Raw genomic sequence first — 122,908 nt, forward strand, 5'->3', positions numbered from 1 at the left:
AAGTGATCTGGGCAGTATCAGGAAAATGTTGTTGCTGGGATGGCAGAAAGTGAGGTGATGCAGAACTTGGGGGTCACAGGAAGGCAGGATAAATCCCGAGTTGAACCAAGACCTCAGCGTTACAGATCCAGAAACTCAATTTTATCCGTCTCTTTAGGTTCTGAAGGACTGATTGGCACTAATACATAAATCAGAAGGCCAATTTATTCACTAATGTTAGAGGCCGTGTCTTTCCAGTGACTGAGTTGCTCATGCCTGCTAATGAGATACCCCCACCAACCACCCACGCTCCCCCACCAGAGCCCCACCCCCGCCCTTTTTTGCTGGGATCAAAGTAGCTAGGGATAATTTAGCTCAGAACATTGACTCTGAACACAGATGACTAAATGAACGTGTGGGGAAAATAAAGCAGGTAAAGGAAAAGCTTGAGAAATTGTCCCTGTTCCAAAAAGATTACGCTTCTATAATAGAATGCTCATTTTCTCCCACATAGTCTTTCTCCTTGGATGGCACTGGATAAAGACAGATAAAGTCTGTGTTTCCAGACTCCATGTTGACCAGCCACTCCTCCTCCAGCCAACACATCCTTCCACCAGGAAGCCCAGCTTCAACATAACTGATTCGCTCACAGCTCTTTCTAACAGCATCTAGTCTTGAGGACACATGCAAGTGGGCATTTTCATGGCAGGCAACATGTGTGTGGCACCTAGAATCTCAGGGTGGGGATGCTTCTGCAGAAAGTATTCCATTTATTTGACGCTGACTCTCCTTGTCCCCCAATTCTGGGGACCCCTCATTTGGCTTCTTCTCTTGACAGTACCACTGAGGCATTGGGCAGAGTGGGACAGATTGAGATCTAGTCAATGGGCCGGCCAGAAAGCTGGACTCTCCTGCAGCCTGGGAGCTGGCTGGGAAGGGGGCTCACAGCCTTGGTCCACTTACATGTTTGCCTTATGCTGACTGAGCTGGGGTTTTCTTGTACCTCTTGTGGACAGCCAGCTTGTGACTCTCTCAGCATCACAACTAAGCCACCAGCCATGTGACATCCTGTGAGTCACTGCTCTCTGGTCTTTAGTTTCAAATAGGCCCTATGGTCTCATCCAGCCCTAAGATGACCAACTTAAAGTAATTTATATTTATAACCTGCTTTAAAATACAACATTTTATGGAATCCCACAATTCTATATTTATCTATGGGGAGAATGAATCTTGGAGAAGATAAGCACCTCATCTTGAATCATCCGCCTAGCAAACTAGGTCTCAAACACAGATCAAACGTCTCATTTTCTTAATCATTGATAGATAATGTCTCCTGGGACCTGGACAAGGAGGATTTTTTTTTTTAACTTATCCGGCTCCTTTGCTTTCTCTTTTCCTTGCCTCTCCCATTTCAGGGACTGGGCTGCTTTTACCCTCTTTGCCTTCTTTCTGCTGAGTTCCCCATGTTCTCTTTCAGTCTTCATCTCTCTTTCTCCCTTCCACCTTTCCTTCTTCTCCCTTCCCTATTCATCCCTTTCTTAGCCTCCTTCTCCCTCCCTGACCCCTTTCTCGGCATGCATACCAACCTCTCTTGGTAAATATTGCTGGGTTCTGCTTTTGTAAAGATGTCTTCCCACACTCCTGGGTGAATCTGTGAGTCAGTGAGGGCAGGAGGATGGTGTCCAGGTACAGCCTAAGGACCAGGGTGGTGTTTCCTAGTCTAGTGCAGTGGCTTCAAGTATCAGGTAAAGGATGGCTGGCCTACATTGGAATCACCAGTGGTAGGAGACACATATTCATTAGGGTCAGGGTGAAAACTTAGTACTCTGTATTTTACAAAAGCTCTCCTCAGGTGATTAGATGAGTGGCAAGGTTCATACTTGTGCCCACAAGGCCCTGCCCCTAATGGTGAGCCAGTGAGTGGCCAAGTGTCCACAGGAGGACCATACCAAGAGGGTCGCCTAAGGTAGAGGTCTTTCTTGTAGGTCATGGAACATCAGCTAGTGAATTTGGCATCTGCTCCCTCCACATCCTAGGTGGATGTCCCATCAGTGATACCTCCGGATCAATAGGGGGAGCTCTTGCTTCTGCCACATTTGTGCAAGCAGAGTCTTCTGATCTGCATTCCTTCTATTTTTGGGTATCAAACCTGCTGCCCCAAACCAGAGATGTGTCCATTCCTTTCACCCTTTTAGATGCCACTTCCTTCTCTTATACAGTTGTCACCCCTGTTATTGGCTGGAAAGGAGAAGAGAAGAGCAATTTTCACTCAGTTGTCTCTAATTGAATATGAGTTTCCTAATTAAATTAAATTCCTAATTAAATTAGGATCCTAATTAAATATCAGGACTGCCCCACATGAGATCTCTGGGGGACACACATTCAGAAGTTGGTAGAATCTTTGAGGCCATCTAGTCTACCTGTACCAATGAATCCCCTCTGCCTGTTGCTGAAAGGTAAATAATGTTGCAGATAAGCTCTGTGCTGCATCATCACCAAGCTCTTTGCTGGGATCACACTCTGCCTTTTGTTTACACCAAATGCCATCAGTGGGGGCAATATCGCCCCCAAAGTGCTAAAAATATTGTGATTTTAGATATTACAATGGTTCCAGGAGGCCATTGGAAATAAAATATAGCATATAGCTATGATATTAAATTTTCACGGGGACATTTGTAATAGTGTCAACAATAAAAATAAAGTTAAAAAATGTTTTCATGGGGGGAAGGTGATAAGGAAACACATGTTGAAAAAGTTTCTTAGAGGGGACAAAACCTAGAAAAGGGTTGAGAAACACTGATTTATGCAAAGGGGTCTGTGTCTGTGGCTGAGAAGTTAAAATTATGCCAAGTCATCTACACCCTTTCATTCTGCATCTCCTGTGTCCAAGGACGAAGAAGTCAAAAATAAAATTCTCCTCTAACTGCATAGCTCTGGTCATTTGTTCCACGCATATAGCTTTAGCTCTGAGCATTAGTGGCCTTGCATCATTTGTATGTATCTGTTCCATCTTCATAACTAATTAGAAAACCTTTTAGGGTAGAGACCATGTGCTCATTTGACAGTTCATTAATTTATCCATTCATCTATCAAACATTCATTGAACACCTCTAGGCATGGGGCTATAATCTAAAGAGACAAAGAATGCAGGATATGGTCTCCAACTTGAAAGACATCCCAGTAAGTAAAGAATGGTGGAACAGTGATTCAAGCATAACAATAGAGATGTGTATAAGTTGCATAGAGAGGATCTTTCCCATTTGGGAGGAGGCAGTGCTTGAGCAGAGCCTCGAAGGAAAAAGGAGTTTCCCAGGTAAAGAAAGAATGTGGAATAGGAAGAACATTCCAGACCAAACTGAAAGCTTCCAATATTCCTGGAGATGGTACAGGTGGGAAGGGACTAGGAATGACGTCAGGCTAAAGCAAAAGGCGCCTTCAAGCTTATTCTAATGACATGGATTTTACCCATAAAGCAATGTGATGCCACTGGGGAATTTAAGTTAGCCAGTGGCATAATTAACTCTTTTGACTGCAATGTGGATACGAACAGGTGAGGACTGGAGCCCGGTTAAGAGATGTTGCAACAATGCAGAGTTGGTGATGCCTGGACGAGGATAGTGGGTGGGTTTTTGGGAATCCAGAGAACTTGTTGAGGATGTGGGGTTAAGTAAAAATGGGTACCACCACTTTGAAGGGAGATTCGTCACTATTAAAACCAAAAAAAGGGAATAGTCTGTGATTCAGAAATGTCAATTATGGTTACCTACCCTAAAGAAGAATTATTTTTTCAGCGTTGTTTGTTTAAAAGAATCAGACCAGCATGTTCATTGATAAAGAACTAGATAAAGAATATGACATTAAAAGGAATGAGCAGCACCTCCCTATAGCAAAAATGGTTCTATCTCGAACACATTCTATGACTGAGTTGGAAAAAAAGCCAGTTGTAGAATGATAAGTACAAGTGTTGATGTCCTAACGAAAACTCATTGTGGCATATGAAGAGCCCCTTTGCAAATAGCTGCTTTTCCACTTTCTCACCCTACAGTGGACTTGTTAGGCATGGTCTCACGCACCCACACAGCACTTCTACTGTCTTCTTATTTCCTTAAAAAAACTACTTAATATCCAACCGATACAAAATAACATTTATAGAATGCATATAGGGATACAATCAGCACTCCTGTGCTCACCACCAACTGTAAGAACGGGAAAACATTGTCATTATTTTCAATGTCTTGTGTGTCCCTCTTAAATCGATCCTGTCCTTCCCCTCTTGGAGGTAACCATTTGCCTGAACTTAGTTGATAGTTTCACATATGTGTTCACATCATTCAGTTTTGTGTGTTTTGAGCTTTGGCATTCTTCTTTCACTTAGAGTTATATTTTTGAGGTTCCATGTTTGTATTAGTCAGAGTTCTGCAGAGAAATAGAACCAAACGATCTATGTAAAGGAGACCTATTATGAGGAGGTGGCTTGTGTGCTTATGGAGACAGAGAAGTCCCACCATCTGCTGTCCCTAGCTGGAGACCTGCTGGTGTCATTGCAGTCTGAGTCTAAAGACCTGAGAACCAGGAGAGCTGGTGGTACAAATCCCAGTGCAAGGGCAGGAGAAGACCTATGTCCCCGCTCAGTAGACAGGCCGGAAGCAAAAGGGGCAAATTCCTTCTTCCTCTGCCTTTTGTTCTATGTGGGCCCTCAATAGATTGGATGAAACTCATCCATATTGATGCGGGTAAACTATTCTAATAAACCCACTGATTCAAAAGCAAATCCCATAGGTACACCCCGAAACAATGTTTATTTAATCTGGGCTTCTTACGAGTGAACATTTTCCTGGCAATTCTCAAGTAATCAGGCACTAAGTGTGTTTACTTGTGGCTCTTAAAGACTATTTATACCCAGGAAATAAGGTTGTACTTAGTGTTTGTATGAGTTTATATGTGAGGACTCGTAAGGGATGTACTCTACGTTGTGTGTTCTCCGTGCTTCCTCTGAGTTCTTCCTTACATTCTGTGAATTTGGAGGGAAGTAAGGAAGGTAGCATTGGCATCAAGGACAAATGGGAGGAGAAGCAAGGGGGACTCATAGCATAGTCTCTGAGAAGGGCAGATGCCCAGGCATTGTACTGGAGAACATGCTTATATCACTATTTGGCAATGGTTGGTTGGTTATCAGTGAACCAGAGCAGAAGACCGGACGGAAACCATGACACCCACCCCGCCATAACTTTGGGTTTCCTCCAAAACTATTTCCCTTCTGAATGTGGATGCAGTGAGCTGGATAGAGGATATAAGTCGACTTCAGGAAGCTCTCTCCACACCCTAGAGCCTGAGGAGGTCATTGCCGACCCTCTCGCCTCTGCCTTTGGTCAGACCTGTCTTCAGTTCCATGGGAGGCTTTGAGGGTCATCTGTACCCAGGGCTGTCTTTCTTCCTCTATGGACTTTATCACGCACGACTCGTGTTCAGGGCCTTGATATGCAACATCCCCGTTCAGTATCCCCCACGCTGTCCCTGGAGCAAAGGAAGATGGGCCAGGCTGCAGCAAATATACTATGTTGGCTTGGTGAAGATACTGAGCGCCTGCATTTTAGTAGCCCAAGAGCTGCATAGCATCCCTGGACAGCTTGTATTCATCAGCAAGATATATCATCAGAGGAACTTTATGTACCGCAAGCAGTGGCAGCATCTCACTCTGTATATGACCTTCTTCCTGAGTGGGTGTGTAGATGTGGTGAGCCAGAACCTGCTGCCCCAGAGGTGTGCTGCTCTGGAGCAAGGTGCCCAGGTCCTGGGCATGTCTCTACTTCTGCCCCTGATGGTGTCTCACATACAGGACTCAGACGGCGTGGAGCTGCAGTCTCACATCCTGCTCATCCAGGCCGTCTTCCTGCTGACGCTTGTGGTCATTGCAGAATTCTGGGCTCCCAACGCGCTGCAGCTCTGGGTGATGAAGGCCTTTTTGTATATGATTCTAGGCTCTTGGCTGATGCAGATAGGCTTCATGCTGTACAAACCCATCTCGGGCCATCAGTGGATGGACAATGACAAAAACGACATTATATTTGTCACCACCTTCTTCTGCTGGCATGTGGCTTTCATTGCCATTTTGATGATGTGGATCTACGGCTTCTCCTTTTGGTGGTATTGTTACATTTGTTGATGTCTGAAGCTGGGCGGGCCCAGAATGGTTCCTGTCACCTGCACATTCTGGAGCACCTGGTTGAGAAATTGAGGGAAGTGGAGCTGTCAGGAGGACCCGGTGCCCTTCCTTCAGAGGTCCCACCTGATGCAGGAGACTCTTCTAGGACGGGCAGGCCCCCTGCGCCCTTCTGGCTTCTCTCAGTCTCATTTGCTGAGCCGTGTGCAGAGGAAAGGTGATAGGCGTGTGACTATGACCTTCACGCTTAGCTCCCCGAGTATTTCCCCTACCTCTCCTCACTCTCTTCAGCTCCAGCCAAGGCAGTCTGTCTGCTCACCCTACTCCTCTCTGCACTCTCCACTCCCCTCCAGGCGAATGGAAAAATAATATACTAAATCTTGCCTTTGGGTCTCGATAAATACCCTTCACCCACCACATAGAATACCAACTAGTCATGTTTAGTACATCTTCATAATTTACATACTGTATTACATCATAATAGTTTACCTCTCATAATAACCACCTCCACACCCGTCCTCTTTATGGATCTCTTCAATACTCATACTGAGTCGGAACTGCCATTTTGAATATATAGAACTATTAGAACTGTTACTGAATTCTTTGTTTTGATTACTTTATAATTTGTCAAAAGGAAAGTCAGGTCCTTTTTTTCAGCTTTATTGAGGAATACTCAATATACCAAAAAAATCGCACATACTTCATGTATATATTTTGGTGAGTTTGGACCTGTGTAATACCGTGGGGCAATGTCCTCCTCAGAGTCTAGTGGAACAGAGTAACACCCCACATGCAGTGAGGCTCAAAAGGGCTCATCTGCTTCCAGAATTTCTGTCTCTCTCCCCCTGAGTGTGTTCTGTAAGATCTTCTATCTGTGTATACCAGTCCATTGCTGTGTACATATCTCAATCGATTTCCAAGTAGTAGACCCACGTGGGCCCACTCCTTTCTGGTTTTCATGTATAATACAGTTCAATGGCTTGCTTATTTCACACCCTTTTCTTTTTAATCCTACAGCTACCCTATGAGATTGGTTTATAGATGATAATCTAAAATTCCAAGGAAGTGGCTTCAGGGGGCTAGTCATTTTGCGATGTCACATCATGCCATAGCTGGGTGTCAAGGAGGGTTGGAATTCTGAGGAGTAGAGGTAAATTATTGGGGACTTGCAAAACTGTCTCTGTGTCACCATTCTGCTTCTCTCCCTGCTGTTCCCAGAAGATGGAGCATGTGTCAGGTATTCCTAAGGTTCCCAACCATCTGCGGAGCCTCCCCTGTGAAGGGAAACCACCATTGTTCTGAGGTTGCAGCTTTAAAATGGCAGCATCAGCCCCCATTTGGACTTCTGATAGTGCCCTGGGATTTTCCAGCAACGAAGGCTCCCAGTTGTCTCTTAACCTTTTGCACTCGGATGTCGAGATTAAAATTACTCTTTGAATGTATCAATAATTTGAAATATAAAAAAATCCAAATAAATAAGTTGGTATGAAAAGAAACTCCAGTTTTTTATTCTACTGCCGCGCTTTGTAAAATCTAGGGTATTTAAAAAATTAAATCCCGAGTAGAATAAAGGAATCTAGAAAAAAGCAAGCGAGTGCAAAGGGTTAATGGAGGATTCCCTGGCCAGCCCTCCTGGCCCCGCCCCGGCAGGGTAGTCCAGATTTCTCCAGGCTTCTGGGCCTGTGGAGTTCTGGCCCTTCGTTCAGCTTCTGTGCTTCTTCTTGTTCCTGGTGACCAGCAGAGCTCAGCAATTTCCCCTGTAGGTTCTGCTGTGTTCCTGGTTGGCCCCTCTGGTCCCATCTCCTTGGGTTTCTCCCCAGAACCTTGGGCATCTTTCCAAGCCTTGCTCAGCCTTGCAGCTCCTTGTTCCTGTAGCCTCGTTGAACCTCCTCTAGTGACCTGAACTTGGGGTGGTAGAAAATCTGCTATATCCTTTCCTAGTGATACAGCAAAACTCTGTTTCCTACTTCACTCAGGCCTCCTCTTTGTGATATTAAGAGCATATTTTGGATTTTTTTAACCTAAAATGATACTTTTTTGTTGTTATAATCAGACCTCATCTTGAGGCAATAGCTTTCACTAATTAAGGGATGTTGTATACAAGGATAAATAAGCAAAGCCCACATATAATATTTTGAGATATTTTCACTCTACAAAGGTAAACATTGAAGAGATACCAAAAGCTACAAGTTGACAGAGCTGTCACATTTCTGAGGACTTTTGAGGTCCTATTAGATATGGATGAGCTCATTCTTGTAGTAATTTAATGCCTAGAAATATTATGGCTCACAACTTGTATCTTTCAAATAAAATAATAAATATTAATAGGAGTCTACAGAGCCACCAAGGATTATTAATGGGGCCTGAGATAATGGTGGAATGGGCAGGCTTCCTGTTTAGATGATAAGGACATTTCTTTATTCCTACATCACAATATGTATGCGCACTCTGACAGTAGTCCTAAACTTTGAAATGTAAAACCAACTGAAGATACATTTTGGGAAGAACAAAACCAAAAAAAAAAAACACAAAACAAACATGGTTTTGGAGAGAAAGGTGTCGTCTTCACCACTATCCACCAGAGGGCACTATCTCTACATGTGCCCATTGAGGCATTTGCTTTCCAGTTAGTATTGAACTATCCATTTAATAGAAAGAGGAAAGAAAAATACAGAAGCAAGGGTTAACTAAGAATCCATTAATATAATGAAGGTCTGTGTGTTTCCTGTTAAACTTAAATGTGTGGATATGATAAGCATAATATTTAATCAATAGCTACAGATTATATTTTTAGATCTATAAACAGATACATATGTATAGATATCTACACATATATAGATATATAGATATGTATGTATCTCAAAAACACAGCAGTGTAAATATCCCTTTAGCTAAAATGGCTGCTTTTTAGCAACCTTATAAAAATAATCAAAATGCTCTTTTTAGTTTTATCTATAATAATAAAAGTGTAATATGCAAATCAACCGAACAGCGGAACGACTGTCTGGACAACCTTCCGGACAAAGCCGGGGTTGAGAAGACCTACTCTTGCATGAATTTTGTGCATTGGGCCTCTAGTCAGATAATCATGCAATAAGTCATTGGTGAATGAGTAAACAAAGAATCTGGTACAGTAGCATAGATGAAATGTCAGTTTAATTCTGATCTTGGTTTTGAAGAGTAAGTGGGAATTTGTTAGAGTAGTTCAGGAAGGCATTCTAAGGTCTTGTAAGTTCCTGTACTCAGACACCTAACTTGGCATTGCAGTTCCAGTGATGGGACTTCATGGCCTAATGGTTCCAGAGAAAAATATTGAGTTCCTGCCCCCTAGGAAGGGTGACTAAGGAAGAGCCACACAAAATTGTTTTATGGACAGTTTGAGAACATGCTTTTCAGGGCTGAGAATTGATTGAGGACAAAGTATAAACCCCTAGTCTGATTTCTTTTTCATGGAATGTACTTAGCTAATGTTTATTGTCTCCCCTTTTAAACCAATGGAAAATTAGATAACCCACAGCCAACCAGAGGAAACTATCTGGAAAGGAGGGGAAGAGGTGGAAAACAAAACTTGGATCTTAGGTTGAATTTTCCAGCTTATATGAGAGACAAGTCATTATCTATTCATTGATTACTTGTTAAATTTCTAGAAGGATGTTACATCCAAAAGGTACATTAGAAATAAATGGGCAGATCCCTGTTTTCCCAAAACATAAAGTGAGGTTAAAGAGGCAGAACTTAAACTTAGGACTTAAACTATCATTGGATAACAGTGACAAAGAACCTGTCAATGCACACAAAATAGTATGGACTAAAGGCCTTAGTATGGGAAGAGTCTGATACATTCAAGGGGATCCAGGAGATTGGGTCACATAAAGACTGGTAGAATCTGGAACCCTTTAGAACAGGTGTCACTGTGCATTCTCAAAGAGCTGGGTTCTGTTGATGGGGATAATTCTGCCCCTAATCAATCTCAGTGGCAGTAAGAGCATGGCAACATGAGCAATGCTGGTGAGTCTCTGAGGGGAAGGGCTCCACGGCTTTGAGTCCCCAAATAAGGCAAATCACTCACCTTCCCACTCATTAATAGATCTGAGTCATTCAGGGACACCATGAGTGGCTCTTAGTTATTCATGCCCTCTGTTTTCCTTTGTTCTGCTTTTGTGTTTCCCCACTCCATTTTCCCTACCTTATGCTACCATATATTTGAGGACAGGACCCCATTCATAAGACAACTAAGTAAAATGCAGATCAAGCCATCATGTGTCATACCTCCTCCAGGTGGAAGGCTAGCATGAGGTTTAGGATTAGCCAATGATTTCTTTTTTCTCAAGTTGATATTATTATTGTGTGGAGTGAGTATTGAAAGCCTTCCCAAATTATTAGGAAGTTTGAAAGTAGAAGAGGTGAGAATGGAAAAACAAGAATGAAGAAATTATAGGATGAGTAAGGGGAAGATGTGGAGAGCTTTGTGCCTATACCCCAATAAGACTGTCCTATCATAATCAAGCCCCTTGTCACCAGCCTTGTGTATAGTTATGGAACACAACCAACTGGGAAGTTTCTGCCAAACCCCACTTTCCTGTACTCAAATCTATCTATATATATAAAGGCCTAAGCGACTGTCCGACCGTTTGACCATTTGCCTGATAGCTATGATGCATAATGACCACCAGGGGACAGACGCTCCAACCAGTAGAGGAGGGAGCCTGATTCTGCATGGAATCAGCCATAGGTTAGGTAGCTGCTGGGGCACTGTCGGCCCCGAATCTGCTTCACCTGCACCCTGGACCCAGAGAGGAGGGCTCCCCGCAGGGAAGGCCGAGGGACCTCACCAGTGCATGAATCCATGCACTGGGCCTCTAGTGTCTTAATAATCTTATTAAACAAATCCATGGCAGGCCTTGTGAATGACAAACAAAAGTCCTAAAGATTGAAGATCTATAGAACTTAGACATTGTGCAAACCCTTTTAGTGCCTACGAAAAACAAAGATGAAAAGGCAAGGTCCCTACTCTCATAGAGTTCAGTCTAGTAAGGAAGATAGGTACACCAATGGATGAAAACAATGACTTGTTCATTGTAATGACGGGAGATGTACACGATGATGTGTGTAGAGCCATTGCAGTAGCTTCTACCATGCTTGGTTCACCACAAAGATTATATGTAGACCAGTTCTTGATGGGTAACTAGTTATTTCTGAAGCAGACCGGGATTGAGATGACATTTCAGGCAATGGGAATGCAAGCACAAAGACATGGAGGTTGGAAGTGAGAATACGGAGCAATGCGTAAGAAAGAACAATGCCTTGTCTGGTCAACAGGAGGCACCATGAGTGTTGAAAGCCTTTGATAGCTTCTTTCCATATAGATATTGTTTACTTCCTCTTTTATAACATCTGTAGGAAAGGAAGTTTAACTAAACATGAGGATACACACAAGAAGTGGCAAGAGGAATTATACAGAAAAGTAGATCATTGAGAGGAAGTCCAAGGGGTTTAATTTTAAGGGGTGGTAGAAGATGACGCTGGGAGGGAACCCAAAAGCCAGATCTGGTGAAGCTCAGATACTGTACTAAGGAGTTTGACTTTAGGACATTGAAGAGTCTTTGAAAGGTTTTAACAATAATAATATCAAAAGATTATGGCGGCAGTGTGTGAAGAGTGCTTGGAAAGGAAAGAGCCTGGAGCTAGGGAGGTGATTTTAAGAAACGGATGCAGTAGTCTAGGTGAGAGATGACAGGGGCCTGAAGTAAGGGAGTGACTTACTTTATGGATGGAGAAGAGAGGACAGGTTCCAGGGATATGTAGGAGAAACCACAAGGCATGGTCCTCCATTGCATGTGGAAGTATTAGAGAGAGAGAGGGGAAAACAGAGCAAGAGAGGAATCAAAGGTGATTTTCAGGTTTCTGGTTTACGGTAGATCATTGGATGAGTTGTGGTTCCAGTGACAGAGATTGGGAATACAGGAAAAGGAGCAGGTTGGAATGAAAAAGAAAGAAAGGTCAGATCAGCATTGAAAATATTGAGATGAAGGTGCTGGTGGATGTTCATGTAGAGATGTCACATAGCTCTTTGGGCATTTAGAACTAGAGATAGGGAAATAAGTTTGGACCAAAAACACAGATTTTGGAATCATCCACATGGCACAGGATAAGTAACTCAGGGAATGCTTATAAAAGGAAGAGCAAAGGGCTGAGAAGGGAGAAAGAAAAACATGGATATAAATTTACAATACAAACACTTGCCCCGCAACCCCACCTGGAGTGTGGGCTCTCCAGCCTGCCCAACGCCACCCACAGCCACCACCACCTTTCAGAATGGCCAGCAGGGGACCTGCCTGTGGCCTGAGCCAGAAGATGCAGCAGAAGAATGCGAAACAGTACAATGCAGACCTGGAGCAGATCCTGATCCAGTGGATCACTGCCCAGTGCGACAAGGATATGGGCCGGCCCCAGCCCAGGCGTGAGAATATCCAGAATAGGCTCAGGGATGGCACACGGTGCTGCGTGAGCGCATTAACGGGCTGCATGTACCCTGAGGGGCTGGCCCAGTGACGAAGATCCAGGCCTTCTCCATGGCCTTCAAGTGGATGGAGCAGATGTCCCAGTTCCTGACAGCAATCAAGCGCTACGGCATCTGTAGCACCGACATCTTCCAGACCGTGGACCTCTGGGAAGGAAAGAAATGGCCTGTGTGCAGAGGACACTGATGAAACTGGGTGGACTGGCAGTAGCCTGGGGTGATTTTCTCTGGGGATCCCAACTGGTTTTTAAGAAGTCCAAGGAGCCCTAACTGGTTTGGCTCAGAGGATAGATCGTCGGCCTGTGGACTCCAGGGTCCCAGGTTCGATTCCGGTCAAGGGCATGTACCTTGGTTGCAGGCACATACCCAGCAGGGAGTGTGCAAGAGGCAGCTGATCGATGTTTCTCTCTCATCGATGTTTCTAACTCTCTATCCCTCTCCCTTCCTCTCTGTAAAAAATCAATAAAAAATCTTACTTAATAATAGACAAACATGTAAATTGACCGTACCTTCACTACGCCCACAGCCAATCAGAGTGAGTATACAAATTAAGCCAAAAAAGATGGCGGTTAATTTGCATACATAGGTGCCCAGCGCCTGTGTCCCAGGAACATCCTGGCACCCAGGTCACTGTGAGGTAAGGCCATGTGGGCCCAGAGCAGCCTGGGAAGGGCCTGAGCCAGGGGGCTCCTGGGCAGGGCCAAGCCTGCAATCAGAACGAGGGGACAGGAGTGGAGCCTGCAATCGCAGGGAGCTGGGGGTCCCCTGCCCAAGGCCGAAAGCTTTTGGCCTGGGCAGGGGCGGAGCCGGCGATCAGAGGGAGCTGAAGGGCCCCTGCCCAGGCCTAAAGCTTCAGCCAGAGGCTTTAGGCCTGGGCAGGGCCCAGCCCGCGATTGGTGTGAACTATAGAGGAAACACCTTTTCTGACTGCACATTGGCTAAGCTTCCTGTATGCCACTGTTAATATTCTTAGTAACTTGGGTAATAAGAATCCAAAAAGGTGCTCTAGAGTTTTTCCACCATACTTCTGGAGAAAAAAAACGAAGGTCCGCTGCTGGAGGGCTAAGAAATGTCATATCCTGCCCTAGCTGGTTTGACTCAGTGGATAATGCCTTGGCCTGCGGACAGCAGGGTCTGGGTTCGATTCTGATCAAGGACATCTACCTAGGTTGCAGGCTCCTCCCTGGCCGGGGCCCAGATCAGGGCTCATGCAGGAGGCAACCAATCAAAGTGTTCCTCTCACTTTGATGTTTCTCTCTGTCTTTCCCTTTCTCTTCCACATTCTCTAAAAGTCAATGGAAACATATCCTCAGGTGAGGATAAAAAAAAAAAAGAAAGAAAGAAAGAAATGCATATCCTATGAAAGACACATCTTGAAAATGCCTAAAGAAAGTTGTCATTTTTTTCTTGGTGAAGGGACTGGAGTCTGTGTTGATGAAAACACCTTGGTGGCTGTGGTGACTGGCAGTGGCTGCAGCAGCGGGGTGATGGGGCTAGTGCCTTCCCCTGATCAGCCCGGTTGCCTCCCACAAAGGGAGGCCAGACTGCAGCTTAGGCCCGCTCCCCGTGGGACATCCCCTGAGGGCTCCCAGTATGTGAGAGGGGGCAGGTTGGGCTGAGGAACGCCCCCACCTCCCCAGTGCACGAATTTCGTGCACCAGGCCCCTAGTATATATATATATATATATAAAAAAAGAAGTCCAAGAAGAGCTCTCAGAACTTATCGGACAACTAGCTGCAAGAGGGTAAGAACGTGATTGGGTTATAGATGGGCACCTACCACAGGGCGTCTCAGGCAGGCATGACTGGCTATGGGATGTCATACCAGTTCCTCTGATCCATCCTCAGCCCTGGATGGCATATTTTTATTTTATGTTATTTATTTATTTATTTATTTATTTATTTATTTATTTATTTTTAGCAGTGACATTCCCTAGGAGCCACTGGAGCTCTCAAGCTCCCCTCTGCCAGGGTGGGGGCCTGGCCTGGTGTGTCTCCTCTGGGGGTGCCCAGTGGCAGCCTCTCCCCCTGTGCTTACTAATACATTCCCTTCTCCAAACTCACAAAACCTGAACCAACTGGCCTCTTCTTTTTCCCTGACCAAAATTTAGGGCCTTTTCCTCCTCCTTCAGACCTCTTCTCCCTGGATCTCTGTGCCGTCAATCCATTCCTTGGCTGGGGGTCAGCAACAATGCCTTTGGGCCTTCCTTCCACAAATATGCCTTGCTCACAGCTGTGGCTGCAGGACTTACTGTATAGGGAAGGGTCTGTGGCAGCTGCCACCCCTGCACAGCTGGACTGGGCTCTCCACACACTGAAGGAAGCCTGCCCTGGCAGAGGCCCTCCCGGCTCCTCATTTTCCATTCCCCTCGCTGTGGCTAAGGGATGGTGTGAGGGGAGAGAGGAGGAAGGGCTTCCCACTAGGGACTGGGGCTTGAAGTATCTGAATTTGCTGGTTTAAATAAATAATCTCTGTGTTGTTGGTTTTTTTAATTACAACACTAGCTGGCAAAAAGAATAGATCTGTGGAACAGAGGGCAAGAACTGACATACTCTGTAACAATAGTGTTTGATTGTCTGAGCTTTTATTTCCATTTTTATTATAGGAAGACAATAATCATCAAATGTCATCAGGAAAAGTTATGGAAGTCTTGTTTAGTTTTCTTATATTACCACTAGAGGCCCGATGCATGAAATTCGTGCAAGGGGGCTTGGCCCTCGCAACCCCAGCTTCATACGGAAGGTTGTCCGGAAGGTCGTCCAGATGGTCATTCTGCTCTTTGGTCTAATTAGCATAATAGCTCTTTATTATACAGGATAATTACACTCTAGTGGTGGTGAGTGGTACTTACTATTCACACCAGATGTTTAGACTGAGGGATAGGACTAATTATAGTATATAGGTTGCTCATTTTATAAGTCTTCCATTATAAACTTTAGGTATGATGGGCACATGTAGGAACATTGATAGAACAATTAGCTTATTATTCACTAGTTGAGCATTGTGTTCTAAGAGCAGAGATAGTGAATTAGAGTTAACTTACAGGGGTCACCTAGTCCACCTGTGGTCTCCATGCTTGGCTTTGTAACATTCAACATTTATCTCCTCAGATGAACTTGGACAGTGCCGTGATCAAGCCTGAGGGGAATGAAAATATTTTGCATGACCAGATCAATATTTAGAAAAGCTCTTGTTGGGTTTAATGTTGGGCCCAACCCAGTAAGTTATACTTTGACTGGAATAAATGTAGATTCTTGCCCTTGGTTTCTGAAAAGTGACTGAATAAATAAGGGATGGGAGAGTTAATAGTGAAATGAGAGAGCACCCAAAGCTAACCCCACTTCCGGCCACACTAATAAAACATGCAACATGGACAACAGTTGTCTGCGTTCTTCCCTGGGGTGAGTGCAGACTGTTTGAGTTGTGCTAGACACTCCAACCAACAAAAGAGGAACCAGCTGGCAAAGAGGCGGTTGAAGAATTGCTTAATGACTAGCAAGAGGGGTTGGAGATAAGCAGAAGGTTGTGATGTCTTCATAAATTTGAGGACATTGTCCCGCTTAAGAGGACTTAAATGAATTCTGTGAAGCTTCGGAGGGTAGAACTTCTGTACATAGAAAGAAGATAAAGGCAGGCAGTTCATAGTAGGAAGAATCTTCCTAACCAGTTCCTCTTTTCATAAATGGAATGGCAGCCCTGGGAGGCAGTGAGCTCCCCACAGCTGGGGGTGTTCAAGCAGAGTGATACTGCAGAGGAGAGTCCTGGAGATGGCAGGAAATTGAGCTAGATGACGCTGAGATTTGGCGATGTGAAATGTCCCATTCAGTTGCTTCCTTTTCTCATCCTGAGTACAATTCTGGTTCATGAGTGTGTTTGTTTTTTTCTCCCCATACAGAGATAATCTGTTCTACAAATCTCATAATTCTGCTGGAGGATGAAATCTTTGCTGATTTTTTCAACACATTTCTTTCTCTCCCGGTAAGTTTTCTCACTCAGACTTAAATCCACATGTTTCATCAACAGACAAGTAGTGAATCTCACTGAGCCACGTGCCTTTAAAAAAAAACACAACTTATCAAATAAAAACTTTTCAATTTGAGCAAGTAAATATGAATTAGAATTTCCTCTAAAATATCCAGGAGCTTCCCATCATTGATATAACTCAGTCCTAAGTCCCCACCTCCTTAATTGCCTTTACCTGCCCACCACACCCTCTGCTGGTACCCAGTAGTCTACCCAACGGAGCACCCCTGGCATGCTTCCTCCTCTGCACCTCTACTGAGCTATGTTCTTAGTTTCTGTAGTTCCACCTACCAAAGTCTTAACCATTTTTCAAATATCTGCTTACATCCTGTTCTCCTTAAGGAATTCCCAGGCCCTTCCAATGGGACTTATTTTCCCTGCCTCTGTGCCCCTTAGCACTTTGCAACTAATAAAAAGTCTTAGTATCACTTCTGAAACCTTTCATGCCACTGGCAGAGGTAACAGTATGCGTGAGGATCACCCCAAAGACCTGCTCTTAGATGTCTCTTCCTCTTTCCTCTTTTTACCACGTTGCTGGCACCACCATTCATCCAGGCAGCCAAGCCTGTTACCCCAAAACTCCTCCCTTCTTGTTACCACCACTCCCCAACGTTTAAACAGTGACAAGGTCTGGCATTTTGTTTTGTAAAAAAATCTCTCCTATCTGCCCCATCCTTTTTGCCTTTAGATCCTATCTCCTCCCATCTGGTTGCCTAGTTCACAGGCCCTACTCCATGACAAAAGAGAACAGTAAGCTAGAATTATCTATCAATTTTGCACACTTAATGCCCCCATAAGTAATCTGTACCCCTAATCTTCACATCCTCGGTCCTTTCTACTTTCTCCAACTCAAGAGTTCAGGCACATCCAAAGCTGTTTCTCTTAATTAACGAGTTTAGGCCTTAAATACACAAAAGTTAACACCTCTTAATATCTTGGGCTTTGGCCTTTGCACACAGGCAAGATAACTCCCAGGTCGAGGCAGGGCGGAGCCAAAAGATAAACAAATCTTGTCATTTAGTCTACTTTGGGTGTTTTGGGGCAAGGCAAGTTGATTCAGTGGAGTACATATAAGAACGAATCATCAATCAGACCATCAAACCTCAGAGGGAAGGTAGGGGAGGGTGGGGGTAAGGGGGAGAGATCAACCAAAGGACTTGTATGCATGCATATAAGCCTAACCAATGGACACAGACAATAGGAGGGGGTGAGAGCATGAGGGGGAGAGATGGGGGAATAATTACACATATGTAATACCTTAATCAGTAAAGAAATTTTTTAAAAAAGAACAAATGTTCTCTGAAATAGGAAAGCAGTGGGACTAGTTTATAGGTTGCTCATTTTATAAGTCTTCCATTATAAACTTTAGGTATGATGGGCAAATGTAGGAACATTGGTAGAACAATTAGCTTATTGTTCACTAGTTGAGCATTGTGCTCTAAGATGAGGCCAGTTGGTCCAGGTTTTGTGTTTGGAGAAGGGAACGTATTGTGCTCACCTCTTCCCCTGTGGCTGCAGATGCCCCATGACATGTTCGTGAGGAGAAGCTCTACCCCTTTGGCTGTTTCCTAGTTTTCTTTTGCAGGTCTTCGGTCAGACACCATTTTATACAGTTGAAAATGCACAGTGGAGCTTGTGGCCAGAAATACCTCATGACTTGGTGAGTAAGGGCCTTCCTTCAGTGGCGGCGGTCTTGGGGTGGGGGGTTGAGGGAGCTGAATTGGAAGTGTGATTGGGAGAGGGAGAGGGAGAAAGGAAAGCAGGTGAGTAGAGCAAACTGTATCAAGCCAGTTAGACACTTCTCCTTATCACTTAGCCAAGAGGTGCTGCTGAGTTCTTTCTGTTACCTTCCAGTCGATGGTTAGCAAATGGGACTTCATCTCTCATGCTCACTGTGACTGTTGGGTGGTAGATGCTTGAAGCACTGTGTTGAAAAGAACTCTGAGGCCACACCTAAGCCAGGAAGAGTCTGGGAATGGATTGGCAATGCCTGACATGGGTGTGGGGTAGGCAGTCACAGTCCATGGGCTACCTAGTAATTTGCATTATAAGGTGCAGCTCAAGGTAAGATGCCACTCTGCAATTCCTAATGCCTACTCCACCACTCTCCTCCAGAGAGTTGTCTCACTTTTCCCTCTTTATATCCTTTTTCCTTGTTGTCATCCATTGTCTTTCTCTTTTCTCCCCCTTCCTGTTACTATATCTTTTTCCACCGTATAGATGTTAGACATACCAATGGCTTCCACATGCCCTTCCGGCAGCAGGTAGTCTCAGAAAGGTCATCCTAATCCCTGCTCACAGCAAGGTTTTGTTTTCCCCTGGGATCTGGAGAGCTGGGAAAGACACCCCACTCTGATGGTTACATTTAGTATTCCTAGAACTCTGAAACTTAAACATCTGAGTTTTTTCCTTCTTTCTCTGGTGGCTCCATGTCTCAGGGATCCATCCTGTACTCTAAATGATGTTATGTGTGAGTCTTGTTGTGTTTTTGTACACGTTGTGCAGTTGATATGGGTTGGGAGCCTGCAAAATATTATAAATGTGCTTACACGTTGAATCAAGTTATGACTCAATATCAAAGACCAAAGTCTCTTCTGCTCCTCTTCTATCAAGCAAGACTTAGATCTTATTTCAAAATATATCTTTGTATTGATTTCAGAGAGGAAGGGAGAGGGAGAGGGAAAGAGATAGAAACATCAATAGTAAGAGAGAATCATTGATCAGATGCCTCCTGCATGACCCACACTGGGGATTGAGCCTGAAACCTGGGCATGTGCACTGACCGGGAATCGAACCGTGACCTCCTGGTTCATAGGTCAACGTTCAACCACTGAGCCACATCAGCTGGGTGACTTAGATCTTTTTTTAAGACAACTTCACCCACGAAGATTTCCCCCCCCCTACCAATCCATTCACTCCTTGGGGAGCCTCAGTTCAAGTCTCCAGTTTCTTTAGGTTCTATTTTTAATCTCTGGGCCAGATTCAGCAAGTGTTAGGTTATTTGTTGCCCTTTTCTAAGCTGCATTTCTTAGCAGTTCAGTTCCATTTCTCTTTTCTGTTCCTATTTTGCTTGGACTCTAGATTCCAAAGTACAAAGGATTATTGACCTGGTTGGGAAAATACCGGTTACCTTTCTTCTGTAAAACCAACTTGTGTTTCCATTACATTCTTTGTCAAGAGCTCATCAGTTTCATTAATTCCCCAGAAGGAGGTAAGCATGAAGGTGTAAGTATGGAGAAATATGGGAAGCCAGGCTGCCTGTTAGTCCTACAGTAACATACAAATAGTAGCTACCTTTGTAGCCTTAGATGTGCAGGTGGCTCAGTCTGTGTTGTGACCATAGGTAAAATCTTGAGCTGGAAAATTGTTACTTAGATCAATAAGCAGGAGTCTAATGGGCTGGCTATTGTCTCACTACATTCATAAATGAGAGAATTAATGGTGGCCACAGAACATGACAAAATTGCCTAAACTATATGCAAAATCAAACATATCTTACCACCTTCATTGCCACCACCTGGTCTAAGCCACCATCATTTCTCACCTGGCCACTGAAATCAACTTAGACTCCTTGGTTCTGCTCTTGCTCTGCTGCTCAAAGCAGTCAGGGTGAGCCTTTCAACATTTAATTCAGATCATGTCAGTCCTCTGCTCACCACCCACCACCCCTGCACCAATGGCTTCTTTCTCAGTGTGAAATCCAACACCCCTACCATGGCCTTCAAGGTCCGAGAGACCTGGCCTCATTTCCCTTCTGACCTCATCTCCTCCTACGCCCCTCCTCAAGCCCTCCATTTCCCCCACATTGGCCCTCTTGCAGTTCCTTAAACATATTAGACATATTTCTATTGCAAGGCTTTGCACTGTCTGTTTACGCTTCCTGGAATGCTCTTCTTCCATATCCACACTGGCTCCCACTCTCATCTCCTCGAATCTCTGTGAAGTTCTCACCTACTCCATGAAGACCACAATGTCCACTCGTCCAACCCCTGCCTTAGCACGCCCAGCCCTTCTCTACTTTTTCATTTTTTTCCCTGTAGTGCTTCAACTTTTCCAGATAATGTACTTGTTCTACTGATTGTTCATTGTCTGTCTCATTCACTAGATTTTAAGCTCCTTGAGGGCAGGGGTTTTTGTTGTTTGCTAATGTATCCCAAACGCCTAGAATGGTACTTGGCACTTAGTAGACATGTGATAAATACTTGTTGAAAGAATGAATGAATAAAGTCTCCATCTAGGATTGAATTGGTAACTTTACTTTCAGCTCAACTAACCAAAGGAAATCAAATTTGCTCCACCCAGGGAAGGTTAAGATTCACGGGATCCCTTTGAGTAAAATGTTGTGACAAATCACTGCTATGCTCTCTCTCTCTCCTGCGATCTACGTATTGGGGAAATTGGATTGGTAGAATTACTCTCATGAGGGAAGGCAAAGGGCCTTGGTTGGCGGGTGTTTTTGATTTTGGATTGTATGTGTGCTTGTCACTTGATGCATGTCAGTAGAGGATCTGGTGCCTAGTTTCAAAAGCACCACATAATCGGGACCCAACTCCCCTAACTACCCACCATTTCTCCTCACTCATACTGAGCGAATGGGGGTCTGACTGTGCGCGAGGCTGAGAGAGGAGCTGGGGACAGAGCTCACTCTCTCTCAACATGGACTTTTCCTGGCAGCCAAGATGATGAGATGGAAAAAGGCAGACCAGTGGCTACTCCAGAAATGCATTGGCGGGGTCAGAGGGATGTGGCGCTTCTGTACCTACCTCAAGGGCAGTGCAGGTGGGTTCTTGGAGTTCCTCCTGGGGCCTTTGCAAGTTCTCAACAGTTTCTAGGATGCCCCAGGCACTTACTAACAGTTGTGTGACTATAAAAAATGATTTATAATGCAGTTTGAGTAAAGTCTTTTAAAACTGGGATTCGCAGTGTAGGTTAGGGCAAACACAGAGTCCCTTTCACTCACTCATTTGTTCACTCGTTCAGCAATGGTGATTGAGCACCACTCTGTGGCAGCCGCTGTGCTGGTAGGTGGGGATACAAAGGTGAATGAGAGCTATATATCCCCACTTCATAAAGCTGCCACCATGGTGGGGAGACAGACAAGGAACAAGTAAATAAATAAATCCTTGTAGCAAAAGTGTTAAGGTGCATTGATTTCTGCGCTGTTGGGTCCAGTAGTTGGTGGATGCTGAGAGGCCAACAGCTTGTACAGTTCAGTAATGTTAAGTTTTACCCAGGGACAAGCCCTGGTTTAAGGGTGAAGTCTTGGGTCTCCAGGGAACATGGAGGGAAGAGCTATCCTTCAGTTTGTCACAAGGATTTCAGCCCTGACAGTTATGAAACAGGGAACATAGTGTTTGGTACATTTTGGCCCAACTGCCCTTCTGCTAGCTACTCTGGGTTCATGATCTAGGAAATTTACTTTTCCCTCTGTCTTTATTTTTTGGACCAAACTCAAATGTCTCATGATCCAACTTCAGAGTCGTGCTGTTTTTCTTAAAGTGAGAGTTTTTCTAACAATAAAAAGTCACAAAAGATCCCTCTCCATTAATTCCCTTCCTCCATGACTCCCATCTGCCCCCATATTAGGACATTTCTGGAGATGGTACTTTAATCCAGAGGAGTGGCTAATGGTGATGTTTGAGGCAGTAGAGCAGGTGGGTGGTAGGGGTATCAGCTGCCACACCCTGATGCAACCACTGAAGGGGCAAGATTGGGGTGCAGCTCTGTGCCTCCCCTGTCTGGTCTGTAGGTGAAGAGCTGGTGGATTTCTGGATCCTTGCTGAGAAGATCCTGGGCATAGATGAGATGGACTTGGAATTGAGAGACCACTACCTGTCTCTCCTCCTCGTGCTGAAGGCCACCCATCTTCAGGAGGGCTCACGGGTAGTGACCCTCTGCAACATGAACATCAGTAAGAACTATAAAGTTTATCTGAAGTAAAATCCCTGGGAGATGTAACCAGAAAAATCAATCCAGTGTCTGATAGCCCTCAGTCTCTTGCTTTGCACACTGCCACCCTTTCCATGTTCTCTGCATCAGGGATGCCAGTAGGAAACCCAACCCATAACAGGAGAGGGATGAGAGAGACCAGTTGTCCTTAGGCTGGTACTTGCCTATTCTGAGCTATTACTTGCCAGTGATGTTTTGCTGGATGGAGTGAAGAGGAATTGGAACAAGGTAATTGCATAGCTACTCCATCTTCTGAGCCTGCAGAGCTTGTCTTCTCTCTCTCTCTCTCTCTCTCTCTCTCTCTCTCTCTCTCTCTTTTAATTGGGATTCTTTAGAATAAACTGCAGCCCATGGGCCAAGTGAAGTACATGTGGCCTATGAACTAAGAATGTTTTCATATTTTTACTTTTTTATTTTATTATTTTTTAATTTTTTTATTGATTTCAGAGAGGAAGCGAGAGGAAGAGAGAGAGAGCAACATCAATGATGAGAGAGAATCATTGATTGGCTGCTTCCTGCACACCCCCTCCTGGGGATCGAGCTTGCAACCCCAGCATGTGCCCTTGACCAGAATCAAACCCGGGACCCGTTAGTCTGCAGGCTGATGCTCTATCCACTGAGCCAAACCAGCTAGGGCTGTTTTCATATTTTTAAAGGGTTAAGAGACAAGTGTGCAACGAAGACTGTAGGTGGCCCCTTTACAAAGCCTAAACTATTTATTAGCTGGCCCTTCACAGACAAAGCTGCCTGCCTCTTCTCTAGAACATCCAGATATTTATTCATTCATTTATTTACTTACTAGAGGCCCATTGCACAAAGATTCATGCAAAAATAGGCCTGCCTTCCCCTGGCTTTGCTCCCGGCCGTCCCGGAGTCTGCAAGTCCTTGCTCCCGGCTGGAGCGCTGCTCCTGTAGCTCCCTCTGTCCCCCGTGCTCCCCCTCATAGGAGGCGTCCTGCCCAGCTGCTCCGTGCCTGCATATGCAAATTAACCCACCATCTTTGTTTGGTTAATTTGCATACTCACTCCTGATTGGCTGATGGGCATCACAAAGGTATGGTCAGTTTGCATATTTCTCTTTTATTGGTGTAGATTTATTTAGTGAGGAGGCATTGCTAACCCAAACACAAATGTGTTCCATATTTTCTATTTGGGATTAGTCACACTACTCTTAATTCAGAGAGATAATTGAGAATTGATGGCATTAAAATCAGAGCTAATAAAGACTCCTTCAAATTATTGTCCTAAGTCCTTCCTCCTTGTTAGATCTGATCCTGAGACATCCCATTCAGAGGTACATGTTCTTACACAAGTTTTCATGTGATGTTTGCTTTTCTTTACAATAACATTCAATAGTCTAAAACAGTGGTCGGCAAACTCATTAGTCAACAGAGCCAAACATCAACAGTACAACGATTGAAATTTCTTTTGAGAGCCGAAAATCGACTTCTGCGCATGGGCCATGAAGTTTCAATCACACTGTACATGCACGCCCACACGTGGTATTTTGTGGAAGAGCCACACTCAAGGGGCCAAAGAGCCGCATGTGGCTCTCGAGCCGTGGTTTGCCGACCACTGGTCTAAAAAATAACTTGAAAAATCCCATAGAATGACTTATTTATCTGGGGGAAAAGGAAGGTAATCAGAGAAAGGGATCACTGTGATGTGATGCAAATCATAAATACGCATCCATCGTATATTTGACCTCTTCACATCCCTGGGTTGCTTGGGGAACAATGAAATTCTAATCAAAAACCATTTGGAAAAACTTCAAAAGCTCACCGGCGCCACATCGTTTTCATCTTTCATCTCTCTGTCTTCTTTCCAGAGTCTCTCTTGAACCTCTCCATCTGGCATCCCAACCAGTCAACCACCAGGCGGGAGATCTTGAGCAACATGCAGAAAGTGGCTCTGTTCAAACTCCAGAGCTATTGGCTTCCCAACTTTCACACCCATGCCAAGGCCATCATAGCTAAGGAGGAGTCATGCCAGAATCTGATGCAAGAATATGAGACTCGCCAGTGCAGTATTTGCTGTACCCATGTAGGAGGGCTCCCTCTGAACATGAGCATCAAGAAGTCCTGCCACCCCCAGAAGCTGTACTCGAGCAGAAAGATCAAGCGGAAGATGTGGCAGTTGATAGATCATGCCTCGTGGTCTCTGGAATTGGATACCAAGCCAGGCGCCAATTCCACGTCCTCCCAGGAGATCTGTCCTCAGGAGAAAGTGGTTATACAAATGCCTTCCCTGAAAAAGGCCTCTTCAAAGGAGAGAATAACCAGTTCCCTGGAAAAGGACAGTCTCAGTGCCAGGAAGTCCAACATGAAGAAGAAAGCCAAGAGCCATCTCCACATGGAGGGCCTCTTTGAGGCAAAGATCTCTACCCACCTGAGGACTGCCACCCCCATCATCCGTCACTCCCCCCGTTTGACAATCAAGAAGGCCATCAAGCAAAGACTCTCCTTGGGGTACACCCACTGGGCCTTGTGTGCTGATGCCTTTGCAGGGAGTCCCTTCCGGGACCACCTGAAGAAGCTGAATTTGAAAACTGAGGTCCAACTCCTGGACCTCTGGCAGGACCTGCACCATTTCCTCAGTGTCCTGATGAATAACAGGAAGACGGGGAATGCTGTCTTTTGGCACATACTAGGCAACCGAATCTGTGAGCTCTACCTAAATGAACAGATTGGGCCATGCTTACCACTCAACTCCCAAACCATTGAAGGTCTGAAGGAGCTGCTGCCTTCTGGGAATATGAACCCCTGGATACCCAAAGCCCAGGAGGAAATCTGCCAGGTAGGTCACACCTTACCGAAATGGGTTAAGATCTGGAAGATTGGGTCAAAACTGACCTAAAACCCTATCTGCTCATCTATACTAAGTTAATGATATAATTACCCATATAACCCTTCACCTATTGAAGAGTTGGTTAATCTTATAGGAGCAGGCTGTACAAATTCCCAAGGAACAGCCAAAACTCCAAAGAAGAATGGAGGTTGGGGAGTGGTCAATATCCACCTTTCAGTCCTTCTTCAATTCCCCCTTATGTGAAGTCTCCCAAAACCATGAACCTCTGAGTGTTCCACTGAGGGAAGTTTTAATAACTCTGTTTTGAACGTCATGGATTGGAATGCAGGGTCTTTCTTTCCTAGAATAGCCAATGAGAAAATGGCCAATTGAGAAGGGTTTATTCTCATCCCAAAACATGAGATAAAAGCGAGAGACCATCCTAAAGACTCACAGGAAGTAAGGCCCATTGCTTGACTGTTGTATCATCAAGATCTTGGGAGAGCCCTAACCGGTTTGGCTCAGTGGATAGAGGGTCAGGCTGCAGACTGAAAGGTCCCAGGTTCGATTCCAGTCAAGGGCATGTACCTTGGTTGTGGGCACATCCCCAGTAGGAGGTGTGCAGGAGGCAGCTGTTTCTCTCTCATTGATGTTTCTAACTCTCTATCCCTCTCCCTTCCTCTCTGTAAAAAAAAAAAATAAATAAATAAATAAAAAAAAAATATATATTTTTTTTAAAGATCTTGGAAGAAAACAAATGGCAGAGTCAGTTGGGAAACAGATGAGCATCCAATAAAAGGGACTAATTACAAGGTATTGGGCATGAGAGTAGGGAAACTACAGAGGATAGTGCAGTATCCCAGGGCCAGTAATGGTGGGTCACCTTTATCACTCTTAGGCCTGAAGAGTTGGGGAGAGGGAATAGTTAGTTACCAGAACCAGGAGAGAAGAGCTATATGGAATGGAATGCTCGGCAGAAGCTGTAATTGCCGGTAGAGGGATGTAGCCAGTCCATAGTGATCTGGCTGGGAGGGACCAAGGGAATAGATATCCCAAGCTCACTTGGCTCCTGCTTTCCCATCTCCTGTCAGGACTCCTGACTGGATAAACCCAACCAGAGGTCATGGGAGCTTGTTGAAGTGGTCCATACAGGTTCATTTCCCAAGGCATAAGCCAGGTAAAGAAGGATAGAGAGTAGATCTGGAAGGGCAAGTAGATATAAATAGCAAATTTTTTAGTGCATTATAATTTATTTACCTATAAAACACATTACCTCCTCAAGGCTTCCTAGCACCTCTGAGAAGCAGACAGGGTAGTATTGTTGTCATTTGTACAATGAGGAAAATGAGACTCAGAGAGGGTAAGTGGATTGGCTCAAGGCACACAGCAGACTAGTAGAGGAACCAGGGGCTAGAACCCAGGAGTTCTTGGCTCTAAGTCTAGCACAATTTCCAGTACAGGATAATTATCCAGGGCTGCATATCTGGTTGTATAGGACCAGATCAGTCCAGTGGATCCACAGCCACAAATCTCCTGTGCAGTTCTTCAGTCCTGGAAGTCTAGAGGCCCCCTACCTCTTGTGAAATGTGTTCCCTCCTCTCCGCTCCCAGGGAACTTTGTTCACACCTCTGTGGTGGCATGTGCATCATGCTAGAAGGTGAGCTCCTCGAGAACCAGGCTTGTAGCATATTGGTCTGTATATTCTCAGCAATGGGCACAGTGTCCGGCATGTGGGAGGCTCTCAGAATGTATTCATCGGATAAATAAATGAATGAACGTGAGGGTGTAGATATATAAACCTCGCTAAGCACTAATGCATAGTTTTCTGTTGTTATTATTGGGCTTTGTTTGTGTATTTATTTTAAGGTAATGAAATAATTTTCACAAGTGGGTAAGGTCTTCAAGGAGGAGATATTAAGAGTAGACACACCAAAAGAAGATTGGCTGGTTTTCAGGACCATTTTGAGAATCAGATGAGCTAGTACTTTGGAAAGGAACAAAGATTTAAGAGGTGGCCAGTAATTGTCCTTCAGTAAACTATTTGTTGTACCTCTTCTTAAGTAAGTATCTGTTACTATTCTGTGAGATTCAGAGAGAGGCTGCTTGAGCTGCAAATTTAGAAAGCCAAAGGAATGTCCTGGTTGGTCATGGCTAATGTTTGCTGTTCCATTGTATCTCCAAACTAGAGACTCCGGGATCGGCAGCCTACGCTTCTCCCGTGTAAACATTAGCAGGCCGAGCACACCTCCTAACACTTATGTCATGTTTGAATTGCAGATGCTCAGCTCCTGGTATGATGAATTCCTGAATGAAGAGGACTACTTATTTCTCACTTATTCAGTAGGAGGGGCTTTGAGTTGGGGACGAATCATAAGGTTGAGGGAAGAAAAGAGAGTAACTGCTCTTTTAGAAGCCTTATTCATTAAAGTAAATGAAAGTCTGATTTTTTTTTCCTAGAGGCTACTGGGGGGGTTGACATGGTCCCTGATGCTTACATATAAAGCTCTCAAGGCAAAAGACTCAAGTGCATAAGGTGACTTTAAAAGAGTCACATTCACATCGAATTTCTCCGTTAATAGAAAATGGGTTTGCAATGGATCGGAACAAATTGATAACCATCAGCCTAAGTCTGCCTGACAGGGAGACACAGGAGGACTGGGCTGTTACAAAAATCTTGCTTCTGGTCTGGTTCCTATAGCAAATATTGTCTGTCCCCCTACCCCTTCTCTTAGACTCAGACCAAGGTCACCAACACGAGGTGGCATAAGAAAGACTCTATAAGCAAAAAAGAGAACATTCTTCTTTATAAGAGATTTGAGGAATCCCTGGCGTTAAGCCAGAGTTTGGCTAACATGGAGGAAATGGATTCAGTGCAGTGGAGAAAACTAGCTACTGAGGACCTGAGACAAGACGGGTCTCTCCGGGTGGAACTGAAGTCTCCAGTGTTTCTGACAGGTGAGGGCAGTCACCATAATTTTTTCGACCCCTGACATATAGGCAACTGGGAAATAGGGATAGTTAACATTTAGTGATTATTTACTGTGTGTCAGTACTATGCAATGCAGGAAGCAGCCGATTGATGTTTCACTCTCACATCAATGTTTCTCTCCTTTCCTCTCTCTCTCTCAAAATCAATTTTTTAAAAAATTTCATTTTTAAAGTAACACTCAACTCTTGAAATCTTTGCATTGCACGGTGCACTCCATATACAAAACAAGATGCCCTGGATGCTTGCCCCTCAGAGCTGTGCTTGAGCATGAGTTATTTAAATCTATCGTGAACAGGCCCTCTCTCTGTTTTACCCAGAGTTTCACCTTCTCTTTAAATCCTGAACATTCCAGAACCTCTCCCAGAAATCTAGAGAGACGTGGGAGAAAGGGTAGCTGGTAAATTTCACCACACCAGACAGGGCAACAGGCATTTCTTTAGTGGCCAGGAGTGTCAGGGGTAGCCAGGAAGAGTGGGAACCATGCTCCATGGAGACGCACCCCCCTCTCTCTCCCAGCACATGTGATTGTTTCATCCACCGCTGCATTTTTGGAACACGGGTCCGACCTGATAAGGGCCTCCTGTGCATTTGTCCATCTTGGAGCTCTGTCTGCTCAGGAGGCTGATGCCTCTACTCAGGCTGCGCCAGAAACCCACAGTGCACCTGAACTAGAATACTCTCCGCTTTCATACAGAGAAAACGAGTCCCAGGGAGGTGAGAAGGTTGCCCGAGGCGGCTCAGCAAGGGAGGACTAGAAACCTAGATCCTCTGCAGAAATAACCCGCTGCTCTTGCAACTTACAGCCAGATACCCCTGGCTGAGAGGCGATATTGACAACAGTGGCTATTGTCATAAGGACAACTGACATTTGTGAGTCCACACGCTGGGATTCCTTCTGGACTCTATCAGTATCGCTCAGAAAGCACTAGACTGCCCTGGGGAGTTCGGGACCACTGTGTGTGAATGGGCAGAAGATCTCCATGGGCCAGGGGTCTCCAAGAAGGACAGAATCCTCCCATGCTGGAGGGATGGCTGTCTTTCCTTGCTTCTAATCTGGCTTAGAGAACTTGTATTCCTTGCGTAGAAACATTCCCTTAGAACATTATTGTCGTACTTAAATAACGTTTAAAAGGCAGTACTTTCAACAGAAGTATATAAATCTTTGACCCCAGAGTGGTCAACTAGACTCTCCCCTGTTTTTCTCTACTTGATAGACATAGAGAAAATGTCCTTTGAGGAACTCTGCTATAAGTATCCGAAGGTGGCCATAGAGAAGATGAGTGAGGACTACAAAATATATTGTGAAAAAGCACCTACTAGTAAGATGGGTAAGTGTTTATTTAAACCCACAGATAGGTTTGAGACAGCCCAGTATGAAAGAATCTCCCAACACACAAAAATCAAAAGGGGAACCGGGCTGTGTTTGAAATGAGGCATGGACAGACTTGTCTCCCAGCTCCTACCCCCTCCTACGAAGTCATAGAAGGGCATCATGAAAATGAGATGCGATTATAAGTGAATGAGGATGAGGATGAAAATAGTTAATTCCTGCCTTCTTGCCTAGTTATTACTCTGGGCTTTTAAATAACATAGACTTGTCTTCTGCGAAGTTCCGTGGAGTCAGAAGTTTATGGAAGGAGGTCTGTTGGGCATGTTCTGAATAACACCTGTAAGGGAATGAGGAAAGCAGGACTGGGCAGAGGTAGGTGCTGACTTTAAGCAGTTAGCGTAGACCTCAGATCCCCTAGGAAGCTGGAGAGCCAGGTGACACTTCAGCATGGTCCCTCATTGAGGCAAGGGGCTTTTATACGTCTGTATCAACTCACATGGGGTGTGGCTGTCCCTCAGGAGGGTCTGACCTTGGGTCAGGCAGGGCCCTTTGTTGGAGGCCAACTCCCAGAATGAGTTTCAAGACTTCCTGCATTTCTGACTTGATATCCTTTGTCAGTTTTAGGAAAATTCCAGTTATTATCTCTTCAGATATCTGTCTTGCTTTATTCTATTTCCTTCGGATAATCTTACTACACAAATTTTTAAATATATATATATATATATATATATATTTATTGATTTCGGAGAGAGAGGAAGGGAGAGGGAAAGAGAGAAACATCAATGATGAGAGAGAATCATTGATCGGCTGCCTCCTGCACGCCCCCTACTGGGGATCGAGCCTGCAACCCAGCCATGTGCCCTGACTGGGAATTGAACCCATGACCTCCTGGTTCCTAGGTCTATGCTCAACCACTGAGCCACACTGGCCAGGCCACATATTTTTGACATTTCAGCCACATTCCCCACGTCTCATATGCTTTATTCTGTATTTTTCACATTTTTTTTTCCCTCTCTGTGTTTCAGTATAGATATTTTCTTTGGGTCTTACTCCTAGTTCAACAATTCTCACTCAGCCATTTATAATTTGTCATCCTACCCATTTCTTAACTCTCAATTTTCTACATTTCAGTCATTAAACCTTTTATTTTTAGAATTTATTTTTTTCCTTTTTGCGATACTCAGTCCGTGTTGGTATTTTTTCTCTTTTAATTACTTACATTAAATGAATAGTAGTAATTTTAAAGTCCATATTTGGATTTCCTGCCATGTTTTTTTCAAGTGCCATGTTTTTTTTTTTTTCTCCTTGGTTTTTGGTCATCTTTTTAAATGCCTTGTTATTTCTGCTTTATTTGTGAACGCGCTGTTGGTACAAATTCATAGGGATGATTTGAGCCTCTGGGTGACCTTACTGTCCTCCGGAGAGGGCTCCCTTTACTTCTGACATACACTGAACAAGCACATCCAGATGACCTTCACCCACTGAGGGTGAGAGTTGATTCAGAGCTAGCTTCCATGCCTTTTGATGGATGAGCTAGGTCTGGTCTTCCTTCCTTTTGGGGGTCCCAACAGAAAGCCTGGGGTGCTTTTCAGGGCCTCTTCTTTGCTGTTTTGTACTTTTGCTGTCATCTGCCTTGAGAGTCCGCCAAAAAGTTCTGTTTTTCTCAGTAACAATTGTCATACTTGTCAAATGCCTTGAAAGTAAAAGCAGTGGCCAAAGGGTTTCTCTGCCCATTTTCTAAGGGCGCATGGCTTTGTCTTCGGTCCTGTTCTGGCCTTTAACACTGCAAAAGCATCCAGGGCAGATGCACTGTTGGTGTCAGCTTACCCTCTGGTTTCTAACCTTCTCTTTGCTTCTAATCCCTATGTTTCTATTTTGTTTTGTGTTAATGTCTTACAGGCTTACTTACAAACTTGAACGTGTATTATTCTTTTATCCACCATTTCTAGGTGTTTTTTATTGGGAGGTTTCTTGGTGTTCTTTTGTTTTGTTTTTGTTTTTTTGATATCTGGTCTTCCATCATCTGGATTGTACTTTTTCACCTATTCAATTGTGAATTAGACTCAGTATATATTTCTATTGTTTTTGATCCTTTGGCATATTATTTGTCACTGAAAGTATTACCAAACCAGACAGAAATTTCCTGTGTGTGTGTGTGGGTGGGGGGGGGGGGCATTCTAGTTAATAAATAGTTTACAGGATTTACTATAACCAGTCCATGTTCTAATATCTGGAGGGGCAAGATGAGTAATATACCATCCCTGCCCTTGAAAAAGTCTGCATTATTTCCTACGATATGAACAACCTCAAAAGGCTCTTTGAATACTAAAATGCTTGGAGTCTGTCATTCTTTAATAGTAATGTTTTAACATATTTTTGAAATAATGGTTCCTAAGTGGCAATAGGGCACCAGACACCCACTCCAAATTGTGTACTATGGTGCGACAGATTACCACTGTAGAAGTTCGCTGTGGCAGCAGTGTCCTCAGGAAAGGGAATGGTTTCTGTTAAAGCCAGAAGGTGGGGAGAACTCTTTTTTTTTTTTTTTTTTTTACATATACTTTATTGATATTTTACAGAGAGGAAGGAAGAGGGATAGAGAGTTAGAAACATTGATGAGAGAGAAACATCGATCAGCTGCCTCCTACACACCTCCTACTGGGGATGTGCCCGCAACTAAGGTACATGCCCTTGACTGGAATCGAACCTGGGACCTTTTAGTCTGCAGGCTGACGCTCTATCCGCTGAGCCAAACCGTTAGGGCAAGGGGGGGGGGCGGGACTCTTAATGAAGAGATCAAGCAAGAATCTGTGAGTTTGCTGATGACAAAGCAGGGGTTCCAGAGGACAAGTGGAAGGGTTTCAGAGGAGACAGCAGAGGTGTCCAGGGAGACTGCCACGTGGAGTACGGTCCTAGTAAAAATGACTGATTGGGGGAGGGATGCCCTTTGGTGTTGAAATGATAGGAAGTATGATGGAGTAGGTCTCAGCAGTTTTCTAAGGAAGGTGGGCTCTAGGCCTCATAGCCAGCAGACGTAAATAACACAGCCTGGACTGATATTAGGGTCAGGGGTTAAAGTCATCCCGAAGTCTCACACACTAATGGCCGTGCATTCCCAGCACTAATGGCCTGAGATGGCAGCAGTCGTGGGGACCGTGGTTTTTCCACATGCACTCTTGCTACTTTGTCCCTTCTTCTCTGCAATGTTCTTTATAACATGGCGTTGCCCAACGTTGTGACTTCTCATTAGATTACCAGTATAAAGTCTATCGTCAGAAATTTACCAAAGAACCACGGATACATTCACCCCCAGCTAAGGAAGCGCCCTCAAAAAAGATTGCTGTTGTAAGGAAGCCTTCAGTGAGACCCAGGTAAGACACCAATATCTCCAGGCACAGCCCTGGAGTTCAGCATGAGCCTATTTGTCTGTGTTAATTTCCACATTCTTTTCCATATATCACATATACATGCACAGGCATACTAAGTATTTTAAATCATTGTATGTTTTCTAAACCTGGCACCATGCAATATGAATTATACAGTAAGTTTTTCAACATAGCAAGCTATTATGGACATCCTTTCATGCCAGTATGTACACAGGTCTACTTTCTTCCATAGAATGGATGTAGCATGATGTATTTAACTATATGTTTTTCATGGACATTTACACCATCTTCAATTTTTTATGGCTATCAGCAGTACCATCATATTCATCTTTGTACATGTGTCCTTGCGTATTTGTGTTTTCTGGACTGTGTGTGACTGTAGAAGCCTCCTAACTGGGTCCTTACTTCGTGTCTCTCCCCCTTACAATCAACCCAAGAGTCAGCCTCTGGTAAGGTCCCACTGCGAGGCAAAGACTCTGTGGCCCTCGCTTTCCGGAATGCCCACTCACCTTTATCCCACTTTTCTTAGCACAGATGCCACCGCTACATAAAAGTTATCCAAATGTATGACTCCCTCTCCTCTGAAACACCAAACCCCTAAAATATAACCCCAAGCACTTATCATGTACTGTTTTGTACCGGTCTTTATTTTTTAGGTATGTTTACTACCTTCTTGACATTTTCTTGTAAGCCAGGCCATTCATTCAGTCTTTCTTTCTTTCTTTCTTTCTTTCTTTCTTTCTTTCTTTCTTTCTTCCTTTCTTTCTTTTTGTTTGTTTTAAATATATTTTTGTTGATTTCAGAGAGGAAGGGAGAGTGAGAGATAGATAGAAACATCAATGATGAGAGAGAATCATTGACTAGTTGCCTCCTGCACGCCCCACACTGGGAACTAAGCCCGCAACCTGAGCATGTGCCCTGACCAGGAATCGAATGGTGACCTCCTGGTTTGTAGGTCAATGCTCAACCACTGAGCCACGCCAGCTGGCCAGTCATTCATTTTCTTTTTTAATTCACTATCTATTAATGACTAGTTACATGGAGAGTTCTCTCACAGAGGATAGAGATAGATTAGCACGTACAGATTTGGTAGTCAACATCACTAGCAGAATATTTGCAGGGAAAAGTTCCCAGAAGTATGTTTTCAGTTACTGTTAGCCTTCGGGGGGGGGGGGGGGGGGGTGTTAAAAGCCCTCTGTCTCTTCTAAATACTCTAGAGAGATTTTCCTCCCTTTCAAGGAACTGAAATTAATCCCTGACATTTAAGCTTCTATTCTGTTTGATATTCTAATTTGTACTACTTACTACTTTTCACTATATCTACAGAGATTCGTATTTTCCAAATTAGTTGAAAATGAATATCACAGAAGTCTTTTCTAGATCATATATTCATAAGATCATTAAATTCTAGAGGGACTATGCAGGGTTATATAGTCTAGTTTCATGACTCCATTAGGACCACAGCAGAATGGTCCAGGTATACCACAGTTGCCACTCTCTTAAACCTTGTCCTTAGTCCAAATTCAATGTACTAAACAGTTTTTGATCATATACGGTGTCCCAGACACTCTGTGTATACTAATGATACAAATAAAGACATAGTCCTTGCCCTTAATCCAATACATAATTAAATAAACTGCAATTCTGACCTTTAAATGTTATGATAAAATATTGACTAATTGCTATAAGAGCATAATTGAAGAAGGAAATTTTGAGTGAGGGTTAGGAAAACCTAGAATATCAAAAGAGTCCCTGATCTGCATGGAGCAATTCAATTGCAAAGAAAGGGAGTATTTTGTGGGTAGGGCTAAATCTTCCAAACCGAAGAAATGACACAAAAAATAAACACAGAAGTATGAAAGTTGTATTTAAAGACTTGAAAATAGTCCAGTGGTGTTAAAGCACAGAATACTTGGGGAGAATTTAGACATAAAATTAGAAACCTAGATTGAGATTAAAATAACTGAAAGAAGGTTTTGAATGAATTATTAAGGAATTTGTGTTGATTAAGTGGCAATAAGGATTCATGGGAGTTGTTGGAACAGGAGTTGCAAAAAACCTTTTATATGGATTTTTAAAATATTACTCTGGTAGACATAATAATAGTATGATGAGTCAGAGACTCAGACTAAGGGCAGAAATAATATTTGGAAGGTTGTAGCAGTTGTTTGGGCAAGTGATATTAAAGACCTGAAGTTAAAAGTGGAATCCTATATAATAAAAGCTTAATATGCAAATCGACCAAATGGTGGGTGGGAGGCGGGGGGGGGGGGGAGAGCAGCGGTGAGCAGGTGGCGCTAGGCCAGCCGAGGCGCATGCCAGAGGGCAGAGGGAGGGGACAGCAAAGGGGTGTGGGGGGCGGTGGCAACCAGTGGCAGGGCAATGGGGGCCATGCCATCCCCTGATTGCCCGCCCCATTGCCTCCTGCAGAGGGAGGCCAGGGGCAGCAGCAGTGGTGGGGCTATTCAGGGTGGGCCCGGCCACTTGCCATCCCCAGATCAGCCCACTGGAGTCGCCTCCCGCAGAGGGAAGCCAGACTGCGGCTTAGCCCACACCCCACGGGGAACAGGCCGAAGCCGTCAGTTGGACATCCCCTGAGGGCTCCCATACTGCGAGAGAGCTATCCAAATGTATGACTCCTTCTCCTCTGAAACACCAAACCCCTAAAATATAACCCCAAGCACTTATCATGTACTGTTTTGTACCGGTCTTTATTTTTTAGGTATGTTTACTACCTTCTTGACATTTTCTTGTAAGCCAGGCCATTCATTCAGTCTTTCTTTCTTTCTTTCTTTCTTTCTTTCTTTCTTTCTTTCTTTCTTTCCTTCTTTTCTTCCTTCCTTCCTTCCTTCCTTCCTTCCTTCCTTCCTTCCTTCCTTCCTTTCTTTCTTTCTTTCTTTCTTTTTGTTTGTTTTAAATATATTTTTATTGATTTCAGAGAGGAAGGGAGAGTGAGAGAGAGGTAGAAACATCAATGATGAGAGAGAATCATTGACTGGTTGCCTCCTGCACGCCCCACACTGGGAACTAAGCCCGCAACCTGAGCATGTGCCCTGACCAGGAATCGAATGGTGACCTCCTGGTTTGACAGGCTGGGCTGAGGGACGCCCCCACCTCCCAGCACGAATTTTCGTGCACTGGGCCTGTAGTAGATATATAAGGGAAGATACAGATTAAAACAAAACAAAACACTGAAGGTGAGGAATTGGACTTCTGCAATGGTAGAGTAAGAACCTCAAAAAATTGTCTCTCCAATGGTAAAACTGGACAAACCTGTCAAAAGTTTTAGAACTCTAGAAATTATATCATCTAAATTTTCAGTTAAAAAATTATGATACATACCCCCACCCCCACCCCACCCCCCAAAAAAACCCACTGGAAAGGATGGCTCATACACAGAGGGGGAAAAGCAGTCATTAGAAACTATCTTTGAAGTGATTCACATATTGCACTCTAAGGACTTTTAAGCAATATGGTCAATGAATTAAAGGAAACCATGTTTTAAAAAAATTAAAGGAAAGTATGATGATACTGATTCATCAAATGAAAATATCTAATAAGATAAATAGAACCAAATAAAACATTGGAGTTGAAAAGTACAATAATTGAAATTAAAAATTCACTAGAAAGCATCAATAGCAGATTTGAGTTGGCAGAAGCATTTGTGAACTTAAAATTAGCTCAGCAGACATTATCCAGTGTGAAAGCATCAAAAAATAAGAGACCTGTGAGACACCATCAAGAGCACCAACATACAAATAATGGAAATATCCGGAGAGAGATAAAGGGGCAGGAAAAATATTTGAATATGCAATGGTTGAATACTTAATCAGAACATACTAGACGCTGAATGAATCCCAAGTAGGATAAACTTAAAAATATTCACACCTAGGCACATCATAATCAAACTGTTGAATGACAAAAAGACTAGAAACATAGTTTTACCATATCGATGAAAATTGAGATAACAGAGGAGGTAGGGATTGGGGCGGGGGGGGGGGAGAGGGAGGAATCATATGGCAAAATTCAAGAGGATTGAGAATGAAACATTAGGGGCACCTTTATTTAAGGAACGGTGAAAAAGAAATCAGCAAAGGCAATTAGGAAGTATTGATCAATAATTGCTGATCACTTTTGCTCCACCTCACTGAAATGACTGCCAGTGAGGGGTTGTTTTGAATCCATAATGTAGAAAGAAGGTGGTTCTAGAAAAAAAAAAAATAGCCCCTTTAAAATACCTCTCTTCCTCTTCCATTGATGTTGGCAATGATTGAACCATGCTTAGGATGGACACATAAAAATTTATTTCCAAGGAAATAGAGTAACCAATTCATTCACCCTGATCTTCACACATAATTAAAGGCCCCACAGCCCGGGAGAAGTCCTTCCCCATTCCTTAAGTGGAACAGAATCCAGGGTCACCATCCATTCTCTCAACCAATGATGCTTTCTTGTTTCCAGAAACCTGGAAGAAGTCTTCCTAAATGTACAGCACTTTGAGTACTTCACGGAGTTCCTCAAAGAACAGAAGGCCGAGAGCCCATTGCAGTTCCTGCTGGCCATACAGAAGATCAGTACTGAGACCGATGAACAGGTCTCCAAGTCTCTTGTTGAAAATGTAATGGAGACTTATTTCTCTGGCATAGTCCCTGCTGGTATGCAGCTTCCTCCTGATACTGTTTGCTTCTCCCTTTAGTATCATAGAAGAATCTAGAAAAGAGCGGTCTTGAGTCTCCTAAGGGAGCATAACAGAATAGCGGCCACACGAGGCAGTATTGAGACAAAGGTTAAGAGGGATAGTGAGAGCAGAGAACACCAATCAATTAGAAATATTGGTAGTTAAAGAAGCCAAGTGCAAAACACTTGCATTTGTATGTGAAATACATACTCTCAGTTCATTTGGCCCTGAAAATAGGATTTTATTCAGTCCCTATAAGGTAGGGATAAATGGCTCTACTTAACTAATGCGGAAGGTGAAACAGAGGAGCTAACTAACTTATCCAGCTGGTGGAACTTGAATTCAAACTCAAGTTGTTTGACCTTCAAATCAACTACACTGGAGTTAGATACAAAAGCGAGAATAAACTGCAAAGCAAGAGTGTTCACCAATCATAGGTTATAATGGTAATTGTGCCAGGAAGCAGAACTATCTCTTTGAAAATCCTCAAGAATTTTGTCTTGTTTCCTTGCCTAAGGTGGGAGGGTAAATCTGACCCATGTCAGTTCATTTGGCCAGAAGCAGAAGTTGCATGTAAAGTATTGACCTATAAGACTGAAGGCAAACTAAAGGGAGTGAGCTTGGTTCCATCTTGGAGGTAAACAAGCAAAGTAATAAAGATGAAGCCTACTATTTTGACAGAGATGGTGTGTGTGTGTGTGTGTGTGTGTGTGTGTGTGTGTGTGTGTGTCTGCGCGCGCGCGCTTTGCTTGTGGTAAACCAAGAAGGGACATAGATTTCATACAAGTCAAAAAAGAGGTAAAATTGGCAAATCTTGTAAGAAATGTTTATTAAATGTCAGGATATTAAGTTCTGTACATAGTTTTGAATGAGCTAGAAGTGAGAAGAAAAAAAAGGAAGCAGATCTTGTCCTTGGTAAGTTTTCAAGTCTTATTAATGACCACCATAGTCTTTGAACAAAAATTATATAACCCTTACAATACTTACTTGTAATCTTGGATTTCTCATTTGCCTCAGCAATTAACTTTAGTCCTTTATCTTTCTGCTCTCTTCCTAAACCAAAAACTTCAAACTAACTGCAGAAATGAGTCTTTTAAACATTTATTCCCTTTGCACATTTATCTGAGATTTGAGTGGAACTAAACTAGAATAGGAACAGTATTTGCTCTACAAATACACTTGCACATAACATCCCAAAGATGCGTTTGGGATTTTCAAACAATCTGTGGAGAGCTCAGTCAAACCAGATTGAGAATAAGGGACTGTAAGACTCTGAGATGAAAAAAATACCAGCTACTTCAGAAATGATAGACAAGAGATGAAGGCTTCTCACCCCCTCCCCATCTCCTCTCCTCCTCCCCCCTCTCCATGTCATTTTCTAGAAGACATACTGCAGTGTGATGACCCTATCATCAAAGAAGTCTCTCAGAAGGGTCGTCTCAGCACAAACTCATTGTTAGCACTCCAGGAATGTGTCATGAACTCTCTGGAAGAAAAGTGGTGAGTATTGCTTGATGGAGGCAGTGAGCCTTTCTGGAGCTGCTCCTTGGCTGCTGCAAGCCACATGATTCACGTCTCATAATACACTCACAGAGTTCATCGTCAGAGCCTCCCTACAAAAGAAAAGCCAAACTTATCTTGAACCCTCTTACCTACCTGCATGGACGGGCAGGCGGGCGCATGCTCACACACACACTTCTGCTCATTTGTCTGAACAGGAACAATATAGCATTGATTGGGAAGGGCAGGCTGACATTAGCAAAGGTTGGAAATATTAAGAAGACTATTTTTGAGTGTCTTGATGTTCCCCAGTTTCCACTTTGACGTCCTCCAAAAGCAGAGATGGGTTTGCTGTGGCCGCTCCTGTTGGTGTGCCAGGCTTCGGCCTTCTTTGACATTCCTCGCCTCCTCCCGGCAGGTTTAAAGAGTACCAACAGCTGTTCCCAGATTTCCCTCCGGAAGTGCAAACTCAAGTACGAACTGTGTATAGGAAGCCCTCGAAGAACTCCTCAATGCAAATACAGGAACCGCAGGTGAGTGAGGAAGCCAGTGAAGACCAGACACGGGGGACGAGAAAGCCACTTGCCTCGGCATCGTCGCCCATTCAAAAGCGTTTCGCTGTTAGCTTATTCGGTCACCAAAACGACTCCTCTTTGGGGTAGGCTTCTGAAACCCCATTTTATGAAGGAGGCATCTGAGTCTCAGAGGCATGGTTACAGTGGGAATTAAGGAAGACCCTCTCTACTGTCTTTGTGAGAGGCAACAGGTACTGATGGAGATGATAATGCCAGGTTTTTGTTTTTTGTGTTTGGTGTGTTTTTTTATTGCTGAAAGCTACTTTCAAGGACATGAATTGACCATGAAGCCCAAGGGGTTTGATAATCCTTTCTCTTTCACATTTACACGTCCTGTCACTATAGCATAATGGAACAACTTAGGCCCCCACTTAGCTGAGGGAGCCCCTTCCGGTATGAGAAAGGGCAGGCCTGAGCATGTGTCCCGAAGACAAGCTCCTCCCAGAGAGAGAGAAAACGCAAAGGGCCCAGAGCAGACCATACCTGCTTCCTTCTTCCAAACTCCTCAGTCATCTAGCTCATTCTTTCTCCCGCTGGAGGAGATAAAAAGGGAAGAAAGAGAAGACAGGTATGTTACTCAGGAAAGTCTTCATATGGTTTGAGAAAAAAATAAAAATAATTTTAAATAATCTCTTCAATAACCTTTGTTCAATGTATTCTAGAGTTAGTTTATATCAGAAAAACTTGACCCCAGCTCTTGACTCCAAAGATCATGCCCAGATATTTTGGAAAATCATTCCTATGCCCATTGACCCAATACCCCAGGTATGGAAATGGGCTTCCCTGGCCTTTTTTCTTTTTATTTCCTCCATCCATGAATCGACTCCATCTCAGGGTACCAGGAATGATCACGTAGGACATTGGAAAGAATACCGCCCTCAGAACCCGGATGCTTTGTTTTACTTTCAGGTCTTCCTGTTGCTCTTAGATAAGAAGAGATAAATGGAAAACCAACATGTACATAAGCCTACTTTGTGCTAAGTACTGTGTTAGGGTTTTCATATATCATCCCTAACCCTCACCACAACCATTGGTTTGTGTCTTACACGTGGAGACATGGACTCGTGGTTTAAGTAAGTTGGCCCAAACTGTATACAATTAGGGTGAGCTAGGTTCCACACTCAAAGTTTCTGATTCTAAATCCAGTGGTTTTTGAACTTGACCTCTGGCTCTCTGAAGCCATGTCTCTACTGAGGTTCCCTGCCTGTAGAGCAGTGGTTCTCAACCTTTCTAATGCCACACCCCTTTAATACAGTTCCTCATGTTGTGGTGACCCCCAACCACAAAATTATTTTCGTTGCTATTTCATAACTGTAATTTTGCTACTGTTATGAATCGTAATGTAAATATCTGTGTTTTCTGATGGTCTTAGGCTCTACAGCAGCGGTTCCCAACCTGTGGGTCATGACCCACAGGTTCAGAACCGCTAGCAGGGCCAACCAGATCAACCAGATGCTTTCTGGCCCTCAACCTCCATTTCTCAAGGGGTAAATGAACTGGAGAATGTTCACCAGGTACCTATGAAGAAATGGATGAAGAAACTTAACCAAATGAATGTGTGTGTGAGAGTGTACGTGCGTGTGGTGTATGAGTGTGTGCATCTAATTAGTTTTTCTTTTTAAAATGCTTAGAAATGGTTTTATTCTTTTCCTTATTTTTTTTTTCAACGTTTCAAAATCTGCCTGAGCCACTATTCTCGCTTTGTGAGTCATACTTATCTCTGTCCTCTGTTTCTTCCTGTTTTTAGCTCGCACAACTCCTTTCTCAATCACGGCAACTCAAACCTTCACTGTTGAAAGACTACGACAGAAAGAGCTTTGCCAATGGCCCCAGACATGCCTGGTTGAAGCCGGAATCTTCCGCTCAGCAGCTGCTTAATCTGGGGAAGGTTATACAAGTTCTTTGACTTGAGTTTCCTGGGCTTTAAACTGGAGCTTAAAATTATTCCTTTTTAAAGGAGGGGTTGTGAGGATTGCTTGTGAAGAATGGCAAGTTTGGGCGCATAGTTGACTCTCAGTGGACAGCAGCTGTACTAACTATGTCATACCCTCCCTCTTTCCCCAGAAAAAAATCTGGCTGAGAATGGTCAGCTTTATCAAGAGCTTTTGCAAGTACCGCAGATACATGAACAATGTCAGCTTGCGCCAGGAATTTGAAAAATATCTCCAACTGGAAGTTAACAACAAGGAAAGTAAGTCACATCTCTGTTGGCTCTCCTTCCCTGTTGATTTCAGTAGCAGGGCTGGCTGGCTCAGATAAGTAGCTACAGGGGTAGGGCTCTGTGTCATTCATGTCTGCGTTAGCCTGGGGTCCAGCAAGAAGTCCAGGTCCTGGCTGCAAAGCCAAGCCCAGGCCGGCCTAGAGAGGATGGGAGTTCAGTGGCATCTGCTCAGGGACCCAAAAGGGTGGAGAATGACTAGACTAAAGTAGTGCGAGATCTCACATTTTACCAAACTATTTGCTTATGTTGTTTGTTGGTAGCAAGAGATTTATTAAATTGTTTCGTTCATTCATTCAACACCCTTTTTGAGAATGTGGCAGACACTTTGCTGGGGATACAGTAGTGAGCATGCAGCATAGGATCTGCTCTCAAGGTACCTCCACTTTTGAGGGCAAGGCAGCAAATAAGAGCCACAGATGTTGGAACCAGATTTCCTGGGTTTGAATCTGGCACTTACTCATGGGAGGACCTTGTGAAAGTGGCTTTGTGCCTCAGTTTCCTCATCTGTAGAATGGAAATAATTGTGCCTGTCTCAGAGAATTGTTGTGAGAATTAAACGAGTTAATATCCTATATAATAATAGACAGATATGCAAATTGACCATACCTCCGACACACCCACAAGCCACACCCACAAGCCACGCCCACCATCCAATCAGAGCGAGCATGCAAATTAACCCAAACCAAGATGGCTACAGCCACAGAGAGCAAGGTTTCCTAGGTAACAGAGGAAGCCAAGCTTTCTGCCAGCCGTTGCAGGCCTAAGCCTCCACTCAAGCTACAAAGTTTCAATTTTAGAAGGTAAACAAATTCAAACAAATGGCGGCAGAATGGAGCTTGAGAGAGCAGGCCAGGGTTGCCGCTGGCAACAGGGGAAGCAAAGCTTTCCACACACCCTGGCCGGGCCCACCTGCTTAAGGCAACAAAGTTTCAATTATAACCCTAACACAAATGGCTTCGGGCCTCGGAGGGAGCCCCAGGCTTGGCTCTGCTCCAGGCTACAAAGTTTCAATTGTAGAAGGAAAATAAATTCCAGATACCAGGGTCTCCGCTTGCATTGCCAGGGGGTGTGGCCAGCCTGCAAACCACCACAGGCCCCTCGCTCAGGCCACCCCACGCCCCAAGGGTACCCCACCCTGATCAGGGACACCCTTCATGGCAAACCAGCTGGCCCCCACCCCTGTACCAGGCCTCTATCCTATCTAATAAAAGAGTACTATGCAGATTGATCATCACTGCAACACACAATATAGCTGCCCCCATGTGGTCAAAGATCCTGCCCCCATGTGGACACAGGATCGCCACCACAAGATGGCCAGCAGGAGAGGGCAGTTGGGAGGCACCTGGCCTGCAAGGGAGGGCAGTTGAGAGGGACCAAGCCTGCAAGGGAGGGCAGTTGGAGGTGATCAACCCTGCGGGAGAGGGCAGTTAGGGGTCACCAGGCCGGCAGAGGAGGGAAGTTGAGGGCAAACAGGCTGGCAGCAGAGTGGTTAGGGTGTGATCAGGCTGGCAGGCAGAAGCAGTTAGGGGCAATCAGGAAGGCAGGCAAGCAAGCAGTTGGGAGCCAGCAGTCCTGGATTGTGAGAGGCAGGCAGAAGCGGTTAGGGGCAATCAGGAAGGCAGGCAGGCAAGCAGTTGGGAGCCAGCAGTCCTGGATTGTGAGAGGGATGTCCGACTGCCCGTTTAGGCCCGATCCCAGGGATCGGGCAGTCGGACATCCCTTGAGGGGTCCCAGATTGGAGAGGGTACAGGCTGGGCTGAGAGGGTACAGGCTGGGGTACAACCTCCCTCCGTGCACGAATTTCGTGCACCGGGCCTCTAGTATATATATAAAGCATTTTAGAACTATTTCAGGCAATGGTAAGCGCTATGAAAGAGTTAGCTAGTATTCTTGCTATTATTATATCACTAGAGGCCTGGTGTACAAAATTCGTGCACGGGAGTGGGGGGGGGGGCGGGGGAGTGAAGGGGTCCCTCAGCCCAGCCTGTACCCTCTTGCAATCTGGGACTCCACATGGGATGTCCGACTTCCGGTTTAGGCCAGATCCCTGGGCCGCTGGCTCCTAACCACTCGCCTGCCTGATTGCCCCAACCACTCTGCCTGCCTGCCTCATCACCCCTAACCACTCGCTTGCCTGCCTAATCGTGCCTAACCACTCTGCCTGCCTAATTGCCCCTAACTGCTCGCCTGCCTACCTGATCACCCCTAACCACCTCTGCTTTGGCCCCCACCACTGTGGCTTGGTCCGGAAGGATGTCCAGAATGACATCCAGAAGGTTGTTCGGCTGTCCAGTCTAATTAGCATATTATGCTTTCATTATTATGCATTGTGATGAGTGATCCTATTGATGATTTCAGGGAGACCCTAATTAGTCCAGAGGAAGGATCAGAAGAGAAACATATCAAAAACGACATAAAGTTGAGCTTTCAGAGATGAACGAGTTAGGCAGGCAACATAGGAGGGAGTGATTTCTAGGTCTGCATATAATCCTAAAACAGGAAAGAGGATGGTGCAGATCAGGAACTTTAGGCCAGTTGGGCTGGAGATTAATGAGATGGGGAAAGTGAGATGAGACTGGAGGGCTTGAGAGTGACAAATCTTGTCTCTCTTTTGATGACTTTTGCGTTGTTCCAACTGTCACTTCAACAAGCAATGCTGCAAAATGTGCATATTTTGCAACTGTCAGTTTCTAGGAAATACATTTTTAAAAATGGAACTAATGGGTAAATGATTAAAAATAGTTCAATTGTGGCCTTCTAAAACCACTGCACTAATTAAACTCTCACCAAGAGTATAAATGAGAGCCACATTATCACCAACATGGGCTCTTATACATTTTTTAAAAACTGGCAATCTGGTAGATGAAAAACAACGTACAATTCTTATGTACATTTTTTTTTAGTATTTGAGCACCTTTATTTATTGGTCATTTGTATTCTTTTTTAACTGTTTATATGTCCTTCGTCTATTTTTCTATTGGAATTTTAGTATTATTGTTGTATTTCCTAACTTGCAGAAAGTTTTTGTATGTATGTCTTATGGACTGCTTCACAACCAAACATTTAGGATTTAAGAATAGTCCTGGTCCTGGCTGGTGTGACTCAGTTGGGTGAGCATCGACCCAGGCACCAAAAGGTCACCAGTTCAATTCCCTGTCAGGGGACATGCCCGGGTTTAGGGCTTGATCCCCAATTAGGGGGCAGGCAGGAGGTAGCAGACCCATGTTTCTCCCTCACATCAGTGTTTCTCTCCCCCTTTTCCTTCCCCTCTCTCTAAAAAATCAATTTAAAAAACATTTTTTAAAAATTAGTTCTAGCTCTTTTGTTTCTTCTTTTCAGTAAAATCAACTCAACCTCTTATGCCCAGGATGTAGCAAGTTCAATTTCACCTTCTTTTGACTTCCTACATCCCCGGCATTGTATGGGAGCCCAACAACAAGACACTCCTGCAACTCCACAGGAGATCTGCCCGACCAGTGGTCTGCTTTCCTTCACTATAGTCTTTTCCAGGATTATGTCCTCCAATTAACTGACCCATTTATCATTATGAAAGGACCTTCTTTATCCTGGGTAATATTCTTTTCTCTGAAATGTACTTTGCCTGGTATTAAAATAGCCACTATTACGTTGCTTTTATTCGTGTTAGCCTATGTGACTTTTTCCATTTCTTTCCTTATAACCTATTTAAAGTTTTACATTTAAAGTGTTTTTCCTGTAGCCAGCATATAATTGGCTCTTGCTTTAAAAAAAAAAAAAAAAATCCACCCTTATGACCTTAGCCCAGTTGAGAGCCAATTGTTATGCATTCAGGTATTTTGTGAGCTAGTTGAAATCAACCATGGTGGGAGCATTTGCTATAGAAATGGGCAAATAATGCAAATCATGCCCCCGCCCCCAACCTCTATCAGAGAAGACTTGTCAGCCTGCCCCTGTGTCCAGATTTCTTAGGTGGATTTGGCACCCTCTTTCCTAAAATCCCTGATGATCCTATCAATTTCCACTGTTATTCAGACTCTTTTTCCCTTCAAATTCAAGTCTCAGAGATGAAGAAAGAGAGACTGTAAGATAGTCGGGAGAGACCTTATGCTTTGTAACCCTGGGACCTAGCACAGTGTCTGGGACACAACAGGTGCTAGGTATTTACTGAATATTGTAATCACCCTCCCATCAGAAAGAATCCCACTAGACAGTTTCTTACTGGTAAACCCAGCCAGGCAATGGACTAGGGCCTACTTGTCAGATCCAACCCAAAACTATTCTCTTCTAAGCCCCGAATCCCTATGAGTGGGTTTCTTTGAATATATCCTAGTCAAGAAACTTTCTAATATAACTGCCTTGGTTTTCTGAGACACAACCCAAACCTTCTAGAATCTTCTACGCTCTCCTTTATCCATTCCTGTCGTATTTCTACTCTAGCTTCCTACCCTCTGTTTCTTAATTAACTTCTTTACTCTTCATGTTTTGGCTTTTTCTTTGTGCTGCTTTCCCAGTTTACTTCTACACTACTTCCCTGATAAACCTTGAATAAGCAGCATCAGAACCATGCACTCTACTTTGAAGGTCACCTCTGCATATTCAGTTTCTGCAGACATGTTAGGGATTGGCATAATTACAGTGAGCTCCTATCTCTATTAGACCAGCACCAGGAAGACACCTTTCAATACTCAGTTGATTTCTTTTTGGTATGTATGTTGTCATGTCATCTGAGCAGATGGCTTCTCCAGCAGTCCTCCAAGTCCAAGGGGAGGGAGTCACTATTTCAATAGGCCCAAAGGTGTGTCCGTCGTCTTTCACTTTAATTATGCCCAGATTGAAGGCTTCAGGCTTCAGAGGGACTTGCTCGAGCTAGATGTTAATTCCTTCCTCTTTCTTTTTCAGATTTCCCTGCATCACCAAATGTATCGGGACGCCCATCCCCACATCACTCAAATGTCCGGAGTGCGGAGGAGAACGGAGATATAATATTTATGAAGCGCCGTATATTTGGCCACAGGGTCATCACTGTCAACTTTGCCACCAATGATGTATATTTCTTTTCTGAAATGGAGAGGTAAGTTTCCCCTCTCGCCTACCCCTTGTGGCTTTTCATGCTTAGTGCCTCCTGGCAAAGACTGGAGTGGCCTGTACGTGGCACAGTGATTTCTGTGAAAATCTCACTGAATGCTGTCACTGTATCAATTTCCACCATTTTTCCCTTTGGGTCCTGGAAGCTCTTCAATATTTTGGAGTTCCCAATATTGAAATGCACCTACTTATACCCAGGATGTGGAACCCTTTTGTTCTATTATCTATTAATATGATAGAAATCCTCTTATGTATTGGACCAATAGTTATTTTTTTAAATGTATTGATTTGAGGGGGGGGGGAGGGAGGAGAGAGAGAGAGAGAGAGAGAGAGAGAGAGAGAGAGAGAGATTTGTTCCACTTAGTTATGCATTCATTGGTTGACTCTTACCCTGACCAGAGATCGAACCTACAACCTTGGAGTATTGGGACAACACTCTAGTCAGCTGAGCTACCTGGCCAGGGCTGGACCAATAGTTCTTTAGTTAAAGCAAGGAATTATAATAATTAAGGTTGTGTGTGTGTGTGCATGACATTAAACAGATATTTTTAAGTTAAAACATAAATGTGCATTCATTCAGCTGTCAAACTTTTGATGTAAAGCCAAAGCCATTCCACTAATTGGGGGTTCACATATTTTTCTTGTATATACTATTCCTATAATGCTACCTACTAATTATAAAAAATTTTCTCGTTAAAGTGGAGCAAGAACTTAAAAGTTACTGCAAAGCAACTTAAGCCTTCTGAATTTTATCCTTATTACTTACTTATTTATTTATTTATTTAGTTATTTATTTATTTAAATGTGTGATGAAAGGGAATGGTCTTTTTTTAAATATATTTTATTGATTTTTACAGAGAGGAAGGGAGAGGGATAGAGAGTTAGAAACATCGATCAGCTGTGTCCTGCACACCCCCTACTGGGGATGTGCCTGCAACCAAGGTACATGCCCTTGATCGGAATCAACCTGGGACCCTTCTGTCTGCAGGCCGACGCTCTATCTACTGAGCCAAACCGGTTAGGGCAATCCTTATCTTTTAAATGTTTGTAATCGCCTTGCCACACCTAACTCCATAGCAATTTCTTAAAAAGCAACTCGACCTTTAGCAACTCGATCTTTATTGGAACATTCCAAAGCATTCCAATCTGTTTTCACAGAAACAACAAATACCTTTATTTTCACGTTTGTATTTCATTAATTTTCATAAATTATGAATTACAGTAACAAGTACAAAAGGCAAAAATATTTGGGAAGAAGCACGAAGAACTTTCAGGAAATGCCTGTCTTAGCTAGTGGGGACAGTGTGAGCTTGTACAAGGAAGGTACCAGCAGCGTATGGGGTCCACCTGCCGCTGTGTTTTTCGGAAGTGCAGAGCGCTGGTAACGCCGCGCATCAATTAGGGTCACGAGCTTTTCCACTGCACTTCAGTGAGGGACCTGGCTCAGTTCCACAAACACTTACGGATTGCTTGATTGTTCTTGGCTCTGGATTCGGCATTGGAGATACAAAAAGTACCAATAAGACATGCTCTCCATCCTGCACGGTCCACAGAGGTAGGAATGGCAGGAAAGACTCAAAGTTAGGAAGTGTGATGCTAGGTGCTCTGGTCGAGTCAGGAGAGACTTAGACAACTGAGTCCTCAGGTGTGGTTTCATGGCAGACAAGTCACCTAAGCTGAAGTTTGAAGAATGCGGAGGGGTTAGTGAGATTTAAAAAAACAACAACAAAAAACCCTGTGTAAGGGAGAGGTGAGTGGGGAACAGAAAGGAATGCCAGTCAGGGTGAACAGCCTCCCACTGCCTCTCCAGTTCCCGCTCTGCTTTCTCACTTGTTGGCTACACGGCAACCAGAGAGCCTGTGAACAATGTCAACCAGATTAGAGCCCTCTCCTGCCCAAAATGATCCAGTGGCTTCCCATTTCCACCGGAATCAAGTCCAAACCTCCTCCCACGGCCTGAATGGCTCTGTGCAAGCAGGATACACCCGCTTGCATCTCAGAGCTCATCTCCTGCCCCTCACCAACCACTTGCCCCAGGCTCCAGCTCAGAGGCTCCAGCCCACCTCTGCCCACCCTGGCCCACTGAGCTGGCTTCACAGGAGGACTGTCTTTTTCTCATTGTTCGGCCTCAGTGCCTGCTTCCTTCCCAATTACATCATGCCCTTCTTCTGTCTTCATAACCTCTACTGGATATTTAATTAATCACCTGCTCACCTGTGCATCTTCTTCCCTCATTGACTGAGCTCCTGGAAAGCCGGGCTTTGTTTACTCTGTTCCCTGCCGAGTCCCTGCTCCTGGAACTGTGTCTGGCACAGCATAAACCCTGAATTAAAATGTTGGTTGACTGAATGCATGAATGGATATGGGAAAATCTGGTGTTCTACTATTAGGAAGACTTTACATTGTTACAATTTTAAATGGCCTAGGACAGTGGTCAGCAAACTCATTAGTCAACAGAGCCAAATATCAACAGTACAACGATTGAAATTTCTTTTGAGAGCCGAAAACCGACTTCTGCGCATGGGCCACTGTACGTGCGTGCCCACACGTGGTATTTTGTGGAAGAGCCACACTCAAGGGGCCAAAGAGCCGCATGTGGCTCGCGAGCCGCGGTTTGCCGACCACTGGCCTTGGAGAAGTCAGCTGTGTACTTACAAGATAAGGTGTAACTGACAAATATTTGATGGCCACTGAAAGCATATGTTGCTAGGAGACAGAAAGTAGAGTGATGGCTGCCAGGGGCTGGGGGAGGTGGGGAATAGGACAGTGTTTTAATGGGCATGGAGTTTTAGTTTGGGAAGATGAAAAAGTTCTGGAGATGATGGTGGTGAGGATCACACAACCACGTGGAGGTACTTCGTGCCACCGCAAAACAGTTAAACTGGTTATGTTATGTTATGTTATGTTATGTATATCTTACAATAGTAAAAAAAATAAAATAAAAGGAATATGTTGCTTCAGAGCCTGGTGGTAATTGTGAGAGGGTCAGCACAGGAGGGGAAAGAAAGAGCAAGACAGCGCTTAGCCCTCGAAGCAGTCAGAGGGCCGGGCCTGATGGGTAAGGGAGGGAGGATGGGATTAATAAAGGAGTTAGTGATGAAGAAATACACGTGAAGAAGCATTAGCATATCATCTGACAGGTGGAAGGCACTCAATTAGTGTTTGCCCATAGATGAATTACGACTGGATGAATGAAGTCACAACCTGGCCAGGATTTGGCCCTGTCTTTTTTAAACCAAGCATAGGTCAGGGCTGGCTGCCCTAAGTCGCCACTGCTGTCCTCTTTGCTGATTGCCTGCTCACTGCCTCTCTTTAGATTTAACGATTTGGTGAGTTCAGCTCATGTGCTTCAGGTCAACTGGGCCTATAACGAGAATGATGTGATCCTAATGAAGTCCAAGATCAACATCATCCTAAAGCTCTACCTGCAGTCCGAGGTCCCTCCGAGGCTGAGGGTAAGGGGGACTTCCACTCCTCTCTGGCCTCGTCCCAAGGAGCATTTTTCCCCACAAAAACCCTGAAAGCTGTGTCCTGAGTCCTGGGTCAGCCGGATGTCCTTGACCTAGCAGCCCCAGGAGAAGCTCCTGCCTTCTGGGGAGGGGGGATCTGAAAGGTTGCGGGGACCAAGAGAGGTTTTCTGCCAGTGACCGGCTCCCACTCTGCGGGTAGGTGAACATCACTGAGTCCCAGAAGGATGCCATCATTGCTGCCATTGCCGAGGGCCGCCTGGATCGGCACATCTTCCACGGGGCTATCATGTCTCTCTTCCCCATCATTATGTACTTCTGGAAAAGGTAACTCTCTCCCCTCCCCTCCCCTCCCCAGGTCAGGGAAACACTTGACTCTCTAGAGAGTCTTCTGTCTTCCCGTAGCTCTCTGCTCCCGTTTCCAGACTCCTGGGAACCGAGATGGTGTGTTCTCCTACTCACTACACTTCGTCCCTCACACGCTCACACTGAGCACGTCAGAGGATGGGAGGCCAAGTAAGACTGGGGCCCGGAGTGCCTGGCTCCCAACACTCCCTGCGTTGAATGGGGAATACAAAGGAATACCAGGCTCTTAGGTTGTGTTAGGCGTGGGTTCCTCACCTAAGGGTGACATGGACCACAGCTACTTGGGAGCAGTCTGTCAAGGCTGACACACTGTCCCCATGCTCAGGGAGCCTCCTGGGGACAGTGAGCCAGGAGAGTTTGGCTCCGCTGTGCCCACATCCCATAATTACCAGTAGGGGCTCCGTTGCTAGATATTTCCATTTTCAAGAGAAGCTAGAAATTCAGGTTCTTAGGTCATAGCTCCCCAGGTTAAAGTAGGAAATGTGGCAACCAACTCAAACCTAAAACCTGGGGAGGAAGCTGTGAAGGCCAGAAACGAAACTGAAAGAAAGACAAAATCCTCAGAACAAATGTGACAGGTGGGGGGGGGGGGGGGGGGGGGGGTGGGGGAGGACCTGGTTCCTAACCTGTCCCTTAGAGACTCACCTAAGTTCTCTCAGCTGGTTACTCACCCCTGTGGTCCACTGCTGCCCCAGCTCGCACCTCCCCCATGGTGAATGGCAGCGCCCCGGCTGGTAGTGGCCACAGGACAACTGGCTGAAGTGGCCCCAGACCAGGCTGGTCGGGATGTTTAGATTATTATTGTGATTCCAGCTCTGAGGGGTTTCCCTCGCCCATGCCCCCCAAAACACACACACACACACACACACACACACACACACACAAGTTACTTTCTTAAAATAGAAGTGTTAAGGTTGCTTACCAACCACCAACCTTCCGTTTTAAATCCCTAAGATAAATTATGGAATACAAGATTGAAATAAATTTTTAAAAAAAAAATCTAAGTTCAAGATAACCAGTTGAGCCTTTTGAGCACCAATTGTTATCTAGCACTTACGTCTAGACTTGATTCTCCGCATGCTTAACCAGGACTAAATAAAAATGGGTCCCAGCCCTAACCGGTTTGGCTCAGTGGATAGAGCATCGGCCTGCGGACTCAAGGGTCCCAGGTTCAATTCTAGTCAAGGGCATGTACCTTGGTTGCGAGCACATCCCCAGGGGGGAGTGTGCAGGGGGCGGCTGATCGATGTTTCTCTCTAATCGATGTTTTTAGCTCTCTATCCCTCTCCCTTCCTCTCTGTAAAAAATCAATAAAATATAAAAAATATATATTTTTTAAAAATGGGTCCCACAGCTTTCTGGGGGATCAGCAACCCCTGGGAGATATTTGCCGCTCCGTCTGGAGTCAGGCTCAGCGCTCCCTCATCCCTGTTCATTGCTTTCCTATATATTTACGAAGATTTTTATATCATACAACTGTGTCCATATCTATTACCTCAGGTGAACCTCTCAACAGCCCCATGAGGTGGGTGGTGCAAAGTCTTACTATCCCTATTTTATAGATGAGGGAACTGAGGTTGAGAGTGGTTAAGGGCCTTGGTAAGTGGTACCACTTGGTAAGTGGGTTAAAAACCAGGTCTCTTGGTCTCGCAAGCACCATAAAGAATGCATCCTTGCCCTAGCTGGTTTGGCTCAGTGGATAGAGAGTCGGCCTGCAGACTGAAAGGTCCCTGGTTCGATTCCAGTCAAGGGCACATGCCTGGGTTTCGGGCTCCATCCCTAGTAGGGGGCGTGCAGGAGGCAGCCAATCAGTAATTCTCTCTCATCATTGACGTTTCTATCTCTCTCTCCCTCCCTCTCCCTTCCTCTGAAAAATCAATAAAAAAAATGTATTTTTAAGAGAATGCATCCTTGGCGTATTGGGAGGTCCATGACTGGAGGGAGACCCAGTTTAGCAAGTGGGACGGGAGAAACCCACTGTGATTGGGTGGAACGTGCCTTGGGGAGGAGGAAGGAGGGCAGCAGTCAGACCACCAGAGCCAAGGCAGGATAGAACATAAAGCCAAGACACCTCCAAGCAGTCTACTCTCAGGACAGGCTGGGGAGAGCAGGGCTCGGGGCCAAGGAGGGAGAGATGGAGAGCGTTGTGAGGGCTTCTGGGGAGCAGCCGTTCTCAGGTTGTAGTGAGTGTGCGAGTCTGAGGTCCTGAGAGGAGCCAGGCTTTACTCCAGGGTAAGACTGTTGGGAATGAGGTGAGGGGGCCAAGGTCCTCAGTAAGGGACAGGCTGCCAACGAGGGCTCATTCACCGGGCCCTGAGGGAGGCCAGTCAGATGCTGGGTGGGGTACCCCAGGGTGGGGAACAGCGGGTCCTTTGTAGACTCCATTCACTGGAGGTTCCAGAAGGAAGTCCCAGGACCCTGCTTGTCCTGGCCCCTCACTGAGCCAGGTAGCACACTGAGGCAGGTGCTGTCCTCTTGTCCCCCCCTGATCCCCCTCCCCAGCTCTGTGAAAACTGGCTCTGGCCGGTTCCCCTGTGCTCAGTGTCACAGTCCTCCCCTGGGAGGTTTTCTCCCTGTGACCAGAAGCCATTCTTCTCACAGGTTTTGTTCCTGGAAGGCAACCCGCTCTTACTTCCAGAAGAAGGAGAAGGCGACCAGGGACACAAAAACTCCTTCTAAATCGGTGACCAAGTACTCTATTTGGAGTGGAGGTAAGCCCCGCCAGGATCCCCTGAATTAAGGGGTCAGGTCACTTGGGTTCTATGCCTGGAAAGTCATCCTGGAGGAGCTGAAGCATTTTGAGAATCTTGCTTCCCGAACTCTTGTGGCCTTAGACCCCTGATCTAAGATACAGACATTTGGATTTAGAAAATGTCCTATCGTTAGCATCCTGTAATCCAAGGAGTGTTAAACAGGAGCTTTCTTGCTTGCTTGGCATGATTTCTTTTGTTGGATATTGCTGTAAAGGCTTTTAATGCCCCCCCTCTCTCCTCCCCAGGAGACCATGCCATCTTAAGATTCTCCTTGCTCAGAGGTATCGAGTGGTTGCGGCCCCAGCAGCGAGATGCAATAACAAGTTCAGTCCAGAATTGTGAGTTGGAGTTGGAATCCCATGGATAGCAGAAGTCCACTACTCAATAAGAGGGTGACCCTAAGGCCAGCTTGGCCCATGTCCTTATTGACCAGGAGGAGACTGAGATCCCCAAAATATGAAATGACTTGCTCAGGATCACACAGCTTGTGAGTGGCAGGGATGGAGTGAGAAGCGGGTCCCCTGAGTGTCCTTCCAGGGCCCGGGCCCAGCTCTCATTAGAATAATCATATCTTTTACAGCCCTTTAAAGGCAGTAGCTGAAGTTTCTCGATATTTCTGCCGGCTCCTCTGCCCATTTCCAGGCATGGTATGTCATCTTCATTAAGAAACAATGATGACATCCCACTTGTTCCTTTCCCCTCCCTCTGAGAGCACCTGCTGCTTCAGTGGAACTTCAGCCCAGGCCTCCTGCTTCCTGGAGGCTTCAGCTACTGATCTGCTTATCCCTGTAATGGGCACTCCGGTCCTAGCCTCCCATCCTGGGTCCATGTCAGATCCTTTCCCTTCCCCATCTCCAGCCGCTAGGAGTCAGTCCCACTCCCAATCACGAAAACTGCCTTGGTTCCCACATGGTCTTTCCCAACAAACCTTTCCTTTCTGCCCATCGGCAGCTTCTCTTTCCATGTTGGAGATTCTGCTTCTCTGAAATGTCCCCTCGTTGCTTCGTGAGGAGTTGATCATGGAACACTGCCCAGGAGCCACAGGGCCCCAACTGCCCTAAAGTTTGGTGTTTCTAGTGCTTATCTGGCCTCATCACCTTATTTTCCTTCCCCGGGTCAGTGAGGTTGAGATCATGATCTGTGCACCCAGATGAAATGTCTCCTGGGACAACAACAACAACAACAACAACAACAAAAATACTGTAGCATCCAACCCAGGACTCCTGACTGTCCCTGGAGCGTTGCTACTTCATCACTTTCCCAACTCCTTCTCTGGTACTGGGATGCCTCCCTGGCTGGCTGGCCTCCAGGGAGGGTCTGTGCCCTGAGTTCTGATGCGATTTTTCTCTGCATTTGTCCTTAGCTTCATCGACGAGCAACCTGACCCAGTTAGCACATACCATCTCTGCCATTCAACTGATGGCTCTCCCAGGGTAGGTAGGCACCAGCTGGAAGTCCTCTTCTTCAGTGCTGAGCTTGTCTGTCCAAGTGCACCATGGGAGACGGGGGAGAAACTTCCCAGAGACCTGGCTCCATCTCCTGACACTCCCTGGCATAAAGAACCAAGAAGTTGAGCTTGCTGCTTCCAGGGAGGCCTGTGGGTGTCCTCACCCACCTCCATTAGGACAGGCCCTTTAGGAAGTTGAAGCCTTGACCCACCTCCCGGTAGAACACCATTGCTGGAGGAAGAGCGACCCAGGTGGTCCTTTATTGTCAGCTTCCCTAATAGCCCAGTGCTCCAGGATAAGGTCCTGAGATGGGAAAGAAAGAGGAGTTGTTCTGCTTGGCAGGGGATTAGCGATAAGAGCAGAAAGGATGTGAGTGTGTCACAATCTGATTCATCCTCACTTCTGAAAGAGCATCAACGTGGGGCTGATGCTAACCTAAGGCTCTGGGAGAATCCCCAGGGGGGTCATAGAAACCAGTGCCACAGAGCTGCTTGAAAGTCAAGGTTACCGACAGCAGGCTCTATGAATGGCGGGCCTTGCCTCCTCACCAGCCATTCCACCTTCTCAGACCAGCTGCAAGGCCAGTGGGGCTTGGAGCTCCCCAGGTATCATTGGCCAGCGCTGGTGCCTGGAAGACAAGCCAGGTACTTGGGAGCTCTTTGCTCAGAAAGGCATTGCCGTCTTCAGAGGTGACAGGCCCTTGGGGAGGGTGGTGAGAATAAGAATGGGAGGGGCCCTCTCCTGAAGGCAAAGGGTTTTGGTTTAGGCCGTTGCCATTCCTAAAGGGAATGACAGCAACAGACTAGCAGAGAGTACTAACACCTTATCGCCATTGTAATAACCAGCCATTCTTCTCTCTTCCTTCAGACAAAAACCATCTGTCATCAAAAAGGAAAAGAAAATCTAGTCAGGCCCCTCCCAACAGAGGCGCATCATCTCTCAGAAGCTTCCTGACACTGACAACCTTTTCTGGTCAGAAACGAAATGCCCTGGCACCCTCTGCCCTGGAAAGATCCGTGGGGTGACGTCAGTGGGTAAGATGTGGGCAAGAGAGCGTGAGTAGAAGCACCTCTGCCTCCTCTGATCCTGGGGGGGGCCTGTCAGAAACGGTCTTTCCCCCATGGGTGTGTGACGGAACACCCTCCCCTTGGGGTCAGGAAACCTGGGTTTTAGTCTCACTCTGCAGCCGCATGGCCTGGGGAACCCCCGACTCCAGGTTGTTTAAGAATCCTGAGACAAATGTGTGGCGATGTTATGAAGCACCCCGGGGAGCAAGGTGCTGTTTTATTAGAGAGAGGGGGTCTTTGAATGCTAGGATCTCCCATTTGGACAATGACTCCCACCCACTGTCTCAGCAAATCCTCAGAACCCTGTGGGTAACCATGTCAGAAACCATTAATTTTTAAGCAGCTGAAGAAACCGGCACACACAGGAGGTATGTGCCTTTCTCCCGAGATCACTAGGCAGTAACTGCAGAGTCTGGACTAGAGCACCCACTGCTGCTTCTCATCCGTGGTCACCATGTTATGTTGGCCTCAAGGCCTAACTTGTTATCACAGCTTAGAGCGACTAGGCCCATTTTCTGTCCTTTGAAGAAAATCAGGAGGAAGACGGTAGCATGCTGTGAAGGAGCTCACCACCTGAGACACTTGAGGAGAGGTTGGCGTGTTGACTCCCTGGGTTGCAGGACAAGGAAAGACTAGAACGATTATTGGGGAATCCGTTCAGGTTTCCAGCCAACGTTTCCTGCCATGCTGATGTATGTCCTTTAGCTCCTAGACTTTTCCCAAGGATGAAAAATGTTGCAATGTTGGGACAGTGCTCACAGGGAGAGACTGTAAGAGCATGTAGGTGAGGCTGTGATGGTGACAGGTCAGGAAGACCATAGGTGGACAGGACTGGAGGCCTCACGACACTTAGCAGGACCACCCGGAATAGAAAGACGTTCTGCTCTTTGAGTCTGGCTGATTGCTTCCTTTGGTTTCTTACACCATCTCACCTCAGCGATCCCAGGTCTAGCATGTTTTAACACCAGATTTAGACTAGCGTCACAGAGCCAGTCACCTATAGAATGTGGAAGGGTAATACAAATGAGAAAAGCAACCCATGAGAGAGAACAGAGTGGTAGAGACTGGTGAACTGGAGACCATATCTCATAGGGGACAGTGACAGCTCCAGCCAGCCAGCCAAGCCACAGTTGCCAGAGCTGCTTACTTAGAAAGAAAAAAGGGAGGGAGGGAGGGAGGGGGGGGGAAGGAAGGAAGAGAAAAGAAAGGAGGGAGGAGGAAAGGATGGAGGGAGAGAAGGAAAAGGGGAAAAGAAGGAGAAAGTTTAAAATTTTGTGATATTAAGCAGGTTAAACGAAACTTGCAACCTTTGCTTTAAGCTTTTTCTTTATCCTTGAAATTATATTTAGGTCCTAGGTCTACCTTAGACAGAAAATATGGGAGGGGAGGAAGAGAACCCCAACAATAGACCCCTAGGGGCCGCAGGCATCTACTGGTAAAGAATAGGCCGTGGACAGGGGAAAGGAAGCTGGCCTACTCTGGGCCCTGTGTTCGTTTTCTATTGCTACCACAAACAGTTGCCCAAATCTTAGTGGTTTAAAACAACACAAATGGACTACCTTATAGTTCTGCAGGTCAGAAGTCTAACCTGGGATGCATGGGGCTAATGTCAAGGTCATTGGCAAGACTACATTCCTTTCAGGGGCCTCTAGGGGTGGTTCCCTTTCCTTACTCATTCAGGTTATTGGCAGAATTCGGCCTTTACAGGTATAGTACTGAGGTCCGGTTTCCTTACTGGCCTTTCTTTGCCTCTTTACAAAAGCCTCAACTCCTTAGTGGCATATATAAAACCATTGACAGTTTGACCCAGCCTAGGTTTCCGGGTTCATCTTTTCTCTCTCCCACTCATGCAGCCCATCCTCCGAATGCCCTGCCCTTTCTTCTCCACCTGGTGAGAAGAGACATCACAGAGGTGACACCTCCTAGTTGTCTCCCCTCTCCTCTCATCATCTCCTCTTTGTCTCTGCAGCATCTTTTCCCCCTCTTTGGAGACACCTGTCTGTGCATGTGCATCACCTGCTAGACTATAGACTCTGTAGGGCAGAGACCACATCCTCTTTTTCTTTGTGCCTCCAACGCCGACCACAGTGACATGCAGACGAGAGTTGCCCCATGAATACACAGAGAAGGCATGGGTAAACGAACTGCGCTAGGTGCTGGGGATGTAGTGGAGAAAACAGAATTTGCAATGCAGATCTGCACTGACCTTACCGTCAGTTACGCTGGCTTCACAGTCATTAGACAGTGCCGTGTGCCAGACATTCACATCGGCAATCAATGACAGTTGTGACTAGCCCAAGAAAGGAGAAATACCAAATTGTCCTTATGCAATTTTTCTTGTTCCAGTCATTCTGGATGCTGGAAGAACTTCCTGGTTTTTCAGGAAGCTCATACGACCCATTCAGACCAAAGAGTGACAGAAAGAGGCCGAGGAAAACAAAAGAGAGACTGAGCGAGACCTGCCTTCCACCTTCAGGAGCCTTTTCAGTTTTCGTGCGTCAGGGAGTGACATGAGATCGCCCCTCTTTCTACGGAAGTATGAAAAGATGTCTGTCCCTCATTTTGAGTGCCTCCAACTGATCCAGGTGTCACCCCAGAGGCGGGGGCAGCTCATGTGCAGCACCTCGGGGTGCCCGTCCCCAACCCCACACCTCAACCGGGGCTGCAGATCACGAATCAGAATAAAGCATGTCCACATTCACAATCGGGGGGCCTCCTGTCCTCTTCTTTAAGAGAAGGGCACAAGCAACAATACGTTGCTCCCCAGAGGGATCCATGGATCATTTTCAATTTGAGAGATCAGCGGAAACATTTGCTTCCCATCCTGGATCAGGACCAAGGGCCAGTCGGTCTCATTCAGAGACACTGACACATGGGCCCTCTCCTGACCCACAGAGTCCAGGCCAGGAGGCCCTGCTGCCTTTCCTTCAGAGCCAAGTTTTCCATGAGGCAGATGGGTGTGCAATCCCATCTTTAATCAATCCTTAGTAACTTTGTGATCATCAGCAAATGACTCAACCTCCCTGAGTCCAAACACCCTTGTGTGTGGAATGGAGATGAGAAGGTCTACCGCATAGGGTTGTTTGGAGACTAACGAGATAGCATAGGCCACGTGCATGGCATGGGATCAGGCCCAGAGTTGGGGGAAGGGACATTAGTGGCTGCCCTTCTTTCCACCTCTTCCCTAAACTTCCCAGAGCATGAAGAAAGCACTAGACCAGTAGGGGTGTAGTTGAACAGTTAATTCCTGGGGAAATTCTGAATGCATTTCCTCTAACAAGATAACATGATTCATGGGGGTTGAGTGGCCAGGATATCCACAAGTCTGTTTAATTCCTGATGTGTATGTAGGAGGAGTTATAAATTTAAGATTAATAGGGGATAAAAAGATTTCCTCCTGTGCCATTACATGTACTCCCTGACCCCTAACAGATGCTTTCATATGTTTGCGACCCCCATTGAGCACTTAGTATGTGACAGAAGAGAGGAATTGCAAGAGTTGTTCTACAGGCGAGCTAATGGAGGTGTAGAGAGGTCAGGTCTCTTGCTTCTTGCTTGCATCGTTTCTAAGAAGTTCAATGTAATTCTTGTCTGCACTCCTCTATAGATGAGGCATTTCATCCCTCTGGCTTCTTTCAGTATTTTTTCTTTATCTTTGATGTTCCAGTGTGAGTGAGTATGATGTGGCGGTTATTCTTCTTGGTGTTCTCTAAGCTTCCTGGATCTGTGGTTTTGTGTCTAGCATTAATCTGGGGAAATTCTCAGTAATTATTGCTTCAAATATTTCTTTTGGTTCCTTTCTTCTCTTTCTGGTTTTCCCAATAATTAATAACCTTCAGAAACAGAGCTCATCAGGCCCAGTTGGGTTCCCTGTTAATTCTACCCACATACCGGTTCTCTACAATCTCTTTCAGAGGACAGAAGCAGAGGTCATGTTCTTAACTCATTCTATGTGGCCAGCATTACCCAAACACCAAACCCAGACAAAGACATTGTAAGAAAAGAAAACCACATTCCTTAAATGTTTTGTTGAATTCACCAGGTGACCCATCTGGGCCTGATGATTTCTGCTTTGTAGAGTTGTTACTTATCGATTGAATTTCTTTAGCAGATATAGGCCTATTTAGATTGTCTGTTTTCTCTTATGTGAATACTGGAAAATTGTGTCTTTCAAGAAATTGGTCCATTTCATCTGGGTTATCAAATTTGTGGCATAGAGCTGTCCATAGTATTCCTTTAGTATCCTTTTAATGTCCATGGGATCTATACTGATGTCCCCTCTTTCATTTCTGCTATTAATAACTTGTGTTTTCTCTCTCTGTTTTTCTTAATAGCTTGGCTAGAGGCTTACTGATATTATGGATCTTTTCAAAGAACCAGTTTTTTGTTTCATTGATTTTCTCTATTGACTTTCTGTTTTCAATTTCATTGATTTCAACTCTGATTCTTATTATTTATATTTTTCTGCTTACTTTGGATTTAATTTGTTATTTTTCTAATTTTCCATTTACTATCATTAGTAGCATACATATATATAACTCCCAATAATTATGTTAAGAACATGCATCTTTAAAAACCAGAAGTTTAACAGCAATTATTCTAAGTGTTGAGATCACACAGTAGCATTTATTGTCTTCTCTAAAATTAATTTTCCAGCAATGACCTAAAATTAAATATACAGACAAATGCAAATCTCACATATCTCAAGTATCAACTATAATTTTTTATTTATTAAAGGATTAAGTTATATGCTTAAAGCAGCTCCTTGGAGTGTTGTTTATATTACTAAGAGAAAGCAAACTAACAATATAAGCAAAAAAGAAATGTTTAAACAATCTTTGAAATCTTAACTTGATACAGCATTACACAATCATTTAAAAAATTACAATAAATCAATATGATTTTTAATATAATCAATAAAAAAAACAGCATCAGAATGAAATAACACACTAGGGTGTCAATTATGCAGAACTCTCCTACGCATACAAACAAAATCTGAGATGAAATACGGAAATTTTAAAGTTTATTATCATAATGGGAGTATGGCTGTTTTTTTTATTTCTGGTGTTCCCATAGTATTTATCAAATAATATAAACTAGATTTTTTAACAAGACCCTACTACTAATCTTCTTATAATAAGTTTTATTACTCTTATTCAAAAATTGGCTTATGTCTTAAAGTTCAAGTTTATGTTGATTCTGGTTACTTTTGACCCACCTCATTTATTTTAAAGAAAACTCACACCCTACAAGTTCTGTGTTGCTTTTGATTTACTTCTCATCCAATAATATACAAGAATCTTAGCTAACGTGTGGAAAGACCCTGGCTTTGTCATTGGCTGGGTAGCACTGCGCCAATCACTGAACATGTCTGAATCTGTATTGCACCTGTGAATGGGCATTACACACCTGCTAGGGGGAAGGGGCAGGATGGTGCTATTCGTACCTGGGGGCTAGTAGAACTTTCCCTTGGAGGACCACAATCTAGTTCCTCCCTTGGTGTCACCAGAGTAGAGAAGCAAATTGAGGACACAGATTCAGGACAGTGGCAAATAAACTGCCCTCTGGGGGCTCTATTTACCATGTGTGCCAGCATAAAAGACAGAGCAATGTTTTTGTTGGGTTTTTTTGGGGTTTTTTTTTGGGGGGGGCAGTCTTCACAAATTTCCCACTCACTTGTCATCCATGTTGCTCCAAAGGGCATCAGGGAAATGCCAGTCAGCCAAGAAGGCCTGGACTGTAATTCCAGGAGTGGGAAGGAAGCTACTTTTGGGGTCACTGGTGCCTACCAGGGCCTCCTGGATGCAAATCAGTTACCATGGGGATGAGGGTGTGCGTGGATCAGATGGCTTCCAGTCCAGAGCAGAAGTGGGCAGAAGTGCAGTACCGAGAAAAAAACATCCCATGGACAGGTGCCTTCAGAACCCGGGAGTGCAGCTGTCTTCTTCAAGCGGGCAAGGTGCTGAGGCCACACACCAATGCGGAATTGCTGTCTCTTTTACATATCAGTTCAAGCCTTCTACTAAATACCTTTGTAATTCTAAATGCGAACAGTTCTTTAAAGTTAATAAAAAAGATCTAGATAAGAATTAAAAAGGAGGATGCCCTGGCCGGTTTGGCTCAGTGGATAGAGCATCAGCCTGCGGACTGAAGGGTCCCAGGTTCGAATCCCGTCAAGGGCATGTACCTTGGTTGCAGGCACATCCCCAGTAGGGGACGTGCAGGAAGCAGCTGATCGATGTTTCTAACTCTCTATCCCTCTCCCTTCCTCTCTGTGAAAAATCAATAAAATATATATTTAAAAAAAAAAAAAGGAGGAAGCCAGCTTGGCATAATGATAGAAATGACTGACATATCCATACTCGCTACAAATCAGAAAATCAAAGCTTAATTTTAAAACCTAACACAATCTTGCTACTCCTAAAACCTTAAACAAAAGCCCTAAGTGTGTTTCTTCCAGCACATCTTAATTTCATCTGGTGACACCCATTTGAGACCGCCGCCTCCTCAGGAAGTTCCCAAGATCCTGTTTCTCCCTGCTCCTTCCATTGCAAAGCTCCATTTTTACCCCCACGAGGAGGATAAGTAGAAAGAACGGCAGACTTACTGCCAGAAATCAGTTCAAACCAAGACAGTGGCACTTCCCAGCTGTGTATTACACTGAGTCACCTTGTCTCTGACCTTCATTTCCTCATCTGAAAAAAGAGGATAACACTGGCCTGCCAGGATTGTTCTGAAAACTGCGAGATAAAATAGGCAGGTTTAATTTAAAAATTATAAAGCACCATAAAAATATAAGGTAGTGTTATTCATATATGACGATGGTTAATTCATTTCTGAATGAATTTTTATGGAACTTTACCTTGTGGCAGACACTTTGCTAGGCAGTAATGATATAAATTAAAATATGTATATACACACAGGGTGGGGCAAAAGTAGGTTTACAGTTGTTTGTATGGCAAAGAATGCAATTAATAGACAACAATACAAGAATAAACTGTTTCACAATGAATACAGTAATTAATACACAATAATACAAGAACAAACTGCTTCACATACAGCTGTAAACCTACTTTTGCCCACCCTGTATATATCACTGGCCCTAAGGAGCTTAGATTCCTGAGCGGAAGAAGCATGCTCCCATGTGGCTCTGGGTGCTAAGGAGCCAGAAAGAGCACTCAGACTGGGGTGTAGAGCATCGGCGAGGGTGTTCAGAGGACTTCTGAGAAGGTGACACTGGAATTGGCTCACTACAGACCCAAAAGCAAAAAACAAACCCAAGTCACTCCTGTGTGAGACGGCCCACACACTCCATGGTCCTGGGGCCTGAGCCAGTTTGAAAGGATCCCTGCCCCTTAAGGCCGAGTTTCTCAGCCTCAGTCGCACTGATATTTTAGGCTGGACAATTCTTTGTTGGGGGGGCTCTCCTGTGCACTGTAGAATGTTTGGCAGTATCTCTGACCTCTGTCTACTAGGTGCTGGTAACACTCCCTGGCCCTCAGCTTTGACAACCAAAAACTTTTCCATACACTACCAAATGGCCCCAGCGAGGCAAAATCGCTCCCGGGTTAGTGTTACTGCCTTAGGGTCATAAAAACCTTCAGGTCATAGAACCAGTGCAGGTGGTTCTAGAAGGAATGAAATTTTAAAAAATATCAGTGCCTTGACTTATACTGTGCTGAGTGAGTGAGTGAGTGAGTGAGTGAATGAATGAATGAATGAATGGGTGAGCCACCTGGAGCCCCTTTGATATATTTCTTTTAGGTCTCATCAGAATGATCCCTGGGCTAGTAATTTTAAGATGCTTAAGTGAGAGGTAAAAACACCTCATCCATTTATTCAGTGCTCTGTACAAGTTGTATGATCTGGGACAAGTAGTTCAAACTCTTTGAATCTCAAGTTCATCAGTTCTCAAATGGGGATATTAACCCATGTGCAAGATCATTGGGATAATTACATGAGATAGTTGATGTAAAGCATACAGTATTAGAGGTCTAGGTACTCACTCCTTCAGTGCAATGGACAAGAGGAATTTCAGCAGGATGCCCTCTGGCTACTGCTTCTAATCTTTACCCAAAGAAAAGCACCAGGGTAATTTGAGCACATACTTTTGTATATATATAAACATGTAGGGACTGCCTGACACATTGCCAGGAACTGACATTATCCATCCAACTCATCCCTCACAGGCAACCAGGTTGGTTAAGAGGCCCAGAGAGCTGTGATTTGCCCAGGATCACACAGCTAATAAGGACCTCAGAAGGCTCAGTCGGCACTCAGAGCCGGCTAGCCTCCTGGCCACCATTGCCCGCATCACACTGGGGCCTGTGTTCATTGTGAATTTTGGGGAAATGCTTTGCATATTCTGTGTTCTGTAGTCTCTTATAGACGTAGATGACCAGATCAGGGAATTTCTCCTGAAAATACCGGGGAGGGTCTTGAATTTTCGACTTCATCCTGAAATGAAATGTAAATATTTTGGCAGGCATGCTCCCAATTCTTCCCCCTTTATAGCACATGGCCTGGAGATCACTGTGCTCCCATGATCTATGATAATAAAAGCATAATATGCTAATTAGACCAGACATCCTTCCGGATGACCTTCCAGACGAAGCCGGGCTGTGAGGGCTGAGATAGCCCCTGGGGTGGGCGGGGGCCGAGGCAGAGGCAGCTGCTGCAGGGGCGGGGGCCAGAACTTCTTGCACGAATTTCGTGCATCGGGCCTCTAGTTTCTTTAGAATAAGGACTCGGGAATCTGACAGAGCTAGAGTTATCTCCTGACTTTTCAACTAATTGTGTGAATTTGGGCAATGTGATGTTTGTGAACCTCAGTTTTATCATCCATGAAATGGACGTAATGCAATTCCACGATTCCTTATCTACATTTTCAAAATCCAAAAGTGCCCTAGAAATGGAAAGTTGTTAGTGGTTGTGTTTTTTAATGAGTTTGCAGCTAACATTTTTGGCAGCAAACGCTGATTTAATTAACATGGGGCTAGTTCCTAGATTTTTTACAGTGTTACATTCACTTTACCCAGCTGCCCAGTCCACTGTGGTTCCACCAGGGAGTCTCTAGCCTGCTGTTCAGTGGGACTCAGCAGAAGTTAAGAAGGAAGGTGAGCCCTAACCGGATTGGCTCAGTGGATAGAGTGTTGGCCTGTGGACTGAAGGATCCATGGTTCAATACTGGTCAGGGGCACATGCCTGGGTTGTAGGCTTAATCCCCAGTAGGGGGCATGTAGGAGGCAGCCAATCAATGATTCTCTCTCATCATTGATGTTTCCCTCTCTCTCTCCCTCTCCCTTCCTCTCTGAAAATCAATTAAAAATATTTTTTTTACAAAAGAAAAAAAAAAAAGAAGGAAGATGGGAGCCTGCTGGTCTCATTCATCATTCATTGTAAGACCCATGTAATGGCCGTTTTCCCAACACAGGGGAGGAGTTACTTTTCTTTCATCAAAATTATTTGTGCTCTTCCCATCAAATAGCAGGTATAAATTCAGAACTGGATTTTTAGATCTTCTCATTTCAAATAGGACTTACAGGAATGAAAACAATACTTACCATTTATTCTTTTCTTCATCAATGTGTTCCCCCAAATTCCGGATGAACCTTAGCAAATCACCCACAGTGTCCCAATATTTTAAATAGGGTTTGTTTTTATAAAACGAATTCATTCCTTCCAATATGTCTTCGTCAATCTAAACAAAAAAAAAAACATTTCACAAAAATGTGGTAGCAATGCAAAATAAATCCTGGTGACATACAAATTGGAATATGTGTCAAAAATCACTACTATTAAAAAAGCAGTGGTAATGATAGTTGTGTTTGGATATGGGATTCAGTAACTAAATTTGTCTGTTTCCGAGTTGTTCTCATAAGAAATTTATTAGCACATGGCTTAGAAAATCTTTGGCCACTGTTAAGAGATGTGCTCATTATACTATACCGCACTTTTATCCTTGTGGCCACCCCTCCAAAATGATCATGGTTGTTTTTGTTTGTTTGTTTTTTCTTTTGAATTATATTTCCAAAGGGGTTACATATTTCTCCTTGCCTCTAGGTGTCCCAGGGCAACTTCTGTCATAGTAATGCCTCCCTCTTTGTGCTGGCACCCTTGTAGATGGCTTCATATTTAGAAAGAGTTTGGAATAAGGGAACAAGACGCAACAACCATGGGGCCATAGGTCCCTTAGGAAGAGTGAGTGGTGCCTGAACCACGGCTAGAGAAGACCTGTTGAGACTGCCCACGTGTACTATGTGTGGAGCACACGTGGGAAATGCTGAGCCAGGTGTATGTGGCAGGGTGGGGAAGGAAGGCAGGAATATACACCGGGAAACTTGGCTCTGGACCTGACCTGACAAAAACTGATTGTACGACCATGAAAATGGGCAAGCCACCAAAATCAACAGGAAAAAAAAAGTCTAAAATGGGAATTAAAAGATAAGGCCCGAAGCTCATCAAAATTAAATACAAGTCAATGCAGTTTAGGGGAAACAACTAATGAATTAGGGAACAAAATAATAGGGTTCTCTTCCCAACTCTGCCGATCTCTGCCTTGCCAGTCCTGGGTATTAAGGGAGCCTCAATTTCCCAAGCAACTACATGGCTGGGTGGGCCTGATGGCATCATAGTGTTGTGCAGTGAGTGGCTTTAGTGTGCAGGTTCCGCCACCAAACTGCCCAGCTTCAAATCCCGCTATACCCCTGACTGGCTCTCTGCCTTTGGAAAAATTGTGCCTCAGTTTGCTCACCTGCAAAATGGAGGTATTTGCTTCAGAGGTTGTTATATGGATTAACTGTGGTGACTCACAGAAGTCCTCACAACTGTAGCTGCCATGTAGTCAGCACTACATAGTCATTAGCTATAACTATCATCTGCTCTGGTTTCTCATTTCTCTGTTTCTACAAGTTTAAGTTTCGTAGTTTTATAGATATATTCATTTGGCAGAGTCGTGGCACACCTCCTTCATGCCAGGAATAGAATAACAGACAAGCTAACGGATGGTCTCTGCCCTCATGGAACTTATAGGATAGCAGGGAAAATGAACATGAAGCTGACATTTATGAGTGTGATGTGAAATCTAGAGTCAAGTGAGGGAAGGAAGGCCAAATGAGACCCGGAAACAGAGGTGTGGGAGAAGCAGAGTCCTAGATTGGCATAAGATAGGGAAGCTGCTGGTCTCAGTCGAAGACCTCAGGATTATGGATTCTCCCATAGTGCTTTGTACCTGTCTCTGGGCATCCAGCATGTATCATACAGCCATCGTTTCTGAGTCGCCTGGCCCTACCTGGGCCATGCCATACTCTGCTTTATATATTCATGACCTCATATGGGCCTAGCACATGCCTAGTACTTGTTAGATGTGTGGTAATTAATAATGATGAAAGTTCTGATAGTACTGACTAGATCAAGATGGTGATTTATTTTGATGTTCCACTATATTTAGTTCAAGTTAGGTGGACCTTTTCTTGAAGAGGAGGAATTTGAAAGATCATCTCCTCTGCATAGTCTGCTTTCTTGGGCAGAATGTAGGTGTGTTACGTGGATCCTCAGAGCTGGGCTGTTCACAGGCAGCAGCGGCCCTGGACTGAAAGGCCTCGTGGTGGAGCACTTCCAATGGATTAAGCCCTGTCTAGTCAGCTGCTCTTGTTACCATGGCAATAGGGTCATTAGCTAGGCCCGTCTCAGAAAATAAGTCTTGAGGGAAAGAGCCACAGAAAAGGCAAAGGCTCATGGCTGGGACAAGACTATCCTCAAGAGGAGCCTAGATGGGAGTCTGTTAGGAGGGCTTGTCCTCTACAAGGCAGGGTCGCGGGGGCCGGGGGGGGGGGGGGGGGGCGGGGTAAGAGACCCAAAAGGTAGAGGGGACTAGGACGGGGAGGAAGAAAAGGGAAATCCTTCCTTTCACTTCTTGGTTGGGCCAGGCCAACAGTATATCAAAAAGAAAAACTGTGATAAAACATTACACAGCTTCTTATCCCTTAAATAACCCCCATACTGTAGGAATTGTTCATACCTCCGAGGTCCACTCATCAAAACTTCTGAAAGGTTCTAAGGGTCCAGGTTGCAGTAGTTGGAGGATACTGAGTACTTGGTTCTGTCCTTTTGGCTCTTTGATTTTTTTTTTCTTTTTGATGTCGGATTCATTTCCCACACTCCTAAGGGTCCTATAGCGGCTGAGGATGACAGAATTATCATGGTCACTCCATCCTTCCCACTCTTTCCAGAAAGACAAGACTGTTAGATTTTGGTTTTTAAAAGAAGTAATAAAACTCTGTCTTTAAAAATTCTGCATGATGGGAGAGACAGGTATCTCTCTGTTTCTCTCTCCCTATTCTTCTGAAGAGAGAAACAGAACCCAGAGAGGTTAAGTCACCACTCCAAGGACACACAGCCAGGATATGCCCAGGTGGATCTGCTGATTCTCAGCCTGACTCCCACCCACACCACCTCACTGTGATGGTTAACTTGACTAGTCACAGGGTGCCCAGACTAAACAGTATTCTGGCTGTGTTTGGGAGGGTGCTTCCAGATGAGATTGGCGTTTAAATCAGTGGGCTCAGTAAAGCAGATTGTCCTCCCCAGTGTTACATATATTTCCTATTGGTTCTGTTTCTCTAGAGAACCCTGACTGATGCACTCACTGTCTCCATGCAGGGGGCCTGTGACATACACTTAAATTTTACTTACCTCTCCCAACTCCAGAAGAAAGGATGACCCAGCAGGTCACTCAGAAGGTTTTCCACATTTTCCCCAGGATTGAACAGCTGCTGAATGAGGTGCTGAATTTCTTCATTTGGAGACAATGTAATCACTTCTTCATTGCTTTGAGTCTTCAGCGTCTCAAAAGGGATGTCTCCCTTCCTTACCACATATAGGACCAGCCGTCCAAGGGCCTGCACCAAAACCAGCAATCAAGCCAAAGTTGCTTATGCATGATCACTCTAGTTTGGTGCGTATGGTACAGGCTAGGGGCAAATGGAAAATGGGAGGAATCTCAAGGAGTCCACAGACTGGTTAGGAAGCAAAGACACAGGTTTATGCATAGAGAACTCTTCCAGGCAGTATGGAGTCCTCACAGTTTAGGTTTATAAGGAGGACAAGCTAATCCTGGGCCAGAGTTGCCAAGACAGACTACCTGGAGAAAGAGGAATTTGAGCTGGACCTCAAAGTATGGATAGAAGTTAGATAAACATGAGGAAGAGATAAAGTTTAAAACCGGGCAGGGGGATGTGGGGGGGATGCCAGGAGCTGGGAACTGGGACTTTGGGTTGGGGCTATGTCAGGCAGCAGGTAAAGGAACCAGGCCAGGTCCAGCAGGATACAGTGATGGGCCCAGGGGTTAGGCCACGACAGGGAGGAAAGGCCAAGAAGGAGGCCAGCATCGGAATGCATGCATCAGGCAAGACACCAATCAGGGAAGGAGCTGAAATCTGGAGCCATTGAACCACCAAGGCCAGACCGAGGGATGAAGAGCCCTGGTCCATTGGGGTGAAAGTTCAACACCCTGGAGACTCTCCAGGAGAGATCTGCCCTGACCCGACTGGAAACAATGGGGAGCTTTGGTCTTCGGAGGCCAGGCTCTGTCTCTACTCAGGAGAACCAGTTATTCCAGGATCTTCACCTTTTTAGCCAAACTTAGTCTCTTTTGAGCTGGGGATCCCACCCAGGTGTTTTCGAGGGCCTTAGAATCTGACCCTCTTTGGAGTTTGAATGGAGTGGGAAAAGACATCGTATTTACTTTATCCTTGGGCAGAAAATACCTCCTACGGGAATTCTGGAGCTGTTTTGGAGATACCTCCTAGAAGTGATTTGAGAATGCTCAAATTTATTTACTTATGTAAATAGTGGAGAAAGAGATCTAAAAAGACACGGAAAGAAGCCACAGCAACAGCCAATCCACACCAGCCTAGGGAAATGCCATTGTCTGCAAGGGAGTGACAGCAGTGAGCACTGGGGGAATGCCTTGAAAGTCCCTTCCTTCCTGGTTAAAATAGGGATGTCCTCTAATTGGCCATAGAATATTATAGGGTAATGAATGAATAAGGAAGCAGAGAGATGGAAAAGTTAGCCGACTACAGAAATTACCTCTAGATCGCTCATGACTTGCTCTGGCTCTTCAGCCCACTTGATGCTTTTATCAAAATCTGCCACACGAACAGCGTTCTTGGAATCTAAGGAATAGTTTGTAGAGAGTGGTGCATTGAAAATCCTCATTCTCCATGCTGTGAGTAATTCACTTAAATAAATATGTAACCCAGTGCGCAATCCATCATCTCTAAAGAAGGCAATAATAAAACTTATGTCTGCATTGCTGTTTGTTCCTCGAAACACGCATGTGCCCTGTGTCATTTGACCTATGAAGCATCTGCCAATAGCAAGTCTTCTATTTTATTTTTTCCAAGCCAGCGGGTGGGGAAGGATGAGGAGACATTTAACCAGCACCCCATTCATGCAATTCCTGGGGGTAAAGAGCAGAGATTTGTAAAGGAGCTGTTGGCAGAGTTAAGGTTGCATCCTATGGCTAAAGAACAACTAGCCACAAGGCTCCAAACCCAAGGCCACCTTAGCATACCACTCCATAACCTAACATAATAAATCTAGCCTGATAGCCACCGCCCACCATGACACTGTCATCAGTTACCATGGATCCACCCTGTGCTTATGATGAGTCACTGCCTCCTTGCCCGCTTCAGAATCTTTCTTCCTTGAAGGAAGCCACTGAGTCCTCAGAAAGAGGGATGCGGGGATGAGAATGGTCAGGAACAAGATGACGGGAGGGCAAGTCAGTGATTTGTCATCGAAGAGGTGGCTCCTGCTTTTTGCTTCCTGGAGTCTGAGAAGGAAGGCTGGGCAGCCCCATATAGATGATGGCCAGAGCAGTTGTGTGCTTCTGGAGCCCCTTTTATTGTAAACTTAGACATCTCGTGTGGAAATCCATCAAATTACTCAACAAGTGTTTAGGGAAGGGAAAGGGCCCGTGAAAAGGGGAACACAGTCTCGGCCTAGGGAGTGTAGGGTCTTGGAGTGAAGAGACAAATAATTACAGATACGCGTAAAATTAATTGCCATTTGAAAATGCTAGCCAACAGGGCAGGAAGTTCTGGAAGTGTCTTCCTAGAAGAGTTCCATGGCTGGGGTGGGGAGGAGTCGTCTTTATGAGTCGAGTCTGGGTAGGTGAGCAGAGTGGAGAAGAGAGGGAAGAGAGAACTCCAGATAGGAATTCCCGAGTCAGAAAGGAACCTGGAGAATTCCACCATGACCAAAGGAAGGCCCAGAGAGGAGGAATTAAGTCAGAAAGTGGCTTGTGATGAGGTTGAAGGGGTAGATGGGGGGCAGATCATAAACCTCAGATTGTTTTTCAGTTATAAGAACTGATAAATTCCCTTCATGTGTTTAAGCCACTTGAGTGCTTGCTTGGAATCTGTTTCATTGTATTGTATCTTGTCTTGGCATCCCCAATGTTGACCTGTTTTGCCATTGAGTTTCACAGTAACTGCCACCTTGTCTGAAGGAATACACCTTCAGGATTCTCTGACTTGAAGACTATTCTGGAGCTGGCTCCATCCAAGACATACCTTCATATTTGTATTTGCCAAAGGCAATATGAGGTTAGCTGGTATTCCATTAGCAGCCATGACCTCCATGCGGAGGAAGGGTTACAACTGGGAGCAGGAGAGACTGCACTGTAATTACGACTTTGTTGCATTAACCCTCAAACTGAATAATCCACATTTGCTCCAGTCCTTTCCCATCTGCAATGAAAATGCTTTCCTTTTGTCAACAAGGACCCCACAATTTCTAAGAGACGACTGGGGACTCACCTATTAAGATGTTTTGTGGCTGTAGATCCTGGTGAGTGTATCCACATGACAGGATACACTCCACGGCCTTAAATATAGATAAGAGGATGTTTCGGCTAAACTCATCTTCCTCGTTTTCCACAGCCTCCTCTCTGTGCTCGGCCAAATGCCTCTCCAGCGTCTGCTCGCAGAGGGAGGTGCACACATACAGACAGCCCTTGTGGATCTCATGCCCGTAGAATGTCACCAAGTTGCTGTTCCCGCGGATGCTCTGCAGACAGGAGACTTCCTTTTGTCCACGACTGCTGTCTTCAGAGAATCGCTTCACAGCTACCTCTTGCTCGTCATAGAACCCCAGGTAGATGCCTCCTTCTGAACTGTCAGCGATTTTATATTCTTCATCCCTAAAGATCTTGAGTCTGCCGATCACTGGGCGGTATATCCTGTGGAGATGTTTCAGGGCCGGCCCCCAGTGTGAGCTCTGAGGCTCCCAGTCTTCAGCAGGAGGGTGATAATCTTCTCTGGCTCCATGTTGGAGAAGAAACTTTACAAGGGAACTGTTGTAATTGCGCCTCGCTAACATAACAAGGTTCCCACAATCCGTGCTGGCTCCTTTGTCACACAGCAACTTGGCAATTTCCGCCAGATTGAGTTCGACAGCCCACAGCAGTGCTGTTTTGCCCTCCCTGTCTGTGTCATCAATCTCTATATGTTTTTGTTCCAGAAACGTCTGTACCAAAATCAAGTGCTTCTTTTCCACTGCCAGAATCAGGGGCGTCTTCCCTTTTTCTCCCCTCACATTGACATCGGCCCCATGGTGCAACAGAAGGCGAGCGATGGCCACCACATTACTGTCATCAGGGTTCACAAGAGCATGGATCAAAGCATTTCTGCCCATGTTGTCACGAGCTTTGACATCTGCCCCCATCTCTTCGAGAAGGATCCTCAAGACATCTACCCGTCCATTCTTAGCAGCATCCATGAGAGCTGTGGCCCCTCCTTTCTTAAGCCTCTCTTGGTCCTCCATTGTCTTTCGACCCAAATTTACTTCTGCTCCGTTCTCATACAGGAATCTTAAGGCTTCGACCTTACCATACACAGCGGCTTCCATGAAAGCTGTGAAGCCATGAAGATCCCGCTCATTGATATCTGCGCCTTTTGAAAGGAAAAGTTTGAGCAGCCTCACATTTCCCACAATCCCAGCGACAATGAAGGGAGTAGTCCCATTCCTCTTCCTCAGACAAGGGTTAGCACCATAGCGAAGCAGAAGATCCACCATGTCCTCATTGTTCATTTGTACTGCATTATGCAGAGGGGACCAGCCCCATTCCTCTTCCTGGAAATTGACATCGGCCCCTCCTTCCAGCAATTGCTTGACCAGCTCCATGTCGTCTTCTTTAACGGCTTTTATCAACAAATGATTGTTGTCCCCTGAAGACCCCCCATTGCCAGAGGGTGTGGGTCTGTCCTGGGTCTCCATGGTCTCCATAATAATAAATACCACTGGTTACAACTTTTTGCCTTTGAGAAAATGAAAACTTATCTCCTTGGGACTTGATCAAAGAAACATGGAGCTCTAGAAACTCCTGTCACAACAAATAAGGATTATCTGACTACAGATCAGCAGTATGAGGAAGGACAATACCCTGGGAGTCTTCTGACATTACACCTGGAGACAAAAAGAGGTATTTTGTAATTTTATAATAGAAAACATTTGAATTAGAAAAAAAATGAATTTTACTAGGAACTTTTTCAAAATACACCTACTTATTTATTACAGAATGTTGTATTACATAATATCATAAATATCTATACTAATAAAAGGGTAATATTCTAATGAGACCGGGAGACCTTCCAAACGTCCTTCCGGACAAAGCCATGGTGGCAGGGGCTGAGGCGGAGGCAGTTAGGGGCGATCAGGCCAGGAAGGGAGGGCAGTTGGGGGTGATCAGGACAGCTGGGGGGCAGTTGGAGTGATCAGGCTGGTGTGGGGGGGGCAGTTGGGGGCAAGCAGGCAGGCATGGGGGCAGTTCGGGGTGATCAGGCTGGCAAGGGGGGGGCAGTTGGGGGCAAGAAGGCCAGCAAGGGGGGGAAGGTGGGAGTGAGCAGGCCATCAGGCAGAGTGGTTAGGGGCGATCAGGCAGGCAGGCAGGTGAGCCATTAGGAGACAGCGGTCCTGGATTGCGAGAGGGATATCCACAGGGATCAGGCCTAAACCAGCAGTCGGACATCCCCCGAGGGGTCCCAGATTGGTGAGGATGCAGGCTGGGCTGAGGGACACCCCCCCCCCGCCCTGCCCCGCCCTGTGCATGAATTTTGTGCACCAGGCCACTAGTTACATATATAAAGTCAAAAATGAAAACTATTATTCTATAATCCCATTACCCAGAAATAGACAATGGTAATATTTTAGAATATTTCTATAGATTTAAAAAATAGTTGGGATCATGCTGTGTAAAGTAACTTTGTATCCTTCCTTTCATTTAATGCACATTATAAATAATTTTCTGTTATTACAAAGTCTTTTAAAACATTTTTAATGACTGTGTAATATACCATCACTCAGTTGTTTCATTTCCCTAGTATTAAGCAATTTTTTAAATAAGTTTTTAAACAAGATGTTTTAAATGAGAATTTTCAAACAATTCTAAATAATGTTGCAGCAAATTTATGTTACTTTAGCTTGTTTTCTTATTCTAGATCTTATAATAGAGTTCTTATGATAGATTTCAAAGAATTGAATGACTAATCAAAGGATATGAATCTTTTTAGGATTCTCAACCTATATTAATAAATTTCTTTCAATGTCATTTAAGCACACTCTGACTACAAGTAGATAGCCTCCTTAAAAAAATTTTAAAAGCAGAACTCTTATTTAAAAAAAAAACAGGTAGCTTTTTGCATTTCTTATATCACAGGAAGGTTGGTCACTCTCGGTGTGTTCACTGGCTCCGTGCACGCCTTCTCTGTGCACTGCGTGCTCCTATTCCAAGGAGTTTAGAATAGTAAAGCACGGAGACTCAACCTCAGCAATTTGAGCCCCTGGTTGTGTAACTTCAGACTATTTTGTCCTAATTGTGGAACCTTATCTTATTGAGTCTCGATTTTCTGTTCCCTCAAAGAGGAACAACAATAAGCATGGTCAACTGTATAAAGTGTTTTAACGTAGTGGTATGGCGAATATTAGGCATTCAGTAAATGGTGGAGCTAATCATGTCTCTTTATTTTAAAAACTGTCCAGGAATCCTATTCTCCCCACCCATGTGCATAAACATACTACACACATGGGACCTGGGAGTGTCAGTTTAGTCCAACTGCCCTCAATCAGAACAGAGCAAGTTAGATCCAATTTAAGCATGAGACTGCACCAAAGTGTTATCTGAATGTCTACTGCACCTGCTCCCAAACTCACACAGCCACCATTTTTCCGCTGTCTCACCACTGTCTCAAAGTCTCCACCCTCTCAGGTCTAAATCAGTGGCGCTGCCTAAGCACAATCACCCAGCAATGTGAAACCATTGATCCAAATGTGTCTGTTAGAGCTGAGAGGGGCCAGTCTCAGGAAAGGAGCAGAGAAGGAAAGAAACCCTGAGTGAAATAGTCAGAGTGGAGGATAGATCATCCCAACAAAAGCAGGGTAAGGGATCGTCCTGCTTTCAGTTTCATTTTCCCCCCAGGATCCGAGGTGCCTGGGAAACAGAGCCAACTTGAGTAAATAATGTGTAGATGGTGGCAGAACCTTGGCATTCTCAGGAAGGCTCAGGACTCAAGGGCCCTGGGGCGCCTCTGCCCCTCCTTTCTCTCCCAAAGTCCCACACCCCTTTCACTTCCAGTCCCCAACGCCCAGAGAATCCTTCAAAGAAAAGAACTTCTCAGTCTTTTCCAGCTCTCCCCCTTCTGCTCATCTTACCTTCTCAACGCCGTGGCCTCCTCTGTTACTTCCTGTCAGCACCTACTCTTCAAATACTGTTGCCAGCAGGAAAAAAAATGCCTTCTGGTCACAGTCACGGAGCCAGGGGGGCGGAGCCAAGAAAGGAATGACCAGGGAGCTAAGGGAGGGTAAACTGGCACACACCCACTCCCTCTGGAAGGCGGAGCCTGGGTGCAGCCAGGGCTTTTAGACCCTCTAGAGAGGAAAGTGGTGACTCTTCTCTGACTGCTGGTGACCAATTCGATGCCCAAGGTCATGCTGCTCACTTCTCAGCCTTTCAGGTCACAGCCTCCGGCTTGATCCTTAACCATGTTATTCCAAATCCCCTATCTTCTTGAGGGAAATAAACATTTATTGAACACTGACTTGGGGCCCTGACACTCATTGCTTCACTGTCCCAGTTACTTCCCTAACAGTCCTGCTGATGATGGAACTGTGACTCAGAAAAGCTAACGTTAGCCCGAAGTCCAAGCTCCCTCACCCACCTGGGCACACTCAACTCACTGTCCTAAAAGGGCATTTTGCTGGCATTCTGGAGACCTGGTTCTATAGCCAGACCTGTGACTACTAGTATTTATAATTTATTATTTATAGAACTGTAGCTATTTAACTGAGTGACCAGGTGGGCAGTTAAACAATGTTGGGCCTCAGTTCTCGCATGTAATATGATTTTTCAGGTTCCTTTCTGCCCTAGAAGTTCTGTTTTTTGGCCATTTTCCTAGCATTGAGCTGTATACTGTGTACTGAATGCTACAGTGGAAAGTGTTCCTACCCTCAAAGAATATTGCTGGGGAGACAAACTCCAGAGAGAGTCATGAATTGCTAGCGGAATGTGGCTGCATGATGTTCGCCAGTGTCATGCCATCCAGACTCTGGGTCTTTATTGCCCCTTCCACCCCAATGACACCCAAGCCTCTTTCTCTAGCCCTACCTTCTTCGTTGAGCTTCAGACTCACAAATCTTGAATATGTACCAAACAGAGACCCTCACCTCTCCCTCAGTCTGCTCCTGCTCTTTCTCCATCTCCATAAATAGCGGCACCACCTGGCTGCTACTCTTCATCCTCATCCCAATACCAAGTCCCCTACTTTTATCTGCAAAGCAGTGACTAACCTCAGCCCTTGTCATCGCTTATTGCAAGAAACGGATGACTCACTTCTTAGCCTCTAATCTAGTGTCCTACCTGCTTCGTTGACTCCACATAGTTTTCAGGACAAAGTTCAAAACACTTAACCCATCATCCACTCAATGTTTATTGAGCACTGACTATGTCGCCAGTGACCATTCTCAATGCTTGGGATAGAGTGGTTTACCACACACGTTCCTCAAGCAAGTTCTTCATGGAACTTGCATCTTAGTTGGCAGAAATAGGTCATAACCCGTTGAAAAAATGCAGCCCATGACATGATTTCAAGTTATGCTACGGTTCCTGACTGTCCTTGCTCCTCATGGACATCAGCACTGCACCTGCCACTATCATCCGGTTCTTCATCACATCACACTTCTTCCCACCTCCCAGTCTCTGCTTTTGCTGCCTGAAATACTAACAATAATAGTAACAAGAATGATGATGATAATGATGATGATGATAGCAAACATTTATGTAGTTCTTTAGTATGCTCCAGGAACTATTCTGAGCTTTTCAAATATATTAAAATAGATAGTCAAATCCTTGTGAGGTAGGTACTATTTTTGATCCCATTGTACAAGGAGGACATTGAGGCACAAAGTGATTAAGTAGCTTGCCTTGTTCTAGGGATTTGGGCTATCTCACTGAACAACATAGAGAAAGATGCCTGCCCTCATTCTTGTTGGAGAAGGCAGACAATGAACAAAATAAGTAAACTGTATACAATCTGCTCTATGGTGAAAATGCTGCAGAGAATAGTGAAACAAAGTAAGAAGGGTTGAAATGGGAATTGGAAGTCAAGGAGACTCAAAAGCCATTATCTGGGCCTAACTGCATTCCATGCCTTACTCTTAGGGCCATTTTTTAGTTATTTACATTTCAATATTTTTTCTTTATAAAGAAATTTGAATAGCTGGACCAATTTAAAAGGTTCAGAGGCAGTGAATTATGTTGAGATCAGCACTTAATATGTCCCGAACACTTTTTTCCTCTCTTCCTAAGAGCTTCAAATTTTTCTCATTTTTCAAATTTTATTGAGAAATAATTGAAATACATCACTGTATATGTTTAAGGTGTACAGCATAATGGCTTGATTTACATATATTATGAAATGATCATCACAATAGGTTTAGCAAATAACCATGATTTCATAGAGATACATTAAAAAGAGAAGAAAAATTTTCTCCTGTGATGAGAACTCTTATGATCTATAAACTTATCAGTTTTCTTATATGTCATACAGCAGTGTTAGCTACATCACCATGTTGTACTATGTACTATGTACATGTACATGACATCCCTAGTAATTACCTCATAACTAGAAGTTTGTACCTTTTGACCTTTGACCATCTTCCTCCAATTCTCTCCCCCCCCACCACCCCTCGCTTCTGGTAACCACAAATCTGACCTCTTTTTCTACGAGTTTGGTGGGCTTTTAAAATTAGATTCCACATATATGTGAGGTCATGCAGGATTTATCTTTCTCTGTCTGATTTATTTCACTTCGCACAATGCCCTCAAGGTCCACCCATATTGTCGCAAATTCTACTCTCACTTAGGCCAGCTGCCCTGCGCACGTTTCCTCCCTCTGGGAGATTTCATTTCCTCATCTATATTATGGGTAATCCTACTTAACCTCACAGAGCTGCTGTAAGGACTTAATGAGACCAGGGCCCCCCCACAATGTTTGTTCCCATCTTCCTTTCCCAGGCTCTTAAACTCAGAATCCCTCAGGCGTCACCCACAGAATCAATCGCCTCTTAGATCTGGGCTTAGTGTGTGATTCCTGGGGTTTTCTACCCAATGTACCTGAAATCTGGTCGCTTTATTCAGACTAATAGCAGGGGAGAAATACAAGTCAACATTAGGTCCAGATCTGTATATAATAGGGTGAGAAAGGAGAACAGATTTTGGATCCTTGCAAACCTTCCCCCAAAGTTCTCAAGCCCCACTCACCCATTATTCCCTCAGCCCACGGAGTGGAGCAGTCTCACATACACAGTGGCTTCCCCTAGCTCATCTCAGAGACTTCGATGAAAAGACTCCAGAATACGACTTGGAATGCATATGAAGTTATAAAATACTCATGCAAGCGGAAAATGGGCAAAAGTGAAAATGGCTACCACCCGATGATGTCTAGCTACTTGACCCCTTGTGCTGGTACAGGCAGAACTGGTCATGGCTGTGCTGTCTCTATTCAGAGGACAAAGTTCTATGGGCTCTGAAATGACAGCAGGCTGAGCCGAGACCAACCAACATGACAGAACAGCCCAACACCAGTTGGGTCCACCATGATGGATGGGGTCCACCCTTAGTCCCTGTCACCCTCTCTTCCATCCCACCAGTTCCCAGCCAAACGTGGGTCTTTCATCACCTGTGACGGGGAAGCTCACCCCTCTGTCCTGTGGGACTTGCGGAGGCCAGTTCCTCCACAGGACTCTCTCTCCCCACGTCCCCTGACCACACACACAGCCCATGGAGACAGGATCTCATGTGGGGGTTTTACTTTTATTTTACAAGAATATAACATGCTGTAACAGGAAACATAGGGATTGAGTACATCATCTGTATCTCGGAAACCAGCTCCAGTTGTCAACAATAAATAAATATTTCAATAATGAGGAATTCCTGACAGGCGCAGAGAGGTTCCCAGCTCGTCCCGAGGTAGAGCCTGGTGGGGGAGGGACACAGGCTGCCAGGTCCTGCTGAGATGCTCGGGGGTCGAGGCAAACTACAGTCACAATAATAAATAACAATAGCAATCACACCCATAGACAGTAACAAAAATAACATGCTCTGGCAGTCGTCACAGAACCAGCCAGACGTTATAACTTAAATAATTGTCTCCTGGAGGAGCTCACAGTGCAGCGAGAACAGGGCTGATTTCCCGGGCACAGGGGGCCACCTGGTCCGTCACCTCCCCAGCCTGGGCTCCTGCGCAGGCCCCGCCTCAGCAGGTTTGTTCAGCGATGCCCTGAGGTGACAGGCAGGTTCTGATTTTCCCAGTCCTGCTCTTCCAAGCAGCCTCTCCCTCTAACTCCACTCCCAGCTTCTGGGATCTGTCCAAGGGTCATTGTGGTCCCTCAACATTGCAAGTGCACCTCGATGGCGTCTCCCAGCAAGAGGCCCTGCTCACGTGTGGACCCTGCTGCAAACACAAGGTCAGGGACCACCTACAAGGTCACCGAGAGCACCAAGGTTCATTTCCCATGAGCTTCTCTTCGGGGCTCTCTGCTGACGTGGAAGGGGACTCAAAGGCCAGTGTTTGAGGTATAAAAATCTCCCTTGGGGCCAGCATCACGCTGGTCCCCTGGCCTTGAAAAGACTGTGAGGCTGGACACAGGAGTGGTAAGAAGTACAAGCTAAAGGGCCCCTGGGCGGCGAGGCAGGTGCGGCGGATGGAACGGGAAGGGTCCGCATCCAGGGCTCCCTCCTGTGCCCAGGACAGCCTGGGAATGAGGCACACGGGCTGTGCTCGGTCAGCTGTGCGACAGGCAACACCGCTGACCTGGCTGTCTTCCCTTCCATTTTTGAGTTTCCCTTTATTTACATTTCCCAAACCACCCTGGACTAGTTCCTGCCCCGGTGAGAGTGACAAGAGCCAGTGATACCTCCTGCACCACCATTCTTTTCCCCAGAGAGCACCACACAGCCGTGACCTTCCGCCCTTATCCACAGGTCCTGGGACTGGGGACGACCCTCTCATGCATGAAGTTCGGTCCCACAGTATCTGGAGGAGAGGCTGTTGCTTCCAAAAACAAAACAAAAAACAACACAGCTTTTCCTTCCCTGTCCTCTTGTTTGCTTTGCAGAACCTGCCTCCCACACAGGGGCAGCTGCCTCAGGGCTGGGTGACTCAACCTCTCTTCCCGGCTGGCTCCTCACTGCCAGGAGGCTCAGGTGTGTGAGGGCTCTGCTGAGCTGCAGCTGGACGGAGAGGCGTTGGTGGCCGAGGCTTGGGCCGCCAGGTCCTGGTAAGCGGGTGACTTCAGGAAGCGTGGGTAGGAGTCCTTCTCCATCAGGGTGCGTGTCTTCCCCTGAGCCACATCGAAGCACGCGGCCGTGGCAGCCTGCAGGTTGGTCCTGGTCAGCTCCCTGGTCTCGTGGTCTATGTTCACCTGTGGGAAGGAGGGCAAGCGCATGGGTGAGTGGGGGTTGCGGGGCACGGTGAAGGGTCCAGCAGGCAGAGGGAGGAAGGACTGGCAGCGGGGGCAGTGGAAGGAGCCCTGGATTCTGAACCAGGAACCCGGGGTCTCCAGAGTCCATTACTAAGTGGCTTTCAACTCTGGGCCTGCCCCCACCTCTGATCCAGTGTCTGCCCTCCAATCTCTCAGAATCCTCAAGCATGTGTTAAGACTGTCCACCTGCAACCCCTTTTCACCCCTTCCTCTCTAACAACCGCTCCTAGGTTAGTGCCAGAGCCTGCTAGCGGGTCATTCCCTCCTTCCTCCCTCCTCTTCCCTCTTCTCTCCTCCCGCCTCCCCCCCCCCCCCTCACCGTCCCCCCCACCCCCTAAGATGAGAGTCTGGTGGCAACTCTCATCTTGCCATGTCACTCAGAGGAAAGCCAAAGTGCGTGCTGGGCCCACGCAGCTACCTGGACTCACCCCTGGCCACCTGCCACCTGTGTGACCTCATCTCCTATTCTCTCCCCACTCTCCCCGCTCCACACAGGCCAAGGTGCTGGTTTGTGATGATGACAACACGCTCTGGCCTTTGCCCTTTCCTTTTCCTGTTAGGTGTTCTGTCCTCCCATAACTCTCATGCCTCTGTTCATGTGTCACCTTATCGGATCCCCACCTCTCACTTCCCTCTGTAAAATGGAAAGACCTCCCTTCCGTCCCCCTGTGCTCCCTCCCCTACCTGCTTTATGTTTATCAGAGGACTAGAGCACCCCCTGGCAAATGTTTATTTGTTTGATTGGTTGCTGGCACCTTCTCCCACTCAGATAGAGGCTCTGTTTGTTCACCGCTCTCTTCCCAATGACTATAACGGAACCTGGCATGGAATTGATGCTCAATAAATCTTTACAGAGTAATGTGGACTAGATAAAAGTGTTCAGAAAATAAAATAGAAAGTATGCCACTAAAAGCAAAGCATTACTCTCATCTCTCCACTAGGTGGCCCCATGTTCTTTAGCAAATGCAGGCGCCAGGCGGTGGAGGCCTGAGAGAAGGTTGCAAGTTCACTGACCACAGAGCTGCCCATCTGAGGCAGGCCAGCCAGGGGAGCGAGGCAGGTTACACAAGGTCCCTACAATGAGCTGGCTCCCCAGTGGTGTGTTTTGGGCTTCTAAAAATGGCTTAGTCTGCAAGAGTGGGTGTGGACAGATGCCAAGACACCTGCCAAACCCTTCAACCCTATCAGTGAGTCTGAGGGCAATGGCACCCAAGGGTGGCACGAAGCCCCCAATTCTCAGTGGGGAAGGAACAGGCAGGGTCTGGAGGATCTTGGGACACATCTGGGCTCTGACCTCTTTGGGGGCTTCGCTGCAGATGAACTCCTCAAAGATCCTGTGCGCCCGGGAGGCCAGCTTGGTAGCTGACCGGATCTTCTTGAACTCCTCACAGGCCAGCCAGAACTCCAGGTTCTCCTCGCTGAACTCCGTCTTCAGGAAAGCATGGAAGGCAGCCACCCCATCTGGGTTGGAGGGAGAGAGGAAGAGACTGGTCAGACTGAGGGAACAGCAGGGAATAAAAGAAGCAAAGACAGCCATTGCCGTTAACGGCTCTATTTTTAGGATGCAATTTTCTCGAACAAGGACCTGCCTTTGTATTCTGAATAGAGGCTGGCACACTAGGGGATCATTATTATTATTATTATTACTACGGCTGTTATCTTGCCCACCCCTTTCAGCATCTCTCAGGCTGGCCCCCAAGCGCATGAGCACACACGTGCCATCCACAGACAGACACCACAGGGTCCTACTCACTTTTACTGCTCAGCAGCGAGTCAAACGACTCTCTCCATCCCAGCACATCTTCTGAGAAGTTTCTGCTCAAAAGAAAAAAAGGCCAAGATTTTAATTTAAAGAAAAAGGCCAACCAATTCATGCAATAGCACAAACCCTAGCCAGAACTCTGATGGGAGTTGCCTAATTCACACGAAGACTTGCTCAGTGATTATTGGAGCGGACTCCTCCAACCCTCGGTTGCGGGGAGGGGGAACAGAAGTATTTTCTAGAAGGCAAGTCTGTAACCAGGAACCAAAGCCAGGCCCCGTTTGGTCCTCAGTAAATACCTTCTAAGACGCTCTCTTTGCTGTCCAAGATTCTTGCTTTCCCCCCTGACTCTCGGGGTGGGTATCGTTTTGTACATTTTCCCAAGGAAATAAGGGCCTCGTGAATAAAGGGTATGCCGCCCAGAACCCCAGAGCCTGGCACAGTTGATGTGCAATATGAAAGGGCTTCTAGGTAAGGCGCATACTCGTGGAAGTAGATCCATTGATTGAAAACTTCAAGCGTCTTGGACCCTGTCCGGGCCCTGGAGGCCTGTGCAGTGACATCTCCAGGTGGGAGAGTATGAGAACTGGACATTCGGGTCCTGGGGACGCTCATCTGTGGGCAGACTTAGAACCCTGGAGCCATCCTCCCAGTCACCCATGAGCCAAGCAGCCATAGCGGACCAGCAGGAAGCCCGGGGAGGGGTCACCAAGGTCCCCCCCCCCCCCAGCATGTCCTAGTTTCTCCTTCCCATGACTCCTTTCCTCAATCTGGCTCGGGCTCCTCTAGGGGCCCTGGGCTGGTCAGCAGGACTCACCGCTCTTTGCTGTGTTTGGTGCTCCCCTCGGACTTGCCAGCATTGCCAGCATCGGAGCTGAGGTCTGATTTGTGAAGAAAGATCCCCAGCCGGGTCTTGAACTCTTTGGCCCTGGAAGACAAAGCAGGAGCATATAAGGATTCCCCGTGTGCTCAGCCAGGGCAGAGAGGTTTATGGGGGTCTCAGAAGAGCTCAGGCTGGCGCCCCCTGAATTCCAGCCTCAAGGGTTCCTGGGAACTTGGCTTCTCTCCTTAGTGTCATGAACCCCCAAACCATGAAAGGAATGTTTGAGCCGGGCCTCCGGAGATCTTACACTGTCTTGAGTTTACAGCACTTCAGACACTTAAGTCACACTGCTCTCGCCCTCCGGGCTTGTGCTGAATACTTCTGGAACTGTGTGGAAACTAATTCCTCATCTTTACCTTGTCCTTCCCCGGCCACCAGCTCCAGCAAGGATTGGGGGCAGCTGAGTAGCCGCCTGGGAAGTGGGCCCATCCCTCACCTGCGGACTCCAAAACCACCTCCCCGCCTTCCCAGGGCCCGAGGAGGCCACGCCCCTAGGTGTGGGCTAGCCAATAAGAACCAAGTGCTTAAGAAAATTTAGGGGTCCGGTTCGGCCCGGAGATGCCAACGTGGTCTTCAGCGGGTCACCTGAGAAGGACTGCCATTTGTCAGAGGCTCGAGAAGGACAGTAAGCAGCGGTCCCTGTGTTCCCGCCTCTCTCCCCTTGGCTCGAGTGCTTCTCTAAGGTCCTAAGGGGAGCAGCTGAGCAAGTGGCACCCAGGTGACCTCTGCCTCTCCCATCCATCGTCAGCATCCTCTCATCCCGCCCACCCTGGTCCCCAAGCCGGCGCCCCACTGGCTCCGGGCGGCGGGACAAGCCCCTCTTACCTCTCCAGGCAGGTGGTGGGGAAGGCGGACAGGGTCCGGCACATGGCTGCGGGTGCAGGGCAGCACGTCGCGGGGAGATGGGTGGCGGGCTCCAGTGGGCACGGCAGCGCGAGAGGCAGAGGGTCCGCTGCGGCTGATAACTCGCCGGCTCGGGTTGGGTTTTTCAGGCTGCACGCGCGGAGCCCGCGATCTGGCGGCTTTTATTCTCTCGGAGGGGAGGGGGCGGGGCGGACTGCTCGCCGCCGACCAATCCGAGAGCGGGACTGAGCGCCGCCGAGGCAGAGGCGGGGGCCGCGAGCCGAACCCCCTGGGCGCCGGCGCAGGACTGCACCCCGCCACCCGCGTGCAACCTTCACACGGGGGTGCGGCGGGGAGGGGGGGTCACACGGGACGGCCTTCCTCCGGGCAGAGAAGTCACAGGAAGATGAGACGCGCACACCCAGTTACAGGGGAAAAAAACCCGCTGGTCTCTGGTAAAAGCTGGAACCAACGCAGAGATAGAGGATTCTCGTAATGGGGTGAAGGGTCTGGGAGGTACACATGGTGTGGATCACAGCCTGAGCCTGTTGGGCCCTGAAATGCAACCCCGGGCTAGAGAGCATCGTGATTATACTGGTAACTGCCATTGACTGTGCCCCTAGCCGGATGGCCACCCGGCTAAGGAAGCCCTCTATCATCTCATCATCACCTCCTTTTGATAAGTGGAGAAACTGAGTCAGAAAGTGAAAGAGACTTGCCTGAGATGCTAGAGTTGGGAATAGCGGACATAGGGAGGGAGGTGAGGACTGAGGGAGCCCCTTACTAAGACAGGTTAAATAACTTGCTCCGAGTTACACGGTAATGAATTTACTGTTTCCCACTGCTTCCTCCTCAAAAAAAAAAGAAAGAAAGAAAGGAATCTCAGCACCTCTGTCACTGATGAGTGATCCTGGGTATAAGAGCTGCTGATTCAGTGTCCTGGTCTCTGAGATACAGGTGATAAATGCTTCCCCTGCCTCTCTCCTCACCTTCCCATCAAGGCCATACAGCCTCCCTTTTTGCCCCCAGCTCCCTCTGGGGTCGCCATGAGGAGGTTGCTTGCGGGGTTGCCAGTGTGGCGTTTAGAGCCAGATCCTGGCTGCAAATCATGGCTCCACCATTTACTGAGGGAAGATCTTCCTTGGGCAAGCCTCTTCACCTTTCCCGGCCTCGTTCTCCTCCTCTCTAAGATGAGAACATGAGATGTGTATTTCATAAGGTGGGTGTGAGGGGTAAATAAGCTAATTCTTAGTTTTCGTTTCCCAGGAAACAGGAAATTCAGTTCCTCTGAGGCAGAGACTTGCTGGGCAGAGTTCTCAGAACTCAGAGGAGTGAGGGAGGCTGGGGTGGGCAGAGGGAGGAGGTGAATGCTACTGGTGGAACAGTCCCTTGAAGCTGTCCCCCACTGAAGCAAGGGTTCAGATACCCCCACCTCGGCCTTTCATTGGAAGCCGTTGCCCCAAGAGATGGCCTTATATTAAACAAGGCAACTCTCTCTCTCTGTCGAGGGGAACGCCTAAAGAGACTGCACTGGGGATGAAGGCCTCGGTCCCAAAGAGGGGATTTGGGCGGCATGCCAAAATAATAGGTGTTATTAGCACCTGCAATAACATGTAAGGCTCTAAGACTGAGAAGGCTAACCCCTATTTTTGTAAAACTACTGTTTGAAATTCTCTGCTATTAGATGATCCCTTATTCTGTGAGTCAACTCTTATTATTTTTAGACGGCCCCTTACTCTGTAAATTAACTTTGCTCTCTAGCTGCTTGAATAATAGGGAAGATAAACTTGGCTGTCTGACCTTGTAGGCTAGTCATCTAATGTAAGGTCCGGAAAAACCCTTATTTGGGAGACAAAGGGGGTGGAAAGATATAAATAGGGAAAGCTTCCTCCATGTTTTTGGTCATAAATTTGGGAGACATCTCTCTCTGGGCCCACTGGCGTAATAAACAGCGTAACTCCATTTCTCTGGTTTTTCTCCCGTCTTCTATAAGCATCATTTCTTCTGTAACAAGATCAGTGCTCAGCACATGGTCAGCACTCACTAAATGTTAGTGCTCAGTTTTACTTAACACAGGGATTGCTAGACAGTAAGGAAAAGTAAGTACTGAGTTTTGTGTCTTTTGGAAGTGAGGTTTTTATTTCATAAGGGGGCATCTAAGAGTTCTATTCCTCAGCAAGGCCTGGAAGTAAAGGGTTCAGGAAAAAAGAGAAACAAGAGGAGAAACGGTTCCCCACCTGAGAGAGCTCAGTGAGAAGACCCAGAAAAGCTGGTGGGGGAAGGAGAGGGGGAAAGCACTGAGGGGTGAGGAGGAGAAGGCCTGGGAGGTGTCCTGGAGGCACTGCTAGAGCAAGAGGCCCAACTCAGAACAGTGTGTGGCTTCCCTTGTCCAGGCTGATCCCCTCGTTGACCAGGGCCTGCAGCACCTGACCTAGTTCGTCAAAACACAACGCCCTCTGAGGAGCCAGAGTCAGTGCTTCCCCAGCCTCCCGGTTGGTTAGCGGGTTGGTTAGTGGAGCTCAGGGGGCAGGTACAGCGGCATCTCACACATGGGCAGCACCACCTCAGCTCCCAGCATCCACCCTCACCCCCGTCTCACCAACTCAGGCTCTTACGTAACTTTCTCACACGTCCAGGGCTGGATCCGTGTGGGGCAGGAGATGGGTGAGGGTTGGGAGGGGCAGTGGTGTGCAACCAGACAATGGAAGGATGTCTTTGTGAGCATCTGTTTCTCAGCACGGCTTTCATCCACATGGGACGCCGCCCACCCGGCCCGTCTCTGGTCTGGAGAAGTCTCAGCCGGGGTGAGGGTTGTTGTTTCACCTGGGGCTGCTCAAGCCCCAGGGCAGCTGCCAGGTGGGCGTGTGGGTGTGTCTGGGACAGCTGTTCTTCAAGGGACAAAAACGAGTGTACGGGTGGATGAAACCCCAGTCTGGCCCTCAGCGGCACCATGTAGGAATGAGCCGGGACATGGCCACATGATAACAATCATCGGGATTATTGCAGAGATCCTCCACAAACCTCTTCTTTTCTGCTTCCCTGCCACTGAGCCAGAGGAGCTTTCTATTTCCCATTCTGCAGACAATCCAACGGCTGTGCCCAAGCCGCCCTCAGTTAATTGTTCTGGAACTGAAAACAGCTGAACCCTGGGCCCGTGAATCTCCAGATTCCTGAGCTAGGTCTGTCTCCCATTCGACAAAGAAAGCAAAAGAGACAAAGGGAAGGTTGCATGGGGTGCAGGCCTGCACATCCAATCCGTGAGCACAGAGCTCCCTGCTCAAGATGAAGAGCCCTCCGGTGGCCATGGTTACCTCTTCGGTTTCCTGGCAGAAACTTCTTGAAGTTCATAATTTATCCCAAATTCCCTTCCCAGCAGGTAGGTCGGTTCATAACTGCAATTTCGGTAATGACTCGACAGTTGCTGTAAATCCAGAAGGATGAGCTCACCTATGAATCGCACTGGCTGTGACGGAACCTGACCTCATTGCCCAGCACTCTCAGCGCAGCTGCGTTTTCTCCGATGGAGGGTGAGGGGACACAGCTCTGCAGCTGGGCCTTCTGGGGTTCAGGATGAAACATCTCACTGCGACCCAGCCACGTTGCCTTCCATCTCCTTCAGCCCCTCTGACCCCCCCTGCTCCACCCACTCCACCAAGGCAGAGGTCTAGATGGGCCCTTGGTTGAAGACAGTTTGAGGAGATGAAAATACTTCCTGGACTTCCGATTTGGCACAGACAATCCCTACATTGGTCTAGATCTCCTCATTTCAACCATCAACCTACCAATAAGTATTTATTACGAATTGACTATGTTCCCAAGTCAGTGGTGGGAGACACAGCAGCCTTTAAGGCTCTTTCCTGCCTTCACTGACCTTATAACTGAGCTGAGGAAACTAACGTTGTGGGGGCGGGTAGAGACTGGGGATGAAAAGAAACCCTTGCCTGGCCTTGCAACAGATGTTCAGGGAAGGGAGGGAGCAGATAGGGCTATGGTGTTAAATCAAGGGGCGGGTGGCTTGGGAAGTGAGAGGGTTTGAGAGCCATGGAACAAACTGGACACACAGGAGGGAGCATGCTTCAGGAGGGAGAAGCAGCTAGGAAGAGCCGTAGTTTGGGGGTACAGGACAGGTGCAGAAAGATTTAGGAATTCCTGACACACAGGCAGAGGTGCCCAGGCTTGCGAGGTTTAGAAACATAAAAGTGGCTGGATGAGGAGGGAGAGAAATATTCTTGGGGGCCCTTGCCCAGCTGGTTGTGACAAAACTGTGGGTGCCCTCCCCTCCCGGGGTGAGGGAAGTTGACGGAGTTCAGCCTGGGTGTAGGAAATGACTCTTTTCCCCTGATTCTCCTTTAGGGCACTGGGTGCAGCTCACTTGGATGATTCCTCTCTGGTTTTTCTCCTCTTTCCTCCCTCCCCCCGCCCCTCCTGGCAGAATCCTCATGGGGTGGGAGTGTGGGAGACCTGCTTCTCTCTACCCAACCGGCCAATGGACCCCTAGCCTCCAAGGCAGGGCAGTCCCAGCCAGCGGTAGCCCCAGTCCCATGGGTGCTAGGAACATGTTAGGAAGTCTCTGTATGGCATATCAGGCTCTACCCACCTGATCTCGGGTCCTTCCCTTCATACCCTAAAACCCAGCCAAACACGGCAGTGAGCAGGTCACCACAGATCCATGCTGCCTGGGACTACAACCCCCCCCCCCCGAGGCCCCTCCGCTCCCTGTACAACTCATTTTAAAAGACATTTTCCAATAAACTAATTTTATTTATATACTAGAGGCCCAGTGCACAAATTCATGCACGGATGGGGTCCCTTGGCCTAGCTGGCTATCGAGGCCGATCAGGGCCATCTTGCCCAGTCCCAATTGGGGCCAATAGGGGCTGGCCAGCCAGGGGGAGGCCACGGGAGGTTGGCCAGCCATGAGAGGTTGGCTATGAGAGCACACTGACCAGGGGGCAGCTCCTCCTGCATTGAGCATCTGCCCCATGGTGGTCAGTGCACATCATAGCAACCAGTCAACCCGTCAAGCAGTCGACTCGTCATAAAGGTCACTTAGACTTTTATATATAGAGATTGACATATAACAAAACACGAAGATCTCAAGCGTTCAGTTTAATTATTTTTGGCAAATGTATATGCCCATGGAACCAATCCCCGGTCAGCTACATAACATGTTCATCACTCTAGAAACCTCCTTCATGATACCCCCTTTCTCAGGCAACCTCTAGTCTGATCCTAGAACCCCAAGACTGTCCTTGACTTTTCTGCTTATTTTTGAGGCCAAGCTCAAACGTTCTTTCTCATCACCTCTTCAGCCTCTAGCACCAGGCCCAGGTCAGTGTATTTGCTGTAAATGCCGGCTGGCTGGCTGGCTTCTGTGTCAACACAAATCATATTAACTAGCCTTTGTTGAACACTTACTATGTGCCAGGCTCTGTTTTGATTTCCCTGGAATTAGCTTTCCATTCTCATGATGACCCCGTAGGATGGGCCCCTTCTTGTCCTCCTTCTACACGGCAGTAAGCTGGGGCACAGAGTGGTTAAGTAACTTGCCTGTGGTCACACAGAGAGTCGGTGGTCTAGCTGGGTTGTGAGCTCAGAAAGTTCAACTCCAGAGCTTGTGTTCCTAAGCGTACACCCTGCCAGCTCGCTGTGTGGAATCTTCTAAAACTCAGAATGTGCTGCCCATGAGAGCAATAAAGCATAGCTTGGGGAATATTGACAATTCATCCTTCTGTCCTCTGAAATTCTCCTGGCTGTATTGTCTCTCTACCCTCCCCCCCTTCTCTGCTCACCCCATTCCCCTCCCGTCAGTCACCTTTTCCACATTTGGTTTGCCCTTAGCTGTGTGTCATCCCTGGCCCTGGACTTTTCGGCTTCTGCAGGCCCTTGTGGATACAGTTCCGGAACATGGCTGCGGAGAGCCCCTTGGTCTTCAAATTCCCCCGGTTAATATCTGGGCTTTAATCTCGGTTAAAGCGGCTCAGCCTGCCACCCATTCCCAGTCTCTTCCCCATCCCTCTTCGCCCACAGACGACCTAGACCCACCGGGAAGCAGCCCAGGGAGCTGCTAAAGGAGGCCCAGCTTCAGCTCCCAGAGCCTTTGGGATGTGCGGGGCCCGGGGACCTTTCTCCTCCTCACCCTCCTGGAGCCTGCGTGTTTATGCTGTCTTGGTGCCCCGTGCTGGCTCTGTGCCTGGTGTTTTGTGTTCTGCCGCACCCACGTGGGCTTGTCTGCCTGAGTTCTCCCTGATGCCAGTGCCCAGGGTCCCCCCAGCGTGCCTGTCCTGGGCCTCTCCCCAGCCGGGCCCCTGCTGCCTCAGCTCTCACCTGCAAACACTTTGCTGTCATACCAACGGGTCCCCCTAAAATCAGAGACGATAAATGAGCCCCTAATCCTGCCGTTCCAAAATGGGAGAATTACCTGGGCATTCTTCCTCCTCCTCCCCCTCCCTCCGCTCCCCACCCCCTTCCTCACTCCTTATGACTGTCATTTTTCTGGGAGCCTCTCTCTTCCACTCACTAAGACTTAGAAACAAAGTGGATCAAAGTCTGAATGTTTCTCATGTAATGGGTCAAGGGAGGCCCCGAGAAGCCGCTGAGAAGGAAAGATGAGAGAGCAACAGGCGGGGCCTGGGGTGTGCAAATGACTGAAAGGCGATGCTGACAGTTGGAGTTTCCTGTTCTCCCAGCAGAGGAGTGAGCATTGCTTAGGCCAGAGCTAAAAAGGCGGGTGGCGCTGCCCTCGGGGTGCCTCTCCTCGCAGGAAACAAGCCTGGGGAGCCCAAGGAGGCCACCCCGAGTGTGTGTGGGGGGGATTCTCACCAACTCTCTCTGGCTACCACATTCTCCAACAGGGCACCCACCACCAGCGCTGATAGGCAGTGCTGCAGAGCAAGAAGAAGGCACGTTGCTCTCTCGGGGAGACTCTGCGAACAGCCCAGTGGGTGTGGCAAGGGGTACAGGGATCTAGAACAGGCGGAGAGGAAGCATCATTTTACTCTCAAACTGCATGTGTGTGTGTGTGTGTGTGTGTGTGTGTGTGTGTGTGTGTAACTGAAAGACCCTCACAGAGGGAAACCTCACAAGCAGCAGTTTATTTTTTTTAAATATTTTTTTATTATTGACTTCAGAGAGGAAGGGAAGGGGAGAAAGATAGGAACATCAATGATGAGAGAGAATCATTGATTGGCTGCCTCCTGCAGCCCCCCGTCCCCCCGCCCCGCCCCGACTGGGGATCAAGTGCAACCCAGGCATGTGCCCCAACCAGGGATCCAACTGTGACCTCCTGGTTCATAGGTGGATGCCCAACCACTGAGCCACGCCATGCGAGCGCAAGCGGCAGTTTCTGTCCCAGCCCACCCACCCTCATGTCTTGGGAACCCTCAGCGCGTCAGAGTGCCCTGGCTCCAGGCCCTGGAAAGCTGCCTTTGAGATGTGGGCGCTCACGCAGGCAGGTCTAAAGTGGCCTCAGGCAGGCCTGGAACCCGGGACCTCGGAGCCTAGTGGCTGAGTGAGGAATGAAGGATGCATCCACTCCACAGGGTGCCGGTCTTGGGAGAGTCACGGTCAACTTCGCCCCCCAGGAGCCTTGGGACTCTCCTGGCTGAACTTCAACCAGGTGACTTTCTGGAAATGGGCTGAAGACAGGCTGGATGACTCAGTGGAACTTATTATGCACCTCCTGAACACCCCCCGCTGCGGCTCGCAGAGTCCCCACAGCAGCAGACTGGCACAAAGTCAGGGAGGGGCCGGCAGATGTCAGTGGGTCCAGTGCCCGGCTCCAGTTGGACACAGGACACCAAACTCCCAGGGACCCTGTGCCACCCCCACCTCCCTCCCAGAAGGTCTTCAGTGAAGAGAGTCCCTGGTAGAGACATAGAAGCATGAACAGACTGTTGAACCTCAGAGGGGAGGCAGAGAAGGGTGGGTGGGAAGAGATCAAGCAATGAACTTGTATGCATAGATGCATAACCCGTGGACACAGACAATGGGGTGGTGAGGGCCTGGGGGAGGGGCAGGGATGGGAGTGGGCAGGAAGAGGTTAATTGGGGGGGGGGGGGAGGACCTATGAAATACTTTCAACAATAAAGATTTTTAAAAATCGATAAAATATAATATATTTTACAAACAAGCTTTAATACTGTAATCCCAACTCTATACAAGGGTAAAATTGAAATTTAAAATTATGTGAATGTGAATACAATTAGGATAGATACAAAATGCTAAACAAAAAAGAAAAGAAAAGAAAAATAAAGTCCCTGGTGCCCCTCCCGCTGTCTCGGTGATTGCAGAGAGGCCTGTGCTCGGGAGAAGCTTGGGCCAGATCCCTTTCTGTGTTTGGTGGTGGGAACAGACTTCAGCTGGCTGCCGCCGGCTCGCACGTGGCCCTGCTGTAGACCCCGCCCCGGAGGACGGGAAACTGCCTTTTGCAGGGTCCATGGTGAGCCTACACCCAGCTGCCTGCAGACGCCACGTGTACAGACGGGGAGCCGGACAGCCTGGGGTAAGCAGGCCCCCACAGCGCCACTCCCAGAAACCCGAGGTGCCAGGGCTGGAACCAGGTCTGTCCAGCAGGTCCAGACCCAGTCTGCTCAATGCCCCGTCCTCTGGCCTCTGAGTGGCTCTCACACGGGACCGTGGCTGCCTCACCAGGCCTTTCTCCACACTGCCCTCGTTAGGGGTTTCTAGGTGATTCCACAGGCCAGGGGTGAGACCTGAGGGCCACAGGAGCACCAGCCCCAGCATGTGACCATCACACACACACACACACACACACACACACACACACACACACGTGCAGAGACGGCAGGTCGGAGCTGCAGGAGGCCTTTGCAGCTCCTGGAGGTTAGGGACCTGCCCTCCATGCAGCCCTCTCCCCCTCCTTTGAGTCACCATCTGTGAGCCCCCATCAACAGGGAGAGTAGGGGGTGGGGGTGAAGGGGTGGGGAGGGTCGAGGCAGGGCTCTGAGGAAAATGGGTTCTGTAGGAAAGCGGGAGGCTCGCCAGCACCGACACTCGGTGTGAGTCCCCCAGACAAGTTGTGCGGAAACGTGCCTCTCTGAGCAGAGGGAGAAACGTGGTGTGGTGTGTGAGCAGCTGGAGGCTGGGCTGGAGAGCTGGGTGGGAGGGAGGCGGCAGGGGAGCGTTGGAACAGGTGGTCCTCCCACAGGCTTCCAGACCTTCAGCCCCTGACCCAGCATCTGTCCTAGAAACAGGCCCCTGGGGACAAAGGGGAGAGCCAGTGGGGGGGGGGGGGGAGATGTGCTGCAGAGAAAGAAAGGAGCTCTTCCTACTGGGCCCCACACTCTGAGCAGGAGGAGACACGCGGGGAGCTGTGTGACTGGCCGGGTGAGCACCCCCTCCCCACCCGCCCGCTGGCTGCGCTGCTCCAAGTGAGATCACTGGCAACCTGCTGGTTCCCAATCCCCAGACTCCAGGTCCCTGGCTGCACTGAGAGCAATGTTATACTGAGCAGGCGTTTTCTGTGCTGCAGGGATGGCATTACAGTCCTCATCCATGTAATCCTCACCCTAACCTCTGGAGAAGGTACTCTTCCTGTTCCTGCTTTACACATGGGGAAACTGAGGCCTGGAGAGGTCAATGGAGGAAGGGACAGAGGTAGAGCCATGATCTGATACTGGGCATCTGACGGTAGCGTCCGTGCAGTTAGCCACTCGCTCAGAGCTGCAGAAACCACTTTCCTGCCCTGGGTTCCACAATGCTCACATCCCCGCTCCAGGAGGACTCCAGAGATGAAGCTCTACCTCCTCTCACAGTACCATCAGGGCTTCACTTCCTGGGAGGGGCGCAGAGAGTACAGGAAAAGGACTGCCAGCTTCCAGCGTGGCCAGCCCGGCCACTCTCAGCAGCTTTTGACCTTGGGGCCCGCATTCTTCATGGAGAAATGCCCCTCCACTCTAAGAACCGGTACTTTCACTTACCCAGCACCTACCAGCTTCAGCCTGTGCGTTGGAGTTTCACACACAGAAGCTCATTTAATGCTCACTCCCAACCTGCCAGGTGGGGCCACCACACTCAGGCTCATCTCCCACCTCCGCGGCTGCTCTTAGCTTTTGTCTGTCCATTCCGTGTAGGTGCTGCCCAGGGCTGTGGCCTTGACCCGCCTGTCGCCCGTCTTCTCGTCCTAGAGCCTCTACCAGAGTGAGTGCTATTGCTTCAGCTACTGTCTGTGTGGTGATGACCTCTAAACCTGTCACTCTGGCCCCTGCTAGTGTTCAAGACCCATCTTCCGACCATTAGGTGTCTTCATACTTGTCCAAGACGAATTCGGTATCTTGTACACACCACCACGCTTCACTAGATGAATGGCATTCATTAATGGCAGTCAAGCATCTATTCAGTTGCTTGTAGAAGAAATCTCGTTCACCATTCATGACCCCTCACTTCCATGCCTCCTATTTCCAGATAGCCTCCAAGTCCTGTCTACTCTAATCTGCTCTCTGGACTCTTCCCCCTCCATCCTCACAACCATGTCCTCACCCTCTTACATCCTAGGCCATCTTCTCCATCACCTGCTTCTTTTCTATCACACTCTGGTGCCAGACCAAGATAAGCCAGACCATGGCATCACCCTCTTAAAGCCTTCAGTCTCTCCACCTCCCCCCGGGGTCACACTGACACTCCGCACCAGACATTCCATTCCCCCCCACCCCAGCCTATTCTCACCAGTTACTCCAACCTCCTCTTCTACCGGCTCCCCGACCCCTTCAGCTCTGGTCACACGCAACAACCTTTACCCCAAATACTCTGTTGTTCACCCATCTGCTTTTGCATGCATTGTCACTGCCATTAGAGGGAATGACATTCCTCTTTTGTCTGAGGAACTCCTATTTATCTGACAAAACCCAATTCAAAATTCACCTCTTTGAATGTCTTTATTCTTTGAAGATGCATGCTGAAATGTTTAGGAGTGAATGTCATGAATCCCTCACTTACTTTCAAATGATTTAGCTATATGCCTACATCAATGTGTATATACCTATGCATCTATATCTACCTATCTGTATATTGAGAAAGAGAGAGATAATATGGTAAGTGCTGACAAATGGCTGAATCTAGGTGGTAGTTGTAGTCATCTTTTAACTCTTTTATGCTTGAAAATGTTCACAATTAAAAGTTGGGGGAAGGGGGAGGGGGAAGGGGAGGCGGGATCACCTCATTTGTGATAGCTTCCTCATTGCCCCTGACAAAGTGAATTACCCCTTCCCAACAACACAGCACCTTGTATTGTAATTTTGTGTTTAGCAACTCTCTCTTCCACACACTGTGAACCTGCGAACGCATTGGCGGCTGCACACAGTAGGCCCTCAGTAACTGGTTATCTGCATGAATGGATGTCCTCTCCTGTGAGGCTGAACTTGATGAGCAATAAACCACAGGAACAGGAAGTCATAGGAGCCACCATACACCCACCACCATGCTTCATTCTCTGTAAGACAGATGCTCATTCCCCGTAAGACAGATGCCCATGAGCACAGAAAAGCTACCTCGAAATGGGGGAGAGTCAACAAATGGCTGTTTACGGAATGGCAGAACATAATTAAATCAGGAGATCTAGCCTCTGTGGCTCGTTTATGACTAACCAGCTGTGTGACCACAGGCAATTACCAACCTCTCTGTGCCTCCATTTTCTCACTTGCAAACAAGGAGTAATAAGTCTGTCTTGCCCAACAAATGGGGGGAAAGTATGTGAGTATGCTCTGAGCAGTCTAAGACTTAAACAAACAATGCAGTGCTATCCTCATTTTTGTTATGAAAATGAGCAAGATTTTGTCCTCCCCATGACCAGTGAAGAATTCTGAGTCACTCAGTTTGAGGCTGGGGTGGGGGTAGGGGGCGGTGCTTCGCCTCCTTGAAGGGTGGGAATTTCCACCCAGCTGGGAGTGATGAGCGCCTGTGGCTTGGGCCTCATTTTCTCCCACCCCCTCTTTCCCTTTCCTTTGACCGAGTGACAACTGCTGGGAAACAGAATGGAGAACCTTAAAATAGAGCAGCCAACGTCTGGACTCGCAGCCCCGGGCTCCGTTGCACCATCATCTGCTTACGCAGCAGGCGCACAGAAACCTCGGCTCACGTGGCCCTCAGGCCTCCGCCCCAGAGGAGCCGGGGCCGTGGAAAAAGCAGCACGCAGATTCCAGAGAAAAGCAGTCATCGAGGAATGTGGAATTTTGGCTGGCCGCCCTGCCCCGCGCCGCATCCGGGTGAGATGCCAGCCCTGATGTTCCTGTAGCCTCCAGGGCCTGGAGCTCCCTGGGGCAGCAGCTCTTCCTGGAAGCGGTGACCATCCCGCTGACCCCAGGGGCTGGGGACAGACAGTGAGAGGGGAGAGGGGGGTCCATGACTCCATGGTTTCAGAGAAGCTTGCCTTCCCAGGCTCTGAGCGGCTTCCTTGGGGCTGCTTATGTAACAAAATGTGGGGTGTACAGTGCTGGGAAGTAGAGAGCCACCTGGAAGACGAGGTCCTGGGTCTGGGACCCAGGGGACCCCAAATCAAATTCCAGTCTGGTAGATGGTCAGCCTGACCCTGGAGGAAGGGTCCTCCGGGAGTGTGAAGGCCGAAGGGATGGAACAAAAATCATAAGAACCTGAAAAGCAGCTGTTACTCTCCACGTTCGGGAGGCAGACAGATAATGAACAAGGATCATCGCGTAAAACAATCGCCAGGAGTGAGTAACACAGTAAAGGAAGCAGGGGGTCAAAGGGCAACTACTTTGAGCAAGGTGGTTGGAAAGGTGTCCTAGTCAACTTCCTGTTGCTGAAGGCAGAAAAGGACTATTTCTGACTTACTAGTAAAGAGAAAAAATATATATATCAGTGAAGGGAATTTTGGGTAGCCCACAACATTTTCAGGAAGTCTCAACACAGACAAGAACAAAGGGAGACTCGGCAGCCAAAAATCCCTCCGCAAAACCACTCTGAGAAGCCAGCAGGTGCCAGGGCTGAGGCTAGCCGCCTCTGCCTACCCCGCGCCAACGCTGGAACTCTCCGGACATCCATCACGCTGGCTCTGGTGCCCTGGAACCGGATGCTGCCACCACCACTAACCTCAAAGTGGGTTCTCCACCACCCCGTTTCTTTGCATCACCAGCCCCTGACTCAAAGTCCCAGATGGGTGCATCCTCATGGGCGCCCCGCTGCTTCTGATGCCAAGTTCCAAGCTGTGCTGGGCAGACCTGGGCAATTGCTGGCACTGGTCCCGGTGCTGATGAATATGCAGACCTGCGCTTAAGGCAGGGCAGGGATCGGGGAGGGGCCCTGACTCTCCATCCACTCTTTATTGAACTGTCCCTCACCCTACCCAGTTTGGCTGGTACAGCCTTTCTCTTTTCCCTTGATGAGATTTCAGACTCTTCTCCAATAAAAATAATAGCGACTAATTCTGAGTGCCTATTAGACACAAATCCTCCACAGACATCATCTCTAAGACTTACTGCCTCCTTCCTTGCAAGGCAGTTAATTACTCTCTCCATTTCAAATGCTGGCTCGAAGGCTTAGAGAGATTATAGATCGTGTCCAGGCTCTCCAAAGTAGGAAATGGCTGAGCTCTAATTTGAAAGCAGGTCTGTTTTGTTCTCAGGCGCACACGCTGGCTCCTAAGGGGGTTGGAATTTAGACAAATTTTCAGCATGGAAGTGGTCCCCGCTCCCACATCCTGGCCATGAAACAGAGGGAAGACAGTGAACTCCGTCTGGATTTAGGACCAGATGGCGTCCTAAATGGGCAGGACTCCACCTACAACCCTTTACCTGCCAATCACCGGTGATACCCTAGGACTGAAGCTGTCCCAGCCTCCCGGGTAGCTGAGCCCTGAGGCCATTTGGCAGGGTTCTCTTGTTCCTTCTTGTCAAGACAGACCCCTCCATCCCCTGAGCTTAGTCCACCAGGCCTCCAGAAAGCCCCTCTGGAGTTCTATACCTCTGGGTTCACACCTCTAAAGACGGGGCTCGCTTTCATAAAATGGGTAGAGCCCCAAAGCTGCATGGGAGTTGCATTTCTATGAATCAATTCTATAAACACCATCGTTTCAGAAATCATGGTTCACTCCAACCGCGCTCAGCGCTCATGGACATCGGGGTACTTCCCCCTAGCTTAAAGTTGCATCGCCCCCTGCCTTCCCAACTTCCCTTGGCAAGCCAAGATCCCCAGGCCGATATTTAAATGTACCAGGGAAGCTCACCATTAATGGACTCCCAAGAGGAATCAAAAAGTGGGGGGAAAAATGCTGTTTGATTTGATCAGCCCCTAACACATTCATATTTTGAATTGGATTTTTTTCTTGTTGTTGTTTTTGTTTTGTTTTTTTCATCAGAATGCATGTCTCTACTTAGTGGTCTCATAATAAATCAGCACTATAAAATGGGTCATTTGGTCAAAAAGGATAGACAGACCGAGAGAGGCAGTGAGAATGAATATGGATTTCTGGGCCTTTCTGATTAATCCTGGGCCACCCAGCCAGCCATTCAGGACTCAGTTTCTCTCTTTGAAATACAGAGCCTAGGCTCCTTTGCATGTTTCATGAGGGAGTCATGAGATTTTAATGAGGCTCTCCGGCATTTTAGAATGCAATCTGCATGTGTCCGCCGGGAGAAGAGCACCGGACCTCTGGGTGTAATGACAAGGAGGCTGCCACTGCTTGCTCAGTGCCCTCTCCTGGGCCAGGTTTCTGTCTTCCCGGAGCGCCGGCGCCTGAGTCACCCTGCGCGAGGAGGGCGGCGTTGCATCACTCACGCTTTTCCCCGAGGCCTGGACATCAGGACAAGCAAAGCAGCTGCGAGGCTGACGACGCCACGGCGGCGGCGGCTGGAATATTTCCCCCGGCAGCACGACGCGGCTGTGTTAGGTGTGAATCAAACATGCAAACCTCTGGGGACACAACTTAGCAGAACGGCTGAAAACATGGTGACACACTGCCTCAGCACCCGGGCTTTGGGGCACGCAGAGGGGAGGTAGGGCTGCTTCTGGCCAGTGCCCAGGAGTCCAGCCCCTGGGCGCCTCTAGGCCCTGCCACCGCCTCCCTTCTCCACCCTGCCTCTCTGGAACTGAGAAGCAGAGCTGGCCCCAGCTGCCCAGGCACTGTTTGGGGCTGTGGTTTCATGTGCAGGGGCACTGGGGCTCTGCCGGGGACCCCTGGGCAGGAATCAGACTGGAAATGAGCCTGGTTTCCCCATCTCTCGCCTGGTTACTTGCGTTAGGAAGCCAGGCCACATGTCCATGCCCGTGTACATGGGTGCACACACATGTGTGAGTCCTAAGCTAAAGGACTGAAATTCTCCCCAGAAAGGCCGGCAGTTTCAGCTGCATTTATGTGATGTCCCCACCGGTGATCCCTGATGGGGTACGAGTGGAGGACACAGGGGGGATCCCTCTTCAGCCTCCTCCGGTGGAGGATGCAGGCCAGACTCGCCATGGAAAGCCTGGCAGCAGCCAGGGAGCCCACAGGAGCCCACCCAGAACGCCTGCATTCGGGGCCCAGGAATTGATTTGATGTCACCATTCGTTGGCACTTGGGGCATTAGAGCCTATATGAGAATGTACACATACCGGGTATGGATTCCAGCCCACAACCCCTGCACGTTGCTTTATTTCCTAGAGCCTAACCTAACTTCTCAATTGGAGCACCCATTCTGCAGACTGCTACGGAGGCAAAACACAAAACAAGAAGCCAGACCTTCCCAAGGTGCCGCCCCATGAAATGGTGCCAGGGGGTGAGGCTTTATAGAAGGCCACGGCCTTGAGGGGCGGGGGAAGCGGCCCTGGTCTCTGGCCCGCTGTCCACTCAGGTTCCTGCTGGGACAGCACAGTTCCTCTCTACAAGGTCCTCGGGGCAGCAGCTCTCTGCTGCGTGGTTACTTCTCTTGCTGACCAAGAGCCTTTCGCGGGCCTGTCTGTGGCCCCCTGACCCCCACAGCCAATCCTTTGCAGGTCTTGTTGCCTCCCTGGGGACACCCCTAGGACACCCCCTCTGCTTTGATAACCCAGAAGCTCTTTATTCCTCCCTGCTTCCCGCCCCCGAGGAACCTCTTTCCAATAGAGAAGCTAAACCACTCCAGAGAGGATACTTGCTGATGCTGACATTTGGGGGACCCTATGGAAAAAAACTTGTTTCTCTAAAAGCCCTGCTCATGCCCTGGCTGGTTTGGCTCAGTGGAGAGAGCGTCGGCCTGTGGACTGAAGGGTCCTGGGTTCGATTCCAGTCGAGGGCACAGACCTGGGTTGTGGGCTGGATCCCCAGCAGGGGGCGTGCAGGAGGCAGCCGATGGATGATTCTCTCTCATCATTGATGTTTCTATCTCTCTCTCCCTTTCCCTTCCTCTCTGAAATCAATAAAAATATATATTTTTTTAAAAAATAAATAAATAATAAAAGCCCTGCTCATACATACGAAGCTTCCAGTCCTGTTTTTGGTGCTTCACTCTTAAGTATGAGTGAACAACCAAGGATCACCAGCCCTTAGAGCAAGGCCTCAAACACAAAAGAAAAAGGTCAAAACAAATAATAAGAACAGAAACAATGCTGGGAACAGAGAAAAAGCAAACAACAACCCAAAACCATCATTAATATTCTCAGAGAAGTGGGAGAGAATATTGCATCCATGAAACAAAAGACAAAATTTTGTTTTCTAAAGAATAATTTAAAAAAAAAAAAGCTCTTGTAAATTAAAAATATGAGGGCCAAAACAAAAGCACCAATAGAAGTGTTCAACGACAACGTTGAAGAACTCTCCCCAAAAGTGGGGAAAGGCAAGAAGAGAAAGGGCCCCCAAAGTGAAGCATCGTCTCATCTAATAATAAGCCCATGTCATTGCAAATGCAGAAGCTGAAATACAAAGGAGATCCTAAAGGTTTAGAGACCAGGATGAGGGGAAAGGGGAACAGGCCACAAACGATGAACAGGAATCAGAATGACAGCCGTCTTCTCCATGGCAACATTGAAAATGAAAGACGATAGTAACACCTCCAAGTTCTAAGTGAAAACTATTTCAACCTGGCATTTTAAACCAACCAAATCAAGAGTGAGCGGGGTATGAGATTTTCTGATTGATCTCCCATGTGCCCTTTCATAGGAAGCTACGACTGGAGAACAGGCTCTGCTGAAATCAGAACAGATAAGAGAGTGAGGTGGGAGACAGGAATTAGGAGACAAGAAAAATATGGAAGGAATTCTCAGGGAGGTCAGCAGAGGAAAGGGCTACAAGACCTGGACAGCAGACTGAGAGACCAATGGATTCCTCGTCAGGGGGTCAGAGGACTCCAGGAGGGACATCTGGAGTCATGGGGCCTGGGCCTAGAGGTAAGGGGAATATCTCCCAGGCTTGCCGATGTGGAAATGTGATTGAGCCGTGCTTTACAGAGCTGTGGGAACATGTGGGAGGACTTAGGTGTTGAAAGAAAACTAAACAAGTGAAAATTAGAGGCAATTATTAACCCCAGGAAAAACAAAAATAAATTATGCAAGAATGCATATGTCATTAAAACACATTCATTGGCTTCATAATAAACAATATTTGTACAATCATGATCACAAAAGCAATTGTTACCCAAGAAATGAGGGAGGACTAGAAGAGGGGAAATTACATGATAATTTCCCCTTAGCATAATAGGGAGTCTATAACTAATGTCTAAAATGGAATCGAGAGCAAGCAGCACACTGTGAGTTAGAAATACTAGTAAAGGGCAAATACCGGGTGAATAACTTAACGTTGAGTTGCCAGTGGTTTTCTCCATGGAAAAGGAGGTGGGGTAGGGGGAGGGGATAAGAAATAGCTAATTTGCATTGTGCTTTTTTCTACATATATAACGTCAACTAATTTCCCATCGATCACTTTGTTTAAAATAAAAGCGTGTTAAGCAAATATCAAACACAAACCCCACTGGCCATGTATGTGAAACAGACACAAACAGACAGGTACAGGAAAGAGTGATGGGCGCTCCCTATGCGCAGGTGAGAGAAGCCAATGCCACCTAACAAAGGAGGGCCAAGATACTCCTGACTTCTCCTCCACCTTCAGCGCTGCCTGTGTGCAGCCTCGCGGTGGTGGCTCACCTGAAAACCCTGAGAAGCAAGGTAGAAACTCACAAACCCTCCTGGAGAGGTGGTGGGTGTGCTGGTTAGGAGCCCCAACCTGATCACCACTCCCTGGGTTTGAATCCTGGCTCTGCCACCTACTAGCTGTGTCATTTTGTACAAGTTACTTACCGTCCTCGGTTGTCTCAATTGTTCCTACCTCTTAGGGTTATTTCACGGACTCGATGAGTTGATGTGTAAAGGGGTCAGAACAATTCTTGGTACATGTATTCTATTCTTCCAGCAGAATCTGCTGCGGGCCGGCACTGGATAAGCTGTGAGGGACACAAAGAACTCAAGCCTGTCCCTGCCCTCCAAGGAGCTTAAGGAGGGGCTTGAAGCCTCGCCCATAAACAAGCATCTTACCAACAATAATGTTCAGGTGCCAGGATGTGGAATTGGGGGACAGGTTTTCTAGAGGAAGTAGCTGTCAATATGCACTCAGTGGGAGGGTCTGGAAGGCACCTTCCAGATTGAGGCCCCAGCACCCCCTTCTCTAGGAATTCCTCTTCCCCTCCTGCCTCCATGCAGATGCAGCAGAAGTTGCTGTGCCCTGATCAAGCGACCTTGACCTGAAGAGTACCTCCAAATCAAGCTGGGACACTCAGTCTCCTACTTGGGAATCCGGGGCCCAAGACTGACAGATGGAGAGGTCTCCCTCTCGATGTCTTTGCCTTAGGACTCACATGTAAACATGGGAGCTACTGATCATTCTTTTGCCACGGGAATTGGGAAAGAGAAAAAATGGTCTTCAGGAAGAGAAAGGGGTAGGACAGGTGCACAGAGAGAAAGGGAGAGGGGAGGAGAGACAGGGCTGCTGGGTCCCCAGGGGCTCTGCTCACTAGTTTTGTTTCCATCCATGGGAGGTTCCAGTACTCTGGCCAAACCCCCCTTCTATTCGTGCTGGTTTGGGTTGAACTTAGGTTGCAAACCAAAATTTCTTTAGAAATAGAGGGGGCCTTCCCCATCCCTTGCTCCAGGACAGACAACAGAAAAAAAGATCTGCTCATATTCCCTGGCCGGTGAGGCATTTGGTAAGCCTACAGCTGGAAAAACCCAGAGGAGTCCCCAGGGTTGCACTGAGATGTGATCTGGCTCTGGCCCAGGACAGAGCAGCCCTGGCTTCCTGGGATGGACTTGGACTTGGATGGGATGAAAGGACAGACAGAAAAGGCTGAGGTTCTGGGCTATGGGGAGGGTGGAGAGGCAGGGCATCTGTGGCTGGGGCTCATTCCAGCCTCAAGTGCAGGGACTGAGGTGGGAGGATGTGAGAGGGAAAGGTGGAGAGGATCAATAGCGTAGCAACAGGAAGATGACAAAGGAGTGGCAACAGCCACCAAAGCAAAAGTAAGCTGGAGGAGGAGATGGCCAAGCGAGATGCCAGCAGGCCAACAAGTGGTCGCCTTCACCATTCATACACTATGACCTCTCCTGCCATTGTATGCTGAGCAGCAAAATTTGGGGACGAGGGAATGAAAGATGAGCTTTCAGGGGCCCTGCTATGGAGATGAGTCAAGAAATTGTGGGGTGCTTCCATTGTGTTCCCCCAGGTAGGTTTGGCTGAGGAATCACCGATCAGAAGGCTGAAACACCATTTAAAGCCACAGTTAAAATGCTCCAGAGGTAAAGATCAGAGATTCCAGCTTGATAGGAAATCTGGGAAGGCTGCATGTAGGAAGTGGACCTTGTAGGATAAATAGCATATAGATATTTAAGTTTTGCAATATCAGTAACCAGATAATACTTCTCTTTGTTGCCTCCAGAGTCCTACCACAGCAGATGCTCCAAAGGTTTTGCTTAATTGAATTGGATTCCAGGCAAAAGAAATAGCATAAATGAAGGCAAGAGATGAGACAGGGTAGGGGGTACATATATAGGGGCCACAAGTAGTGATCCTATTTATTGGTAATAGGAGGCACAAAAATGATCAGCAGAAGATATGCTAGAAAAGAAAGTTTAGGCTGGAGCTATAACTTAGGAGTGGCTGCTGAGCTCCCTGAGGTCAAGAATTGATCCTATTCTGCCTAGTCATGAGCTCAAGGCCTATGCATTGCTAGGTGTACAGAAAGTATTTAAATGAATGAAAGAATATAGAAAGTATCCCATTAACAGGAAGTTCACCATTAAATGTCTCTTAGCCCATTTAATTTAGACTCAGGGCCCAGAAATCATTTTGCCCTCAACTTCTAGAATGAAGCCCATTGATGCAGTAAATGTGTTGGCATGTGGACTGGTGTCTGAATCCCACTTGATTGTTGGGGGAAATACGTATTTCTGATTCCTTGTGTTTTCATGTGAAGGGACGGCCTTAAAGTTATACTTGTGGCCTCTCTCCCCATAAATACTTCACAGAAATGAAATCATACAGAATGTAGTACTTTGTGTCTGGCTTCTGCAACTCAGCAGGTTTTTGAAATTCATCCACGTTGTTACCATTGTCAGGAGTGCGTTCCAGTTCATTTCTAAGTGGTATTCTCCATGGTATGAATTCACCATGATTTGTTTACCCATTGTCCTACTTACTTGGGCTTTTTAAGGTTTATGCCTATTGTGAATACAGCTGTTATGAACATCTCTGCCCATGTCCTCTTATGGACATGTTTTCAGACCCATGAGTGGAATAGCTGGACCACAGGGTGGACGTATTTTTAGCTTTATATGAAACTGTCAACATGTCTCCCAAAGCGCGTTGTGCCATTTTGCATCCCCATCAGCACTGTAGGAGAATTCCAGTCATTCCCCAGCCTTGCCAACCCTTGCTGGAATCAGGATCTTCATTTTACATCCTAGTGAGGACGTAGTGAACCTCGCTGTGGGTTTTGGTGTAATTTTCCCACATGTTCCCTCGTCCCTGCAAGAGCCTCTGAGAGCTCCCCGCAGGGGTCTCTTAGCACTCCTTTGGGTTGTCATTTGTGCTTCACAAGCGGGGCTGATCATGGTCGGGAGAGAGTCATCGGATGCTACACTAACAGTAATGTGGGTTTGCGTGTGTACAGAGGGTGGTAACTGCAGCCCACAGAGCGCTCCCTCCCTGGCAGAGAAATATCAAGATGTCCCTTGTGAGAGAAAAGAGGCCTCGGAGGCAGCAGGCGAAGGATTACATAACCATTGACAGCGATGGGTAATCTAGTGGCTGTACCGTCATGGCTTCAGTGCTGGGGGTGAAAATAATTTGGAGTCAGAGAAGGGATATAAGAAAAAGTTTTAGACCTAAAATAAGAAAAAGCACTTGGGTACCCGTGGAAGTGTTGAGGACACAATGCTGTTTCCAATGCCATCGTGTACAAAGCGAGCTGCTGGCAAACGATTTGATTTGTATTTCCCTAATGATGGATGGGGTTGACCAGTGTTTTTATCTGATTCATTGACCATTCATGTACATTCTTTTGTGAAGTGTCTGTGTCTTTTGACCAAATTTTAAATTTGTTTTGCTGTTTGTTTGCATGTGTTTTTAAAATATTTTTTATTTATGCCGAAACCGGTTTGGCTCAGTGGATAGAGTGTCAGCCTGCGGACTCAAGGGTCCCAGGTTCGATTCCAGTCAAGGGCATGTACCTTGGTTGCAGGCACATCCCCAGTAGGGGGTGTGCAAGAGGCAGCTGATCGATGTTTCTCTCTCATCGATGTTTCTAACTTTCTATCCCTCTCTCTTCCTCTCTGTAAAAAATCAATAAAATATATTTTTTTTAAAAAAGAATTAAAATATTTTTGATTTATTTCAGAGAGGAAGGAAAAGGGAGAAGAGATAGAAACATCAATGATGAGAGAGGATCATTGATTGACTGTCTCTTGCACGCCCCCCACTGGAACCGAGCCTGCAACCCAGGCAGGTGCCCTGGCCGGGAATTGAACCATGTCCTCCTGGTTCATAGGTCAACGCTCAACCACTGAGCCACATCTGCCAGGCTAAATTGTTGTGTGTGTGTTTTTTTTTAATTGAGTTGTAGGAGTTCCTTACATATTCTGGATACATGTTTATTGTCAGATATGTGTACTGCACATGTCTTCTCCCAGCCTGGCTTTCCTATTTATTTCAACAATGTCATTTTGATGAGCAGAAGTTTTAAATTTTGACACCTAATTTTTAGTCTAATTTATTTTTTTCCTTAGATGCTTACTGCTTTTTTGTGTCCTAAGAAATCCTTGCCTATCTCCAAGCCATGAAAGTATTCTCTTGTTTTCTTCTAGAAGCTTTATGGGAATTAACTGCTTTTGGAACCGGCCTCTGAGAACCCTCCAAGGGCCTCGAGGAGAAATGGTGAGGCCTAGCCAACATGACCTCTGACCTTCCACCTCCTTTACCTCCTTCCTCTATCTCTACCGCAATCAAAGCAGCCTCCTCTTCGTTTTGTGTATTGGGGTTTCAACTACAATTTCTTTGAACAAAAAAAAAATGTCCACATTTTTTTTTTTTAGCCACTCCACTGAACTCTAAATGTCTCACATACAGGAACTACACATGGATTCTCCTTTGTATCCAGCTATACACAGTGTCTGAACACTTAATGAAAATTTTTAATTGAAACCAATCTAAACAAATTTGGACAGGGAAGAGGGGCTCTGTCCAACTTAGCCGAACGTTACGTAAGATGTATTCCTGGCCTTCGAATCTGGGCCAGGCTCTGAGGAAGGGAGAAGGGCTCCCAGTGGCGAGATCAGAGGCCTCTGCCTGCAGCAGGCACCATAGGGAAGCAGCAAGAAAAGCACCGCCTTACACTTACGTAACCCTTTGCTATTTATAAAACACTTTCATATACCTTATCTCCCTCCCAAAAAGTGCCCCGAAATGTAAAAAGGCCTTTCGCTACTCACAAAGACCAGCAAGTAGCCCCGAGTTTCAAAGACGTGGGAGGGTGGGGAGTTGGGAGGTGACCACATTTCCAAACAGGACTGGATTCTGCCCCTGCGGAGTGAGGAGAAGGCAACCCAAAGCGTCCTTTGAGGCCCTCCCTCCCCCCAGATTCCAACGGACATTCAAAATCTCACCAAGCTTTATCCCTTTCGGACTTTATCCCAGCTGAATGCCAGTGACGCTGGGGTGACAGGCCCCCCTTGGGCACCCTCCGGTTCCCACATGAGGTCAGTCACGGCAGGAGGTATTTCCAACTGGGAAGCTGGGCGCCTGCAAGGCCTCCCTCCCATCTCATAACGGGGCCCCGGTCATGATCTGCAGACACCACCCCCGCCTCTGAGTTAGACAGGCAAGTGTGACCTCAGACACAGGATGCCCGCACTTCCTGTCTGTGGCAGCCACCCCCACCCCGACGCCCGGTGTCTGCCCTGACATTTTCTCTATTTATCTCAGGGTAACCCCCAGCTCATCTAAGAAACTGTCTCGGGCCAACTGCACACGTAGGAAACGCACATTTGGAGACTGGTCATGGTGAGACACCATGAAGACAGACTTATTTTTAAGTATACAAAAAAACGCTTAGCACCATGCCAGCACCTGTGAGGGCTCAGTATATCCCTGTTTTGAAAATAAGTAACAAGAGTTTACCCTCGGCTTCTAGTCTATCCCACAGGCCTAGACCTAATTATGTGCTGAGCTGGGGTAAGTCTCTGTTTTTGAGGGTAAAAGAAGGTAACTTTCTCAGGCCAAGCCTAACAATTTTTTTAAAGGCCCATGGGTTATGCAACCACCAGCATCCCCAAATCTTCCAACTTCCATCACCACTAAGCAGGGCTCTCCCGAATTACTTTCCAGAGCTTTCTTCTTCCTCTCAGGGCTGCTCTGGTGGCCTTCCTCTCTGGGTTCTATGTGGCACAAAGGTTACCTGGGACCTTTCACGTCTTTCCCAGGCATCCTGCTCCCGGGGACATGAGGCTCAGGAAGCAAGGATGGGAAGCAGGGAACTGCTTCCGACCGTGTGACAAATGCCACCCATCTGGCCCACCAATCTATCAGTGTTGAATCTCAAAAGGACACTTTCTAGTCAAATCTGGATAAAGCCATTGTCAATCTAGCTAGAGTGAGTGTATCAACCCCAGGGGAAAATTCGAAGTCTGGAGAAGATATGGCGTTCAGATTCAGCAGGTTTGAATGTCCACTTTGTGTCAGGCAGGCATTGTATTGTGTGTGAGAGCGTGTGTGTGTGTGTGTGTGTGTGTGTGTGTGTGTCTAATTTACATTCCAAGATGTATCCTACTGATGAGGAAAGCAGGACTCAGTAAGGCTGAGTAACTTGCCCACCTACAGCCCAGGAATGAGTAGGTCAGGATCATCTACCTTGGGTTTCACAGCTTTAAATCCAAGCCCAGGGTACTTGTTGTTTTATATATATATATATACATATATACTAGAAGCCCGTTGCACGAAGTTTCGTGCAATAGACTTTCCTTCACCCAGCTGCCAGCACCAGTTTTCCACCAGCACCAGTTTTCCTCTGGCCACCCGCAGATCTGAGCGCCTCCCGAAGGCTGGGGGTGGGACTCAGGGTGGCTGATGGCACTGGCTGGAGGCGCTCCGATAGCCAGGTGGCCAGAGGAAAACTGGTGCTGGCGGAAAACTGATGCCGGCAGCCATGCAATCGGCCACCCCGAGTTCTGCCACCGGCGCCCTCTGCTGGCCCCATGGGTCCTCCCACAGCGTCAGCCAATCGGCCACCCTGAGTCCCGCCTCCCCGCGCCTCCAGCCGGCCCAATCGTGGGTGTAGCGGAGTGATGTAATTTGCATATTACCTTTTTATTATGTAGGATTTACTGATTTCAGAGAGGAAGGGAGAGGGAGAGAGAGACAGAAACATCATTGATGAGATAATCATTGATTGGCTGCCTCCTGCATTCCCCCTCCTGAGGATCGAGCCTGAAACCCAGGCATGTGTCCTTGACTGTAATCAAACCCAGGACCGTTCGGTCCGCAGGCCGACGCTCTATCCACTGAGCCATACCAGCTAGGGCCCAGGGTACTTTCTATTAGACCACAGATGCCATTCCAGGTGCAACCCAGGCCACGTCCTCCAGCATCCTCCTAGAATATTCCGGGTCCCAGCAGTCTCTCTCCACTCTGAATAGGACAGTGGGGCCAGGTGTCCATTTCAGCTGGAAGCTGCCCAGGTTCAGAGTCCTGTCTTATCCATTCCATCTACAGATAGAACGCAGGGGAGAAAGGAAAGCAACCGCTTACCGGGGGCACTTCATAGTCTCAGAGCCTTCTCATATTTACTGTCCCCGTCGCTCTGTGACACAGGAGAGATAAGCTTTATTTGCTCTAGGGAGGGAGAGGACAGTGGAGGGAGAGAGGGAGGAAGTGAAAGGAAATCAGTGAAGGATTTAGAATTCAGCCCTAAAGAATCAAAGCGCTAAGAACCCTGATTTATGGGAAGCAAGATAAGGTCCGTGGCTGGCTGGGAGAGCAGAGACATTAACCTTATTTCTTGAATACGTGCTGGAAGCCAGATTGTGCATTAGGAGGCTGTGACGAACATTATCTCATTTAATGCAATCTTGCCATCTCTGTGCTCATATTTTTTAATGGATCTCAGTGCACAAAATTGAATTAATCTTTATAATCCTTGCTTCCATCTACTCATATGCTCCTCTCTACCTCCCCTTACCCAGGGCAACCTCATCCCCTATCATTTCTTTGCTCTTTTTTAGTTTGATACATAGAAATCTCACAATATATTGTTTATTTTGGCTATACTTAAATTTTTAAAAAAGAACTTGGCTTTTTTTTAAATGTTGGCTCAGCATTATTTTGTTAAGATTCACCCATGTGAAGAAAAAAAAAAAGAAGATTCACCCATATGGTTACTATAATGTCGCTATAGCCCACTCATTTTCACAGCTGTTTTCTATTCCATTGTGTGGCCATGCCACAATTTATCCATTCTTCTTCTGAGGGCTTCTGAGGGCCTTTTGTGTGGTGTTCGGTCTACCAGTTCTACTAAGAACACTCTTGCATGTGAGTGCAAATGCTGGGCCCATTTTACAGATGAGAAAACTGAGGCTCAGAGCAGTTAAGGAAACTATTCGAGATCACACAGCTAGTAAAATAACCAGATCCATGATTTCAACCCAGACTACCATGAAGAACAGAAGGTGAGGGGAAAGTGGGGGTTAGGGGGTAGTGAGGAGTCCTCAGAGTAATGAGGAAATGATATTTTCACATTTTATCTCAAGACAAGAACTTCCATCTGCTGAATGTGCTGAGCAGCTTCTATATCTGTTCTCATGCCCTTTGGCCTATGCTGGGAGGCTCCAGAGATTGGGGGGAAACGCAGGCCCTGGTTCTCTGCAGCCACTTGGCCCTGTCATTCCCAGAACTGACTTCTTTGTTACAGAAGTGGCAAACCTTTCTCGGCTTCAGGAGCAGCCTGTTCCCAGGGGCACCCCTCCCCCCCACCAGCCGAGATGCTCCCAGACTCTACCCCTGCTGGGCCCCACCATCCCCCCACACCCTGCCAGAGCCTCCCCTTTTGTTCCTGGGCCCACCTGCCCCACTCCACCCCCACCCCAGGCGCACACACACTCCTGGGTGAGGCCACCCACAGAGCCATTTAATCATCCTGAGTGCAAGGCCAGCCACAGGAAGGGAAAACAAGACGTGCAGCTGCGCTGTGATGTCAGGGACGGGCAGATGGGCATTCAAATAAAAATTAGAATTACCAGGCAAACATGCCCTTGGCAGACCAGCTGTTCACTGGCCTCGGGCTTGCAGGATTCACAGATCTGTGTGTATTTAAAGAATGGCAGGGCCTACAAAACCCCGGGGGGAGGGGAGGATGGGTGCAGATTTTGTTCCTCTGGACAGAGGCCTCACGCTTTTGAAGGCCACAGGCCTGCCTTCCCCAGGCCTTCTCCTTCTAATGGCATTGCTGACGGTTTTAAGGGTCATTGGGGGAAAGAGAGTGGGTCCCAATTGGAAAAAGTAATATTGTAGCCCTGCAGCGAGCGGGTCAGGGATGCCATCTCACACAGAAAGGACAGCCCAGGGTTACCTGGGAGCGTCAGAAAGCACTCAGGTGTTCCTTGTGTATCGAGGGCCCGGGCGGCCGGAGCTGCCTGCCAAGAAGTATCAGGCTTAGTTGCTTGCCTTTGAGAGCTTATATTCTGGTTAAAAAGAGAGAAAATGAACAACTGGTCAAAAGTTGAGTACATAGAGTCGAGCTCTCATAAAAGAGGTAGGCTGGAGAGGTTCCTTTCTTCAGGAAGGAAGGCAAAGGGCAGGCCCAGGAGGGGGAAGGCCAGGGTCAAGGGCACACGTGCTAGAGGCTGTAGCCCCATCCTGCCGTTCACCTGGGGAAACGCACGTGGCCCTTGAGAGCGTCTATAAAAGGGGATGATGAGGCTGGCTGGGTGAGGCTGAATCGAGCATGTGCTGGTAAAGCACAGGCGTGCAGTGCGTGCTTTGTGGGTGCAGCGGTCTCTGCATGAAGAACTGAGTGGCCCCAAGTTCTCTGCTCACGCTCAGAGATTATGGGATGTGTTCCTCCCTCACCTCTCGTCTATGTTTCTTTCCTCTCTTTCCTGGATGGTGTGGCTGTGTACACAGGGCATTTCTCCTCCAGCTTCAGAGAGCGTATCTCCCCGCTCCTCTCCTCCCACCAGCAGAGACACCCCAAAGGCCGTTGGTTCTGCTCTGGGAGGGGCCTGCGGGGTAGGCTGCTTGGGTCCTAATGGAAGGGCAAGGGCAATGGGCCGAAGCCCCCATCTCCGCAGGGGCCTGGCACGGCCCTCCTCTGCCCAGCCTGCTGCTAGTCTGTCTGGCTCCGAAACAGATGCTGGCTCTGGGACCGGCACCTCCTTTGGGACAGGGAAGTGGGAGCAGGGGCAGGTGCTCCCGAGACAAAAAGACGGGACAGCTGCCAGCTGCCGAGGGGGCCCTGGGTATGGGACGTTAGATGGGGTGGGATGGGAACGTGATAGGCGTCTAGGCCACCCTACCCCGTTCACGGCTCACCTCCAGAAGTTAATGGCTTGGGCAGGAGGCACTGAGGGCCTTTATTCTCAGAGGCCAGGCTCCCCCTGCTTCTGCTCAAAAGAAGGCTTAACCCAGGCTGGTGAGCAGGTGGCCGACAGCTGCTCCCTCCGCGGGCAAGACTGTCTCCGTGGCTGCAGAGCAGGCCAGATGCCGCCCTCCTGCGTGAGAATGTTTCCTCCTGGCTGAGACAAGTCCCTCCGCAGCGCTGCCAGGAAAGGGCCATTTGCCAGTGGGAGGGGCGAGGGTCCCACAGAGCCCCTCTCTTCTCCTGCAAGTCCCTTTCTCTTAGCAACCGCCTGACCCTGAGTCGGGAAAGGAAACCGATTTGCCCTCCAGCCCTAATTGCCCCATACTCTTCCCCCCAGGAGCCAACCCCCCTTATCCCTGTGATGCAGGGAAGTCTGTCTCCAGGGATAATGATTCATAAGGCCCTAGAAGCCCCCTTCCCAGCTCCCAGCTCCTCCCTTCCTTGCCATGGCCTGGGACAGGCCGCCATTCTAGACCCTTGTGGAGTTGCTGATTGAAAACATACTTGCCTTATTGGTTGCAATTGATCTGACAAAGCATTACTGGAAAACCCTGATTTCTTTTTTAAAATATAATTAAAATAATTTTCTTGAATATCCCGGGAAGTCTACACACAGCTATTCTGCAGCAAGGAGGTGGGGGTCGGGGGAAGGGGGAGAGCTCTACTTTAATTTAATCCAGAGCTACTCACATACCGTGTACCTTGAATGACTACGTCCACATCAGTTCTGTTTCCCCGTGTTTCTCCAAAGGCTACAAAAGTATAATTCGGATCCTGGGATCCATTACAAAAGGGCATGCTGAAGGCAGCTGATGAGTTGATTTGTTTTGGAAAGACTCTGAGATAAATTTTTTTTAATTGCCAATTTAAAATCCAGTTAATTTGCCTTTGAATGCCTCATGGAAAAGCCTGTGTGACGAGTGAGTGATCCCTGTTACACTGAGCTCACAGGGCACCGTGGAGTGGTCCTACCACCCTGGCCGGGGCAGAGCTCCCTCCGGAACAAAAGGCACCTTGTTTTGTTCCTAGCGGACAGAGGTCCTGGTTTCTGGCAAGCACAGCCTGTGTTCACCTGCCCTGTAGACTCTACTGCCAAGAGCTCTGTGATTGGTTCTGGCCCCCATGACCCCCAGGAAAGGTTAGAGACAGCCCAGGGATGTCTGCAAACCAGGGCCTGCGTCTCTCATACTTACTTCACTCTCTTTTGAGCACCTACACAGACTAGTTCCTGCCGCGGTGACTTGCGCAGGCCATCTCTAATCCTGGCAGCCACACTGCCTGCAGATGTACGTTTAATTATCCCCCCTTCTGCTAAGAAGAAAACAGAGGCTAGGAGAGGCTCAGGTCCTCCCCAGGGCCACACCCAGAGTAAGCAACAGTGTCAGGACTCAGTCTCAGGCTGGTGCGTCCAAATTCCTTGTTCTTGACCCCCATGTGGCTGGGAGGAGAGCCCCCTGCCCCTGTGGGTGCCTGCAAGGCTGGTCTTAGTGCCTGGGGAGATGGGCTATTTCTCCGCCTTGGGAAGGGCTGCTTGGAGCCTGCACTGAATGGATGCACGTGCCTGCCCAGAGGCAGGTGTAGGCAATAGAGGCAAACTTGTCCCTGGGTTGAGGGAGCGGGGTGTGACTCAGCCTCCCTGGAAAAACTGATGGGCTGGGAGGAGGATGGCAGAGCTGTGCTGAGAGAAGGCAGAGGACTGACCGCACTGAAACAAAACAAACCCGAATAACTGTGCCTGAACTCGGCCAGGGAAGAGCTCGGGCAGATAATTGGCTAATCCAATTTCCAGTGGCTTCAGCCATGGTCATTTTTCACCAGGCAGGAGCCCAGATTTCTGAGCCAGCAAAGGCAGGGAATTGACTCCTATTTTCGCCCCTACCCTCACCTCTACCTCCCCCACATTGGTGTATATACACATTGGTGCTGGAACCTTCCCATCCATGAGCACTTTAGCTCCAGCACCCCCCTCTCCCACCCCCCACCCAGGTGCTTCCCCACCCCACCCCGCATCGCGGCTGGGGTTAAGAGCACCAGTCTGGGTATATGATTCTGCCATCTGCAGGTTGTGTGACCTTGGGTGTGTTACTTAAGTTCTGTACACTTCAGTTTCCTCATGTGTCAATGGGGATAATAACAATATCTGCCTGCTGAAATGGGTTGAATTGCGCCCCCAACACCACCCCTGAAATTCATATGTGGAAGCCCTAACTCCTAGTACCTCCGAATATGACTGTATTTGGAGATTGGCCTTCAGAGAGGTGATGAAGTTAAAGTAAGATGGTCAGGGTGGGCCCAGATCCAACCTGACTGGCGACCTCAGAGGAAGAGAAGACGGGACAGGGGTGGTCACAGGGGAAAGACCATGTGAGGACCAGGTGAAGGTGGCCATTGGCCAGCCAAGGAGAGAGGCCTCAGAAGAAACTCACCCTGACTCTATCTTAAACTTCCAGCCCCCAGAACTGTGGGAAAATAAATTTCGGTTGTGTAAGGCACTCGGCCTGTGGCATCTTGTTATGGAAGCCCTAGCAAACCAATACCCTTCCTCATAGAATTGTTGAGGAATTCAACTAGATGAAGCATGGAAACTGCCCTGCAAAGTCCCTGGCTCCTAAGAGTTCTCTTTTAGTGTTCCCACTTCGGAATATGCAGCCACTTACTCTCCTCACCTCTCATTTGGTGAGTCCTTTGGGATCTGAGATCTACCTGTATCTCCTAGGCCAGTGGTCGGCAAACTGCGGCTCTGTTGACTAATGAGCTTGCCGACCACTGGGATAGGGGCTTAATCACAAGGAACAACAACAGCCTGTAATTAATGGAATCGGGAGTCTAGGTCAGTGGTCGGCAAACTCATTAGTCAACAGAGTGGCAAACCGCAGTTTGCCGACCACGGTCCTAGGCCGTGTGCAGGTTGTGAAGGGTTAGTTAAGCTCCTGTAAGAGGTAAAGGTGGGTCCATGTTGTCACGTTCTTGCCTCTGCCTCCATTCAACCCAGTGCCTCATCTATAACGGGTGCTCAAACACCTCTGTAGACACAGTATTCTTCCGATAAACATTTAGGGAGCAGAGCGGGCACTAGGCAGGCACAGTCTCTGCACGCCGGGAGTTTATGGTTTGGAAGGAAAGGAGGAGTCGGGGAGCCCGTCACATCATTTGCTTTCGGCTCTGCACAGAGGTGCTGGCTTGAGTCCTGGGGACCCCAGTGTGAAAGAAGATACCAGTTAGCGCACGCCGTTGCCTCACTGTGTCCCGGGCATCGTGCTAAGCGTCTTCCATGTTAACTTAATGTTCACAACAGCCCCAAGCAGTTCGTTCTGTAATTATCTTCGTTTTACAGATGAGAAACCTGAGATAACTTTCCTAGGATCACACAATTTGAAAGCTGGGATTCAGACTCGGAGAGTCTAGCGTCAGAGCCCAAATAATGAAGAAGAAGAGTGCTGATGAGACCCTGGCAAGGACAGCTCCCTCAGGCTGGGGGCTTGCCCCCTCCCTGGCTGCACATGCAGCCGCGGTGGCATGGGTTCTGGGCTCAAACACCCGTCTTGCTGTGAATGGATGGGGAGGCAGCACCCTCGATGAATGCCCACTCTTTCTCTCCAGCCTTCACGAGGGCTTTGTGCCATACCCGCTGGACAGGGAACCAGGACCAGCCCCAAGGAAGATGTGTACCCCCAGGAGGGCGTTACCTCAATGACCTCTCTTTTGCCTCCCTCTGGCCATGGCTTCCACTTGGTTGGTGTAGATAATAGGACCAGAAAGCACTTTGTTTGTTTTTTTGTCCACGTTTACTATGTTAATGAGATGCTCCCCCTCCCCAAGAGGTTTCTCCATCAATGCCTAAGAGATAGATCTCAGATACCAAAGGGGTTCCAGGCCAAGCAGACACTGCAGGGAGGGCATGGAGGACCAGGGAGAGGGCACTCAAAACCAGCCCACAGAGAAGGCCCGGGGCTGGGAAGAATGGGTGAAGGTGTGCTAGTGAGCTGTCAGTGCCCACCCCATCAAAAGGGAAGGGGTGGGGTGCCTGGCTTTCCCCTCACTCCCAGGGAGAGTGGGGGGGGAGGGGTCCCTTGGAGAGCCTGACATGGGCCTGAAAAATCCAAAACGTCAGCAGTGGGCCGGCTTGGGGCTCTGGCTGCAAAGTGAGGGCAGAGCAGCTGCTGCCTTGACCTTCTAGGGGCAAGTAAGGCCCAAATGCTTCTAATGGGCCAATGATGGGTCTCTTGAGACACAGAGACTGGCATGGGGTCATCCAAGGAGCTGTCCAAGAGGGTGCCCTAAAGGGGCAAACAGACAGAAGCTGGGGCACCGCCCAGGAAGGAGCAAGCCGCCAGCCAGAATAGGAGAGCTCTCATCCTTGCTGGGCGAGCTGGAGGGCGGAAGGAATCCCCTAGAGCAGTGGTCGGCAAACTCATTAGTCAACAGAGCCGAATATCAACAGGACGACGATTGAAATTTCTTTTGAGAACCAAATGTTTTAAACTTAAACTTCTTCTAACGCCACTTCTTCAAAATAGACTCGCCCAGGCCGTGGTATTTTGTGGAAGAGCCACACTCAAGGGGCCAAAGAGCCGCATGTGGCTCGCGAGCCGCAGTTTGCCGACCACGGCCCTAGAGAAAGGGTCTTCCTTGAGACAGGGGCTCCTCCCAGGCCCAGAGAGCCCGGGGCCTGTCCCAGATGGCATGTGCGTTAGGTGTGTCCCCCTTGCTCCCTATCCTCTCCTCCTTCCCTGCTCTTAGTGGTCGCAGAGGGGTCAGAAACCCCGGGGAACGATGGGGTCAGAGGGAGTAGAAAAGCTAAGCTGGAGAGGATCCAATCACAGCCCCTCCCCAGTGGGCGGGCCTCAGGTCCACAGTAACCCAGGCTACCACGGGGGCCTTGCCCAGGCCACAAAATTAGAATTTAGGAGTGATCATCTGCATTACAAAAGGCTTTTTCATGTACCACAAAGCATTCACCTAAGAAGAAACATCCGCTTTCCTTTCTCTGGTGCATTTTAATTATTTGGATTGTTAAGGTTTTGTCTATCTCGATCATCACTACACCTAAAAAATGAGCTTTGGCAAGCAGATACCACCCTTCATTCTCCTTCGGTCCCCTCCAGGGAACCTGATCACCAGAGACATTCAAAGAGTGGGTGACGAATGCACACTTTTCAGGGACACACCGATTGTATAAAGTGAGTACAGTCATCAACAGGACCAACCACTCTGTCTCAGATTGCCCAGCTGAACAAACACACAAGCCACCCCTCAGCCTTTCTCTCCCTGCATTATCCCGCAGCAGGTGGTGCTAATACAAACACCGCCTCCTGTGTGGATGGCCTTTTACAGTTTCAAAGCCACTCCCGCAACCCAAAGTCACTTTCCACCCCCACATTCATCCCAAGCCATCCCCATCCCGTTTCCACCCACGCCACCGCCACGTTCCTGGCGGCTGGCCCCCTGCCAGCCTGGGCTGGGTGAGGTCCGGCGAATGTTCCCCCCGGGGTGTCCACGTGTGATGCGAAGCGGTGCCTCAGAAAGAGCCGGCCGGCCAGAAACGTGGGCGGACAGCAAAGGGCAGCGGGTTCAGGTTCTGTTTATTATGTCTCAAAGGCTTGTTTATAGTCCAGGTGAATGACATGATTCGACTTTGCACGGTAATGAAACCACTCAATGAGGACTCCATCAGCCAAGCGCTCTATGTGGCAGATGAGCTGCTACGAATGTCGTGCACGCCGCGTGACTCAGCTAATGCTACCGTGGTTGGGGAACACACCCAGGCCAGCCACCTTCTCTGCACCTGGCAGAGGGGAGGGAGCAGGAAGGGAATCGGAATAAAAAAGGGGGCAGTTTATTGAGAGGTCCCGGGCCCCGGTCGGGAAGGCCAGTGTCCCCATCCTGCAGTCTCCCATTTGGTCCACAGCATCGAGTTGGAGTCCAGAGAGGCCCCGGGGACAGGAAGACATGTCTGCTCCTGCGTTCTTCCTCCAAGTCTCCTGCCTCGTGGCACAGGATCTTGATGCCAGGGTGACTCTGCCACCTCTCTTGCTTCCAACCCGGAGGGACAGATTTTCGGAGGATTGACACGGGCCGATTCAAGGATAGCCGCGAGTGGAAAAGCGTAATGCCTCGGCCTTGCTTGGACGTGGGCACGGACAGGGTCGGGAGGGTGCTGGGCACGCTTGTGGGTGGGAGCCCTTCCTGCCTCTGAGAATGTGCCTCTCACCCCCTCTCCCTTCTGGTTCATGAAGAAGCAGACCCCACTTTCCCTGTTCGTCTTCCCCTCCCCCTTCCCCTTGTCTTCCCAGTTCCTCCCTCCCCCAGCTCTCAACACAAAGGGTTCATGCCTGCCCCTCACAGCCCAGGGCCTGCAGAGCCCAGACACTGGCCCTGCCTGTGGAGGAGTGGTGCCCAGGGCCTGCAGCCTGGGCAGGACACCGCCCACAGCTTCGGCCGATTCAGAGCAGCAAGCACCAGAGGGTAAAATCAACTAGGAAGTTTCTAGGTGCCCATCCTGCCTGACACCGAAGAGGGAATGGTGAGGGCCCAGAGCAGGAACTGGAGCCCCACTGTGGCCTTGGCAAAGGAAGCCTGGGAGAGCTTGATATTCCCAGGATGTGACGCCCTCCTTTGAGGGATCTGCAAGTTACTGTGCTCCCGCCATGATGACGACCACACACCTTCACCCGCGACCTGAGTTCCATCTACTGTGCTGCGTGGCCTCGGGGACAGAGGCACAGTCTGACATAAAATGGCCAAACACAAGAATGCATGGAAACAAACAGGGGGAACAGCCCAGGAGGCCAGCTTGGAGGAAGCACTGAGAACAAGACGTCGGGGGAGGAGGGGGTGTGACAAAACCTCTCTTAACCAAGTCCCCCGCAGCCCCCACTTTGGGCATATCTGCTGCCCGACAATGCATGGAGCTGGAGCAGAAACATGATATTTGTATCTCAAAGGAGCAAGGCAGGCTGAAAGGGCACAGAGGCGGCCACCCCAACAGTCACCCTCGGGGCTGGCAGGTTCCTGGTCCCTGTGCATCTGGGTGGGCTCCGGCCCTCTGGCCCATACAATGGTGTTTCCCGCTCAGCTGTGTCCTCCTCACTCCTCAGGCCCATGCTTCCTAACCTCACCTGTACATTGGAATCACTTGTGAAGCTTCAAAAACTACTAACGCTTTGGGTCCCAGGGCCAGGCTGTCCTGGGGTGGGACCTGGGCATTTGGGTTTTTAAAACTTCCTCCAGGTATTTGCAATGAGCAGCCAAGGGTGAGAGCCACCATCTTAGACCCTCTCTCTTCTAAGTATGGTTCACTACGCACCTAGGAGCTCAGTAAAAATGCAGACTTCTGGGTCCCACCCTAGGTCTATTGGATCAGCATCTCTGGGTGCGGAACCTGGGAATTAGAACTTGTAACAGGCTTTCTGGGGTGGGCAGTTTCCTTGAAGCTCACGTTTAATAATAAATACTGCTCGAGGGCCCTTCCTCACCCCAGAGGTGCCCCGGGGCTGTGAATGGCTGTCACTCGGATCACAGGCTCTGTTTGGTTTGCCAAGGGCAACAGGAAATTCCACACCAGCCCCCAAACAGTTTGACATTCAAATGGGGCCAAAAGGCCACTCAAGTTGGAGAATGGTCCTGAAAGTCATAGATTTGCCTAGCCCCCCTGCCCCGACTTGCCCTGGGCCTTCAAAGGTCCCAGGCACAGAGCAAGCCTGGAGCCCAGAAGGCAGTTCACAGCACAAGCCGACTGCAGAAGCAAAAGGAAGACTTTAAATGGAAGAAGTGGTCCCTTTTGGGGGCCCACCTAAGAAGGCGAGGCGATGAGGGCTTGTGGAAGAGGAGAGAGGGAGGTGGAAGGTCGGGGATGAGGTATGCTTGGATATTGCTCTAGATGTTGTAAACATTTCTCTTTGTTTTATCTCAGACCAAAATCTGGGTTGGCATCACCAAAGTGCCTGAAAGTAGGCATGAGAGCGCAGAGCTCTGTGCCTTTTGTGGGAAGCAGGACGAACAGGTGTGCGGACAGCTTCACCCACGGGAAGACCATCTCTGTGGTTACTAGTCTAATGCTCACAGTCCTCTCTCTCTCTCTCTCTCTCTCTGTGTCTCCCCCCCCCCCCCCCCACCTCATACACACACACACACATACACACACTCCATGGGAGTACCATAAACGTAGCGATCATGTTCCTCCACACATGCCCACATACTAGCGGCAACATTCAGGATACCCAAGCTTGGTCCTTCATGCCTTCCCATTGTGGATGAAGTCACCAGGCGCCATGACACCACCATCTGTAGCCTTCATTCCACCAATGGTTGGCAAGAACTCTAGGGCCCCAATGAGGCCACCACACAACGCTCTTGTTCAGACTTTTCTCCTGGGGAGAGTGGAAGTGGTAAAAAGGCCCCTCTTAGAACATTTCAGATTTCCATAACGCTGTGCTGTTCCAATTTCTATGCACCTCATTTTCGACAGTAGAGTTGGCAGCAGATGTACATTTCGAATGTAAACAATGTTTAAAATACCCTGTTTGAGAATTTGATCATTACGTTAATCCTGGCAGCTTTAGCTACGGATGGTTTTTTTACCAGTGGGGGCAAGGGAATACTTACTTCCTGATCTAACTAGGAACACCCACTTGAGGCTTCAGAGTTCTTGAACATGAAATTCCACTGGTGTCTCCCGTGTGAGAACTATAGGCATGAGTTCTCTTTCTCCTCGGTGGTTCATGCCCGCACACCAATCCTCACTCATGGATACGATGTGCCATGGCAGGGCAGTGTACCCAACACCAGTGGGACTCCAGAGCCTTCCTGACCTTATCTAGCTGCAGCCAAGGAAGGAAGAGATTTGCACAATTCTGGACAGGAATGGAAACACTGGAACCCCTGCATTTCTAAAAAGGCCCATCACCCCACAGGAGGAGAATGCTTCAGCCCAGTTCTCAATCACCTGCACTCCAGGGCTTACATCTAATCAGATGCTCTTCCATTTAGTCAAGCTAAACGTTTTGGAGATCTGCCATGCCTCCCAATCCATCCACTTTGAATTATCCCAGTAGTTCCTTTGCCACATTCTCTGTGATTCAGTTCACCCAGAGACCAGCCTCTTCCAGGGCCCTCTTCCAGCTTCTGGTCTCTCTGCTGAGGATTCATAGCCTTGGCACCGCAGTCTTGTGCCAAAGTCAGCTTTTTCCTGGGCAGCTAGAGTAGGTTCCATGTGTCTCGTTCTTCCTCTAAGGAAGAGTTTCTTGACATATTTCCAAGACCAGCCCCAGGGTACCATGAAAGCATTTTAGGAAGGTTCTCCACAACCAAATGTTCACAGTGATCTTCTTAGCCTCATGTTCAATCCCAAAAGGTAAAAAAAAAAAAAGCTACTGAATAGCCAAGGTGGCCCTCATGAGAAGGACCTTTCTAAGAAAGCGCGCTCCCAGGAAGCAAGCTGGGAAAGAGCTATGGCCTATGTTCCCATTCTCCCCCATCATAATTGCATGACCTGCATGGAAGCGGGGACAGAGAGAGACAGGAGAGCATTAGGCACCGTGAGAGCTGTCCATGCGATGGGAATTCGCCTCCCTTTGCCAAGCTGTCTGTCATTCTAAGAGATCGGTGATGTGTGATGCCGCAGGGAAGCGAGGGCAGAGAGTACATTAAGCAGCAGAAAGGTTATATGCTGCCCCACTGCAGAAAGGTCTATTGGTGCTACATTTCCTGGTTGTTCAATTTCTGGGAAACTTCTTGGTAGAAGTTAGGGAGATAGGCAAGCTGTATCTTTCTTAATAGCAGCTCCGTATCAGAAGCGGTGAGGGACATCTCCCAAGACCCTTTCTGGAGGGGTCTTGCAAGGGTAGGGGAGTCTTATGAATATCCTAGACTAAGATGGGCAGTGAGCACACTGGTGCTATGGAAATGGAAGAAACAGCCAACTCCATGGAGTTTGCCCCTTCTCCCAGGGGTCACCTATCAATGATAGTTCTAGAGACCCAGGATTCCACAGAGACCTCTCTCCAAAACTGTGAGGTCCCAGCACCCGGGACTGGCTGTTACACTGTGATAGCAAATCACAGGTGTGCGCCAGTCTTC

The 122,908-nt window shown here is 47.5% G+C and overlaps 4 protein-coding genes and 1 pseudogene across 6 annotated transcripts; 3 read left to right on the plus strand and 2 right to left on the minus strand.

Moving 5' to 3' along the window:
• Nucleotides 1–5,368: 5,368 nt before the first annotated feature.
• LOC103290009 (transmembrane epididymal protein 1-like) lies at nucleotides 5,369–6,142 on the plus strand. Its single transcript, XM_008145921.3, has one exon. It carries the CDS (start codon nucleotides 5,369–5,371, stop codon nucleotides 6,140–6,142), a length of 774 nt encoding a protein of 257 aa, XP_008144143.2.
• Nucleotides 6,143–10,134: 3,992 nt separating this feature from the next.
• RGSL1 (regulator of G protein signaling like 1) lies at nucleotides 10,135–81,022 on the plus strand. 3 transcript variants are annotated; one of them, XM_054711451.1, is made up of 24 exons: nucleotides 10,135–10,147; nucleotides 16,556–16,638; nucleotides 18,269–18,343; nucleotides 19,765–19,894; nucleotides 21,358–21,462; nucleotides 22,433–22,594; nucleotides 24,460–25,427; nucleotides 27,696–27,758; nucleotides 28,151–28,373; nucleotides 29,622–29,735; nucleotides 32,988–33,108; nucleotides 37,585–37,778; nucleotides 39,184–39,301; nucleotides 39,720–39,834; nucleotides 41,624–41,764; nucleotides 41,941–42,067; nucleotides 46,976–47,147; nucleotides 50,478–50,616; nucleotides 50,831–50,955; nucleotides 53,596–53,705; nucleotides 53,993–54,085; nucleotides 55,111–55,180; nucleotides 56,063–56,229; nucleotides 80,941–81,022. In XM_054711451.1, exons 1-23 carry the CDS (start codon nucleotides 10,135–10,137, stop codon nucleotides 56,100–56,102), a joined length of 3,501 nt encoding a protein of 1,166 aa, XP_054567426.1. In that variant the 3' UTR covers nucleotides 56,103–56,229; nucleotides 80,941–81,022. The 3 variants fall into 3 exon arrangements, with proteins under 3 accessions (XP_054567426.1, XP_054567425.1, XP_054567424.1); XM_054711450.1 differs by lacking the exon at nucleotides 80,941–81,022 and adding an exon at nucleotides 72,213–72,294; XM_054711449.1 differs by lacking the exon at nucleotides 80,941–81,022 and adding an exon at nucleotides 58,609–58,958.
• On the plus strand, nucleotides 12,437–14,496 carry LOC103290082 (transgelin-2-like; annotated as a pseudogene).
• On the minus strand, nucleotides 64,369–73,548 carry RNASEL (ribonuclease L). The gene is made up of 6 exons (XM_008146046.3): nucleotides 72,090–73,548; nucleotides 70,354–70,439; nucleotides 68,956–69,161; nucleotides 68,282–68,441; nucleotides 65,826–65,962; nucleotides 64,369–64,719 (listed from the first exon to the last, which is right to left on the minus strand). Exons 1-6 carry the CDS (start codon nucleotides 73,546–73,548, stop codon nucleotides 64,539–64,541), a joined length of 2,229 nt encoding a protein of 742 aa, XP_008144268.3. The 3' UTR covers nucleotides 64,369–64,538.
• RGS16 (regulator of G protein signaling 16) lies at nucleotides 79,618–84,935 on the minus strand. Its single transcript, XM_028152133.2, has 5 exons — nucleotides 84,777–84,935; nucleotides 83,886–83,996; nucleotides 83,060–83,121; nucleotides 82,601–82,767; nucleotides 79,618–81,246 (listed from the first exon to the last, which is right to left on the minus strand). Exons 1-5 carry the CDS (start codon nucleotides 84,818–84,820, stop codon nucleotides 81,025–81,027), a joined length of 606 nt encoding a protein of 201 aa, XP_028007934.1. The 5' UTR covers nucleotides 84,821–84,935; the 3' UTR covers nucleotides 79,618–81,024.
• Between the last annotated feature and the right edge of the window lie 37,973 nt (nucleotides 84,936–122,908).

Source organism: Eptesicus fuscus, chromosome 22, assembly GCF_027574615.1.
Source record: "Eptesicus fuscus isolate TK198812 chromosome 22, DD_ASM_mEF_20220401, whole genome shotgun sequence".
NCBI classification, from domain to species: Eukaryota; Metazoa; Chordata; class Mammalia; order Chiroptera; family Vespertilionidae; genus Eptesicus; species Eptesicus fuscus.

What these genes read in the sequence shown, in the direction of transcription:
- LOC103290009 (XM_008145921.3), top strand. Translation starts at nt 5,369, where the DNA reads ATGGGAGGCTTTGAGGGTCATCTGTACCCAGGGCTGTCTTTCTTCCTC.
- RGSL1 (XM_054711451.1), top strand. An exon ending in TTCTTTTCTGAAATGGAGAG is followed by an intron (nt 47,148 to 50,477) that starts GTAAGTTTCCCC and finishes GCCTCTCTTTAG; the next exon opens with ATTTAACGATTTGGTGAGTT. An exon ending in CAACTGATGGCTCTCCCAGG is followed by an intron (nt 55,181 to 56,062) that starts GTAGGTAGGCAC and finishes CTCTTCCTTCAG; the next exon opens with ACAAAAACCATCTGTCATCA.
- RNASEL (XM_008146046.3), bottom strand. Translation starts at nt 73,548, where the DNA reads ATGGAGACCCAGGACAGACCCACACCCTCTGGCAATGGGGGGTCTTCA. An exon ending in TTGATGAGTGGACCTCGGAG is followed by an intron (nt 65,963 to 68,281) that starts GTATGAACAATT and finishes TTTTTTGTTTAG; the next exon opens with ATTGACGAAGACATATTGGA. An exon ending in GATGAAGAAAAGAATAAATG is followed by an intron (nt 64,720 to 65,825) that starts GTAAGTATTGTT and finishes ATTTCATTTCAG; the next exon opens with GATGAAGTCGAAAATTCAAG.
- RGS16 (XM_028152133.2), bottom strand. Translation starts at nt 84,820, where the DNA reads ATGTGCCGGACCCTGTCCGCCTTCCCCACCACCTGCCTGGAGAG. An exon ending in CTCGCTGCTGAGCAGTAAAA is followed by an intron (nt 82,768 to 83,059) that starts GTGAGTAGGACC and finishes CCTCCAACCCAG; the next exon opens with ATGGGGTGGCTGCCTTCCAT. An exon ending in GCAGCGAAGCCCCCAAAGAG is followed by an intron (nt 81,247 to 82,600) that starts GTCAGAGCCCAG and finishes TCCTTCCCACAG; the next exon opens with GTGAACATAGACCACGAGAC.